Raw genomic sequence first — 107,500 nt, 5'->3', positions numbered from 1 at the left:
TCCAGGTTGCAATCCTTATTCCATGTCGTTGTCTTGTCGTCCAGAGCATGTGCGTAGGAACACCCACCTCATAGGTTCGAACCCTTATACAACTCCTACGGTTTTTTCATTGATTCAGTCACGTTAGTGGGATTACTCTCTGTGTGTGTTATTATTATAGATGGTAAATGAAAGACCTAATATGTGTGAGCACTACGGCATTGCGGTAAATTTCCTATTAATTATTATTATTATTATTATTATTATTATTATTATTATTATTATTATTAATTTGTCATCCACACTACCGTCGAAATAAGCATTTTATTCACCTTGGCTCTAGGAGACTCGAACTACGGACCCCACGCATGAGAAAAAGAAACTCTATTCACTCAGCTATGAATAGTCTTAATAAGTAAAGACTCCAGAAGCAACTTCTGCTGATATGCTGGAATTTTCACCATTTGTTTACTACTACTGAAGCTCAGAGGAATTAGTGATCCACGCCCAAGTCATATAAATTGTCATCCACACTTTCGTGGAAATAAACATTTCATTCACCAATCCTTCCTTATTAAGACTACTCATAGCTGAGTGGGTAGAGATTCTGCCGCACACGCATGGGGGGTCCTCGGTTCGAGTCTTCTTGAGCCCAGGTGAATGAATTTATTAATAATATTATTATTATTATTATTATTATTATTATTATTATTATTGCTCAAATAAATCCCGTTAATGTTATGTATCAATAAGGAAATCAGTTGGAGACATGAAGAGGAATTGAAACGTTGGAGGTAGAACTCCTATACCACAGCCAGAGTGCATGCTCGCAACGTGTGAAACCCTGACTTGGTCCCAGGGGAAGCCTCAGAACTCCTAAAGTATTCAGCTGAATCTCAGGTTGCATTGTTTAAGCATGTCGTGGTTTAGTAGTCTAAACATCTATTTGGGAGTACCCGGTGTGCTGGTTTGAATCCTCTTCCAGATTCCTAACGATTTCCTCTTTGTTATTATAAAGGAGAAAATCAGTAGGAGCCATGAAGAGCATTCGAACCTGCACACTTAGTACTCCCAAACCCTCGCCCTATACCACTACACCTAGTTTAGCAAACATGTTAGCTATACTAGGCCGAGGAATATTGAAGTTAGATTTTTAGCTTTATTTTGTTCAGGAATAAAGTGAATAGTATTATACTCTCCATTCTAATTCTCCATTATATCAATGAATGTACTATGGCCCATGGCCTTACCAAAAATACTAAGTAAACTAGAGGATGGGTTGCACAAAGAACATGGAGGTATTTATTCATTAGGAAAATAATAGATGCCTCATGATGTATAATAGTCAGACAACCCCCATAAACCCCCAGAATTGTTCAGTATTTCGTATTACACAGATAACCGTAGAAACAAGGTGAAACTGACCAGATCCTCCATACGCATCCAAGATATGTGCTGTTTATTTAAAAGTATTTATTTATTATTTACAGTGATGTAAATTACTGATTTAACTGCCACCACCAGTAAAGGCTTTGAACATGTCCATCATAATCATCTATGCTTACTCATCACAATGAAGGGGGACAGTGATGGGATGTTTCTGGATGCATATTTGTTCTGTTCTAAGAGGCGGATTAATATGTTAATTATTAACATATTAATAATTATTGACAAACTATTTTAACTCATGTTCAGAGAATATAGTTGAACCCCTTGACCAGCTCAATAACCACATCTTGTCCTCACCTCCCTCAGCCTGGCTTCCTCAGCCTCAGCTCCCACAACGTCGGCTCCCACACTTTGAGGGGTCAGCCAATTATGTCCCTTATGTGTAGTGGAAGCGTGTTGAACAGTCTCGGGCCTATGATGTTGATAGAGTTCTCTCTCAGAGTACCTTTTGCACCTCTGCTTTTCAATGGGGGGTATTCTGCACATCCTGCCATGCCTTCTGGTCTCATGTGGTGTGGCCCCTCTAGTATTTTCCAAGTGTAAATTATTATGTATCTCTCCCGTGGTTCCAAGGGGTTGTCATAGCCAGGGAGTGGTAATGGGGGGACGAGCTCACATGACCTATAAAAAGCTCCTATACGGCATGCGTCTCAAATAGCCTCTGACAATCAAGTCCAACTCCTGGCCTGCACGGGTGTCTTAGTCTTCAAGTCCAGCGGAACTGCTTTTACCGAGGGCGTGCCTCTGGCGCCTTAAAACCAGCTGCTCCGGGTAGATGGGACCCGATAGCCTGGAAAGGCAGCCCATCTAGGGGAAAGGAAACCCTGATTTTAAACCTCCGCTGCCTTACAGCCATACCCCTTTTTTGGGAAAGGCTTCAGGAGTCAACCTCGAGGAAAAATCCTGAGTTGGAGCCCCTAAGGCAGTTCATTGTTGACGTCGACTTCGTTCTGGCAGCTCCTGCGACGTTGCTGGAACCATGTGAATTGGAATTTGCCTTTCTATTGGATAATTTCAGCAACGTGGAGAGGGGGGACCTGCTGCATGGGTAACAGCTTCTCCTCCATATCTTCCTACCCAGGCTTTGCGCCCTGTCAGGGCGAAACTCCATCGTCTTCAGAGACTGAAGGATGCCTACTATCTCTCCCGCCTGCGCTCAAAATAATACAGACATAGGATTTTAGTTGGTCCCAGTAGTTTAGATGTTTTACTGAGTTGATTCTAGCATTAACGGATTTCTGCACGCTCTCCAGGTCAGCAATTTATCCAGCTTTGAAAGTGACTGTCATTGTTCAACAGTATCCCACTTTAGAGAGCAGCAGCGTCTTGAAAAGTATCATCATCGGTATAGCATCTCTAGTGTGAAAGGTTCTTGTAATACAACCTGTCATTTTCCTTGCAGTTATGACGGCAACTTTATTGTGTTCTTTAAAGGTATGGTTTTCCGACATGAATACACCCAAATCCTTTACATTGCCTTTTCGTTGTATGTCATGATTTGACTGCGTTTTGCATGTGGTTTCCGTTTTTTAAATTTTGTTTTTTTTTCGTAGCGCCTGAGCTGGAACTAATCTTCGTTAATCACCATATTATTTTCTGTAGCCCATAAAAGACCTGATTTACGTCGGATTGGAGGTTTGCCGTGCCCTCTATGTTGTCTACACTCATAAAAATCCTCGTGTCATCTACAATGGATGATACAGTACTATAGATTGTGTCCTTGTCTATGTTCGATATGAGGATGAGAAAAACGGATAAAGCTCGCAAAACGTCGGCTCCCACAACTTCAGCTCCTACAGTCTCGTCTCTCACAACCTCAGCTCTCTCAGTCTTGTCTCTCTCAACTTCAGCTCCCATAGCTTCGGTTTCCATAAACTTGGCTTTTCATAACCTTCTAAATAATTATGTAAAGGATAAAACAAAAGCGATAGTTAGATTCATGGTTTCATTTCATGTCAAGCCATTCCTCTCATTAATTCCCTGACCATGAACAATCCAGTGGAACAGTTACAGTCCCCGTGGCTCAGGTAAATCCTTCGCCCCGCACTTCTACAGCAATTTGACCTGGGTTCGTATCCTGACCGGATACGAACCGGATATTATGTACAGAGGCGTACATAACTGTATGCCTCTGTTCACCCAGCAGTGATTGGGTACCTGGTTGTTAAACGATTTCGCGGTTCGTATTCCCGGGAAAATTAATATTAAGGACTAGTCCGAAATGCTATGCGTGCTAGTGGCTTAAAAGAATAGAAGAATTCTTGTATATATATAAATACAAATTATACATATGAATTGATTTTGACATGTATAGTTCAACTTAACTGCTTTATAGCACTATAGGGGAAAATAAATATAAGTTCAATACAACATAACTTTGAATGAATTCTCACTAACCAAAGTAATAAATATGGTGGAAATTTGGAGCAATTGTCAAACATAATCACAAATAATTGGCTTCAGATAATCGACTCCAAGGTTGCGGGGTCATCATCGGCAGCTCCGCCAGGACAAGAACAGGAAGCTGCTGTTCCAGGTATTACACACTACACCTGTTCCTTCACCTTTGCCGATGTTTACTGAAGTGACTGGCGGCGGTGAGGGCGGTCACGAGTGTGTGTCAATCAGTCTGTAGGACGACGCTATATAAGAAGGAGCCTGGTGCTGGGAGTCAGTTGTCCCGCCTCTTACAGCAATGGTAAGATCGTCATTACCTTCCCCTTCCCTCTCACCCCTCTCTGCCACCCCTTGGCTTTATTTCTATGTTTTAGTTAAGCAAATCGTAGATAGCAACAGTTAATATTGTTAAATTTGTAATTAGTCAGCAAAATCCCTGTCCAGTCACCTCCTTCCTTACCATCATTTTATGGAAAATTTACTAAACTTTATTTATATTTGCTAACGACAAGGACTGTTTGCCTTGTGTACAACACTCTTATCTACGTCTCATGTGTCTGTACAGGAGTGGCGCTCCCTATTAGTCCTGGTCCTGGTGGCCACCTTTGCTGCCTACACCGACGCTGCAGCTTGCTGTCGTGGTGGAGGACACCACGGTGGTGGCGGACACCATGGTGGTGGTGGTAGACACCCTGGTGGTGGCGGTGGAGGTGGAGGCTTTGGTGGGGGTGGAGGACATGGAGGTAAATGTTATTTTGATTTGAACCTAAACTTTGAGTAAAATGTTTATTATCTAGAAGGAACTGAAGAAATTATTTCAACAATTATGATAGTTCAGGGAAAATGAAGTTTAACAAGAATACTATTTATCAAAACTTTCAACTGCTGATCCTTCTGGATACTTGCATGTGTTGTGTTGATGCATTATTTTCCTTCCAGGAGGCGGTGGGTTTGGAGGAGGAATAGGAGGAGGTGAGTTGAACTGTTTTTTTTCCGTTTCTCTGCAAAGTGATTTTGACGGGCAGATCCGCCACTATATTTCCCATTATTGTTGTAGTTCTTCAGAAACAATGCCATCGATGAGTTGCCATCCCAAATTACTATATTTCCTTCTTTCTTCGACAGGCTACGGAAAGTAACGACAGAGACTTGCCTCCCGGGAAGCTGCTGATGGTGACTCTCGTTGTGAGAATATCCGGCTACGACGACACTTTGGACTCCTAAATCTCCCACAAATCCTAACCTGTCCTTTTTGAGATATGAAAAATTTCTACCTGACCCTTACTACTTCATTTATTCCTATACATATTGTTTTAATTATATTCAATTTTAATATTGTCAAATAAATAAATCTTGAGGGCTAATTGTCTTATTTCATGTAACCAATTATGATGATACGGACTTAACAAAGATGTCAAATCTCTGTAGTCTGGTTTGTAAACTCTGAAGACTTAGGATTGTAGATTACACCCGTTCTGACCATATATTTATCCAGAATCTTGATTCGGTATCATAGTCGACACTTTTTTATTTCATATATTACATTACCATTTAATTTTCTTCCTGGATGATATTGACAATATAGATAACAACATAACTTTGACTTCAAAGTTTGAGAACAATAATGCATTTCAATTTAACGATAATATAATATTCCACTTGGTATGTATCGTTCAGACAACTGGCAACTAATTACTTCTACAGTAATATGAACACATTTGCTTTAGTTCATTACATTGCATAGCAGCACAGTTTGGATTTAACACACACACACACACACACACACACACACACACACACACACACACACACACACACACACACACACACACACACACACACACACACACATACACACACAGGACACGATTCTAACAAAGAAAAGCCACCTGCAACATGTGGCTTTCAACAAGAATTCAACAAGAATTCAAAAAATTATTCCTCCAGAGGGACATGACGAGGGAGGAGAGGGCCATGGTGGCAGAAGCAAGGAAAAAGCGCAGGGTGAGAGGGGAAAACCAGGAAACCACAGCTCCCAACACATCACCCCTAGAGGCGAGGGGGGAACCCACAACCAGCTACCCAGTAACACCAGCGGGGAGGGCAACCCCACCACCTTCCTCTGCATAGAAAACCCCCCCTTTCCTTCCTGTCCTCCCACCCCTTTCACCCCATACCCTCCCTGTCCCTCCCCCTTCACTTGACCCCCCACCCCTCATCCCAGTATCCTCTGCAACCCTGGTATCCACCTCACAAATCCTCACACCCATGGCACAGCTTCCTCCACCAGCAAAACACTCACCAAGGAGGAGATTTGAGAAGGGACAGAAGAAAGTGAGCCTCAAGTCAATGTACACTAACATAGATGGAATTACAAATAAAGCAAATGAACTTGGAGAATGGGTACTAGAGGAAAACCCAGACATAATAGCTCTCACAGAAACAAAGCTGATGAAAACAATAACAAATGCAGTGTTCCCACAGGACTATTATGTTATGAGGAAAGAGAGAGAAGGAAGAGGTGGTGGTGGTGTAGCCCTGCTGGGAAGAAAAGGCTGGGATTTTGAGGAGTTGGTTGTTCAGGGATGTGAAGGTTTCAGTGACTACATAATAGGAACAATAACAACTGGAGGGCAACAAATTATAGTCGTAGTCATATATAATCCACCACCAAATGACAGAAGACCCAGACAGGAATATGATAGAAACAATATGGCCACCATTAACATAATAGAGAGAGCAGCTTCTGTTGCTGGCAGGAATGGATCTGGACTACTAATCATGGGAGACTTCAACCATGGGAAGATAGATTGGGAGAGCAGAAACCCACATGGAGGACCAGAAACATTGAGAGCTAAGCTGCTGGATGTGGCAACGAGAAACTTTCTAAGCCAGCACATCAAGGATCCAACAAGAATGAGAGGAGAAGATGAACCAGCAATGCTTGATCTGATATTTACCCTAAATGAGTGGGATATAAGTGAAGTCAAGATGGAAGCACTTTTGGGAATGAGTGATCACAGTGTATTGAACTTTGAGTACCTGGTAGAGCTAGGAATTATCCCCCCCCCCCCCCCCCCCCGAAAAAGAACTAGGAAACAAAAGGCTGGCATACCGAAAGGGAAATTATGAGAAGATGAGAAACTTCCTAAGGGAAATACCTTGGGACACAGACCTCAGAGCTAAGTCTGTACAAGATATGATGGACTATGTCACCCAAAAGTGTCAGGACGCAGTAAGCAGATACAACCCGGCCCAAAAGGAATAATCCGAGAAGCAAAGAAGAATCCATGGTATAATAGGGCATGTATGGAAGCAAAGAAACTGAACAAAAGGGCGTGGAGGAACTTCCGGAATAACAGAACACCAGAGAGCAGAGAGAGATACCAGAGAACCAGGAATGAGTATGTCAGGGTGAGAAGAGAAGCAGAGAAAAGTTATGAAAATGATATAGCAAACAAAGCCAAAACCGAACCAAAGCTACTCCATAGTCACATCAGAAGAAAAACAACAGTGAAAGAACAGGTAATGAAACTTGGAACAGGTGAGGACAGGTATAGAGAGAATGCCAAAGAGGTGTGTGATGAACTCAACAAAAGTAGTGTAAAATGAGACAAATCGTGAATTGATTTTCAGAAACGGTTGGCCACTTCTATGCCGACTCGACCCCGGCGGGCCAAATCGTGAAAAAAACTTTTCAAGTGGTCGGGTCAGGACGCTCTCGGCACGCACCTGGCTGGCGGGGTGGGGTGGTGGTCCGTTCCCCCCCCCCCCCCGGGGTCCCCGGGACCCACCTCCCAGGGTGCGCCTGAGCTACTCGTGCCCTATCCTAACCTTTTTGTTTTACGATTTGTCTCGTACGTTTATTATGAGTATTAGGCATCAAGAAGGGGGTTCCCTACTTATGGAAGGTACAGAGGATGAATGTTCAATAGATTAAAACCAAAAAATACACTGGTGAAAGGAATATAAACGTTTTTGGAGTATTTAACAGCATTAGCAAAAATTCACTATTTGGGCCGGGGTGTAACCAGAGTACTATGGTATCAATTTGGGGACCCGCACTTTTGAATGGATCAAAGGGTGAATGTTCAATAGATTAAAACAAAAAAACACAGTTGAAAGCGAACATAGAAGTTTTTTGGAGTACTTTAATGATGCTATGACTGAATAGTATAGGGAGCCCATGGCACAGCTACATTTTTTGTAATGGTCAGAGGTGGGTGGAGAGAACGGGGCGCGATTTTTTTGACCAATCAGGAGCCGAGTAGAAAAATTCTCTTTCCATCCCCAGGTCATGGGCCAATCAGGTGAAATTTTCCTTATTTGTCGCGGGGGTGTCACGTGACCTGACGTCAGCAATAGGGACCCCCTACCTATAAATACCCCAGTGGGGTCAAGCATACAAGGAGGGGTCAAGATTCCTTAAAAAGATCAAATTGGATATTTAGGTGTAGTAAGCCTTATCTTGAATTTACATGATACTGTGGGGGATACATTGCCATGAAGGGCGAACCATAGAACAGGATCTGCATGTGAGAAGGGTCATATTAGGGTTTTAAAGAAGTAAAGATAGTTGTAAAGAATCTTGTGTGTTTGATGGTGGGTATGTGTTCAGTCAATAATTCTCGTGTTTTTAATCTGAATGAGGGGTCCTAGTTTGCGTTCTAGTCGTAAAATGAGTTCCTCAGTATATTTGATATGGAAAATGAGCTTTCAGTACTCTATTGTATTCTATGTAATATCGCAGCTAATGTCAATGTTTCTAATATTTATTACAAAAAATAGACATACATATGATGCTATTTTCCATATTAAAAACTAATTTAAGGCCCGAACAAATATATCTATAAAATCTATAAACAGGTTAGAACAATACAAATGCAAGCATGCCTTTTTCCACCAGTACTCAACTGAATTCCACAGAAAATGGAATCTTTGCTTTGGCCACAGAAAACGGCACAAAGCCGAGGGGGATGACTGGCATAAACAGTTTCCAGCCTGACTCTTCTCAAATATAAACATGTCTTTCTTGACCTCATTTCAAATTATATAGAGTATTCCATTTTCTGTGGAATTCAGTTGAGTACTGGTGGAAAAAGGCATGCTTGCATTTGTATTGTTCTAACCTGTTTATAGATTTTATAGATATATTTGTTCGGGCCTTAAATTAGTTTTTAATATGGAAAATAGCATCATATGTATGTCTATTTTTTGTAATAAATATTAGAAACATTGACATTAGCTGCGATATTACATAGAATACAAAAAAAATGCTAAATAGTGGGGCCTCAGTCATATTGTGTTGGGTTTGACACCTCTAACACTAATTTGACACTTGTTAATATACTGTAAAGGAAAATAGTTTTAGTGTTTAGTGTTTTAAGCAATTTAATATATATTAGGAATCTGTTCATATTCCGTATTAAATTGCATTTCTTATAACGATAATAGTAGACCTCCACCTTTCAAAAAGTGAGAAGATGAATTCATTTTGGCATTAATGTCATTACATTGGAAGTTTTAATGATATCACATGCTTAAACAAATTCAATTTTTTTTTTTTGGGGGGGGGGGGGGGGGGGATTCAACTTACACAAATAACCCCAGGGCTTTAACATTTGAAGTAATACCCCCAAAACTTAAAACAGTTGCATACTCTTATTTAAAAAGTTTGTAATTATATTAATGATGATGCCTTCCAAACATGGCTCATTAAAAATTTTTTTTGTTTATGAAATTGCGTAAGTATTTATGCAATATTTATTATAAAACAATCATACTACGCAATGGCATATCATTATTATAGAGAGGCTTTATAAGGTAAATATAATAGCAATACGAAACTCTTTCTATCTGACGTATTATTTTAAATAAATACAGTTGGGCAAAAACATGTCTATTGCCGCGTGAGTGACTGGGTGAGCTCCTGCAAGGCTTTGGGATTTGTTGGAGGGCATGAATGTGCAGAGTTCTGGGGGGCGTGAGATGGGAATATTAGATTGACTTAAAACTTAAGGATATTTTTCTCCCTGATTCTATTTATGACTAACGACCCAGTGCAGGTTTGGAAGGCTTTGGCAATTAAAGCACAGTAAGATTGTGAGTGTTCAAGTCTAGGGGGGACTAAGCATTTTTCGTGTGAATGTGCAAAGCCCGTGTTTATTTGTGTAAGTTAAAAATTGAGTTTTTGTTTGTGTGTAAGAGTTTAGCAAGTGTGTTTGTTTAAGTATGTGCGAATTAGTGGCCTTGGTGAGGACAGGAGGCCAGTAGCTTGTCAGAGGTCTCTGTCTCTATTTTTGCCCTGATGTGTTTAAGTAAGATTGTGCAACTGTTTTAAGTTTAGGGGGGACTAAGTATTTTGCGCGAATGTGAAAGCCTGGGTTTATTGGTGTAAGTTGAACAAAAAAAAAAATTGAGTTTGTTTTGCGAGGGAGTTTTGTTTAAGCATGTGCTATCATTAAAACTTCCAAAGTAATGACAGTAATGCCAAAATGAATTCATCTTCTCACTTTCTGAAAGGTGGAGGTCTAACATTTTGCGCCGCCACCACAATAGCGGTGATCTATTGTGGTGTTATAAAAAATGCATTTTAATACTACGGAATATGAACAGATTTCTAATAAATATTAAATTGCTTAAAATTACTCATTATTGCTGTCTAAGATAATTAGACGAGCCAAAACTAAATACTACGAAGATAAATTTACCCAAATAAAGAGCAACATTAAACAAACTTGGAGAACAATTTCTCAAATATTGGGATCAAAGAAGTCTTTAAATAACAAACCGACTCTCCTGTCTAATAACGATGGTCAGCTTTCAGCCTCTGATTCTGCTACTGAGTTCAATAGGTTTTTCTCTTCCATTGGTTCATCCCTTGCAAATGATATTCCATCTTCCAGTACAGACATTAATGACTATCTTTCAGGTAACTATCCACAGTCTCTGTACCTAAAGCCTATTAATTCCACTGACGTCAATGAGATAATCCTTTCCCTTAAAACCAAGTCTGGTGCCCTTGAGGAGATACCAACTTTAATTTACAAAAAAGCCTCCAGATCTTTAGCCCCTGCTATTGCTTTGCTCTTCAACAAGTCACTTGAACTCCAAACCTTCCCAGATATTCTAAAAAAAGCGAGAGTAACGCCTGTCCACAAATGTGGTAATCTCACAGATGTTAACAACTACAGACCTATATCTATCCTGCCAAACTTGTCAAAAATTTTTGAAAAACTAATCTATAAGCAGCTTTACTCATATCTAGCCAAACTCAATATACTTAGCCCTTGCCAATATGGCTTCAGACCCAAAAAAAGCACTAACGATGCACTTATTAGTATGCTTAACTCGATTCATACAGCTCTTGATAAAAATGAGTTCTCTGTTGGGTTGTTTGTGGACCTGCGTAAAGCTTTTGACACTGTCAACCACCAAAACCTTCTTCTTAAATTACATCATTATGGAGTCAGAGGACACTCCCTACAATACCTCAAATCCTACCTTACTGACAGGCTCCAATATGTTTCTGTGAATAATACAATTTCTCCCACCCTACCCATCAACATTGGTGTTCCCCAGGGCAGCATACTTGGCCCTCTCCTCTTTCTCATCTACATTAATGACCTTCCAAATGCCTCCCAACACCTCAAACCAATTCTATTTGCTGACGACACAACCTTCATTTACTCCAGTCCTGATCCCCTTGCTCTAAATGCCACAGTAAATACTGAGCTAAATAAAGTCCATCTGTGGCTAACTGCCAACAAACTCACCCTTAACATTGACAAAACCTTTTATATTCTGTTTGGCAATAAATCCTCTAATCAAATAAATCTCAAAATAAACAATACCCAAATTTGTAACAAATTAGATGGCAAATTCCTTGGCATTCTCATTGATCACAAGCTTAATTTCCAGGGACACATTCTAAACATATCAAAAAAAGTTTCAAAAACTGTGGGAATTCTTTCTAAGATCAGATATTATGTACCACGCCCTGCCCTGGTGACTCTCTATTACTCCCTTATCTATCCATATCTCAACTATGGTATTTGTGCTTGGGGCTCTACTACCCAAAATCACTTACGTCCTCTAATTACTCAACACAAAGCTGCTATTAGGACAATATCCAATTCTGGCCCCAGACATCACTCGGTACCCCTACTTAAATCTCTGAATATGTTAGACATTAAGTCACTGCACATTCTCTCATGTGTATTATACATATATAAAACGCTAAACTATAATGCCAATCCTGATCTCAAAAGCTTCATAGAAGGTTGTATCAGAACCCATGAGCATCACACCAGAAATAAATACAGTTTTGATATTCCTAGAGTACGACTTAATCAAACTAGAAATGCTCTACAAATCAAGGGGCCCAGAATGTGGAATGACCTTCCCAACCATGTTAAAGACTGTACCTCTCTCAACCAGTTTAAGTTAAAAGCGAAGCTATACCTAATAAATTCCCTGTAACCTACCTTACCCTTCTATTGTCAACCAATGTCTGTTTTTTTCTTTAAAGAGCGCTGTTTGTCGACATAATTGCATTTGTGCTGCTTTTTCATCTATGTTTTCATTTCTTGTTTTCATTCTACTCATTATGCTCAATTAGTATTAAGCTTGTCATTTGAGTTTATCATGCCCGAAACGCTTTGCGTAATAGTGGCTTTAGGCATTGTATGTACTAGCTATACCTATAAGTTAAACAATCCTTGTAAATATTTATTGTATGTATGTACCTTACCTAAATAAAATTGTATTGTATTGTAAAATACAAAAACACTAAACCTATTTTCCTTTATAATATATTAACAAGTGTCAAATTAATGAATGGGGTGTCCAACCCAACACAATATGGCTGAGGCCCCACTATTTGGCATTTTTTTTTGTATTCTATGAAATATCGCAGCTAATATGTCAATGTTTCTAATGTTTATTGCAAGAGATTAGCATACATCTGATGCTATTTTCCATATTAAAAACTAATTTAAGGCCCGAACAAATATATCTATAAAATCTATAAACAGGTTAGAACCATACAAATGCAAGCATGCCTTTTTCAACCAGTACTCAACTGAATTCCACAGAAAATGGAATCTTTACTTTGGCCACAGAAAACGGCGCTAAGCCGAGGAGGGATAACTGGAATAAAGTTTCCAAACTGACTCTTCCCACATATAAACATGTCTTTCTTGACCTCATTTCAAATTATATAGAGTACTGAAAGCTCATTTTCCATAGCAAATATACTGAGGAACTCATTTTACGACTAGAACGCAAACTAGGACCCCTCATTCAGATTAAAAACACGAGAATTGACTGAACATTTACTCACCATCAAACACACAGGACTCTTTAAAGCTCTTTAAATCCTGTTCTATGGTTCGCCCTTCATGTTAATGTACCCCCATAGTATCATGTAAATTCAAGATAAGGATACACCTAAATATCCAACTTGATCTTTTTAAGGAATCTTGACCCCCCTTGTATGCTTGACCCCACTGGGGTATTTATAGGTAGGGGGTCCCTATTGCTGACGTCAGGTCACGTGACACCCCGCGACAAATAAGGAAAATTTCACCTGATTGGCCCATGACCCCGGGACGGAAAGAGAATTTTTCTACTCGGCTCCTGATTGGTCAAAAAATCGCGCCCAGTCCTCTCCACCCACCTCTGACCATTACAGAAAATGGAGCTGTGCCAAGGGCTCCCTATACTATTCAGTCATAGCATCATTAAAGTACTTCAAAAAACTTCTATATTCACTTTCAACTGTGTTTTTTTTTGTTGTGATCTATTGAACATTCACCCTCTGATCCATTTAAAAGTAGGGGCTCCCAAATTGATACCGTAGTACTCTGGTAAGACCATGGGCCAAATAGTGAATTTTTGCTAATGCTGTTAAATACTCCAAAACGTTTATATTCCTTTCACCAGTGTATTTTTTGGTTTTAATCTATTGAACATTCATCCTCTGTACCTTTCATAAGTTGGGACCCCCTTCTTGATGCCTAATACTCATAATAAACTTACGAGACAAATCGTAAAAAAAAAGATTAGGATAGGGCACGAGTTGCTCAGACTCACCCTGGGAGGTGGGTCCTGGGGACCACTGGGGAAACGGACCACCACCCCACCCCACCAGCCAGCCAGGTGTGCGCCGAGAGCGTCCTGACCCAACTGCTTGAAAAGTTTTTTCACGATTTGGCCCGTCGGGGTCGAGTCGGCATGGAAGTGCCCAACCGTTTCTGAAAATCAATTCACCATTTGTCTCATTTTACACTACTACAAAAAAATAGACGGTAAGATCAATATGAGACTACTGGAAATTTTTTTGAGGAAGGCAGAAACAGAGTAGTACATATAAGAGGGAGGAACTGTCAGATGGAACCACTACAGGATTACAGAGGGGAAGGGAGTTATCCTCAAGACTGGAATACAAATTATCAACAAGCATACAGGTACTACACCACACAACACCCGTCCTACTACCAAAACTGGACGAATCACTTCCAAAACAACACACCCTGGACCGAGGTAGAGTGGGGGGAGAACTACCAAAGCCCACCAAAAGTGACACGCAATGTGGGAAATCATTCATATTTGCAAACATACAAGGCTTGAAACCAAAATCAAGAAATAAAGTTAAGTTCATAAATGGCCTCCTAATAGAATCGAACTCAATATTTGGTGCATTTACAGAAACCCACACAAAAGGCCACATGGATAGTGAAATCTGGATTCCGAATTATAATCTAAATAGATGTGACAGAGTAATTAGGTCAAGTGGAGGAGTAGGTCTGTATATTAAAGAGGAGCTGGCATGCACAGAGCTCCTGAACTCGTCCAATGAGGTGGTAGAGGTACTTGGAATCAAGGTAGAAAATATGAATCTACTTATTATTTTAATATACAAACCGCCAGATGCAACAGTTGAGGAATTCACTGAACAGATCCACAAAATAGAGAATATCCTTGATAACCTAGCAAACCCAGTACCAGATATTATCTTCCTTGGAGACTTCAATCTTCCCAGTTTAAAATGGAGAATAGTAAACAATAACATCATAGCAGGAAGTCAACCTGGAAATAACCAACCACAGGTCAGAGAACTACTGAGATTCTGTGACAAGTTCTCGCTCAGTCAGCAGATTACAGATTACAACTAGGAACGAAAACACGCTGGACCTGATATTCACGAACAATGAGGAGCTAATCAGAGACGTTACTGTCTCAGACACTACGTACTCGGACCACAAGCTCATTGAAGTGCAAACTAACATTAATAACGGTAGTAGGCCCAAGAGAAACAACAAGCGAGAAGGGCTATTCAATAAATTCAATTTTAATAATAAGAGGATAGACTGGGAGAAAATAAACAGGGAACTTATAAACATTCAATGGGAAAATGTTCTAAGAAATAAAAATCCTACATAAGGAATAGAAAAACTGACTTCTGAAGCATATGAAGTCTGTCTGAAATATGTTCCTTTGAAAAAAGCCAGAAAGAGGTCCAATGTAGAAAGAGAACGCAGACGACATTACAAAAGGAGGAAGAAATTAACGGAAATGCTTAAGCAGACACGACTCTCCATACAGAGAAGAAATAATTTAAACAGGGAGATTGAAGAAATCGAACAGAGACTGAAGCATTCTTATCAGACTGAAGAAAGGCAACTAGAACAGAAAGCAATTAAAGAAATAAAGAAAAACCCAAATTATTTCTTCACATATGCTAAATCAAAAGCGAAAACCACTGCCAGTATTGGACCTATTCGTATTAGAGAAGGTTCATACACTGAGGATGACAAAGAAATTAGTGAAATCCTAAAAAAGCAGTATGAGGACATGTTTAGCACTCCGATACTCAGCATGAAAGTGGAAGATTCAGACAATTTCTTTATGAATGATACTCAAACACCAGTAAATATAACTGATATCAACACGAGCGTGGCAGATTTTGAAAGAGAAATTGGCAATATGCCCATGCACTCGGCCCCGGGTCCAGACTCATGGAATTCAATATTTATAAAGAAATGCAAAGTGCCGGTAGCACAGGCACTCAGTATAGTGTGGAAGAAGAGCTTGGACACAGGGGAGATACCAGATGCGCTTAAAGCAGCTGACATTGCCCCCTCTACACAAGGGTGGTAGCAAAGCATTGGCAAAGAATTATAGACCAGTTGCACTAACGTCCCACATAATAAAAGTATTTGAGAGAGTGATCAGAAGTCAGGTCACTAGATTCATGGAAACCAATGACCTCCACAATCCAGGCCAACATGGATTTAGAGCAGGAAGATCATGCCTCTCACAGCTACTTGACCACTATGACAAAATCACTGAGGCATTAGAGGAAAAACATAATGCCGATGTCGTGTACACAGATATTGCAAAGGCATTCGACAAATGTGACCATGGAGTGATTGCACACAAAATGAGGTCAATGGGTATAACTGGTAAAGTGAGACGCTGGATAGTCAATTTCCTGTCGAACAGAACACAAAGAGTAACAGTCAATCAAGTAAAATCGAGTCCGAGCGCAGTTAAAAGCTTTGTACCTCAAGGTACAGTCCTTGCTCCACTGCTGTTCCTTATTCTCATATCAGATATAGACAAAAACACAAGTCACAGCTTCGTGTCATCCTTTGCAGATGATACAAAAATCAGCATGAAAACTACCTCTGCTGAAGACATTGATAAACTACAAATAGATATTAACAAAGCTTTCGATTGGGCAGCAGAAAATAACATGATGTTTAACGGTGATAAATTCCAGGTACTCAGATACGGCAAAAATGAGGATCTAAAACATAATACAGGGTACAAAACACAATCGAATCTGCCCATAGTAGGAAAACAGCATGTCAAGGATTTGGGAATAATGATGTCCGACGACCTAACGTTTAGGGAGCATAACCAAGCAAGTATTGCGTCAGCCAGAAAAATGATAGGATGGATTACGAGAATCTTCAAGTCCAGAGATCCCATCACAATGGTTGTACTCTTCAAATCACTTGTGTTGTCCCGTCTTGAGTACTGCTCAGTACTCACTTCCCCCTTCAGAGCAAGAGAGGTTGCTGAAATTGAGGGAATACAGAGAACATATACGGCACGCATAGACGGGATAAAGCACCTAAATTATTGGGATCGTCTCAAAGCTCTCCAAATGTACTCACTAGAAAGGAGACTAGAGAGATACCAAATAATATACTCATGGAAAATACTGGAGGGACAGGTCCCAAATCTGCACAGTAAAATAACAACGTACTGGAGTGAATGATATGGAAGAAAATGCAGAATAGAACCAGTGAAGAGCAGAGGTGCCATGGGCACAATCAGAGAACACTGTATGAACATCAGAGGTCCACGGTTGTTCAACGTGCTACCAGCGAGCATCAGAAATGTTACAGGTACAACCGTGGACATCTTCAAGAGGAAACTAGATTGTTTCCTTCAAGGAGTGCCGGACCAACCGGGCTGCGGTGGGTATGTGGGCCTGCGGGCCGCTCCAAGCAACAGCCTGGTGGACCAAACTCTCACAAGTCACAAGGGCTTGGGGAGTAGAAGAACTCCCAGAACCCCATCAACCAGGTAAGGTGAGCCCATAGTGGACTTACCTGGCACAGGAGTGGGGCTGAAACTGTTCCTCCTCTTGATTGAGTGATTGATAAAGATTAAGCCACCCAAGAGTCTTACTATTATGTTGTTGTTGTTTCAGATTTAGCTACTCAGAACGAAGTGTCCATGTAGCACGGGCTATGGTGAGCCCGTAATTGAGTTCGGTTATTCGCGATAACCTTGTTTCTGTGATATTTGGGTCTAAGTTTAAAATGAAGGAGAGGATTCCTCCTTTTTCCCTGTTTATTTATCGCTTCTGTTTTAGTGCACTGGTTTTTGTCTTGTTTTATTAACATTATCTTGGAGGGGGGATGTAGATGCAGAATGCTCACTAGTGAGTCCCATTCCTCAACGGCTTTTCTAATTATTGTAGTCGCGGTGGAATGTGCATCTAATGCAGCTGCTGTCGTTGGATTAATGTTGAGTTTGATGCGCAGGGCTTCAGTAGCTTCATATTCCAGTAAGTAGTGCAATAGTGGCGCCTCTGCTTCTGTTTCACAGATGTGACACTCTTTAACTATTGGGTTCATTACCTCCCAGCAGCACTTGTAACCAAGTCTGAGTCTGTGTATGGCTACTGCAATGTCTCTGGATATCTTTTTGCCTGGCTTGAAAGAGGAGTAACCAGTGGCTTGTTCGTACCATATTGCAGTGGATCTTCCTTCCACTACTTTGGCTCTGTGACGACTTTTGATAGTTGAGAATATTTTCTTCTTGATTTGTTCCTTAATCTGTGAGAAACTCGGAGGTACTTGAACCTGTACAACAGGTAGAGCAGTGGCAGTTTTTGCTAGTGAGTCTGCCTTTTCATTACCATCTATGCCAATGTGAATTGGTATCCAATTTAGGGTGATTGACAGCCTTAGATTATGGTCTTCTTTTCCTATATGTTGAATTTCTGTGGGGAGTTGTATATTATCTCTGTGCTGACTGGATAACAATGCCTGGAGCGAAAACTTAAAGTCGGTATGTATGATGACATCATGTAAATTATTCTCAATTGTATAGTTTATTGCCTCCTTCAGGGCATATAATTCTGTTTGCAATGTTGAGCACCCACTATTCATGCTCCAGTAAGCTTCATGGTTGGTAGTGTAAACTGCTGCCCCAGCAGAACCTCTTTCTTGGTCAACTGATCCGTCTGTGAAGATGTGAGTTGTTGTAGGTCTTGAGATGGTTTCCATTTGTTTTCCTATTACTTCCTTGAGCCTCTGCGGGTCACATGCTGATTTTTTAATTGGTAATCCTTCAATGATTATCTTTAGATTCGATTCTTCCCATGGAGGAGGCTGCCGAAAGTGTTGATATGATCTATCTTCCTCTTTGTTTTTAATGGTTCATTTCAGGTCCACTTTCTCTAGAATCTTGACCAGATTATCCATACAAGAGCTTGTTCTATATTGGAGGTTTTTCTGAAAGGATCTCTGTATGCTGTCTTTGACAGTCTGGCGGTTGTTCCAATAAGTTTTGCTGCTATGGTGGCTATCCTTTGTTTCATCCTGTTTTCTAATGCTGGTAAATTGGTTCTTCCTGTTAAAGGCATGCTCTTTATATATCTCGTGAATGCCAATAATTGAACACAGTGAGATGTATGCGTTCTCCTGACATATCCCGGATTACACGCAACTCACATTGAAAATTCTTGAACTAGAAGTGCTATAATATATTTTTTCAAAGCATTTTTTTAAGATTTTCGTAATAACTAAGAGCAAGAAGATTTGCCTTAAATATTCTACTGATGTCTTACATTTCTTTGTTTGAATACCAGTAACCCTGACCTTCTCCCAGACTAGTGGCCAGGTTTACTGGTCAATGTTAACTGAGAAGATGCCACATGCTTGTAAGGCTGTAGGAACTCATACAGTTTGGTCCTAAAGCTGTTAACATTTGTTTCGTTTAGGTATTTTAGTACTTTCTCTGCCAAAGTGTTTAATGAAAAGAATTGGTTAGGAAGAACAGGAAGAGAGCGATCTTGTCCCCAGTTACTTGCATCTTACTTGTGAAATAAGACGCATGAAGTTTAGCCTTCATCATTGTACTGGCATTTACAGATCCATCAAGACTGTTAGTGATGATTTGGAGTTATTTGATGTCAGTTCTTGTCGTTCTTTTATGTTGCTCCATCAGGCTTCATTACCCACTGATTGACCCAATATTTTTTTTTTCAGTCCTCGTACCACCTATCAATACTCAAGTTTTGCATTTCTTTCAACCGGTTTCCTAAATATCATAGGGGATCGTATTTCGGTTGTTTGGTAATCTTTTATAGCCATTCCAGGAATCTCTACGTTTCCTCGACTGCAATTCTACACGGATATCCAAAATAGAGTTGATCCCCTAGTTTGTGTATGTAGCATGTTTGAGTAATTTAAGCATTTTGATGTGTCAGTATTGAGACATTAATTCTCATGTCTGGCTTTAAACATATCCTGTGGTTGTATATAGAGTTTCGTAAATAATACACTATGGCAAAGTTTTTATTTAACTAACCTCCCATCATTATCCTGTCCAGAAGTATTCGAAATTTTTTGATGTTTATTTACTGACACATGAAACGCAGTTGGTGTCACGTTAGTTTCAGGTGGAACACCACAGGAATTGCTTGTGACGAAGTCCTGATGTAGCTATGATCAGTTTTACTGTTTGGATATTATTTTCTTGTCCGTATTGGAAATGAAAATATTACCTTTGCTTATCTTATGGATCATATAATTTAAAGTTTTATTACATAATTAAAAATGTATCTTAAAACGTGCCGAATTATATTGGAAAACCTTTCATTGAAACTTCATATAATTTTATTTAGCACCTCGTTTACAGTAATTTAGAAAACGACCAGATGTTCGAAATTTAGCTTGTGAAATTATGGGGAAAGTGGCAGGAAGATAATAACGTGATTCAGGATGTTGTCACAGCCAGGAGATTCATGGTGAAGGTGACGGGTGTCCCTCAGCCAGGCTCCTCACCTCCACTCATACGACCTGAAGGGGTGATGAAGGTACACCTTGATTTAACAGAATGGCGAGATGGGTGTCATTCATTCCACTCGAAATAAAGAGGGATATCAAAAATATATCTACGGTAAATTGTCAGATATAAAGAGAATGGGAACTTTTGCATAAGGTCACGTCTCTTGTACATAAAAAAAACAGAAATACAAATGATTTCCTATCAATTATATTTAAGATTATAAAAATTCACATACGAAGAGTTCAATATTTCTTATGTTTTTCTTCACTGTCGGGGAAAGTTAAAAAAGTAACTCTCCAAAGTTAATTTTCACACATTTATTGTTTGGTCTGACGCATAGGAATGCGTTTTGCAAGGTCACTCCTTGCATTCTCAAAAAATGTAAGGCATGACCTTGCATGAGGGACCTCACTCCTTATTCTCTCTGAGAATGCAAGGAGTGACCTTGCAAAACGCATCTCTAGGCTTCAGACCAAACAATAAAGGTGTGAAAATGAACTTTGGAGAGTTAATTTTTTAACTTTCCCGACAGTGAAGAAAAACATAAGAAATATTTAAAAGATTCGTGTTAGAATCATTAATCTTACCCTTGCGGTCATATTCAGCAACATATACTGGAAACTCTACACCCCAGAATATATAAATATATATATAGATAGGAAAACAAGTTTATATAATACCTTTATGACCATTACAGCCACTATGATTTTAGCCTTGATGGCGAATTCCGCCACCGTTAAATCCACCACTTGGGCCGTCAATATGGATTCCATGACCACCACCGCCTGGTCGAACTGTAGTACGGATCCCATGACCACCCTGGCCCAGACGTAAGGGGTCAGCGCCGACATATGCGGCGAAGACTGCCAGGACCACCAGGAAGAAGAGGGCACGGAAGTGCTGCAGGAGCGAGGTGGAGGGGACAGTACGAGGTTATTGACGGAAATATACGTAAAATAATTATTTATATTCATTTATGCATGGTGCCTAAACATAATGCACTAATTATTTTGTTCTCGGTCATCAACGGTCCCTTGATGTAGTGGTGAGCATTCTGAATACGTGCGCACATGTTCCTCTTTCTCATCTACATTAATGACCTTCCAAATGCCTCCCAACACCTCAAACCAATTCTATTTGCTGACGACACAACCTTCATTTACTCCAGTCCTGATCCCCTTGCTCTAAATGCCACAGTAAATACTGAGCTAAATAAAGTCCATCTGTGGCTAACTGCCATCAAACTCACCCTTAACATTGACAAAACTTTCTATATTCTGTTTGGCAATAAATCCTCTAATCAAATAAATCTCAAAATAAACAATACCCAAATTTGTAACAAATTAGATGGCAAATTCCTTGGCATTCTCATTGACCACAAGCTGAATTTCCAGGGACACATTCTAAACATATCAAAAAAAGTTTCAAAAACTGTGGGCATTCTTTCTAAGATCAGATATTATGTACCACGCCCTGCCCTGGTGACTCTCTATTACTCCCTTATCTATCCATATCTCAACTATGGTATTTGTGCTTGGGGCTCTACTACCCAAAATCACTTACGTCCTCTAATTACTCAACACAAAGCTGCTATTAGCACAATATCCAATTCTGGCCCCAGACATCACTCGGTACCCCTACTCAAATCTCTGAATATGTTAGACATTAAGTCACTGCACATTCTCTCATGTGTATTATACATATATAAAACGCTAAACTATAATGCCAATCCTGATCTCAAAAGCTTCATAGAAGGTTGTAACAGAACCCATGAGCACCACACCAGAAATAAATACAGTTTTGATATTCCTAGAGTACGACTTAATCAAACCAGAAATGCTCTACAAATCAAGGGGCCCAGAATGTGGAATGACCTTCCCAACCATGTTAAAGACTGTACCTCTCTCAACCAGTTTAAGTTAAAAACGAAGCTATACCTAATAAATTCCCTGTATCCTACCTTACCCCTCTGTTGTCAACCCATGTATGTTTTTTTTTTGTTTTTTTTTTTTCAAATCAACGCTGCTTGAATGTAATTTTCTGAAATAATTTGTAATTGTATTTGTGCTGCTTTTTCAACAATGTTCCCCCCTCTTTTACCTCTATTTTTATTTGTACTCAACACATTTTATTCTTTTTACCCATTAGTTTTAAGCTTTAGTCATTAGTGTTTTTTCCTGCCCGAAACGCTTTGCGTAATAGTGGCTTTAGGCATTGTATGTACTAGCTCTATCTATAAAGCCAACAAACTTTGTAAAATCTCTTTATGTATGTACCTTTACCTAAATAAAAATTATTATTATTATTATTATTCTTACGAATGCTCGCCCGCACCTTACGAATGATCTGGTCTGGTTCGAGTCTTGGCCAGAGAGGATTGACTAGACATCAGTCCTTAACTGTTCTCCTCTGTTCATCCAGCGGTAACTAGGTACCTGGTTGTTAACTGACTGGCGGGTCGTGTCCAAGGAAAGATAGTGGTACGTGCATAGTAAGTGGATAGTGGTGCATAAGGGAATTGTGTAAAACCCCGGTTTGTGTTTCGGAGAGGCTGCGGGATCCGTGTGAGAACAGTAGCACTCCTGGTTGCAATTCTTTTACCATGTCGTGGCGCAATCGACTAAGGCGCGTCTGGGATCATCCCGGACGTAAGTTCGAACCCTCATCACAGCCCTTGTGGATTTGTTCATAGTGGTAAGGCCTACTACCATGAGGCATGGGAAGGGAAAGCTCTCGGCCTGCTAACAGGAGTCACAAGTGACGTGTTCCTGTGGTCAAATGTGACAAGAGAAAAAGAAAGAGAAATATGTCGAGTGTGTGTGTGTAAGCTCGAAGCTTCGCTTTCCATCCTTCGTGGTTACTTAGGAATCAATGAAACACGATAATATCAATCTTCCTGCTGTCCTACCTACGGAAAGTCTTCCTTTACCAACAGTATTAAAACAAATTGTTATTATGTAACATTAAAACTGAGCAGTGCATTAGTTATTTTTGACCCCAAAGATTGGCCTTTCAACCCCACTGGCCATCATAATAGTCAAGTGAAGGCACTAAATGAGCCTTTACAAGAAGCTGGAGGTAATCTATATGCTAAAATGGATTTTTATTAAAAAAAATTTGACCAGCGTTACGATATGTATTAATTGCGTGCTCCAACACGGCCGCACTACAATATGTAACTACAGACACAACTGTTAGTGGGAGGATTCTTACCATGATGAAGATGTGAGGACAACTGCCCCTCGGATCCGTACCCAAGCATATATAGGGACCTCATCCAGGGGCGGCGCGCGCACCAACCCGCACACCTTTCCACCAGTCACCTCCGTCAACTTTGTAAAGGGCGGAAGGACTAACCGTTATGTGCATCCCTGGAACTGTTTATTTTTGACCGCACTCCGCAGAACCTTCGACGCCCACCAGCATACAAGCACACCTTCACTAACACACCCCTAACCAAGACACCACCCACCAACACACACCCCACCAACACACCACCCACCAACACACCCCTCACCAACACACCCCTCACCATCACACCCCTCACCAACACACCCCTCACCAACACACCCCTCACCAACATACTCCTCACCAACACACCCCTCACCAACACACCCCTCACCAACACACCCCTCACCAACACATACCCCACCAACACACCACCTACCAACACACCCCTCACCAACACACCCCTCACCAACACATACCCCACCAACACACCACCTACCAACACACCCCTCACCAACACACCCCTCACTGACACACCAACCACCAACACACCAACCACCAACACACCCCTCACCAACACACCCCTCACTGACACACCAACCACCAACACACCAACCACCAACACACCCCTCACCAACACACCACCCACCAACACACCACCCACCAACACTCAACCGACAAACACACCACCCATCAATACACCCCTCACCAACACACCACCGACAACCACACCTTGACACTTGTTGGAGACGTTCTCATAGTTGAAACACTTGTAGCACTGTCTCACGTTGTAGACCTTCTCCATGGCAATCTGGTTTTGGGAGGAGATGATTCCAAAGCACTTAAAAACCGTTCTTCACAGCTTCCTGGGCCTGTTCTGCTGTTTCGAAGGTTATCTTCATCGTGGGCAGAGTGGCATCGTTCGTCTTGATGAGAAGATCTATCGTCGCTTTCAGAGTAGGGTTTTCTTCGTTCACTTGTTGCACTATGGTGTCGGGTACCTCACCCGCTAACCAGCAGTTCAGCCTGTTCACAAATATCGTTTTCCCGGCAGTGATTTGTTTGGGAGGAATTGGTGAGAGGTTCGTCTTCAGTAGTGGGACCCGCTGATCAGATCTTCTGGCGATCACTTTTTGTTGCCACGATCACCGTGGCCACGTTACCATGCATATGGACGTCTACTGGTCACACTGTTGTTGCGTTATCAGTGGCAGTTGGAATTTCACACTTAGAGCGCTTGTAGACTCCGAGGAGTCGCACTTTCACTTTGTATGTCATATTATCTGACGGATTGTCAGGAGAACCCGGAGTGTAGAGTGGTTTGCCGGCAGCTGTGTGGGAACACAATTTGCCAGCAGGAGAGGTGTGTGTGAGTGATGAGGTTACAAATTGATTGAATGACTGATGAAGATTAAGCCACCCAAGGCTTTATCAAGGTGGGCCCACCTGAGTCGGCGGGCCCACCTGAGTCGGCGGGCCCACCTGAGTCAGCAGGCCCCAGCAAATAAAGCAAATGCTCAACCCCTCTTTTCGTGGTGATGCGCAAGGTCTCATTCTGGAGCTCACAAGATTTTACAACATATGCGTGGCTGGTGGTGTACCTGAGGTCATCAGGCCCCCTCATTGTTTATGCTTCCATCTGTGCACTTGGTAAGGAGGGATGAATCAGGCTATCATTGCTTGGCAACCCTTTATACGATGCCCTAAACGAGGATAGTCAACCAGCAAGAGGACAACATCCTGGAACTAAATCAGCTTGGCTTTGAGATCCCCCAAGGATGAGTTGCATCTGCTCATGCAGCACGAGTGTACATTGTCAACATCTCTGAACAAACAGGACTTTAAAATTGCCTTTAACATGTTAACATGATGCGGTATTCAAACTTGTGTCCTTAATACCATTTTCCTCCTCTGTATTCATTCATATTATTATGCTACATAAGCGATTCAAAGTTACTATTTGGTGAACAAGAAATGAGTTCTTGTGAAGGTGTCCAGAAAGCTGATCCCCTTGCGCCTGTTCTTTTCCGTTTAGTCACCAAAATGTCACTGAAAGTTTATCTTATGAGTTCAATATGTGATTCTTGGACGATGACAGCATCTGGTAAGTCAGCTCTTACTGCAACTGTGATTGGCTGTTTAGATTGCACTGTATAAACCCATAGCACTTTGATGGGTTTAGGGTGAGTCCTAACTCCTCTGCTTTAGATGTCCTCAGCTTTAGATTCCCTGGAAGGGACTCCTGTGTCCCTGCCAGTGTGACATCATCCAAGGGCAATAAAACTTAGGACTCAAACACGGCCCTAAGATTTTTTTATTATTTACTAGGACTCAGTTATTTATATTTTTTATTACATTGTGTTACAGCTTAGAACATTCATACACACAGAGAATGTATGTCTGTATGTCTAAAGTTGGAGGACAGAAGCTTGGGGCTAGCCTCACCCAAACTGGCAGAGGGAGTGATCTGGGGTACGGAATGAACAGAGGTTGGTCGGAATTGCCAGAATTAAAAAGGGAACAGCGTTTCAGGGCCACATTCCTACCACCACGACTATTTCTGGCACTGCCCGCCTCCTACACATCTAAATATCTTCAGTACAAATCCTACAAAACATTTTTCTTATATTAATATACACCACTGATCCTGTCAACATTTTCAAAGACATAACAGTTGTGAAAATTAATTTATTTAAAGCAACCGAATATATAACCAAGCATGAAGTAATATGTTGCATTGGCCAATAAGCCCATTGCAGCCTTCCTACGTTCTTATGATGGCTGGGGCAGTATGCTGGGTATTCTGTCTTGGTCTTGATGATGGTACAATATAACACACTCTCAACAGTTGACTGCTGTCAGTGTGTTGAGTTTGTATGATATTTAGTGCTGCGCCGAATATTTCAGTGTTGTTTATCAGTATATTTGTAGTGATGTCAGTATGTACCAGAATATATCACGTGTGTTAGCATGTATCACTGATGTTCGTTAACATGTATCATAAATATCGGTTTGTATGACGAATGTTAGCATGTTTCAATATATGGTAAATATTGATAGGTATGTATCACCTCTCAAATACGGGCTCCAAAAGGCGAGACCGTCATACTACCAACCAGGCCATGTGCACTCACAATAAGGAGTGATCTTATAGATCACGCCTTCTTGTGAGGGTTGAAAGTTGAAGTGAGAGAGTGAAGGAATGAGGAGTGAAGGAATGAGGAGTGAAGGTTGAAGCTTCAACCTTCCCTAGAGTTGAAACTAAAATGTTTGGAGGAATTTCTATCTCCTTCGCCCATGACGTCTAAACTTAAAATCACAATAGCGTGGAAAATAACATTTCATTCACATAGACCTTCGTAGACTCGAACACGGCCCTAAGATTTGTTTATTTTATTTGTTAGAATACAGTTATTTATATTTTTTTATTACTTTGTGTTACAGCTTACAACATTCATACATACATTGCAACAACTGTTCAAAACCTCACCCAAGTCTGCAGAGATGGAGATCGTCCATTGGATTTTGTTTTGTTTTGAGATATATACAAGAGTTGTTACATTCTTGTACAGCCACTAGTATCAAATCAAATCAAATGTTTATTTAGGTAAGGTACATACATACAAGAGATTTTACAAAGAGTGATGGATTTATAGATAGGGCTAGTACATACAATGCCTAAAGCCACTATTACGCAAAGCGTTTCGGGCATGAAAAACTTAAATGACTAAAGCTTAATACTAATTGAGCTTAATACTAATATCAATTAAACTTTAAGCTAGCGTTTCGGGCAGGTCCCTGGAATACGATCCCCGCCGCGAAGAATCGTTTTTACAACCAAGTACACATTTTACTGTTGAGTTAAACAGAGGGTACAGTTAAGGATTTGCGCCCAGTAAATCCTCTCCGGCCAGGATACGAACCCATAACAAAGCGCTCGCGGAACGCCAGGCGAGTGTCTTATCACTACACCACGAAGACTGCCTGTTCAAGTTCCAAATGTTCAAGATGTTCAAGTTCAAGATGTCCATCATGTTCATGTTCTTCAAGAGAGAGGTTTAACCCTTTCATGGATATTGCTTTCCATGAAAAGCAATTTCGGACTATCGAAAGAGAATGCACACTGAAGGAAATTGGTAACGTGGTCAATGTCGGGCATGTTGTGAGAGGTACAAAGTACGTTGTGAGGTACAAAGTACGTTGTGATAGGTACGTGGGGCACCCCTAAAGTCATATTCTTTCTTCTATCCTCCTCGTGTCGTTCAGCTTTCCCTGGGAGGTTTCATCAATAGCATTCGAGGCTAACAGTGTATCGAGGCACTTTGTAAAGCGGATCTTACTGTCTCTATGAATGGTTGGCTTAATGAAATGATTTCGCACATTTAACATTTTAGTTCGAGTTTTATCTTCACTCCCTTAAGAAAAGGGATTTCTCAGTGATATATATCACACCACTGTGAATTTTTGTGTGCCTTTCCCTAAGGTTTCACAAGCTGCAGATTCTACAGCAGAGTGCCATCATGCAGGAGGTGCTACATCAGAGTGCCATCATGCAGGAGGTGCTACAGCAGAGTGCCATCATGCAGGAGATGCTACAGCAGAGTGCCATCATTCAGGAGATGCTACAGCAGAGTGCCATCATGCAGGAGATGCTACAGCAGAGTGCCATCATGCAGGAGGTGCTACAGCAGAGTGCCATCATGCAGGAGATGCTACAGCAGAGTGCCATCATGCAGGAGATGCTACAGCAGAGTGCCATCATGCAGGAGGTGCTACAGCAGAGTGCCATCATGCAGGAGATGCTACAGCAGAGTGCCATCATGCAGGAGATGCTACAGCAGAGTGCCATCATACAGGAGATGCTACAGCAGAGTGCCATCATGCAGGAGATGCTACAATAGGGGTGCCATCATGCAATAGATGCTACAGCAGAGTGCCATCAAGCAGGAATAAGATGTTGAGCTCGCTATTGGACCTGTTTGTGCTCTCCCAGCAGCCAAGCATAAATGAAAAAGAGCAAGGGGAGACCCTTGCTAAATTTACATCCTTCTCCCCAAACAAATATCAGTTAATCATTGTATCCAACATAAACGAAGGGGAGGAGACAAGATATGTTTCTTCGAACTTCTTACACCACACTTCTTTTTTACCAGGTTGAAAGAATGTTTAAAATCAAGTTTGATTATTGCTCTGTTTTCGGGAAGGTCATCGATATAGGCTGTTGCTGATGAGTTGGTGCTTGCCTGCCACGGAGATTACCAGAGCCCCGCTGATGGGTCGAAGCTCTGTGGCAGCTACTGCACGGATAATATATAAATAAATATCATTAAGGTTTTATCCATTAAACGTCCATTTTTTTATATTAACTAACGAATAATAAAAGATGTGCTGGATACGTGTCAATATCACTGAAGGTTGCCGGAGGTTACCACAAGCGTTGCCCTGACGTGTGTGTGGCCACTGGCGCCTCCACACGCCCCGTACCTGGACTTCTGTCCGGTCATCTTTGCAAACAGTCAGCAAAAAGAAGGAAAAGTCGGACCTAAAATACCTGGAACTGCTGCAATGTTTGCTCCTTCGTCGTCGGCGATGCATATTGAAACACATTGTGATGTTGCCTTGTACAGTCGCCCTGACCTGGGACGCAGTGTTGACATATAGCTTGTGTATCCCTTCTGCCACTGACATCTGCCACTGACATCTGCCACTGACATCTGCCACTGACATCTGCCACTGACATCTACCACTGACATCTGTGCTGCATCTATCACACGTGTCCTGAGAGCGAATTGTCATATTTGAGTACACTAATTGTTATCGCATCTGTCGCACAGCATACATACATCATTTTGTACATGACAAAATATAAATAATTTTGTTCTGATCATGTTCTTCAAATAGACTGAGTAAATAATTAATTCAGACGGATAAATTATACGTTTACCACTTATGCCTTTTTGATCAGGTTTCTTTCCTTCTGATCCTATGTCAATTATATTGTCTCCTTCCAGGAATAAATAGCCGCTAGTGCTTCCATCCAGAATTATATATCCTGCAGCCTCACCGCTGCTCTGTAGAGTCGCTATTCAGTTATACAAAACCTGTAGAGTCGCTGTCAATAAATATATAACCTGTAGAGTCGCTGTCAATAAATATATAACCTGTAGAGTCGCTGTCAAGAAATATATAACCTGTAGAGTCGCTGTCAAGAAATATATAACCTGTAGAGTCGCTGTCAAGAAATATATAGCCTGTAGAGTCGCTGTCAAGAAATATATAGCCTGTAGAGTCGCTGTCAAGAAATATATAGCCTGTAGAGTCTTTTTCTAGCATCATGTATTGCCTTCCTACACTACAGGCCATGTATTACCTTCCTACACTACAGGCCATGTATTGCCTTCCTACACTACAGGCCATGTATTACCTTCCTACACTACAGGCCATGTATTGCCTTCCTACACTACAGGCCATGTATTACCTTCCTACACTACAGGCCATGTATTACCTTCCTACACTACAGGCCATGTATTACCTTCCTACACTACAGGCCATGTATTGCCTTCCTACACTACAGGCCATGTATTGCCTTCCTACACTACAGGCCATGTATTACCTTCCTACACTACAGGCCATGTATTACCTTCCTACACTACAGGCCATGTATTGCCTTCCTACACTACAGGCCATGTATTACCTTCCTACACTACAGGCCATGTATTGCCTTCCTACACTACAGGCCATGTATTACTTTCCTACACTACAGGCCATGTATTACCTTCCTACACTACAGGCCATGTATTGCCTTCCTACACTACAGGCCATGTATTACCTTCCTACACTACAGGCCATGTATTGCCTTCCTACACTACAGGCCATGTATTACCTTCCTACACTACAGGCCATGTATTACCTTCCTACACTACAGGCCATGTATTACCTTCCTACACTACAGGCCATGTATTACCTTCCTACACTACAGGCCATGTATTACCTTCCTACACTACAGGCCATGTATTGCCTTCCTACACTACAGGCCATGTATTACCTTCCTACACTACAGGCCATGGCTCTTTGGTCCCGCCTCTTAACTGTCAATCAACTGGTGTACAGGTTCCTGAGCCTACTGGGGTCTATCATATCTACACTTGAAACTGTGTATGGAGTCTGCCTCAACCACATCACTTCCTAATGCATTCCATTTGTCAACTACTCTGACACTGAAAAAAATTCTTTCTAATGTCTCTATGGCTAATTTCGGAACTCAGTTTCCACCTGAGTTCCCTGGTGCGTGTGCCCCTTGTGTTAAATAGTTTGTCTTTATCTGCCCTATTAATTCCTCTTAGAATCTTGTATGTGGTGATCATGTCCTCTCCAACTCTTCTGTCTCCCAGTGACTTGAGGTTTAATTCTCGTAGTCTCTCCTCGCAGCTCATACCCCTCAGTTCGGGTACTAGTCTGGTGGCAAACCTTTGAACCTTTTCCAGTTTAGTTTTATGCTTGACTAGATATGGACTCCATGCTTGAGCTGCATACTCCAGGATTGGTCTGCCATATGTGGTATACAAAGTTCTGTAAGATTCCATACACAAGTTTCTAAAGGCCGTTTATATGTTAGCTAACCTGGCATATGCCTCTGATGTTATTCTTCTTGATAATGGGCTTCAGGGGACAGGTCTGGCGTGATATCAACCCCCAGGTCTTTCTCTCTCTCTGACTCTTGAAGTATTTCATCTCGCAAATGATACCTTGTATCTGGTCTCCTGCACCCTACACCTATTTTCATTTCATTACATTTGCTTGGGTTAAACTCTAACAACCATTTGTTCGACCATTTCTGCAACTGGTCCATATCATCTTGAAGCCTCAAGCCTCTTCTGTTTTAATCCTTCACATAATTTTGTCGTCGTCAGCAAACATTGAGATTAATGAGTCTATACCCTCCGGGAGATTATTTACGAATATCAGAAACAGGATAGGTGCGAGTATTGAGCCCTGTGGGACTCCACTGGTGACTTCATTCCAATCAGAGGTCTCATCTCTGCTCTGCGTGTGTGTGTGTGTGTGTGTGTGTGTGTGTGTGTGTGTGTGTGTGTGTGTGTGTGTGTGTGTGTGTGTGTGTGTGTGTGTGTGTGTGTGTGTGTGTGTGTGTGTGTGTGTGTGTGTGTGTGTGTGTGTGTGTGTGTGTGTGTGTGTGTGTGTGTGTGTGTGTGTGTGTGTGTGTGTGTGTGTGTGTACTTGCCTAATTTACCTAATTGTACTTACTTAATTGTGCTTGCGGGGGTTGAGCTCTGGCTCTTTGGTCCCGCCTCTCAACTGTCAATCAACTAATGTACAGGTTCCTGAGCCTACTGGGCTCTATCATATCTACACTTGATGCTGTGTATGGAGTCAGCCACCACCACATCACCTCCTGATGCATTCCATTTGTCTACTACTCTGACATTGAAAAAAAGGGGAGAGAGAGACACACACACGCACACACGTTTCTGTGTGTGTGTGGGGTTGGGGGTTAAAAAAATTGTCTCTCTTATATTTGATATTACTTGATTTATTACAATTCATAAAAAACGAACAATAACAAGATAAAATACTAATAAAAACCAATTAAGTGTTTAGTTTGCAATAATTTAATGAACATCATTTGGCTTGTGACAAAATATTCCATCAATTGGCAGGAAGATAATGAGATGATTCAGGATGTTGTCACAGTAGAGGTGACGAGCGTCCCTCAGCCAGGCTCCTCACCTCTCCGCACACGACCTGAAGGTGGGATACAAAACCATCGATGAACGGACTTCCTCTTAAAATGTACCAATTTGGGCGATTTTAACATTTGTAACCTTAAAGCATCGATATCACTCTATATATAAAATATTTACTTATTGTCGTATTGCATCAGCATTACCTTTTTGCGGCATAGTAACTAACAGTGCCTTTTGCGGCACACAAAGCATCAAGAATGGCTCTCTCTCTCTCAAACACGTACACACATTCCAGTAAACACACACACTACCCCCCCCCCCCCCCCCAACGCATTCACATATTAAACTCACGCCCAACCACCTCCAAACACGTACACACTACATTCTCGTATAAAAAAACATACACAAAACACACGCAATAACACACTACTTTCCTCCCAACAAACACACACACATGCACACACGCACTACTCACCTCCCAACACACACACGCACGTAAACACTACTCTGCCCCCAACTCTCACGCAAGCACACGCTACTATCCCTTAAAACACACATGCATGACCATATTACTCTCCCCCCCCCCCCAACACACACACCGGGGGGGGGGGGGTGGAATCTGGTAGCTGAGCAGCGCAAGACTCGTAATTCTGTGTTCAAGTTCGATTCCCGGCAGGCAGAAACAAATGGGTAAAGTTTCTTTTAACCCTGATGCCCCTGTTACCTAGCAGTAAATAGGTACCTGGGTGTTAGACAGCTGTTACGGAGCTGCTTCCTGGGTGTGTGTGTGGAAAAAAAAATTAGTAGTTAGGTACAGTTGATTGATTGACAGTTGAGAGGCGGGCCGGAAGAGCAGAGCTCAACCCCCGAAAAAACAACTAGGTGAATACACACACACGCACACACATACTATTCTCCCAACACTAGGCTACTCCCAGAACTAAGAGGCATGAGTTACGAGGAAAGGCTGCGTGAAATGAACCTCACGACACTGGAAGACAGAAGAGTGAGGGGAGATATGATCACTACCTACGAAATTCTCGGATGAATTGACAGGGTAGATAAGAATAAACTGTTTAACACGGGGGGGGGGGGAAGTTACGCGAACAAGGGGACACTTGTGGAAACTGAGTACCCAAATGAGCCACAGGGACGTTAGAAAGAACTTTTTCAGTGTCAGTGTAGTTAGTAAACGGGATGCACTAGAAAGTGATGTAGCGGAGGCTGACTCCATACACAGTTTCAAATATAGATATGATGGAGCTTGAGAAACTCAGGAATCTGTACACCAGTAGATTGGCGGTTGAGGCGCAGGACCAAAGAGCCAAAGCTCAACCCCCGCAAGCGCAACTAGGTGAGTACAACTAGATGAGTACACACACACACAAGAAGGGCTCGGAGAGACATGAACACAACATACAAAATTCTCAGGGGGAATTGACAGGGTAGACACTAATATATATGTGTCTATATTTTGTAAATGAAATGTCTGTCTTTCTGTTCGAGATTGGAGGCCAGATTAGTGGGGCTTCGCTCGTTTTTTCCATTAATTGCTGTTGAGTACGAGCTCAACATGGGCATGTACCCATGTTCGGCTCGTACAACAATTACAAACATACAACAACAATTACTGTCACACACAACAAAATCTCACAATAGTATGTGACTCGACTCTGAATTATTTTTATTATTTATTTTGGTCTTAACGAAAACTGTATGTGCTGGTCACTCCAAAATTTAAAAACCAGAAGATTGAACTAATAATATATTATAAGAGCAAGACGACTACCAACTTGGTTATGAAGAACTCTCATGACAACAAACAAACCCCCTTCAAAGAGACAAATGTTGTCTATGCTTTCACATACCCACATGGGGGAGAATCAATCCCAACGAATTCAATATATAAACATCACAACAACATCCCTTTCAAGACGCCTAACAATGCATAAGCAGCAAGGACCTATAAAAGAACATATAATCTCTATACATAACCAGACCATCACCAGAGATATTCTCACAAACAACACCAAAATAATCGACAGGTACAGCGACAACAGAAGACTGGAGCCAACATACATAAAGCGAACCAAGTCATGTATCAGTAGACACCTACCAACAAATTACACTCTGAAAATGTTCAGAACACGACATTATATATATATATATATATATATATATATATATATATATATATATATATATATATATATATATATATATATATATATATATATATATATATATATATATATATATATATATATATATATATATATATATATTTTTTTTTTTTTTCTTCTATAATTACCTTTATGATCACTACAGCTATAAGGTTACTAGCCATCCGCGTGAATTCCTCCACCGTTAAATCCACCACTAGGACCGTCGAGTTGGATCCCACCACCATTAGCCCCTGGACGAGTGGTGGTTGATCGGATCCCACCACCATTGGCCCCTGGACGGATGGTGGTTGACCGGATGCCACCTCCATTAGCCCCTGGACGGGTGGTGGTTGACCGGATGCCACCACCATTGAAGCCTCCGCTAGGGCCGTCAAGGTGGACGCCATGGCCATCCTGGCCAAGGCGGGAGAGGTCCGCGCCGACGCAGATTGCGATGACGGACATGGATGCCAGGAGGATGAGAGCGTGCTTGACCTGAAGGAGCGAGATGAACGAAAATGATCTGAATGAGAATGTGATTTGAAATGCAAATAAAATCTTTTATATTACCAAATGTGTGCATGTAATAAAAACATTAATGGTTAATTCCAGGAAGCCGCCCATATCCCAGTTAAATTCGGCAAAACAATTAGATAATAAAAGAGCTTTGATTTTTCTGCAATTTTGTCTACTTAAATATATATGGATAAATATATCAGGCAAACATGAAATAATTTAGAATCGGTCCTGATTTTCCTAACTGATGAGAATAAAAAAAAGTTATATGTTTATGTTGATTGAATAACTGAACAGCGATTCTAAAATTAATTGTGAAACAACAATATAATAATAAACAGCATAATACACAGAGAGGAACCTCCCTAACGCAATATATCAATGAGAAAATGCGTAGGAGCCCTGATGAGGATTCGAACCTATGCGCTGGGCGTTCCCACGCACACGCTCTAGACGCCTAGTCCACGACATGGTAAAAGGATGTCAGTAGAACTCCAGGTTGCAATCCTTTTACCATGTCGTGGCCTAGTTGTCTAGGGTGTGTGCCTGGGAACACCCACCGAATAGGTTCGAATCCTCATCACGGCTTCTACGGATTTTTTTCTAATAGCATAATATTAGAGTGGCTACATATATATAGGCCATCTTTCAAGGGTTTTATGCAGATAGGGTCCCAGTCGTACAGTCACGTTCGATAAGACTCACAACTGGGAATTCCGAGTTCGAATCCCAGGCTGGAGAGAAATATTTGAGCATAACCACAACAAACCAGTCAGTTTGTTGTGGGTTTGCATCCTTTGGAATGTCAGAAGTTCGACCTTGAGTGGGGATATATATATATATATATATATATATATATATATATATATATATATATATATATATATATATATATATATATATATATATATATATATATATATATATATATATATATATATATATATATATGTCGTACCTAATAGCCAGAACGCACTTCTCGGCTTACTATGCAAGGCTCGATTTGCCTAATAAGCCAAGTTTTCCTGAATTAATATATTTTTTTAACGTTTTTCTTATGAAATGATAAAGCTACCCATGACATTACGTATGAGGTCAATTTTTTTTAATTGGAGTTAAAATTAACGTAGATATATGACCGAACCTAACCAACCCTACCTAACCTAACCTAACCTATCTTTATAGGTTAGGTTAGGTTAGGTAGCAGAAAAAGTTAGGTTAGGTTAGGTTAGGTAGGTTAGGTAGACGAAAAACAATTAATTCATGAAACTTGGCTTATTAGGTAAATCGGGCCTTGCATAGTAGGCATAGAAGTGAGTTCTGGCTACTAGGTACGACATATATATATATATATATATATATATATATATATATATATATATATATATATATGTCGTACCTAGTAGCCAGAACTCACTTCTGAGCCTACTATGCAAGGCCCGATTTGCCTAATAAGCCAAGTTTTCATGAATTAATTGCTTTTCGACTACCTAACCTACCTAACCTAACCTAACCTAACTTTTTCGGCTACCTAACCTAACCTAACCTATAAAGATAGGTTAGGTTAGGTTAGGTAGGGTTGGTTAGGTTCAGTCATATATCTACGTTAATTTTAACTCCAATAAAAAAAAATTGACCTCTTACATAATGAAATGGGTTGCTTTATCATTTCATAAGAAAAAAATTAGAGAAAATATATTAATTCAGGAAAACTTGGCTTATTAGGCAAATCGGGCCTTGCATTGTAGGCTGAAAAGTGAGTTCTGGCTACTAGGTACGACATATATATATATATATATATATATATATATATATATATATATATATATATATATATATATATATATATATATAGGCTGCCTGAATCGACAAAATGAATTATATTTATCGTTATTATAAAGACAATATTGTGAGCGTCATTATACTCACTGCCAAACGTATTATGTCATCAGGAGTTATCTGGCAACCTGGATCAAATTTAATTTGAAAGATCAACCAATCTTCTAGGAATCTGAATTGTCCCGGCTTTGGTTGCGTGTAGCCAAGTTCGGGGCAGAAATTCGTAAATAATAATGTCAAATACCTGGCTAGGAAATTCCCTGCTGACTAAAATATTTTAGCAAAAAAGAAGAACCGCACATTGTGTTACCTATTAGTTGGTAATATGTTAACTACCAAGAAATTTTTAGATTTACATGCCAAAGTTAGATAAGTTACTAGTTAAGATCAAAACAGCCTCAAATGACCTCTTGAGTGATCATTATTGGACCCTCAGTTTATAAACAAAAAAATCCTCCTATGAAGTAGATTAATTACTTCTGAGGGAAAGCCACAAACTTTATACTTTAAACTAAACACTAATTCACATGGAACAAATTTTTATTATTATTATTATTATTATTATTATTATTATTATTATTATTATTATTATTATTATTATTATTATTATTATTATTATTATTATTATTATTGTGTAAACAAGCCATTTAAAGCATGTAATAGTAATTTTTTGTTTTGGCTTTTCGCATCAGCCTGTCAGCCAAATTTTGTCTCCAGGTAAAGCTTATCAATCCAATAATAAATGGTCACTGGGATGGAGTGAATCCGTCAATCAGGTTGATATTATCCACTTTTAAATTAGCTCATTGATTATGTTTTAGTTATTGACTACTAGAAGCGATCGTAACCGTCCAATAGTTTGTAATTTTTGTTAGTGATAGCAAGCTTACTATTTCACTAGCTTCTCTCTGTCCATAGAATGGAGCAGTATGTTACACTAACTTGTTATTGGACCCTGAGGGGGGAACTGATCAGTACACCAGCTTGTAACTAAGAAGTATCACATGATGTTACTAAATAAACATTTATAGCATGCGTATAGTTAAATGCTACATATGATTAATAACATATTTGATTCAAAAATAAAATAAAATACATTTTTCAATTCTAACTTGCTATTTACAACTTCAAACAACACAGTTGTACTACAGTATGCAATTAATTTCTAAAGAAATAAATCTAGCTTTTTCCACCCGTCTATTATACTTGCATGTAACTATTCACATGTAACTACAGCTCAAATTATTGGAGAGAGGATTCTTACCATAGTGATGATGCGAGGACAACTGCCCCTCGGCTCCGTATCCAAGCATATATAGGGACCTCCTCCAGGGGCGGCGCGCGCATCAACCCGCACACCTTTCCACCAGTCACCTTCGTCAACAGTCGACTTCATAAAAGGCGGAAGGACTAATTGCTATGTACATCCCTGGAACTCTGGATGTCTGCGTACGCCTCTGCCAAACAAGAAACCACCCATCACTTTTGCTTCAGTACAATTCTACATATTTACCAGCTCTTTCCACATAGAGTGTACACACACACACACACACACACATATATATATATATATATATATATATATATATATATATATATATATATATATATATATATATATATATATACATATATATATATATATATATATATATACATATATATATATATATATATATATATATATATATATATATATATATATATATATATATATATATATATATATATATATATATATATATATATATATATATATAGTTGGTATGGGACTACATGTGCGTATCAACCCTGGCTAACACCTACATTAACCTCAGTGTTGCACAACCAGGTGGCGCTGCCACCCACAGGGAAGCAGCCAAATCCCGTAAGTATAGAGAACTGGATCACCACTACAATTTTGTCCCCATTGCTTCTGAGACACTCGGTGCCTGGGGTAAAAGTGCTACCAGTTTTTTGAAGGAACTGGGTTCTAGGCTCATTGAAACAACAAGGGACCCTAGAGCTGCCAGCTTTCTTTTCCAGCGCCTCAGCGTGGCGATACAGAGGGAAAATGCGCACTGCATCCAGGGTTCCTGCCCGCCATCTGAGGAGCTGGAGGAACTCGACAACCTATGATAACCATCTTTGTAACCTATATGTAACTCCTTTTTTGTAACAAAGTTCAAATAAAGCAAATATAAATATATATATATATATATATATATATATATATATATATATATATATATATATATATATATATATATATATATATATATATATATATATATATATTATATATATATATTATATATTATGTATATTATATATATATATATATATATATATATATATATATATATATATATATATATATATATATATATATATATATATTATATATATATATTATATATTATGTATATATATATATATATATATATATATATATATATATATATATATATATATATATATATATATATATATATATATATATATATATATATATGACAATGTCAGACCACGGAGGAAAAATGAAACAGGAATTTCCTTAAGTACTTTCGTATATTAAATACATCTTCACCTTCTGAAGATGTATTTAATATACGAAAGTACTTAAGGAAATTCCTGTTTCATTTTTCCTCCGTGGTCTGACATTGTCACATTCTTAATCACGTGTTTATTTTCGTGATATACACACACACATATATATATATATATATATATATATATATATATATATATATATATATATATATATATATATATATATATATATATATACATATACATAAAAAGGAAGGTGAAACGCCATGCAACCTCTGTGAAGAGTCAACTAACACAACACCTGTACCCCCTATTAGACTATTTTACAGGAACTTCTTTTCCACAGCTCATAAAACGGAGGAAAGGGTCCTGAAAGATATTGTTAATAGGAACGTTATCCCTACAGACAAAAATCAGAAGATACAATTGATGATTTACTATAAAACCAAAAAAAAACGGCCAAGCTACTCATGAAAACTCTCCATACACAAAGCAGAACGCTTTAAAAGAGACCAACGTCGTCTATGCCTTCAAATGCCCACTTGGGGTCTGTAAGCCCCAAAGAACTCAGTATATAGGCAAGACAACAACATCTCTTTCCAGGCGATTAACAATGCATAAGCAACAGGGCTCCATTAAGGCACACTCTTGGAATATCAAATACGTATTTGTTTCTGATGTGGTGTCTATGGGTTCTGTTACAACCTTCTAGGAAGCGTTTAAGGTCAGGATTGCTATTCAGAGTTTTAAATATACAGAGTACACATAAGAGGATGAGCAGTGACTTAATATCTAACATATTAAAAGATTTAAGTAAGGGTAACGAGTGCTGTCTGGGGCCAGAGTTTGATATTGTTCTAATTGCAGCTTTGTGCTAAGTAATTAGAGGACGTAGATGATTTTGGGTAGTAGAACCCCAAGCACAAATACCATAATTGAGATTAGGATAGATGATAAAGTAATAGAGCGTCACCAAGGCAGGGCGAGGTACATAATATCTTGATCTTAGAAAGAATACCAACAGTTTCAGAAACTTGTTTTGCTATATTTAGAATGTGACCCTGGAAATTCAACTTGTTATCGATGAGGAAACCAAGGAATTTATCATCTACTTTGTTACTGATTTGGATATTGTTATTCTTAGATTAATTTGATCTGAGGATTTATTACCAAGCAAAATATAGAAAGTTTTGTCGATGTTAAGGGTGAGTTTGTTAGCAGTTAGCCAAAGATGGATTTTATTTTGCTCAGTATTCACTGTGACACTTAGAGCAAGAGGGTCAAGTCTGGGGAAAATGAAGGTTGTGTCATCAGCAAATAAAATTGGTTTGAGGTGTTGAGAGGCATGTGGAAGGTCATTAATGTAAATGAGAAAGAGGAGAGGGCAAAGTATGCTGCCCTGTGGAACACCATTGTTGATGGGTAGGGTGGGAGAAATGAAATTATTCACAGAAACATACTGGACCCTGTCAATAAGGTAAGACTGAAAGTATTGGAGGGAGTGACCTCTAACTCCATAATGATGTAATTTAAGAAGAAGGTTTTGGTGGTTGACAGTGTCAAAATTACGCGTTTGGGGGGTCGACAGTTGGATGGAATGGACTTGGTCTGAGGATGGATTGCGTGTCTGAGGTCTTCAGCCGTACATATGGGTATTTGAAGCCTTAACTGATACCATGTTCCTCGGTCATCGTCAAAAGTTGCCTTTGAATGGATGCCAAAACTACCTAATTATTTATAAATTAGCATTTTGAGGTCTGTTGGGGCAAAAATAGTGAATGCATTTAACACTGCAAACACCACTGTGTTGAAGGAGTTCCACTCACACCTTGAAATCTGGGCAAGATAAAGCACACGAAATAAAGAGTCAATATGCATAGCAGCACCTAGGCAAAAGCCAGGCCCAGCAGCTAATTCAACACAAAGAGAAATAGGTAATCACACACATAAATGCACAAAAAAATACATCACATATTGCTATACATTCACAAACAAATAACCTAATATACTGAAAAATCTAAATAAGTATCACACGAAAGATAAAAACACGTCTAAACCTTTCCTAAAACACGCAACAAGTACTTGCGAGGTAGGGAGTGACGTCACGAAGCCAAACACGTGTACCTGTGCCGTCATGGAAGTAAACAATGGAGTTGGAGGACTGGCACTAGTGAAGGCTACACGCCAGGCGTCCGTGACCACCTCGGCCTGGCCATGTCTTCCTTTCCTTACTTATACAATACTGAGAAGATTAAAGAGCTTATAGTGCAGATTTGGTTTGATTAATTATGAATATAAAACAATGGTAAATTGTTTTTTAATATTACCGAGAAGCAATTACTATTTTTGTCGATATCAAGGGAAATGAGTAAATGTTTTGTAAACTATTTAGTTTACATTAAAATAATTTTGTTTGTATTATCAACCGAAACATATAACACATACTAATCCGTTTTTCACAAGTTATTTTCATAATAATAATTGATAACCATCATAGTTCAATACATTTTTGTTAGTCTGTGTTCTACCATAAGCGAGGAAATTCATTTACAACGCTAACCAGTATACATACACTTTCTTCTCTCATCAATAGGCCGGGCTAGTGAATTAGACAACACACAGTGTTCTGAGTTCTTGAACACTCAACTACAGAAGGTGAATGAGGTACATTTACTATGTTAACTAGCATACATGAATATTCTCGTCCGTCTTGCATGAACAGGGATAGATATCTCTTCTCGTACATATTGAACAGAGGATTATTGAGCACGTAATGTTTCACAAAGGATTATTGAGCACTTAACCATGGGTGGTTCACGGCCTTTTACAATGATAATCATTATACAAACATTTCCGCCTGTCTTGCGTGGACAAGGTAAGAGAGCTACCACAGAACAGTGAGTTATCGAGCACTGGACCACAGAACAGTGAGTTAATGAGCACTGGACCACTGAACAGTGATCGAAGTTAAAGACTTGGTCAGTGATGGAACGTTATTGACACGGTTACTCAATGATAAGTTTAAAATCACAGTCACATTTCCTCTGATACCAGAAAAAAGTCCCAGCCTTCTTCTATCTAATCAAAAAATAAACAGTTATACTTGCAGAGAAAATAGCAACCTAAGAATGTAGATTTCCAGTGAATAGAAGGAGCTATTCAGCTAATGTTCATGGATGTTAATGCGTCATATATATTATATTATATATATTATTCAGTCGAAGAAAATTCTGCATGGAAAAACCCTCAGCTCAGTGACAGATGTAACAGTGATTACAGAGAGATAACGACATAATTTTGTTAAGGACAGCTTCGTAAAAGTTATTGGTTATTTAACTTTCAAAATATATATATAAGTCTATAAGAACGTGTGGATGTCCATTCGCTTGTCTGCTCAAAGATGAAGGCTAAACGCTTTGGACCAGCCTCTCCTTCGTTTACAGAGGGAATGGGTTGGGGTACGGGGCAGACATAGGTTGGTCGGGGGGAGGCCTGAGTTAAATGCGTTAAGAAATATTAGCAATAATAAACACACCACTGTAATTTTCATGAAGTCATGTGTGAAATATGTAGAGTGATTCCCCTAGAGTGTTTAGTGATCTTAATAATATATATTCTGAGAGACCCATTGAGTTGTTTCTGTTCTAAATAACTTTTCTGAGAGAAGGGAAAGCAGGGAGGGGAAGGGAGGACAAAGGGATGGGCTCAAGCGGGAGATGGGCCGAATAGCGGGAAAAGGGTGAAAGGAGGGATGAAGAGACCCGGGTGAAGCCGGGTATGTGAGGTAAACTGACTTGTGGAATTTATATAATTATTAATTTATATTAGTGTATATAGTAATTTATTTCTTACATTAATTTATTTATTACGATAGTGGACTGTATGAGTTTATTCCCACAAATCGTTTCCTACACATTCTGTGGGGTTTATTAAATTATATATATAGTCTATCAATCAAAATTATTGATTGGTAGACAATCACTACAATATTACTAGGTGTTAAATTACAACTGATTAGTAACTAAAATTAAAATAAATACAGCTTATCTGTATTGTTGATCATGGCCTGGTCAACCAGATATGACACGGATGATAACACAAACTGATACTTTGATTTCCACCTCATCTCTTCCGTAGATCCCAATCATTTTCCAAGCTTTCCTGTATCTTTATTCTACCCCTTTTAATCCCATTCTTATCAGCTCTTTGATCATTCGATTCCATCCAATCATCAGAGTTAGCACCGGACAAGTGAGCATAAGAAATCCTTTCAAGAATATGGCGAAAAAATCCTTAGGAATATTATACACAACGTAGTGTATGATATTACTAATGTTTCCTCCTCCTCCGGGTTCGATCCCCGGTGGAGGAGTAAACAAATGGCTAAAATTTTTCTTTAACCCTGATGCTCCTGTTACCTAGCAATAAATAGGTACCTGGGAGTTAGACAACTGCTACGGGCTGCTTCTTGGAAGGGGGGGGGGGTAACAAAAAGGAGGCCTGGTCGAGGACCAGGCCGCGGGGACCCTATGCCCCAAAATCATCTCAAGATCTCAAGAAGAAGATCCCATCAGTCTCAGGGGACTATGGAGTTGCGCTCTGGTTGTCGGTCTGGAGTGGCCTCTCCAGGGTGCAAAGCCAGGGTAGGTTGATATTGGAGGAGAATCTGTTACCCATGCAGCAGGTCCCCCTGTTATGATCCCAGGTAGCTGAGAAACGAGTCTGCCTTGAAAGTTATTCTGCAAGACCTGACCTAAATAAGAGGTCAGGTCAATTACGTAAAATAATTGGTTACATTTGATAAATAGATTAAGAGTATGGGCAGTGATCAACAATATAAGTAAATGACTTGACATGAGATGTGGAGAGTTTGCTAGAAGTATGAGGCTCGCTTCTGGAGGGCTTTGACCCCCAACTTGAGCACCAGACATCGTGAGGGGAAGCCGCGCTCCGTGTGAGCTCTTGTTAGAGAGGAACCCCTAGTTGATATACCTTCAAGAGGAAGGAAGCGTGCAAACGTTTCAGCTGTGAAATCAAGTTGGGAATGTTGTGGTCTCAAGTCCTGGACTGCAGGAAGAGTTGTGAAGCCGTCCTGTAGGAACCGACCTGTGAGATTTATATTTATTTATTTTATATGAATTTATATAGAATTTATATTTACGTTAATTTATATATTTCGATAGCAATTTGTATGATGTTAAGTAGACTGTATTTCTGCAATAATCTCACAAATCGATCCATACACATTACGGGGGGGTTTATATTGAATTTATATATATGCAGCCAATCAAACTACAGTAATAAACTACATATATTAGTATACATTGAGGAGGTTCCTTATCTTATCATACAACAGGCTTAGTCCACCAGGTATAACTAGGATGTAGACACCAAATTCTCCTCGTGTGAGGCAGCTTCCATCACCCTGGTAACTGATATACCAAGCTTGCTTCCTCTTCTTGACCTGTCAAAGGGCGCTAGCTGTAAAGCCAGAATCCTAATATATGGCAGCTATATCAGAGAAAACACTGTATATTATATATGATAAGGACCAAGGCTTAATTACCTTTTTTGAGTCGATCATTTGTGTTCTCACCGGTTCGCCCAATATCTACCTAACATTAATGGCCAAAAATGATTAGATAAACGGGTTTCGGAAAAACACTTCCCTTGTAATTGATGACAGCGTGTTGATGATGGAAGACCTTTGGTTTCCATAACACTTTGTCCAAGAGAATTTATAGGAGCCGAATTTGCCCCATGACTCTTAGGTCTTAACAACAATGGCTGACCACTCCTTCCTCACTGACGCCTGGCCTACTTTGTCCAGATATCAGTAACTGATAGAAGGGTCACATTTACTTTATTTTGATACTAATAATTAAGTTAATTCAAATAAGATGTTTTATGATGGAAAAAAGTTCAAAGACTATTGTATTTAAGAATAATTCCCAACAAATAGCTGGTGAATTTATAATAGTATGTGGCAATGATATCCCGTTTCCTATTGACGGAAAATTCCACTACAAGCTACATTTCCTATGGGTTAACTTGTGCATACGACGGCAGCAATATTATCTGCAATTGCATGTAATATTATTAAATGGTGTCGGATTTTCCGACACGTCCTAAAATATTTTCGTTGGGCAACTTGTGAGCGCCCTGTCGAGCAGCGGCTAGGAAGCGCCCTCGACTAGACAATTTTACGGTTTGTCTGGGGAAGGAGTTGCTGAGAACTTCGAAGCTAGCAGAGAGGGAGTAGGAGATGAGACTCCAAGGTTGTGGAAGGTACTCAGGTACAGGAAGGCTCTGTGGAGGAACAGCCATACTTTGAGGAGAAGGACCTCAAGCTGTGAGAAGAGGAGCAGTGGAATGAAGTTTCACATGCTTCTGTGATACCAGTGGTGAAGCACCATTTGCTCAAGGAAGACTTCATGGTGTAGCAGCCGGGAGAGCTGTGGAGGACCCTGGTAGACGATTCTAGGAAAACCTGAAGATGTCAGGGTAGTGAACCTACTCATGAGAAACTCTCCAGACACAAAGCAGAACGCTTTAAAAGAGACCAATGTCGTCTATGCCTTCAAATGCCCACTTGGGGACTGTAAGCCTCAAAGAACTCAGTATATAGGCAAGACAACAACAGCAGTCTCCGTGGTGTAGTGGTAAGACACTCGCCTGGCGTTCCGCGAGCGCTATGTCATGGGTTCGTATCCTGGCCGGGGAGGATTTACTGGGCGCAATTCCTTAACTGTAGCCTCTGTTTAACGCAACAGTAAAATGTGTACTTGGATGAAAAAACGATTCTTCGCGGCAGGGGATCGTATTCCAGCGACCATAGGATTAAGGACTTGCCCGAAACGCTCCGCGCACTAGTGGCTGTACAAGAATGTAACAACTCTTGTATATATCTCAAAAAAAAAAAAAAAATCTATTTCCAGGCGATTAACGATGCATAAGCAACAGGGCTCCATTAAGGAACATATAATCTCTTCCCACAACCAGACCATCACCAGAGAAGTCTTAACAAAAAACACAGAAATCATCGATAGATACAGCGATAGCAGGCGGCTTGATATCTGCATCGAGGCACTACACATCAAGAAGTCAACACCAGCAATCAACAGCCAATTAATGCACAACTATATTATATCCACTTCAAGACTCCGCACCAATATAGAAGCATCAAGAAATATGGGCCAATAGGCCCTTTGCAGTTACTTCCATTCTTCCCTTTAAACTTACCCAATATTATACCCATTGTTTCGTGTTTTCACCTCATCCAAAACTGTTGTAACATATCACCTCACCCAAATGCAGGTATATAAAATGAAAGCCGTTTAAATTATAGCATAGTAGGACTCTGTTTAGTGTTTGCAGGTTATAGTTGTGTGTGTGTAAACTAAAGTCTTTGAAAATGTAATAAGTTATTACGAAATGCGTTCAAGTGTCGCGTCAAACTAGAAATAAAAATTTATTTTGGAGAATTGATTTTTCAATTACCATCGACAGTGAAAAGAAACATAAGAAATATTGAGAAAATTCGTGTTAGAATTATTAATCTTACTTTTTCGGTCATATTTAATAATATATGTTTACAAGAAAGACTGCTACCAATATATATATATATATATATATATATATATATATATATATATATATATATATATATATATATATATATATATATATATATATATATATATATATATATATATATTCTCTTGCTGATAGAGCAATATTGTCTTATGAGACTTGACCTACTTGGTGAGGTTGGTGGTATAAGTGGTGAGACAACAGTTATTCTACCACTTGATAAGCAGATGACAGAGTCCTGATGGTATTGGAGTGCAACCTGACTACACTAGTATAGAGTGTTGGAGTCATATTATTATACATGTATATGTATTGTGCATGTGCCTTATCCAGTAAATGTATTCAAATTAGCCGCTGTTTGCCCTGTCCTAGTGAGGCTTCCCAGAAAGTAGGAAAGAGAGAGAGAGAGAGAGAGAGAAAGAACCAAGAACCACAACTGTGGACAGGGTAGAACAGAATAATAATAATAAGAGAATGGGGATTGAGGAGGTCATACCAAATAAGGAGAGAGTGGGGAGTCACGACGGCTCGAGTGGGTGTGTGCACATGACAACAATGTCAGTAGTGGAGTCGCAACCCCTTAAACGAGTGACGTTGAACCCCTCTCCAAGTTCCAGAAGCACCCAGGGTGATCTCCTGGTCAAAATAAGCACTCAACGGAATTTTGGGCTGGTTGTCCATAAGGAAGACGGTTAACCAGACGACCGACCAGACGACTGACCAATAACAACAACATCATAATACTCCCCTCTCCACAGCACCAAAAGTCTCTTATGAAAAGGTACTCTTATAAAATCTTATTTATAATCTATTTGCTCTTATATAAAGGTTTATAAAAGCTCTTTATAAAGAGCTTATTTATTTGCTCTTATTAAAAGGTTTAAAGCACGCAGGCCTAACATGGAACCCACGCTTGATAAAGCCCTAGATAACTTTAAAACGTTGCCACAAAACACAAAACATGTGGCAAATCAACGCCAAGCGATTACTACTATATAGCACTTGGAAGGGATTAGGATATGAGGGATGGGGAGAAGGAATGTTGCCTAACCACTTGGACGGTTGGGGATTGGGGATTGAACGCCGACCTGCATGAAGCGAGACCGTCGCTCTACCGTCCAACCCAAGTGGTTGGGTACTATTTACTACTTTTCAATAAAGAAATAGTAGTGTTTTTGTTTCTAAACGTTTAAATCAGAGAAACTTGAAAGCCTGTTGTATTCATATAATGACAGCCTCGTTTATTGCAGCACAGGCCTTCACTCCCCGGGTCCATGTAGTTTGGTCGGTGGTCCTTCAGACATGATCACAAGACATTATCACAAGATAGACAGAGGAGGTATCTACCCAAGACGATTGACATCAGACAGTCTCGCAACACATGAAGACTAAGGTTCGGTTGCCGTCCAGACAACTATCACATAATTCTTGCAGGTTCATTTTCTCAGGGTAAACTCTCTTGATGCTCATTGGCGGGATTTTCAGGACCGAAGGTGGACTTGCGTAGTACGCCTTCACGACGTCGTAATGATGTTTTCTTATAGATATCGTGCTCCTACACCAAAGGTTGGGCACGTCACTCAAAAGTCTGAGAGTGAGTGAGTCCCTCTCACCTATTGAGGGCTTCCTTCGATGTGTCATCACGTTAATCAGACAAACTATTTCCGGTAGTGGAGACTGTGGGAAGTGATAGGCGAGTGTGATCAGAACGTCGGCCTCCGACGCTCTAACCGGACCACTTAGACGAATACGTCGAGAGTACGTGCAGGTGACGTCGCGGTAACAGTCCCGGCACATATTCCAGTTCTCCCTCACTGGCACATCCCTGGACAAAGTTCTCAACCCGCAGGGGATCAGCTTAGAAGATGTCTGAATGGCATTTGATGATCCTTTGCATCGCCAGGGAGTGCACTGACTGGCGCCTGGTGACTGACCCGCACTCTGTGCACTCCCGGCACTCTGTGCACTCCCGGCACTCTGTGCACTCCCGGCACTCTTTGCAGGACCGGCACTCTTTACAGGACCGACACTCTTTGCAGGACCGGCACTCTGTGCAGGACCGACACTCTTTGCACGACCGGCACTCTTTGCACGACAGTTACTCTGTGCAGGACCGGCACTCTTTGCACGACCGGCACTCTTTGCACGACCGTTACTCTGTGCAGGACCGGCACTCTTTGCACGACCGTTACTCTTTGCAGGACCGGCACTCTTTGCAGGACCGGCACTCTGTGCAGGACCTGCACTTTGTACACGACCGGCACTCTTTGCAGGACTGGCACTCTTTGCACGACAGTTACTCTGTGCAGGACCGGCACTCTTTGCACGACCGGCACTCTGTGCAGGACCGGCACTCTGTACACGACCGGCACTCTTTGCAGGACCGGCACTCTGTGCAGGACCGACTGTACGTGAGGGACCCACCTCCCCGTCGGGAGATGTCTCAGCTGTACATGAGGGACCCACCTCCCCGTCGGGAGATGTCTCAGCTGGACGTGAGGGACCCACCTCCCCGTCGGGAAATGTCTCAGCTGTACATGAGGGACCCACCTCCCCGTCGGGAAATGTCTCAGCTGTACATGAGGGACCCACCTCCCCGTCGGGAGATGTCTCAGCTGGACGTGAGGGACCCACCTCCCCGTCGGGAAATGTCTCAGCTGTACATGAGGGACCCACCTCCCCGTCGGGAGATGTCTCAGTTGGACGTGAGGGACCCACCTCCCCGTCGGGAAATGTCTCAGTTGTACATGAGGGACCCACCTCCCCGTCGGGAGATGTCTCAGCTGGACGTGAGGGACCCACCTCCCCGTCGGGAGATGTCTCAGCTGGACGTGAGGGACCCACCTCCCCGTCGGGAGATGTCTCAGCTGTACATGAGGGACCCACCTCCCCGTCGGGAGATGTCTCAGCTGGACGTGAGGGACCCACCTCCCCGTCGGGAGATGTCTCAGCTGGACGTGAGGGACCCACCTCCCCGTCAGGAGATGTCTCAGCTGGACCCGCGGGCCCGCAGGGAAATTCGCTGCAGCGGATATAAGGAAACATGACGCTGGGGAGTCGAATGAGGACCCGCCCGATGTACTCGAGGATGATACCCATCCCGACTCGCCAGGAGCTAGTGGGTGGAACTTCTTTGGGTGAAGGAGGGGCCAGCCTCCCCAGGAGGGAAACCTGGCTAAGCCACCCGCACCAGCTGGCCTCGTACTGCTGGGGGCGTAGTTGGTGGGAAGCAACCTTAAAGCTGAGGCAGCGGTACAGTAAGCCTAACACAACTATGAGAGATACCATGTGTGTGGCGGTCATCATTGAAGCTATTTGTTGTTGAATAACACTCATGACTTTATTATGCATCATTTATAATTTATTATGAAAAGTTACATAACATAATTCAAATTATAAATACGGAAACTTTGAAACTTCCGGGAAATGAGATTTTTGGCTAAGATGACTGTCATACATGTTCTGTCTATGCACGCACGCACGCACGCACGCACGTACGCACGCACGCACGCACGCACTCACACACACACACACACACACACACACACACACACACACACACACACACACACACACACACACAAGGTACGCTTCTAACATGGATGATAAGGTAAGCTTCTAACATGGATGATAAATTTTCTGACTGATAGAAAAATGAGGGCAGTAATCAGAGGCAATGTATCGGAATGAAGAAATGTCACAAGTGGAGTACCACAGGGTTCAGTTCTTGCACCAGTGATGTTTATTGTCTACATAAATGATCTACCAGTTGGTATACAGAATTATATGAACATGTTTGCTGATGATGCTAAGATAATAGGAAGGATAAGAAATTTAGATGACTGTCATGCCCTTCAAGAAGACCTGGACAAAATAAGTATATGGAGCACCACTTGGCAAATGGAATTTAATGTTAATAAATGTCATGTTATGGAATGTGGAATAGGAGAACATAGACCCCACACAACCTATATATTATGTGAGAAATCTTTAAAGAATTCTGATAAAGAAAGAGATCTAGGAGTGGTTCTAGATAGAAAACTATCACCTGAGGACCACATAAAGAATATTGTGCAAGGAGCCTATGCAATGCTTTCTAACTTCAGAATTGCATTTAAATACATGGATGGCGGTATACTAAAGAAATTGTTCATGACTTTTGTTAGGCTAAAGCTAGAATATGCAGCTGTTGTGTGGTGCCCATATCTTAAGAAGCACATCAACAAACTGGAAAAGGTGCAAAGACATGCTACTAAGTGGCTCCCAGAACTGAAGGGCAAGAGCTACGAGGAGAGGTTAGAAGCATTAAATATGCCAAAACTAGAAGACAGAAGAAAAAGAGGTGATATGATCACTACGTACAAAATAGTAACAGGAATTGATAAAATCGACAGGGAAGACTTCCTGAAACCTGGAACTTCAAGAACAAGAGGTCATAGATTTAAACTAGCTAAACACAGATGCCGAAGAAATATAAGAAAATTCACCTTCGCAAATAGAGTGGTAGACGGTTGGAACAAGTTAAGTGAGAAGGTGGTGGAGGCCAAGACTGTCAGTAGTTTCAAAGCGTTATATGACAAAGAGTGCTGGGAAGACGGGACACCACGAGCGTAGCTCTCATCCTGTAACTACACTTAGGTAATTACACACACACACACACACACAAGAGGCTAGTGAAAAAGCTAGAGATGCAGGCTGGAGTGAAAGGAAGGTACTCCATTGGATAAAGGAGTACCTAAGCAACAGGAGACGAGTCAGTGTGAGGGGTGAGGTCTCAGATTGGCGAGACGTTACGAGTGGAGTCCCACAGGGGTCAGTCCTTGGACCTATACTGTTTCTGATATATGTAAATGATCTCCCAGAGGGTATAGAATCGTTTTTCTCAATGTTTGCCGATGATGCAAAAATTATGAGGAGGATTGAAACTGAGGACGATAGTAGGAGGCTACAAGATGACCTAGACAGAGTGAGTGAATGGTCCAACAAATGGCTGTTGAAGTTCAACCCGAGTAAATGCAAAGTAATGAAACTAGGCAGTGGAAACAGGAGGCCAGACACAGGATACAGAATAGGAGATGAAGTACTTAATGAAACGGACAGAGAGAAAGATCTAGGAGTTGATATCACACCAAACCTGTCTCCTGAAGCCCACATAAAAAGAATAACGACTGCGGCATATGCGAGGCTGGCTAACATCAGAACAGCGTTCAGGAACCTGTATAAGGAATCATTCAGAATCTTGTACACCACATATGTAAGACCAATCCTGAAGTATGCAGCCCCAGCATGGGGCCCGTACCTTGTCAAGCACAAGACGAAGCTGGAAAAAGTCCAAAGGTATGCCACTAGACTAGTCCCAGAACTAAGAGGCATGAGTTACGATGAAAGGCTGCGGGAAATGCACCTTACGACACTGGAAGACAGAAGAGTAAGAGGAGACATGATCACAACCTACAAAATCCTCAGAGGAATCGACCGGGTAAACAAGGATAAACTATTCAACACTGGTGGGACGCGAACAAGAGAACACAGGTGGAAACTGAGTACCCACATTAGCAACAGAGACTTTTTTTTTTTTTAGAAGGAACTTTTTCAGTGTCAGAGTAGTTAATGGATGGAATGCATTAGGCAGTGATGTGGTGGAGGCTGACTCCATACAAAGTTTCAAATGTAGATATGATAGAGCCCAGTAGGCTCAGGAATCTGTACACCAGTTGATTGACAGTTGAGAGGCGGGACCAAAGAGCCAAAGCTCAACCCCCGCAAGCACAAATAGGTGAGTACACACACACACACACGCTCTAGCGAGAAATCGGTTTAGAGGGAACTTCACACACAAGGGAAATCGGTTTAGAGGCCCCCGTGGAAATGAGCGTTCACAGTGTACTGATGTTTGAATATCTGGTCGAAAATATATATTGTCTCCCAACACCCATGTAACCCTTTTCACTACCGCCCACAAGATGGGTATGGGGTCCATAATAAATGAACTAAACTAACTAAAAACACCCATGTGAGGACCACTACCCCGATGGTTGCCTTGAGATGATTTAGGGGCTTTGCTACCCCCCGGTCGTTGCTCCAGGACTCATCGTTGCTGGACTGGTCAACCAGGCTGTTGGACGCGGTTGCTCGCAGCCTGACATGAGTCACAGCCTGGTTGATCAGGTATCCTTTAGAGATGTTTATCAAGTTCTCTCTTGAACACTGTGAGGGATCGGCCAGTTATACCCTTTATGCGTATTGAAAGCGTGCTGAACAGTCTCGGGCCTCTGATGTTGACAGAGTTTTTAATTTCTCAGAATACCTGTTGCACCTTTGCTTTTCAACGGAGGTATTCTGCACATCCTGCCATGCCTTCTAGTCTCATGTGGTGTTATTTCTGTGTGCAGGTTTGGGACCAGCCCCTCTACTATTTTCCATGTGTAAATTATAGTGATTCTCTCCCGCCTGCTGTGAGAATGGAATTTCCAGCTAGCTTCTAGATGTGTGCTAGAGCAGCACACAGGTGCACTGAGGAGCACGGGTCCTAGTTTTGCAAAATCTCTCAAGAAACATCTCCTGTTTAGTCTATGTGTAGCCTAGGCTCTCAACTTTCCAGTGATTTTACGATGGCCGTCGTAGCCCAGCTGTGAGTATAGGTACAGGCTTTATCATATTTTACATGAAATGTGTAAATAAGGTGCAGAGCTGTGGGAAGTCGTGTTACCCACTAACTCCTTGCTGTGTATCCAAATTAATAATAACTGTTCAACATCCTCAAGTGTTTGTGTTCAATGTTTCATGATTATTGATAAGCCTTTTGCAACTTTAGCACTCAATGTCCTTTTTCTTAGCCAGTATGGTGGATATAGTTGACTGAGATTTGTTGTACTGCCTAGCCAGTTCACCTACCTGCACACCATCTTCATATTTACGAATGATCTCTTGTTTCTGCTCTATGGTCATTCTTACATGGGATCTCATATGTTGAGTCTTACCACTGACTTTCCTGGGACTCATAGTGTGATATTAATAATTACTTTAATGTTCAAAATGCAAAAAATCACCACAAACGAGGAATTTCTTATAGGCGCCATATCACTAAGCAGGCAGCTGTAGTAAACTGAGGCAGGTCAGATCGCGTGACTGGGAACCACGCGCTCGGTTGACCCGAACGTGTACCAACAATTATCGTTAGTCGACAACACCATCGTATGTCGAGTCGCATTTTTCGATTAAATTTACATCGTAACTCGAAATTATCGTAAGTCGAGGTACCACTGTATTTCCCCCCTCCCCATCCGTTTTGCTTTTCTTGCTTTATTTTACCTTTACCTTGCTCTTTGCCTGTTTTGATTCGCCCTACCTTCCATTCCTGGCGACTATTTTCTCTGGTTACTGTAATCTATTCTCTGTATCTTGAGCCTCTGAGGGGACCATGTTTTGCCTTCTTGTCTCTGGTAGGTTTGTAAAGATTTGAAGGGCTTGGTGCGATTCAAATTTGGTGTAGCCATCCGTAATGTAGCAAGAGGGAGCCACCGTCAGAAAATCCTCCCAGAAAACATGGTCCAGCAAACCCCCTTAAATTCGAAACAAATTTTTTCTTCATTCACTTGCTTATTTTGTATTTTATCATCAAATTCATACAACACAAGGAACAACTATCTGAATTTCAAAAAAACAATATCATAATATTGTTAATCTGAAAATCTGTAAATCTAAGGGAGTATATGGAAATTTTGTACAAGTACTGTAAGTAAAGTGAAAACTAATATCTAACTCATTTGAAAAGCATCTTAAAATGTGAAAAAATATATTTTATGCAGATTGAAAATCATGTTAACCGAGAGCTGAAAGAATTGTGCACGTCAAAGGTTAAAAGAAAGTCTTAATCAAAATAGTTTAATCTATTTCATGACAAGACTGTACAAAGACATGATCCAAGTAAAAAGGTCTAGTCACATTCATTATGCTATAATCTGGAATGACTCATTCATTCAATAACTTATATACAGTAACCACTGCACATCACTCAGACAACACAATAATAATGGTATATAGTTCATATAAAGTAATTATACCATTAATCTTTGTATTATCAAAACAGAAATCAATATAATGGTTACCTGAACCCAGAAATAAATTTTTATAACTTACTCAAAATAGCTTTTCTTATTATTTGTAACATTTTCCAACTGCATGTTAATAACAGTCAAGATCTGTTATGTCATTTTCTACAAATGAAACTATTGCTCCCAAGACCACCATCAACCTACATCGTTCATTTCTAGACAACTTTAAATAAATAAAAAAGTTTACCCCCATAAAAATAAAATACTTCACATCATTTTTCAAAATGTAAAATTAAAATTTACTCTTATCAGTTGCACAAATATTACATAAAGATTACCTCATCAAATTTTTTTTTTCCATCAAGTGCTGTGCCCCAACATTGATAACCGGAAAACATTGCAATATTGCTGCATTAATGACCAACATATGAAAGCTGCAAATATGTATTAGTAAAATTTGCTATCATGCATTTTTTAATATGGTAATTCTTGAAATGCAAAAAATGACAAAAATGCTAATGCTTTTTAAATATTTTAACTTAAAAAGTAAATTATATAAAATCAAGACTAAGGATTTTATCCACAATTTCACACAAGACAAATTGTACTTCCAACATTTAACAAATCTTATAATTTTTTAATTACTGTACATGCACTTCTGGAAGTTTGGAGTTCCAGCTCTGGCAAAAATACTAAATACTTAATGTAACAACTTGAAAATCAAACATCAAAGAACTACAAAAAAAAGCAGAGAAAATACAGTTTAGCCAAAGAGAATCAAAGAATACCTGGTGCTGTCTTGCTAATAACATGAATATAATAGAAGATAAATGTAAATTAAATGATGATTTTTTGTATGTTCCAAATCAGATATACAAAAAATAATAATAACAATAATAAAAAAAATACGTCTTGCAAAAAATACTGAAAACTGTATGTTGAAATTACCATTTGCACTGCATCAAAACATATTTGTGATCCACTGCTAAGAGAGTAAATAATGCTCTAAACCAATAAACAAAGCTGTCACCTAAAGTATACTCCTCAGTGAACAGTACTTGCGTGATGAACTATTACACGTGTTCAGGTTCATGCTCAAGTAAGACGTTAAGATGCACAAACCTATTAAAAAAAAAAAAAAAAAAAAAAACAGAAGTTTTATATCAACAACATTATATTTAATATCTATAGGAAGAAATGCTCGAGAGAACACACCTCCAAGATCATTTCACTTTATGGTTAATTTTGTTCACAAAACAATTGGATTCATTTTACAGTAACGTATATATAAAAAAAAATGTGTAAGTTACCAAGTTTAATATTTATAAAAAATTAAAATATGAAGAACTACAAAGGTTTGTTTAAATTGCTCTTATTTAATAATAATAATTAGAAAAAAATATATTTACTTAGAACAATTTTAGTCACAGAACAATATTATACTGTACATGTTTTTAGTGTCCCACACTTTAAAGTTTCAGTTTATCTATTATTCCTTCATGCAATTAACAATGTATATTAATAATAACAATAATACTACACAAGGGGGAGTCGGTCGGCCGAGCGGACAGCACACTGGACTTGTGATCCTGTGGTCTCGGGTTCGATCCCGGGCGCTGGCGAGAAACAATGGGCAAAGTTTCTTTCACCCTATGCTCCTGTTACCTAGCAGTAAAATAGGTACCTGGGTGTTAGTCAGCTGTCACGGGCTGTTTCCTGGGGGGTGGAGGCCTGGTCGAAGACCAGGCCGCGGGGACACTAAAGCCCCGAAATCATCTCGAGATAACCTCAAGAAGGCAAGAAAACAAAAACAAAAGAAAAACCACTATCATGATAGTGAAATCACTATCAAGATATATCAAATGGAAAATCAGTGGAGCAGAGATGGAATAAGCATCTTGGTGAATGTTAGGTGCATGTCATACCCATGCTCCAGTGATTGTCTCATTGATATATCACACTATTGTTATTTCCTTGTGTATTTGAAGGATGCAAAATGCTGAACTCCAAACCTACTCCAGAGTGCATGCAGGTTTTTCATAAAAATTGGTTGTGGCAATAGGTGGGCCTCCAGAATCTTTAGAGGACACAGTAGTGTCCTGAGTTATGTAGCTTTTTAGCACGTTGTTGCTCAGCAGTATGGTATGCATCTCGCATTCACAAAGATAATGGTTTAATCCCAACTCTGCTCCGGTGATTTTTCTCAATAATAATAATAATAATAAATTATATATATATATATAAAAATATTACATTCTAACTCATTATGGAGACAGGTGGTGGCACAAGAACAGTTTTAGTAGCTAAAATACCATGACCTATGGGATACAACATGTATTTTAAATTCTGATCATTAAACAAGAAATTCAAGCAATAACCTGTAGATGTTAAAGATACTTAAATTTAACCTTACAGATCTTTTTTAATTAAAGGTTTTCATCTTATTAGTGGCGACAAAATGATGTTTGATAAAACAGTAAAACTAAACTTTTTTTATTACTGCTAGTTTTAAAGAGCTGTCAGTTCTCATTGACAAACACTGATATTGAAAAAAAAAAAAAAAAAAATATTTTAAACTAACTTTCCCACTAATGATCCTTGTGTATGCAGAAGTCAAACATGAATAAATTCATCCAGACTCAAGATTGAAGTTTTAAATAATTAGCACGAAAACCCTGGGCCTAGATAAATTTTTGGCATGAAATGGAACAATGTAAGTTATACCAATGACTTGTCAATTGTCTTGCTTGTATAGGTAACCTAATTTTCTCCTTCCAACAGGAAGGAGATAATTACTGTACTATGTATATCAAAATACTTTGAAGGTTGTATGCAGCAATCCAGCAATATTTTACCATAATATAGTTCTGATCTTTCTTATAGGGCAACAAAATACACCAATTTCTTCACTGCAAATTTACAGGCACATCTGGAAAACACATTGTTGAATGGTAGCTCACCTGGTGTAACACATACCATACCAACATGGCTTTACTTTTAAGTAAGATTTTGCAAAGACACACAGTTTCTCATTCTTCTTTTCTTTGCTTTATTTATTATCTAATTGGTGGGAGACAGTAAGTAGTTACAATTTCTTGGGTTGAGTAGCATAGCTGGGTCAGTGGGCAGCAGATTTTGAATTCTCCTGAGCCTGATAACGAGGTTTTCCCAACGAGAATGGTAAATATTTATACTTGATCATATGCTGAAATGGAATAAATATATTAATCAGTAGAGCATTGGGCATAATGAAATGCCCTTCTCTGAGGGCCTAATCAGTGGCTACCAGAGCTTATGCACTGGTACCCAAGGACCAATACCATTTTACCAAACAAAACTGATTTTCTCATGACCTACTTTGGGCAGGAACCAAAATACCAACCCCTCACCGAGATTAGGAAGCTCAGGGTATCACACACCATACATTTAAAAAACCATACCAAAAATGCTGAACGAGATCACAAAAACTCAAAACACACCGATACATGCTGGTATGAACAAATCCCAAACAAAAACACTACCCTGCTGCTCTTCCCCTCCTGTCACCAGATGGCAGCACTAATCAATCAGGGTCTCTGGCACCATACAGTTCTTCACTCTGGAGCCTGAGCAAACATCTAGAACCCAAGGTTTACACCTTAAAACAGGGTCGGAAAGGAGGAGGCAACAAGGGACCTACTCGAAATGAGCCTTTCATTATACCTGACAGTATATCTAAGATACCTACTTCAGTGACTCCCTTGAGTTTCATAACCATGCCACCTCAAATGAGGAACTCTCCATCAAATTCTAATACTGTACAGAAAAACCTGAAAAAGTAACATGTGTATAACAGAAAGAAAAACATTAGGGGGCTTAGTCATAGGAAACAGAACCTGAAGATGACGACTTTGTACAGATATCCCATCAAGACCAGACCAAGTGAAGGTAATCTACTGATTACTATGCATTGTGAAAATATACCGCATACAAGAAGCTGCAGACTCCCAACAGATTAACAGGCAGCCTTCCAAATTTCTTATAAAACCCCAGAAAAAAGAGAGTTCCTGTCTACAACCACTCTTCTTTGAAAGGACAAAAGTGGAAAAGTCTTACCAAGAGAACAGCCATAAATCCCCCAGATCTGAATAAACAGGCGGGCCGCCATTAGCTCCTCAACTCGAAGTTGACACAGCTGGCTACAACCTGCAACCCAAAGCAACACATAAATGGCCAGAACCAGAAATGTCCACCAAATAATGGGCAGCCAGGACTCTGTTCGACCTCAAAAATCCCCACACCCAAATATCAGCCTAAAACATGTTGCTGAAAACAGCAGTCAAAGCAGGAAACTTTGGAACATCATGGGCATGAGGATAACCTGCAGACTGGCTACTTAACCCCTTAACTGCTCGGCTTCCAAATATGACACCCCCCAGTGCGCAGGAAATAAATTCTCTGGAAAAAATTATTTTGTTTTTTTAAAGTGTCAAAAACCCTCCCCTTAGTATGGGTATGTCAAAAAAAAATTGATATCGTACGTACTTTGGCTGCTATGGGGTCCGTAAGTTGGCGTGTGACGCCATCATTCCCTGTTTGCCCGTGATGTACGCTCCCGGGGAGGGGCGCGCGAGTTGCCGCGAATATATTTTTGTTCATTTTTGGCGCACAGTTCCAAATACATTTTATTTGTTTTTACTTGCTAATCCTATGTATAATGAACACGTACACTATATTACGGCAGTAAAACATCCGTACTGTCCGAAGACAGTGTTACGTGCATGACACTTGTGTACACATATGTTGCACATATTTACCATGTACCATGCTAATTTATGTATATATACTATCTATTTACACACTATACACAGTCACACAGTATATACATTCACCATCAACACACACAGAACTCCTCGAGTGTGAGTAGCCATACCCAGCCAGCCAGTCCTCTCTTACTCCTCCAACATCGTACTCGCCATCATCCCTCCTCCCACCATACTCTTACTTTTTTTTTATTACACTACTAGCAGTACCCAGCCACAACAACCTTCCCTGTCCCCCAGTCCTCCCCACCATTCCCCCCTCACCAGTCTCCTCGGCCTCCCAACCATTCCCCACTTCACCGTCCCCTCGTCCTCCCCACCATTCCCCACTCCAACATCCCCTCTTCCTTCCCAGCATACCCCACTCCCCTGTCCCTTTGTCTTCCCCACCATTCTCTATTCCCCCATTCCCTCGTCCCCACCATCCCAAACTCCCCCGTCCCCTGGTCCTTCCCTACCATTACCTCCTCCCTTGTCCCCCCCCACTATCTCTCACTTCCGTCCCCTCTTCATCCCCACCATTCCCCACTCCCTCGTCCGATGCCTTCCCAAATAGTCTGATGTTCACATCAGAAAAATGGGAACATCAAGTGATCTGATGTTCCCATCACTGAAATATAAGAAAAAGTTAAAAAATGAAATGAAATATGAAAAAATATAAAAATATACTACAGGTATTCTCACGAAGTGAATGGTATGATAAAGAACACAGCTCAATTCCAACACAATTCACACAAAATAATTAAATCAAAATGAAAATAAATCAAATCTAGGAAAATTCAATTTATCAATGCAATCAGAAACATTGGAATGGAATTGTAACATATCTATTATTGAATGTGTGTTACTCTTACATGCAACAGATGGCGCTGTTTTTCAAGAAAAGCATAGTTTTACCTGTCACAGGTGTGTGGCATCTATACTTATACTTACGAAATGAATGGTATGGTAAACAACACAGCTCAATTTCAACACAATGTCACACAAAGTAATTCACTAAAAAAACAGCGCTGAATGTAATGAAACGCCATTTTCTGGGCGAGCCTTGGAGGCTCCCTGGAGCTAACCATGGCTATGGATACCCTAACTATTTTGCATCAGTCGATGTGGGTGGAGTTCTAGGCCTACTGGGAACCATGAGCCAGAAACTGGGCCCCTCACAGAGGCACGGGAAGCAATGGCCCATAGAAATGCACATGTGATTTGGAGCATTCTATATCTGCCATCGACCGGAACAGGCACCCAGAAAGGTAAGCGCCACAAAACAAACCCCTATTCTGGTTAACAACGAAAATCGACAAACGAGTGGACAGAACTCCCCAAGAATAATGGACAAACAAGTATGACGTCACACGAGCTGCGCCACATGTCTGCGCAGCTCCCCCCTGCCCGGGAGGGGAAGGGAAATCTTCCTGCACCCTTGGGTGCAGGCAACTCGCATGTTGCAGGGTAGGTTGTTGCAACGTGCTCGGGTTGTCAACCCCCGGATGCCCCGAGGCTGCCCCGCTTTGTGTAGGGACCCAGACTCGGGGGATTTGGTCGCTTCGGCCTTGGTTCCGTCCACGCCCCCTTGTTTTTCCCCTTCGGTGGTTCATTTTGTTCCCCTTCCTGCTTCCAGCCCCTAAGCATCTGAAGGCTTCGGGGTCGGGCGGGGTTAGAGGTTTCTGAGACTTGGGCAGTTTCGGGGGTTGCCCCGTCCGGGTAGCCGCGGAGGCATTCGAGATATTATATGCATATACTCTTGTAGGGAATTTCATTGAGAATACATTGATACCAAAATGAAAGTCCTAGGACCAGAATTGAGGTAACAAAGTTGAAAACAGAATACCCATTTTATTGCTCTTTATTAGCGCTCACGGGGGTAACGCTCCGTCACTTTCCCTGTTTGCTGTGGGTGGTACGCTGGGCTTTTGGACTTAATATTTGCATATACGCCTGTAGGAAATTTTATTGCGAACACAATGATACCAAAATGAAAGATCTGGGACGATAATTTAGATGTCCAAAGTGAAGAGAGTGAAGTGAAGATAGAGTTCTTGCCCGCTCCCGGGTAAGACACTCACTTTCTCGCCGGGCTTTTGGGATTTATATTCATTTAGACCTGTAGAGAATTCTATTGCGAACACACCGATACCAAATTGAAAAACCTAGGACGAGAATTGAGATGACAAAGTTTAAAAGAATATACACTTTTCATAATGAGAGGCGCCTTGGGGGTGGCACAGCACTCTTGTAACCGGGGCCTGTTTTCATCATGTAAGCAGGGTAGAGATAGCTGCTGTTTTTGACATTATATGCATGTAGTCCTGTTGGGAATTTTATTGCGAACACATTGATACCAAAATGAAAGACCTAGGACGAAAAGTGAGCTGACAAAGTTGAAAAGATTATACACTATTCAGAATTTACCGCACTCTTCCTTTTGCTAAGATTTCTCTGGTGATGGTTTGTTTGTGGGAAGAGATTATATGTTCCTTAATGGAGCCCTGTTGCTTATGCATTGTTAAACGCCTGGAAAGAGATGTTGTTGTCTTGCCTATATACCGAGTTTTTTGAGGCTTACAGTCCCCAAGAGGGCATTTGAAGGCATAGACAACGTTGATCTCTTTTAAAGCATTCTGCTTTGTGTCTGGAGAGTTTCTCATGAGTTGGCTGGCCGTTTTTTTGGTTTTATAGTAAATTGTCAGTTGTATCTTCTGATTTTTGTCTGTAGGGATAACGTTTCTACTAACAATATCTTTCAGGACCCTTTCCTCCGTTTTATGGGCTGTGGAAAAGAAGTTCCTGTAAAATAGTATAATAGGGGGTATAGGTGTTGTGTTAGTTGTCTCTTCAGAGGTTGCATGGCGTTTCACTTTCCTTCTTATGATGTCTTCCACGAACCCATTGGAGAAGCCGTTGTTGGCTAGGACCTGCCTTACCCTACAGAGTTCTTCGTCGACTTGCTTCCATTCTGAGCTGTGGCTGAGAGCACGGTCGACATAAGCATTAACAAGCAAACACAGAAATCATCGATAGATACAGCGATAGCAGGCGGCTTGACGTCTGCGAGGCACTACACATCAAGAAGTCAACACCAGCAATCAACAGCCAATTAATGCACAACTATATTCTACCCACTTCAAGACTCCGCTCCAATATAGAAGCATCAAGAAATATGGGCCAATAAAAATAGGCCTTCTGCAGTTACCTACCTTTAATACCCATTGTTTCGTGTTCTGTCTTGTGTAAAAAGTTTATTTTCACCTCATCCAAAACTATTGTAACATGTCACCTCACCCAAATGTAGGTATAAAAAACTCGAAGATGTTTAAGCTCTATTCATTTAAAGTTGTGTGTATGTGTGTAAACTAAAGTCTTTGAAAATGTAATAAGTTTTACGAAACGCGCTCAAGTGTCGCGTCAGACTAGAAATAAAAATGAATTTTGGAGAATTGATTTTTGAATTACCATCAACAGTGAAAAGAAACGTAAGAAAGATTGAGAAAATTCGTGTTAGAATTATTAATCTTACTTTTTCGGTCAAATTTAATAATATATGTCTACAGGAAAGACTGCTACCAAAATATACTAATGTATGTATGTATATATATATATATATATATATATATATATATATATATATATATATATATATATATATATATATATATATATATATATATATGTATGTATGTGTGTGTGTGTGTGTGTGTGTGTGTGTGTGTGTGTGTGTGTGTGTGTGTGTGTGTGTGTGTGTATATATATATATGTCGTACCTAGTAGCCAGAACGCACTTCTCGGCCTACTATGCTAGGCCCAATTTGCCTAATAAGCCAAGTTTTCTTGAATTAATATATTTTCTAAAAAAATTTTCTTATGAAATGATAAAGCTACCCATTTCATTATGTATGAGGTCAATTTTTTTTTATTGGAGATAAAATTAACGTAGATATATGACCGAACCTAACCAACCCTACCTAACCTAACCTAACCTATCTTTATAGGTTAGGTTAGGTAGTCGAAAAACAATTCATGAAAATTTGGCTTATTAGGCAAATTGGGCCTTGCATAGTAGGCTGAGAAGTGCGTTCTGGCTACTAGGTACGACACATTATATATATATATATATATATATATATATATATATATATATATATATATATATATATATATATATATATATATATATATATATATATATATATATATATATATATACACATACACACACATACACACACAAACACACACACGTCGTACCTAGTAACCAGAATGCACTTCTTAGCCTACTATGCAAGGCCCAATTTGCCTAATAAGCTAAGTTTTCATGAATTACTTGTTTTTCTACTACCTAACCTACCTAACTTTTTCGGCTACCTAACCTATAAAGATAGGTTAGGTTAGGTTAGGTAGGGTTGGTTAGATTCGGTCATATATCTATGTTAATTTTAACTCCAATAAAAAAAACTGACCTTATACATAATGAAATGGGTAGCTTTATCATTTCATAAGAAAAAAATTAGAGAAAATATATTAATTCAGGAAAACTTGGCTTATTAGGCAAATCGGGCTTTGCATAGCAGGCCGAGTACAACGTTCTGGCTACTAGATACAACATACATATTATATATATATATATATATATATATATATATATATATATATATATATATATATATATATATATATATATATATATATATATATATATATATATATATATATATATATATATATGTCGTACCTAGTAGCCAGAACGCACTTCTCTGCCTACTATGCAAGGCCCAATTTGCCTAATAAGCCAAGATTTCATGAATTAATTATTTTTCGACTACCTAACCTACCTAACCTAACCTAACTTTTTCGGCTACCTAACCTAACCTAACCTATAAAGATAGGTTAGGTTAGGTTAGGTAGGGCTGGTTAGGTTCGGTCATATATCTACGTTAATTTTAACTCCAATAAAAAAAATTGACCTCATACATAATGAAATGGGTAGCTTTATCATTTCATAAGAAAAAAATTAGAGAAAATATATTAATTCAGGATATTAACTTGGCTTATTAGGCAAATCGGGCCTTGCATAGTAAGCTGAGAAGTACGTTCTGGCTATTAGGTACGACATATATATATATATATATATATATATATATATATATATATATATATATATATATATATATATATATATATATATATATATATATATATATATATATTATATATATATATATATATATATATATATATATTGTGACGATAATCTCCTACAAGAGATTGAGCCTGCTCTTCCCTCCAAAATTACGTCTTCACAACTATATAAAAGACTATGGAAGAAATGTCCAACAACGCCAACAACACCAGCACCAGCAAGGTTTGCCAGGGTGAGCAGAAACGTATGCAGCCCGCCACCTGTTCGGACCCAAATCACCAAACTACCCGTTGATCGCTACGGCTCCGCTGATTGGTCGCCGGTCTGGCTGCACCTGCACTCGCCCCCAATACTACCTGATGTCTGGGGTCGCCCCAACATCAGTCCTCAGAATGTTCCGTGCTTTCGTAGCCAGCACACCTCCCAGCTAGACTCTAGAGTGTACTGAGAGAGGTGGTGGCTTTAAGCCAATATTCCAGCACCTCCCACTTACTGTTGTATTGCACTTCTTGTTATTTTGCCTTAACGTAACTTTTCATTTTGTCATTTAAGAATTCTTATTATTTTGATTCATTGATTTTATTATAAGAATTTGTTTGTGCATTATTTTCATGTTTTGATTTATTTAACGTAATTAAAATTTCATTGTTAAAGTTTACTTGTGTTTTGTGTGTCTTCTCCTTACCTTACCACAGACGAAGTTCCAGTTTTTCTATTTTTTTTTATAACTATGTGACGAGGCCATACCCCTAGCCTTGAACAGCCGAACACCAACGCGTTACCGTCACAAGTTATATGGGGGCCTGTCCTAGGAGCCTCACTCAGGTACTGGTGCCAAGTGGTAATTTATGGTAAGCGTATTTAACTCTGTTAACGTAGCTTTACTATTTTTCATTCAATTTCATTTTTTATAAGGTGCGGTGTATTGTGCATTACGAGAGTAACATATAGTGAAGGTGAGACAACTTTGGATTACGTGGTGACTGTAGGCCTCAGTCATACTCTTAATTGGTCATCTCTCCCTCCTTGTTATTACTCGTATTTACCATCTATGTCCCTTGAATATTTCTCATTCTGACAGATCATCATATTGGTACCCTGGTACTGTGGTCTGCCCCGGGTCAAGAGTACCCAATCTTCTGCAATCTGACTGTAGGAGGACAAAGAGGGCCATAGTTCCTCTAGCTCGAACTTTAGTTGCTGAATTGGGACCTCAGCAGCAGTTCTCGTCACAAGTTGACACCTCGCACCCCTACACGTCAGTCAGAGATGATGATACATACAACGGTAGGGAATTAGCTTATTTTTTCAGAGCACAAAAGTTCGCTAATTCTGTAAGTATCATATTAAATTCAGTGGGAAAAACTTGCTTTGTCCTATAGAGACTTGGCAAGGTATGCCTACATTCTTGGACTACCAATTTTACTTTTGAAGCATTTAACTGTTTCATTTGTTTTCGAAACTTTGTTTCATTTGTTAGTAGGATTTTCTTGCCCTTATTCTCTTACATGAGTACCGGGTACAAGATTTCCTGCGCCCTTGATTTAATTTAATCATTTAATATCTTTCACTTAACGTTAATTGTTAAAGATCACACAGGATAGGTGCCAGTTGCCACGTTGTCCTGTTTCTGACATTTCATTATTGAACATTCGTGTACCTTTATTTGCTAATTTCACCATGTTTCGTCTCCAAACTTTCCGTGCAAATCCAGCAGGTGAAATAGGGACTTTAAGTCGTGCCAAGAGGACTGAACTACAAACTCTTGCACATGAGTATCAACTAGAAGTTCCCTACCAAGCCAACAAAAATGACCTACACAACCTGTTGCTGGATTACTATTTAGAGCAAGGTAAGATAGACTCTGAAACTCATGAAACTTACTATATTGCAGAGAAAACTGACTTGGCTACGATGAAACTTAAACTAGAGCTGGCCAAGATTGAACGTGAGCAGCAAAGAGAAGCAGCTGCCATACGAAGGGAAGAGCACGAACGCGAAGCTGCTTTGAGGAGAGACGAACAAGAACGTGAAGCTGCCTTGAGGAGAGACGAACAAGAACGCGAAGCTGCCTTGAGGAGAGAAGAACACGAACGCGAGGTCGCATTACTCCGTGAACGTGAAAGAGTACAGCTTGAAACCAAACAACGCGAGTTGGAAATACAACGCGAACATGACAAGCAACAAGCGACTCTGGCTCTAGAGTGTCGTCAACGTGAAATCGCCTTGGAAACTTCCCACTTCACTCAACGCCAACAAGCTACTGCCAATCTTCCCGTCAGTTTTAATATATCACATGCAAGTAAGTTAATGCCATCCTTTGTAGAAGCAGAAGTTGATGTGTTCTTTACCACCTTTGAAACCCTTGCTAATCAACTCAGTTGGCCTGTCGACCAATGGGCCACACTTCTCAGAGTCCATCTTACAGGTAGAGCTGCAGTCACACTCAGTACTTTGGCGTCTGAGAATGACTACTACACTCTGAAACAAGCAGTGTTGGACGCCTACCTCCTCTCTACTGAAAGTTATAGAAGGAAATTCCGTGACCACCTGAAGGCAAGTACCACTACCTTCCTTGAGTTTGCTAACACGAAACGGAGGTATTTCATGAAATGGCTGGAAGCAGCACATGTCTCTACTTTTACAGAACTCGTCAACCTGATGCTTGTTGAAGAATTCTTGAGACGTGTGCCGCCTCCTGTCCGCCTCTACTTAGCAGATAAAGAAGAAACCGACTACCTGAAGTGTGCTAAGTCGGCTGACACTTACAGCCTCATCCACCGGCTGACACCTGAACCATCCTCCAGTAAGAAGTCGTGGTACAGTTACGAGAAGGTGAGCCCCGATCAAGCTGGTTCACAACTGTACTGCAAGTATTGTAGACTCTATGGACATACCATAGACAAGTGTGGTAAGTCTCAATACAAGGGAACCACTGACCCACAACGACCCAAACCAACTCCTCCTAAGTCCGGTAAGCCTGTGATGAATGTTGGTGTTGATGTTAATGATCTTTCTCTTTTCAGTAACCACCTGTATACTGGAACTGTCTCTGCCAACGGTTCAAATCCGGAGGGACGTTTCAAATTGAAGATCTTGAGGGACACAGCGGCTCTACAATCGATCATCTTGAAGTCGGCTGTGCCCAACATAGTCTACACCGGGGAAACGGTCTTCATCACTGACCTCACTGCTACTACTCCATACCCTCTCGCCAGAGTCCACCTGGATTGTCCCTACGTGAACGGGGAAGTCCAAGTCGCCGTCAGGGAAAAGCCTTTTCCCATGCCTGGAGTGCAACTTCTCCTAGGCAACGACTTGGCAGAAGACCTGCAACCAACCAACCTGATCGTCATGGACAAACCCCAGGTGTGTAACTCTGTGCCAAGTAACCCTATTCTTGAGTATGTTCCAGCAGAGGTTCAAGAGAGTGAAGTTTCTCCTCCGGTTCTCGTGACCACCCGTGCACAAGCCGCACGTCCACAGCCAGCTGACTCTACTGCTACCGCTGTCCCTCAAGACCCTCAGAAACTACCCCCGCATCTGACCAAGTTGGAGTTCCGTAAGTTGCAGAGGGAAGATCTTACTTTAACACCATTGTTTTTCCAGGCCGAGACTCAACCCGACAGTATTCCTGGGTTCTTCCTAGAGAACGACTTGCTCTACCGCCGATATAGACCCAGTAAACTGAAGGAGGAGGACGATTGGGCCAACACCGAACAACTTGTGATTCCCACCAGCCTGCGGCCCAGTATTCTACACCTGGCCCATGGAGCATTCTCCCACTACGGCTTCAACAAGACTTACCATGGGATTCGTCAAGACTACTACTGGCCAGGTATGGTAAACAACGTCAAACAGTACGTTAAACAGTGTCATACATGTCAGATGGCAGGCAAACCGAACGTCTCCATTCCCAGAGCACCACTGATTCCCATACAGGTGCCTGCGGAACCTTTCCACAGACTCATAATAGACTGTGTTGGTCCTTTACCTCGGACCAGTTCAGGTAACGCCTACATCCTAACCATCCTGTGTCCTACCACCAGATTTCCCATAGCAGTTCCAGTGAAGAACATCACGGCTGCTACGGTTATCAAACATCTATTGAAGATCTTCTCTCAATACGGATTTCCCAGGGAGATTCAAAGTGACTGTGGCACCAACTTCACCAGTGATCTCTTCAAAAGAACACTGGAGGAGTTCAACATCAAACAGGTATTGTCCAGCCCCTATCATCCTGCTTCACAGGGTTCTCTTGAACGTAGTCATCAGACCATCAAAGCACTCTTGAAAAAGTTTTGTAGTGAAACCTCAAAGGATTGGGATAAGCAGATTGACCTAATAATGTGTATTTTCAGAAGTCTCCCCAATGAGTCCCTAGGAGTATCTCCTTATGAGATGCTCTACGGCCGTAAGTGCCGTACTCCCCTTAAGGCTTTCAAAGACTCTCTCAGAGATGCCACCTTCAGTGAGCATCAGAATGTGCCCCAGTTTCTTCAAAACCTTCAGCACATTCTAGAGAGAGTCCACCGCTTTGCCCATGATAATCTATTGAAAGCCCAGGTGAGAATGAAGACTCATTACGACCAGACCAGCAAAGTAAGAAAATTCAAGCCGGGAGACTTCGTCCTTGCTTATTTCCCTATCCCAGGTTCACCTTTACAAAACAGATTTTCAGGACCCTACTGCGTCAAAGAGTGCAGGAATAATAATAATTATGTGATAGAGACTCCAGATAGGCGGCGGAAGACCCAGCTGTGCCACGTCAACCTCCTGAAGCAATATAATGGTACTCCTCCCACTGTCTTGATTAACTATTCCACATTCACAGAACCCTACATCCACAGTGAGACCATCCCGGCTTCTTCTCCCGAAAGCACTGACAAGGAGTCGGCGCCTTCTAATTCCAAAATCCTTAATGATCTTCCCAAATGCTTTCAGGATAATACTCGTGCTCCTATGCCCTCTTCTAATTCCACTCTCACCTCGTCAGATAAGCCCTTCATCCTCCATGTCGACGCCAATGGTACCGACGTGGGTGGTGTCGTGATGCAGCAACGAGGCGAGAAGAATACACCTGTCAGCGACTACTGCTACAAGGATCTACGGAACAATTGGCAAGGAGCTACTCTTCCTCATCCTGAAGCTTCAGCACTTCACTCCACACCTGAAAAGTGCTCGGTCCACCATCAATACGGACCACACCACCCTACACCTCCTGCAGCACGCCCACTTCTCATCTCAACGTCTTCTACTATGGGCTTGCTAACTGCAGAAATTCAACCTGGAGACACGCTATACCAAGAGTCTGACAACATCTTAGCCCATGATCTCTCCAGAGTTTATGAAGTAGAAGCAACTCCATCCATTACTCCACCACATAACGACGTACTTCTTCCAGAACCGCAGGCTTCGGGGGAGAGTTGTGACGATAATCTCCTACAAGAGATTGAGCCTGCTCTTCCCTCCAAAATTACGTCTTCACAACTATATAAAAGACTATGGAAGAAATGTCCAACAACGCCAACAACACCAGCACCAGCAAGGCTTGCCAGGGTGAGCAGAAACGTATGCAGCCCGCCACCTGTTCGGACCCAAATCACCAAACTACCCGTTGATCGCTACGGCTCCGCTGATTGGTCGCCGGTCTGGCTGCACCTGCACTCGCCCCCAATACTACCTGATGTCTGGGGTCGCCCCAACATCAGTCCTCAGAATGTTCCGTGCTTTCGTAGCCAGCACACCTCCCAGCTAGACTCTAGAGTGTACTGAGAGAGGTGGTGGCTTTAAGCCAATATTCCAGCACCTCCCACTTACTGTTGTATTGCACTTCTTGTTATTTTGCCTTAACGTAACTTTTCATTTTGTCATTTAAGAATTCTTATTATTTTGATTCATTGATTTTATTATAAGAATTTGTTTGTGCATTATTTTCATGTTTTGATTTATTTAACGTAATTAAAATTTCATTGTTAAAGTTTACTTGTGTTTTGTGTGTCTTCTCCTTACCTTACCACAGACGAAGTTCCAGTTTTTCTATTTTTTTTATAACTATGTGACGAGGCCATACCCCTAGCCTTAAACAGCCGAACACCAACGCGTTACCGTCACAATATATATATATATATATATATATATATATATATATATATATATATATATATATATATATATATATACAGTACTTTCTTTTTTTTCATTATTTTTATTCCACATATTCATCATTGTTAAATTTTATATGTAGAATTTAAACTAGCAATTGTGCAAACAAGTTTGAATAGCATTTACCCTTATCTGTCTCTTCATGGTGATGCAGAATAGGGTGATGAAGTACATAACAAGAATGGGCCAGAAGACCGGAACATTGAATACCTGCAAAACCAGATTCAGCTTGTTAAAACAATTTATGTTGCTATGTAATTTTGTTATTAGACAAAATACTAAAATTTCTAACAATTCAGATACTGATGCCGATTCTCATATGATAATCATTACTGCCTTAAAAACCCAGTATCGAGTGTAATGAAATGCCAATTTCTAGGTAAGCCTCAGTGGCTTCCCTTTATATACCAAGATGGTTACCATTTACAGTGCTAGGTTGCATCAGTAGTCGAGTTATAAAAGCCTACTGGGGATCAGAGCCAAAACCTGGCTCTGAAAAACTCGGCTCTCAAAAACCCCTGCACTTCACAGAGGTGTAGGGTGCAGTGACATTTTGCCACCTCACCAGGAAAGGCAGCCAGAAAGATCATGAGTCAAAACAACCTACTGGTAGATTCAAAATAGACCAAAGCCTCAAAACCTGCCTAAAGAACTTCCCCCCACAAACTGTGTAAACAAATTACAGAGGACCACTTGGTTTGCAAACCCCTTGGGGATGCGACCCATCGGTTATCGTGTCAGTTCAGCCTATCCTCCAAATAGACAGTACGTTTTAATACTAAATGTAACAAGTACATTCCTGACTATCGGCACAATACATAAATACACTTAATCGCCAGCATCGCACCAAAATATAGTGAATATTAGAGTTTACCTGAAAAGCTGAATAGAAAACCACGACGTAACCTAACCTTGGGAGTGTAGGAGGACAAGCATGAAAATAGCATTTATTGCATTTTAATTACAATTAGTACTTAACCTATAGCTATATTGATATTACAATTTTATAAAACTAATAAAACAAAACTAAAGTCTTTCAGTAAATTATAGAGTAACTCAGGATATTTTAAAATTTTGAATAAAATCTCTATTGTTTAACAAAACTGAAAAAGAAATTCTTTATATTTAAAACTTGTGTATGTAGCAGTGAACAAGAAAACTTAAACCTAAAAATTTTGAGTGTATTAACAGAAAATGAGAATATATGGGGAGGTAAATGTAACAGCACAATTAAGTGTATTTATGAATTATGCAGACAGTCAGAAATGTACTTATTACATTTAGCAAAGTACTGTCTCTTCAGAGGAAGGTTTGGTCAGTTCGTAAACGAGAAATTGAGGAAAATGAAGAGAAAAAATTAAATAAATATCTAAGGGAAAAAATTGACAGGTTCATTGCATAAATGTGACAGTATTTTGTTTGCACTCACCAATAAGAGAAGTCCTGATCCACTTCTCCCTCAGAGGAGGCGGAACCAAAGAGCCTGAGCTCAACCCCCGCAAGCACCACTAGGTGAGTACACCCTCACTGCTGCTGGTCTCCCTCCCTCCCACCCTCCAAGTGGCTAGCTTAGTAGATTGCCAGCCAGAGATAGCCTGGAGACTATCTAATACAATAAAGCTTTCATGAAAGAAGTATTTTTATATCTTTTTATTATCCTAATAATACAGTGGCGCCTCGATTAATGAGTTTAATGCGTTCTGGCACCGAGCTCGTCTTGTGAAAAACTCGTCTTGTGAAATAACAAAACTGTCGTCGGAGGTGTCCGAGAACCAGTGGGAGCGCTCATTAATCGAGCAAAAGCTCGTCATTCGAGACATATTTTCTGGGAGTGGCTTGCTCGTTACTCGAAATGCTCGTAACTGGAGTTGCTCGTCATTCGAGGTTCCACTTTATTACTAAACAAAGTCTGTCACCAAAAAACCAGCATTGAATGTAATGAAACACTATTTTCTGGGTCAGACCCGGAAGCTCCCCAGAGCTATCTAGGCTAATATGTAGTTATTAGATTTCTGATATCAGTCAAAAGTGCATGGAGTTCTTGCCTACCGGAACCACGAGCCAGAACCTGGCCCTCTCTCAGAGAGGCACGAGGAGCAAAGGTCTAAAGAAACCCGTGTTGTTGGAAGCATTCTATGTCTGCCATCGACCGGATCCGACACCCAGAAGGGTAAGCACTCTTGCACCGGAGGAGAGCCGGAAACTCCCCTGACTCGGCCCCCAGAGGCCAACGCCAACAGAAAATGAGACCTGGAAAAACAAACCTAAACTAAAGGAGCCACGACCAACCGAGGAAAAAAAAAAAAAAAATAAAATAAAAAAATAAAAAATAAGAGAGCCCGGGCCAACGATCAGGAAGGCACCGGAGGCGCAGAAGCAGGCCGGAGATGAAGCAAAGTACGAGACAGCTTGTGGAATGGAGCAGAAGGAACAACACCGAATGCAAGCAGCAGCAGCTCCGCCAGCCCCGTAAATTACTCAATGACAGTATCTGGCATTAGATGACGGTCCTGGAACAACCATGAAAAGAAAGGACAAGACAACCCTATCAGAGACCGAAGTACACCGATGCATTGATAAGAAAACCGGAAGGACAGCCAGGAAACTCCTTACTGTCGCTGAAGACGAAGCACACAGGTGAGAGACCAACAACGAAGTCACCAACCAGCACACACACAAGTAACGAAAAACTCGAAACAAAAACCCCAAACACGAAACTCGAGGAGAAGAATGAACCAGTCACGTACCTGGCTGGAAGACCCTCGGGTTCAGACACCGATTGATTTAGATTAAGCCACCCAAAAGGTGGCACGGGCATGAATAGCCCGTAAGTGGTGGCCCTTTTGAGCCATCACCAGTATCAATAGATGATACTGGAGATCTGTGGAGGTGCGACTGCACCCTGCGTGACGGGAGGTGTCTCCCGTGAGATTTCAGACACCGAGCAAGCAGCGCCTAAATCATGGCTGGCCTGGCCACCACACCGCCAGAAGAACAACACATGTCCGAAAGGCTCCAAGCGAGCTAGGACCGAGGACACCCTCCAAATGTGAAACAGTAGGAGAGCCAACCTCGAGAACTCGGCAGACGAGACACCCGAAGCGACCAAAACCAAAGAGCCAAGGACCGCACCAAACCCCCCTTGGTTCAGGCAAGGAACCACCGGGAACAGTCCGAAAGGAGCCAGATCTTCAAACCGTGAGCGACCCGAACCTCCGGAGACCAGGAAGTGACCCGAGAGCCCCATACAAGACCCAGCCAAGACCGAACCGGAGAGGGAACCAGATGGGACATCCACCAGTACACCAAGAACCCGAACTCAGCGAGCTGGGAAAGAACCAAACCCCTGGCGAGCCCCAAACCAGTCAGCCAAGTAGACCAGAACCCGAATACCAAACAGATGCAGGCGAGCCACATCGACCACAGCAAGGCGCAAAAAAATGCAAGAAGCCGAATGGCAGGCAAAAGTGGCAACCCCGAAGCCCCAACCAAACTCTGCTTGATGGAGTTCTGGGAGTTCTTCTACTCCCCAAGCCCGGCCCGAGGCCAGGCTTGACTTGTGAGAGTTTGGTCCACCAGGCTGTTGCTTCGAGCGGTCCGCAGGCCCACATACCCATCACAGCGCGGTTGGTCCAGCACTCCTTGAAGAAAACAATCTAGTTTTCTCTTGAAGATGTCCATGGTTGTTCCGGCAATATTTCCGATGCTAGCTGGTAGGACGTTGAACAACCGCGGACCTCTGATGTTTATACAGTGTTCTCTGATTATGCCGATGGCACCTCTGCTCTTCACTGGTTCAATCTTGCATTTTCTTCCATATCGTTCACTCCAGTACGTTGTTATTTTACTGTGTAGATTTGGTACCTGGCCCTCCAGTATTTTCCATGTGTATATTATTTGGTATCTCTCTCATCTCCTTTCTAGAAAGTACATTTGGAGAGCTTTGAGACGATCCCAATAATTTAGGCGTTTTATCTCGTCTATGCGTGCCGTATATGTTCTCTGTATTCCCTCTATTTCAGCAATCTCTCCTGCTCTGAAGGGGGACGTGAGTACTGAGCAGTACTCGAGACAGGACCACATACAAGTGACTTGAAGAGTACAACCATTGTGATGGGATCCCTGGATTTGAAAGTTCTCGTAATCCATCCGATCATTTTTCTGGCTGACGCGATATTTCCTTGGTTATGCTCCCTAAACGTTAGATCGTCGCACATCATTATTCCCAAATCCTTGACATGCTGTTTTTCTACTATGGGAAGATTCGATTGTGTTTTGTACCCTGTATTATGTTTCAGGTCCTCATTTTTGCCGTACCTGAGTACCTGAAATTTATCACTGTTAAAATCATGTTATTTTCTGCTGCCCAATCGAAAACTTTGTTGACATCTGCTTGTAGTTTTTCAATGTCTTCACAGCAGGAGTAATTTCCATGCTGATTTTTGTGTCATCTGCAAAGGACGACACGAAGCTGTGAAGTGTATTTTTGTCTATATCAGATATGAGAATAAGGAACAGTAGCGTTGCAAGGACTGTACCTTGAGGTACAGAGCTTTTAACATCGCTTGGACTTGATTTTATCTGATTGACTGTTACTCTTTGTGTTCTGTTCGACAGGAAATTGAGTATCCAGCGTACTACTTTTCCAGTTATTCCCATTAACCTCATTTTGTGAGCTATCACCCCATGGTCACATTTCTTGAATGCCTTTGCAAAGTCTGTGTATACAACATCTGCATTTTGCTTTTCTTCTAGGGCTTCTGTGATTTTGTCATAGTGGTCGAGTAACTGTGACAGACAGGATCTTCCCGCTCTAAATCCATGTTGTCCTGGATTGTGCAATTCATTGTTTTCCATAAAACTAGAAATTTGATTCCTAATCACTCTTTCAAACACTTTTATTATGTGTGATGTTAGTGCAACTGGCCTATAATTTTTTGCCAAGGCTTTACTCCCCCCTTGTGCAATGGAGCTATATCTGCAGATTTAAGTGCTGCTGGTATCTTCCCTGTATCCAGGCTCTTTCTCCATATTACACCGAGTGCTCTTGCTACTGGTACTTTACATGTTTTTATGAATATTGAATTCCATGAGTCAGGCCCAGGAGCCAAATGCACAGGCATATTATCAATCTCTCTTTCAAAGTCTTCTGAGTTTGTGGTAATATCCGTTATATTATCTGCAGCTTGAATGTCATTCATAAAGAAGCTAGTTCAGGCACTAAGAAACGTCGCTACACACAGTCAGGTGGCGGCTGCTTCTCTCACATTGAAGGTCAGATGCACTAAAATTTCACCCCCAACAATACTGTTTGTGGTGTTTTACAGACGTTATATATAAGTATCTACATGTTTTGTTCACCATAACTGTTCAACTAAGCCAATATAATGCCTAAAGAGCATAGTGGCCACCCCTACCAACATGACAAATCATGCAGATGTTGACACACCCATCACCAAAATGGCCTCCCCCCCCCACTCCTTTTGCTGTTATTACACTGTATATACACATTATATATAAGTATCTACATTCGTGTTCACCATAACGAACCACTAAGTTGATATGCTGAGTGGCAGTGGCAGCCAGTGGCAGCCCGCCACTGGCTGCCACTCCCCCCCTCACCTCACCTGACTCGCCACCATTCTCCTCCCACCATACTGTTTTTGCTTTTATATACAGACGTTATATATAAGTATCTGCATGTTTTGTTTACCATAGTGAACAATTAAGCTGGTATAGTGAGTTCAGACAGTAAAAGGTGGTCACACAGAGTCAGCAGACAACGCTACCTCCCTCCCCACCAAGATTACTTCTCCCACTACAGTGCTAATTATCACAATCCTGCTATTATCAGAATCCTGGTAATTTTTATCACAGTCAGGGATCTTCTGTAATAATATCATTGCTAAATAATAGCATGAACATGTATATTATGGCATTTTTAGGCGATGCTGTGGTCACAAGCTGAACAGCAGTGCTGTGAGCTCATGCTGCGTGTGTCAGACTTCGTAGCTCACTCAATACTGAGGCCCCTCACACCCAGGAATTTGGCCCACGATTTAAAAAAAAAAATGGTGTCTGTTTACAAGAGCCCTGATGAAGGTGTGGTGAACCCTGTGTATCCGCGGGCCGTTTAAATGTTGCGTAGTACTCCAATACATCATATGATGTGAAGCGCAAGTTACTGCAAGTCACTGAACACATCATATGATGTGTTGCGCAGTTAAAGGGTTAATGCATGGAACATAGCTAAGCTAAAAAAAATATGGTGCTTATATCCAATGACATGTATATTCTTAGTACACTTAAATAGTGTTTTTGCTGTTATTACACTACAGTGCAACCACAATTCGGCAAACTATTTGGGACCCACTCCAGTTCGTTGCGGTGAGAGATTTGTTGCAACAGGTGATGCCTCCAGGTGGTGTTTGCATCAGTGACTTTTTTTCTTGTACACAATAAAAATGCATTATCATATTACATACTGTATCTACATTATGTTACTACTTTACTGAAAAATACTATCATAGTTTTATTTACCTTATTATTGGAGTTATGTCCATCTTGAATTCTCATGGAGTTGTGAATACTGTACAGTAAATATGTACTGTATTATACAGTTAGCACTGAATTGATTATGTAGTTCTGCTGTATGTTGAGTAATACAATAGTTTATAAAAACTATTGTACACTAAAATTAATGCAACTTTAATTTTAACCCTAACACTATGTACTTGAATTTAAAACTTGTTCTAATTGCACACTCCAAACACGATGTTCTTATAACATTTTACAATAACACATTATAACATTTTAACAATCTTGGAAGGATCATTTTTTTCTTGCCCACAGCAGTGTTGATGGCTATTATTAGCAAGGGATTATTAACCCAAGGGTTAAATGTTAAAGAATCATTTTATTAAGAATTGGAAAATCATGATAAATTTCTCTTGATTCTAATACTGATTCTGATCACTGAAGAATACTGGATTCTTCATATTCTCAACACAGATTCCAATTAATTGTCCTATCACTATTTATAATGCATAACATCATCAAGTTATTGAAAGCAGCATAGTATTCCATTCAAAACAAATAATAGGTATTTACCTGAAAGAAAGTACAGAAGAAGGCCACTACAGTAGATTTTGTTACACTGTACCAAAATTTAAACTCGGGTAGTCGTCGCATAAAGGGACGAAATTCTTCATTGACTTTTGTGGGAAGACTCGGTCCATCATCTGACAAAAATGACAACAACATTTCCATTAAAGAATAATTTAATTACCAAAATATAATAAACATTAGACATTAAAAGTAATTACCAGTTTCCAATTTTGAGAGTTTTGCAACATGTAGTACAGTATATTGTAGTAGTACAATACCACACCAAGGTTGGCACTCAAGGTAGGTGAACCAATACAAACCACTGCTGGGTTCAACAGACCAAAGCCTCACAACCTTCCAAATGAACTGCCCCCCCCCCCCCAACAATGGAAACAAACTATAAAACATGAAAACAATGGATGAAACAATGAAAAATAGAAACTGCTCATGCTGTCTTACTAACTCGTGCAGTCAGTTTCTTCCCTGAAGCAGGTATAGTCACACATCTGAAGTATACCAGTATTACAGATAACCACATCCATGGTTGTCTGTAAGCTGTGGCTGGCCCTGAGCCACAGCTTACAGACAACCATGGATGTGGTTATCTGTATCTGCTTTTCAGTTGTGTCTCTCTTTGGACTTTGTCCTGTGTGGTTTTGTTTTGTACACTGATGGTATATCCTGGGCCTGGCATCTTTAGAGATTTTAGAGCTGCATGTGCCTGGGGTTATCTTCTCTGAATGCTTTCAAGTGCTACCACTGCAGTAACAGTTCTCTCTCTCTAAAGAGTTCCTAAGAAGTCCTTCCTGCTTGGAGCAGTCCTTTTCTTGGCCGAGTGTGGGGTCTTGTTGCCCGTCTGTCTCAACTAGAGTCAGGAACGAACATTGGGTGGTGGAGTACTGCCAGTTAGTATGCTTGTATATACAGTACATCAAGGTGAACCTTCACAAGCTGTGTAACCCACACTGAATCGGCATCCCGGCTATTCCAAAATTGGAATATGCAGCAGTTGTATGGCACTCATATCTCAAGAAGAACACCAATGAACTGGAAAAAGTGCAAAGGCATGCTACAATATAGCTTCCAGAATTGAAAAACAAAAGAGTTATGAGGCGAAGCTAGAGGCATTAAATATGTCAGAGATAAAAGAAAAAAAAGAGGAGGAGATATGATCACCACTTACAAAATAATAACAGGAATCTATTAGATTGACTAAAGAACAATTCCTGAAACCAGCAACTTTAAGAACAAGAGGACACAGATTCAAGCTTATGAACAAGTTAAATGAGAAACTGATAGATCAACTCGTCCTCAGACCAAGTCCATCCCATCCAGCGATCGACCCCAAAGACGCATTCATCAATTTCAACATGCTGTTCATTCAAAACAGGAAGTTTCTTAAATATAAATTATTATTATTTTATATTAGCATATTGTGCATATTTACATATTGGTTAGGTTAGGTTAGGTGCTTAGCTTCCGTTGGCGATTATTTATATTTGTAGTATGTGGGTGAAGCATCTACAGCGTTGTGTATTGAACAAGTCATCAGCGAACCACTTGTTGTGGAAGTGTTTGGATGCCATCAGTTGTGAGTCTTGTGTAAACCGCTTTCGTTCATAAACAGGGGGTTTGGCGGATGCATGGAATGGACCTTGACCTTTGTTTATGAGAATGGGCTGGGTAGGGAAAAAAACCATCAGTACATAGTTTCAAAGTGTTATATGAGAGCACTGGGACGACGGGACACCATGAGCATACCTCTCCTCCTGTAACTACTTAGGTAATTACATTCATATTTTTTTTATTACACTCGTCACCATTGTCGTGACACAGCTTAATAGCTCCAGGATCTTTGCATCATATTTGGGTGATAGTGCTGGGGAAAACCATGCTAATGGTGTTTCTGCTAATGGTTTCATTCTCTGTATTCCCTCTATTTCAGCAATCTCTCCTGCTCTGAAGGGGGAAGCGAGTACTGAGCAGTACTCGAGATGGGACAACACAAGTGACTTGAAGAGTACAACCATTGTGATGGGATCCCTGGATTTGAAAGTTCTCGTAATCCATCCAATCATTTTTCTGGCTGACGCAATATTTGCTTTGTTATGCTTCCTAAACATTAGATCGTCGGACATCATTATTCCCAAATCCTTGACATGCTGTTTTTCTACTGTGGGAAGATTCGATTGTGTTTTGTACCCTGTATTATGTTTCAGATCCTCATTTTTGCCGTACCTGAGTACCTGAAATTTATCACTGTTAAACATCATGTTATTTTCTGCTGCCCAATCGAAAACTTTGTTGACATCTGCTTGTAGTTTTTCAATGTCTTCAGCAGAGGTAATTTTCATGCTGATTTTTGTGTTATCTGCAAAGGAAGACACGAAGTTGTGACATGTATTTTTGTCTATATCTGATATGAGAATAAGGAACAGTAGCGGTGCAAGGACTGTACCTTGAGGTACAGAGCTTTTAACATCGCTTGGACTCGATTTTGACGTACCAGACCGATCTGCCGATAGAAGTGGAGCCGTGAGAAAACCCTGGGGTTCGGACACCGAGCAAGCAGCGCCTGAAACCAAGGCTGGGCCGGCAACCAACGTGCCAGAAGGACAACTCTCCCCTGGTAAGTCGCCAAGCAAGTCAGGCTTGGAGCAACAGCTGAACTGGGGAAAAGGGGTACAGGAACCCCCAACTTGACCAGTCCAGCCGAAAGGCATCGACCCCAACGGCCTCGCGATCGGGGAAGGGTGCCGCACACACGGGAAAGCGCCTCGATAACGCCGACGTGAAGAGGTCCACCTCGGGACGCCCAAACGTCCGGCAAAGCCAACGGAAGGAAGCGTCATCGACCGTTCATTCTGTGGAGAGAGGAACGAAGCGAGACAGGCCATCAGCCTAGATGTTGGACACTCCCCGTACGTGAACCACCAGGAGAGCCAAACCCCGAGAATTCAGCAGATGAGTCACCCAAAGCGACCAACCCCAAAGAGCCAAGAACTGCATCAAACCCCCACATTCAGGCAATGAACTACCGGAGAGCAGTCCGAATGGAGCCGAATTGTCAACCCTGCGGGCAACCCCAATCCTCCGAAGAGCAGACCACACCGCCGAGAACTCCCGCACTGTGCTGTGGGCTCGACGGAAGGACGGACCCCAACACCCCTGGCCGGCGTAGTGAGCACTGGTCACAAAACCCCCAGCTGAGAGACGAAGTGTCTGTGAACACATCAAGCGAGGGCTCGGGTAGACGCCAAGGCACTAAACCCCAAAAAACCTGAAGAGGAAGCCGGTAACGCAGCAGCCGACGCAAGGCCCTCGGGGGTCGACCCAGCGATTGCGCGAGAGGCGGAAGGGATGACCCCGAAGGAACCAGAACAGCCAATGAAGCTAAACCCGACCTGGCGAGTAGACCATCACCACGAAGTTCAGGCTCCCACACAGCCCCTCGAGCAACCACCAGGCAAGCCAAGAGCCCACCAGAAACAGATGATGGCGGGACCGCAGCCGCAGGAGAAACTCTGAAGGGAGAGACAAGGTAGCGGTCCGAAAGTCCCAAACGAGACCCAGCCAAGACCGAACCCGAGAGGGAACCAGATGGGACTTCCTCCAGTTCACCAAGAACCCGAACCCAGCAAGCTGGGAAAGAACCAACTCCTTGGCTAGCAAGCAAGCCGACCAGCTGGGAGCCCAAACCAGCCAGTCATCGAGGTAGGCCAACACCCGAACACTTGAGACGCAAACGGGCGACCTCGACCCACGTAAGGCGCGTGAACATGCGAGGTGCCAGGTCCAACCCGAACGGGAGACAACGAAAGTGGTAACATCGACGCCCCACAACAAAACAGACCCAGTCCCGGAAACTCGGATGAATCGGGACATGCCAATAAGGGTCCCGGAAGTCCAGGGACACCATCCAAGCGCCCAGCTCCAACAGAAGCCGGACCTGTGACAGCGTAATCATCCGAAAGGAGGGTCAATGAACCCACGGGTTCAGCCAGGTCCAGTCCAGAATGAACCTCAGGTCCGCACGGGACTGGAAACAGACGGGAAACCCATCTGAGGGACGTCGTCGTTTTGACCACGCCCAAGCAAACCCACTCCAAGACGACCCAACAGAGCGCAGGGGAAGAAACCTGCCCTGCCAACCCCGTTGGAAGCCACCCAACGCCACCGCAGGCCGACAGACATGACCCAAAATGCCCATGAATCGTGGGACCAGGCGTGAGCGAACAGCGCAAGCCTCCCCTCCATCGCCCCGTCAATGGGGCAAACCGCAAAAGGGCCGGCGCCCCTTACAAGACCCAGAACCCCATGCAGAGCAATCACCACGCCGACTAGACGAGGGCGGGTCCAAAGGAGCCGAACCCGAACCTGACACCAGTGGCCTTCCACAACGAGAGGAACCCCGAGCCATGGCACGACCCCTCTGGGAAGACCCCCCATGGGACCCCTGGAGAACCAGCAAGTCCGACATCGAACGACAAGCAGACAAAGCAGCCTGGATGAACTGCGCCACGGCAGACGCCTCAAACAGAAGAGGACAAAAAGGCAATGAGAACCTAAGATCCAGAGCCCAAGCAGATTCCACGGAGGAACCCAGCATCGCCTGCCAACACGCGAGCCGGGAAGCATAGAACAGGGAAACCGCATCCCTCAAAATCTGTGCGAAAAGCTTCAACAAGGCAGCCGACGAATGAGCTGCCGAGGACAAGGCGCCGGACCCCGGGACGGACCCAAGCGCTCTTATATCCTTCACGAGCCAATCCGAGGACAACTCCAGGAGGAAAAAGAACCACAAGGCCGAAGCCAAAAGGCCCCGGGCACGCAAGTCCTCTGCAACAAGCGCCACCGAAAGGGAGGGAACCTGCACATGGAGCTGAACAACGCCAACATCACGTGGAAGGGCAGGGGCAAACAAGCACTTGTTCAGGTACTCAAGATCACCCCCCCAGGAAAACCTGAACCACAGTGGAAGCTTCCCGCCACTCCAGCGTGCGGGAATGACAGAAGGAATGCCAGGCATCCAGAACAAACAAGGGGCAGTCCACTAGCCAGGAAGACTCTGGAACCTTGTAATGGAGCTAGAAAGGGAACGAAGTCCCAAACCTGAATTCCGAGGGATCCATCTCCGAGGCATAATCTGGGTCACGCAGGAGGTATGCTGCAAGGGCCGCCCGCACCACACCAGGTTGGATGCGATAAACCGAAAACCTCCGGAAAGACGGAACTGATGCACCTGGGGGACACGGAACCGAACCCGGGGAGTGGCCAACACCAAATCCAACTCGTACGCAGAGAGGGGAAAAGAAAACCCCACTCCTTGCAACAGTAAGCCTCGCTCAGAGGGAATAAAAACCCAGGCGGGGTCCATCGGGGCCCAAGGCCCCCCAAGTCAGCCCCTCCCCAGCCTCTAGGTCCCCTACAGCAGGACCTGGGGTCGAGTCATCTCCCCAAGCACTGTCCCCACAAGACAAGGACGGTGCAGCCGCAGAAGCCGGAAGAAAGGGGGTCCACTGGCCAGACCCAGAAGCTTTAGCCGGGAGACAAGACTCGAAAGCCTCTGCCCCCCCCCCCCCTCCGGAAAGGGCATCCCTTGAAGCTGCTCGAGTCTCGAGATCAAGGAACCCCTTCCCCGACTCCGAAACCCTCAGACGTTTCGGGGCCAGAAGCAAGGGGGGGGGGGGGGGGAGACCAGAACGAGCAACTGGAGGGGAAAGAAGAGGAGGTGCAGACTGAACCAGGATCGAAGCGACCCCCATCCCCAAGTCCGGGTCTCGAAAAGCAAAGTAGGGCAGCCCCGGGGCATCTGGGAGAACAACCAACCGAGCGCGTTGCAACAGATGAAACCTAGTTGCAACGCTTGCGCTGCCTGTACCCGAATAGAATCATCAGAGGATTGGGTAAATTGAGTCACTAACAAGCAGCACCACTCATGGGACTCGGGGTCGAAAGCATCTCCAACCCAACAGGCAGCGTGGCGGAAGCAAAAACAACGAGGGTCACCCCGAGACAAGGGTACCGAGCAACCCCTCAAACTCGCATGGAGCGAGTGGGGACTCCGAGGTCACATCCCTGGGGGCGCATGGGTCCGATGGGATTCCCAGGGTCCTGAGCGTTTACTATAATAGGACTCGTGCTCAGGTAGTCCCAGGCACAGTGCAGCTAATCGACACCTAAAACTACCAAGCGAACTTCTAGAGCTGAACCCCAGGGAACGTGTACACTAACGGGGACCTAGCAGGGGGCACCACCGAGGAGAACTGTGGAAGGGGCAAACACCAGTGGAATAATGGGGCAGAACCCACCCACAAGGCAAAAATAAGAACAAAACCCTGCAAGAGGACAACGTACCCCAAGGAACAGAGCCGGCCGCTATGTCAGGAAAACGAAGTTGCGCAGCACCCTGCGCCCCTACCAGTGCAAACTGCCTCTTACCCGCTGGTAGCAAGGAAGAACAGAACACCCAGGATCCCAACGGGCAGCCAAAAACCAAACGGTAGAACGGACCAGCAGAGGCAGATCCCGAGGAGCCTGTGCAAGGTGGTCCCAAGCCCCAAGGGCAGTACTTACAGGGCACCTAGGGAAGATAGTCCTAGGCGCATGCAGCTTGAGTACCGAAGATAACTCCTGGATCCCCTGGAAACAAACACCACACACGAAGCACAGTGCTGTAAAGACACTGGAGCCAAAGCACATGACCTCTGCCTATAGAATCAACCTCAAGAACTGAGGTGTGGGTAGCTGGCGTGAGGGATCTGGGGCTCCCCCCTTCCTCCTCCCGGGGAGGGGGAAGTTGCGCAGACAGCGGCGTGGCGACGTGTGACGTCATACTAGTTTGCTCGTTTTCTGTTGGGGAGTTCTATCCACTAGTTCGGTTTTTGGTAGCAATTTTAACCAGAATAGGGGTTTGTTTTGGGGTGTTTACCTTTCTGGGTGCCTGATCTAGTCAATGGCAGACATAGAATGCTTCCAACCACACGGAGGTTTCTATAGGCCATTGCTCCCATTTGCCTCTCTGAGGGGGCCAGGTTCAGACCGTGGTCCCCGGAAGGCCTAAGAACTCCATACACAAGACTGATGCCAAAGTCTGACATTAGCATACTGTGGAGACGAAATCGAACAAAACAAGCATGGTGTTGCGTTTGATTTTCAGTAACATAAATTTCTTTCAAATATTGGATTTACATCAAATTATATTTTTTGGGTTATATATTTAGTTTAGCAACATTATTACGATAATAAGAGCTACAAAAATACTTATTTTAGAACCGATTTATTAATTTTATTATTTCGAAGCCGTAGGTCACTGACCTATGGCAACGAAATTGAACAAAACAAGCATGGTGTTGTGCGCACACGGATTAAACCTGTCCACTCGCGCTGGACTTGTGAGCCACCAATAACATGAATAATTTCTCAAATAGCAGATATCTATCATATTACAGTATATTTTTGGTTTTATTTAGTTTAGTTTAATTAGAATAATAAAGTTATTAAAACACCAGTTTTAGAAATGATTTATTAATCTGAAACGTTCAGAGTCACGGGTCGCTGAACTATGACGACACAGATGAAAGCGAGTGAAACCTCACTGTAAAGCGAGGTTTACAGTACTGTACAGTCTTCCCTTATCTGTCCACCCTCACTCATCTTGTTTCATCACAGAAAATGTATATAAGAAGATTTTCAACACATTAGCTAGCTATTCACACTTCAGCCTTTAAGTTACAAAGATACGTGTGCCACAAATCAGTGGACGAAAATCATTGAAACTCAAGTCGTTCACTTGTGTGGACCACTCTGGCTGGTATTTGGTTAATATGTGTCACTTCTTGTGTGGACCATTTTGGCTTGTGTTTGGTTCATATGGTTTACTTGTTGTGTGATCCAACTTGTCTTGTGAAGGAATTATTAATTGTAGATAGAATGAGACAGTTTTCCACCACTCTGTGAACTCTGTCCCAACATCGTAAGCTTGTGGACCACTTGTGGTTCACTTGTGTGGCCCACATGTGTGGTCCACTTGTGTGATCCAACTTGTAATGTGAAGGAATTATTAATTGTAACCTGTGATGGAGTGGGAAAGTCTTCCACCACTCTGTGAACTCTGTCCCAACAGCGTAAGCTTGTGGACCACTTGTGGACCACTTGTGGGGTCCACTTGTGTGATCAAACTTGTCATATGAGCAAATTATTAATTGTAATCTGTGATAAAATGGGAAAGTTTTCCACCAATCTGTAAACTATGTCTCGACATTGTAAGCAAATCCGAACATCTCCCGCTTCGGCGAACCATTGTTCGTCGAACCGGGTGAGTAAATCCGGCGTGAAAAGTGTGCGAACTAGCTGGAGATTCGTTGAATCGGGGTACATTGAATCGAGGATGTACTGTATACATTATTTCTTATTTCATTTGGTGTGCGTATATTTGAGTTACATTGCATTTCTTGGAACGGATTTAATTTGTACACAGAGGTTCCAATGTACAGTGAAGTACAGTATAGGTCATTACACATCAAACACACACAATTACCCATATACAGTACTTTAAATAAAAATTACAAAATTAAAAGCTTACCGTCCTCTTGTGAAAAGGCTGGATCAATTTTCGGAGTAAGGAAAGCTAGAAAGAGATTGAGGTGGTAGATGCCGAGTGCATAGCAGACAATGTACCATCCCTGCCTCAGCATAATACGCAACATGAAGCCAAGAATCATTACAAGTGTAAACGCCCACCGTGAAGCTGTATGTGGGGTCCATTTGTCTAAGTAGTGCTGATATAACTGAAAAACAGAGAATCTTTAACTTAACGTGACTTTGCTATACAAATATAAATTATATATACTGCAATTTTATGTACTGTACAGTTCTCTACAATATTATGGAAAAATCTTGTATTAATAGCATATTATACAGTGGCCATTCATGTCTATTGTGTTCTTAGCCAGTTGAATTTATCATGTTTGAAGTGATTTTTGGTGATGGTTGTGAAGATTTAGTCTGTGATGGCTGTTTTAGTGGGGGTTGAAGTTGTGACTGTGGTAATAAAAAAAAAAAGCATTGAATATAATGAAACACCAATTTCTGGGTGAGCCCTGGAGGCTCCCTGAAGCTTTCATACACTCATCAGTGCCATATTACAAAGTGCCATCAGTTGCGGAGTTCTATTGGCCTACCTGGGATCACGAGCCAGAACCTGGCACCCTCCTAGAGGTGCAGGGAGCAATAGTCTATGAACACTTTACATTTAATCATAATTGCCACCACTGGGGAAGGCGCACAGAAAGATAGGCAAAACCAGAACAGACTACTGCATGGTTGAAAATGTGATAGTAGCCCCTAAATTGCCAAAAGAACTCCCTGATCAAAGAAAACAAACCACTAAAATTTCATGAAACTAGTGAGAGTTAATTTACTCTAACTGTCCAACCCGTCCTTTTACAAATTTCGCCGCTTTTCGCTGATACAGAGCACCACTTGGTTTCCGAACTTTAGTTATCCGAAACTTCCAGTTTCCGATTGGGGTTGGGGAGTCATGCTACCTGAACAAAGTTAGGAAGGTAGGAAGGGGTCCGCCAAGCGTCACGCCGGCCTGTGGTGGTGGGTGGGAGATGGTTCAGTTTGCCCACTGTGACTTCACAGATTCACAGCCTATTATTCCTATTATTTTGAAATGTCATAAGGCTGGTTGGCACAAAGCCCCAACTGACAGCTGAGGCATCCATGAAAACACTGAGTGAGGGTGGAGGAAGATGCTAGGGAACCGAAACCCGAAAAACTTGACAACACAGGGCTCACAGAATCTGCACCCAACAATCTCGAGTGGTAAAAGTGGCTAACCTGAAAGAACCAGAACAGCTTCTGAAGCCAAACCCTGCCAAATGGGTAAACCAGAAGTGCAAAGACCAGGCTCCCTCACAAGCTGCTCAAGCAACTGCCGAGTCACCTCACTTTCCCTCATTACAGTATCCACCCTATTTAACAGCCTATATGGGGCTGTACCCAGGTTGTTAAATGTGGGCCTCCACTAAATCCAAAGTTGTTGAAGTGTCAGTAATATGTCAGGAAGCATTCGGGTAAGGTATGTTTTATATAACTAAAATGAAATAAAGTTCATTGTGTAATTGCGTTACAAGTTAGTGCTGCGCCGACGGTTAAGCCAGCTGTTGGTTGCTGCATGGCTAATGTGTAAACACTCTCTGATCAAATCCAAATGAGTGGATAAAAATTGGTTAATTCCTATGTAAAGCAAAATATTTTGTGTATCAATCAATGATTGTTAATGTTTTCTCAATAAAATTTTAAAGATGTGTTTTGTTTTACCCTGTACAGTACAGGTAATGTAATTTTGCTATTTTTAATGTTATTACACAGGCTGTGGCAGCCAGGCCATACAATGACGATCGAGCCTTGTCACTAACCCAGGGCTAGCCAAGATGAAATCTTGTAAGTTCACCTTTTTTGCACTAATGATAGAATATACATTTGCAGACTAATATGTAGCTATTGTTGAACAAATATGTTATAATACTGTAATGAAATTGATAAACTGACAATTTTTATGAAGCTGAAGATTACAAAGCTGTGAAGAATACGTCGTCAACTACTACTAATTCACATGTGAGTAATGCACTGCACTTAAATAAAAAAATGTTGACTAACAGCTGTAATGCACATTTACAATTGAAACTTATTTCTGTATTTACACTGTGTACAATGTATTTTTTTGTCAATGCTTAATTATTCATTAACACTTACAATACTGTACTGTACTCTATCAATGCTTTTTACACTAATTTTTATGCATTTCAATCATATTTTATATAATTGTTAGCGGATACTGCATGACTTGCCGTGGGGATTCAGTATTGGCGGGTGCAGCATGACTTGTAGGGCATTCGGTGCCGGCAGATGCTGAAATGACTTGTTGATGGGTCAGCGGATACTGCACGACTTGTTGATGGGAATTTAGCATCGGCGGGTGCAGCATGGCTTATAAAGCGTTCGTTGCCAGCGGATGCTGAACGACTTTTTGAATTCCTAGTGGGTTCAGCATGGATTATAGACGAAAATTTTTCATGGACCGTTGAAATCATGAATTTATAAAAAAAAATATAAATCTGATTAGCTCTGGCTAATGTTGAGACAGTAATGTCCTTGAAGCTAGCTGTGCGAGTCCACTGTAAACAATGAGGACACATGGCCCAACACAGTACATTCATGTCCGTGGGAAAAAAATACTTAAGTGTCTATAGAGTGGGGCCTTGACTTACGATGGTAATCCATTCCCAGAGACGGATCGTAAGTCAAGGTGATTTTTCCCATAAGAAATAAAGGGACTTGAATTAATCCAATCCCCACCCTCCAAAATATTAACTTACAAATACATTTTATATTGAATACAATGTTTTTTTCTAACTACAATACAGTGCATATGTTTATTTTACCTTTATGGAGGACTCGTGATGCGTATGGAAGATGGTGATGAGGGGGAAGGAGGAGAGGTATTATTACTGTTTGGAAGGGGAGTCCCCTTCCATTATAACATCAAGCAGTGATGACTTCTCTGGGGTACACTCTCTCCTACATTTTGGCTGCATACCACTAGGACCTGATTGTGATTCACTGCTTGTTTGTCTCACTAAAAACCTTTCCAGAGATTTTTGTTTTTCCATGTGTTTTAATTTTTGTCTGTAGTGAGGCATCACAGTGTCATTAACCCTTAAATTGTGCATCGCATCATATGATGCTTTGACCGACTTGCAGTAAATTGCGCATTGCATCATATGATGCTTTGGAGTACTACGCATGATTTAAACGGCCCGAGGATACAGGGGTTCACCACACCTTCATCAGGGTTCTTGTAAACAGACGCCATTTTAAAAAAAAATCATGGGCCAAATTCCCGGGTGTTAGGGGCCTCAGTATCGAGTGAGCTACCAAGCCTGACGCACGCAGCATGAGCTTACAGCACTGCTGTTCAGCTTGTGACCACAGCATCGCCTAAAAATGCCATAATATACTTGTTCATGCTATTATGTAGCAATGATATTATTACACAAGACCCCTGACTGTGATAAAACTGACCAGGGTTCTGATAATAGGAAGATTGTGGTGATATTTAGCGCTGTGCTCCATGGAGGGAGGAGTAATGCTGTGGGAGGGGAGGGTAGTGGCGTTGTCTTCTGACTGTGTGTTGCCACCTTTATTGACTGCACTCACCATACCAGCTTAGTGGTTCGCTATGGCGAACACAAATGTAGATACTTATATATAACGTGTGTATAGAGGGTATAAACAGCAAGAGGAGTAGGTTGGGAGCTGCCATTTTGGTGAGGGCGGTGGCGTCATCTGCATGATTTATCATGTTGTTTACCAGTGACCACGATGGTCTTTGGGCACCATACCAGTTTACTTGTACCAGTATGGTGAATAAAACGGGTAGATATTTATATATAATGTGTGTATATAGCGTAATAACACCACAAACAGTATTGTTGGAGGAGAAATATTAGTGCGTCTGGCCTTGAGGGTGGCAGTCAGCTGACCGTGTGAGGTTCTCACACACACTGTGTGAGGTCCTACGTCTTTGTGCCTTTACTCAACATACAAGCTTAGATGTACAGTTATGGTGAACAAAACATGTAAATACTTATATATAACGTCTGTATATAAAGCAAAAACAGTATGGTGGGTGGAGAATGGTGGCAAGTCAGGTGAGGTGAGGGAGGGAGTAGCAGCCAGTGGCGGGCTGCCACTGGCTGCCACTGCCACTCAGCATACCAACTTAGTGGTTCGTTATGGTGAACACGAATGTAGATATTTATATATAACGTCTGTATATAGTGAATAAAAGCAAAAACCAGTATGGTGGGATGAGAATGTAGGCGAGTGAGGTGTTGAGGGAGGGAGGGAGGGAGGGAGTGAGTGGCTGGCTGGCTGGCTGGTACACGGTGGTCACTCCTCGTTACTTTTTGACTCATAATAGCAACTTAGTGGTTCGTTATGGTGAACAAAACATGCAGATACTTATATATAACCTGTGTATATAGTGTAATAACCGACAAACTATTTGTTCACCGTTTGATGAACATAATTGAATCAACAATATGCACACCATATTTTTGAGTACAGCGATGATTCACTCATTTTGTTATATAAATATATCACACTACACACTATTGAATAATATTACAGCAAAAAAAACTACGAAAAATCAATCGGAGACATTGAAATAATTAGGTAATTATCTTTTTGTGGCAACTCCGGCCTGACAGCTGGCGAGCAAGAGACCACCTGGGACGCACGCTGAGTCAGCGCCTGTTTTTTGCCAGACTTCCCCGTCCTATAGCGGGCAATATATGCCACTTACGATTTTTTTTATTATTTTCCCCATGATCAGTGAACACAAATTAACACTTTGGCGTACCCCGCGCGCCACCCCTCAACTGTGCGATTTGGGTCCCAGGGTGTCACGGGAGGCAAGCGTAAATTCTGAAAAGTGTATGCTCTCTTCAACTTTGTCACCTTAATTCTCGTCCTACGAGATTAAATTTGGTATCATTGTGTTCGCAATAGAATTCTCTACATCACTAAATGCATATAAACTCCAAAAGCCCGGCTAATTACCCGCAGCAAACAGAGAAATTGCGAACGAGTTACCCAGGAGCGCGCAAACGCGATAAAATGTTTTCACTATTTTCACTCTGGTCACCTCAATTTTCGTCCTAGGTCTTTCATTTACATCTCAATGGGTTCGCAATAGAATTCTCTAGAGGAACATTAGCATATAAAATAAAAAACCTGGTCACACTCCAACCGCCGACGAGTTGAAGACGGGCCACGCGTTAGCCGCGAGTGAGCGTTCAGATGCCTTCCAGCTACACTCCCAATTCCCGCCCTTTTCAAGCCTTTCTTTCACAATTTTCTTCCTGGAAGGGCCTTGTTCATGATCACTATCCATCGTGAAGTAAGCGTAGATAGTTTCTAAAGCCGCAGTAAGAAATATAGCCACGGAAAATAGCCGAAATGTTCACGCGTTTGAGATGCGAGGGGAGGCGACATTGATCACAACAGTGGAGCAAAAACAATGGGCCGACGGCGTATGCCGAGCCGCCTGCGGGCGGAACAAAGAAAAAGGGAAGACATCGGCGCGCATTTTAAAACCAGTCCCCAAAAAATCGGATAAAAACCTGATTTTTGGCGATTATTTAAAGTGGATGATGCAATGCTGTGTCATCCCCGGCATTACCGACAGTAAACAGATGACGCAATGCTGCGTCATGCCCAGGCGAAAGTGTTAACAGGTTAGGAAGAAAAAAGTTTTTTTTTTTGTATGCGTCTGTGGGTGTCAAATGGTATATAGCCATGCGCCATTTAAGGGTTAAAAAGGTTAAGGCAACGGCCTACTGCACCGTGATTTGGGCGAGTCGTTTCAGCAAAAGTTTGCAATTCTTCCCATGCTGCACACATTTTCTTAATTAATGAGGAAGGGACATTCTGTACTGTCTCCTCCTCCCCTGAAGAAATTTCCTCAGCTGTCCCTTGTTGCTGCTCCTTGTGAGGTTCTTCGGTGGTCAGTTCTTCGCTACGTTTCTCCACCAGCTCGCAACACACAACACTCAGAACATTATGAATGCCACTTCTTTTTCTAAATTTCTCAAAACCATCCCCTGCTCGCCTTAAACTCTTTCGCATTTGCATTAACTGTTTAACATCCTCAAGTGTTTGTGTTCTATGTTTCGTGATTATTGATACGCCTTTTGCCACTTTAGCACTCATAATGTCATTTTTCTTAGCAAGTATGGTGGATATTGTTGACTGAGATTTGTTGTACTGTCTAGCTAGTTCAACAACCCGCCCACCAACTTCATATTTACGAATGATCTCTTGTTTTGCTCTATGGTTATCCTTACATGGGGTTTTCATATGTTGAACCTTACCACTGACTTTCTTGGGACCCATGGCATGATATTAAATTACCTTTATGTTCAAAAAGCAAAAAAATCACCACAAAAACGGAATTTCTTATAGGCGTGATTGTCACTAAGCGAGCAGCTGTCGTAACCGAGGAAGGTCGGCCCGCGTGACCAGGAACCACGCGCTCGGTCGACCCAAATGTGTACCAACAAATATCATTAGTTGACAACACCATCGTATGTCTAGTTGCATTTTTCGATCACATTAACATTGTAACTTGAAATTGAAATTATCGTTAAGTCGGGGCAATCATAAGTCGAGGTGCCACTGTACTATAAAAGGTATTTAATAAGAAAAAAGAATTTGGCTTAATAACAATTATTTCCAAATATTTTATTAATAATAATTTATAATTTGCTTCATTAAACTATAATTTTAAAGAAAGATTTAATTTACAATTCTGGACGATCGAGGTCAGTGGCCGCTTGCCATGTGAGGGCGCGCCAATGACAAAACCAACCCAATACCAACCTATGGTTTTATCGACCACCAGTTCGGTATACAGGCTCAAGGTACCGGTCTTCAAAACTGGTCATTGGTACTGCCGGAATGGTAAATAAGAGGCTGTTAAATTGAATGGATACTGTACCAGCATATGTCAGCACTGGAGCCGGAGTAAGACCGTTGGAGACAGGGAAAGTAGTATCATCTGAGAATCCCAATTTAGGCCTAACCAGGTCCAAACCTGGGATGAAAGCAACTGAGACTTCTGCCTGTTCATCAGGAACCTAAACCTGGTGAGCTGGGAAAGAACCAGATCCCTTGGCTACCACACAAGCAGACTGGCCTGGGAGCCCAAACCAACCAAGTCATTGAGGTAGGCAGAGGGATGTGGCCAGAAACGCTGTCGAGGTGAACTAAACACCCTTGGTGTTTAGTCCCTAAACACCAAGCAGGGCAGATCTGGGGAATTCAACCGGGCACACAATCAAGACCACTGAAAACCTCAAATGTAATGCAGTCGCTGCCTAATACCTCTGAACCTCAACGGAGGAATGAGAAAGACAGCACATGGAAGGGAAGGAGTCCACATGACTCAGGGTTGAAGGTGTCACCAACCCAACAGGCAGCATGGTGGAGCAGAACATATGAATGTTACCAGGTGGTACAGGCGACGAACAACCCTCAAATTCACACAAGGTGAGAGCAGGCTCAGAAAAGGTATCCAAAGTACAATCAAGCCCATAGGAGTTTCCCAGGGCCTAACAGGGTGAATGAGCCCTGCAGGAAGCCTAGGCACTGGGGAATGCTATGCCGGTAACCCAGTAACAGGCAACCAGGGAGAAATGTCGGCACTCCTATGTGTTAATCGAGTAACTGGTCACACAAACTCCAGTATGCCCTACAAGCCAAAAAACACTCCCAACCCAAGAGAAGATAAACAGTCACATACCACTGGTTTACCCGAAGGACGAGGATTTACCCAAGCGAGGAGACCCCCCCCCTTCCTGAAGATAATGTATCTCGAACACCCCAGAAAAAGATAACCCTGACCACACAAGAGAAGTTCTCAAAGAGTGCACAGGGAAGATAACCCTGAGTTCGTGCAGCTCCAAGTACACTAAACTCCTGGCTCAAGTCCACTATGAACTCACCATAGCCCGTGCTACTTGTAACTTTTGTTCCAAGAAGCTGAATCTTAAACAACAAACACTCCTGGCTCACACACACAACTTTATAATAACTGCCCAAATGCAAAGCACCACACAAAAAATGAGACTGAAGCCAGAGTGACCAGGACTCCACTAGGCACCATCAAAATAGAACTGATGGTGGTGGGCTCCACTGACCTGGTCTGCCTCCTTCCTTCCACCCCAAATGAAGGGGGAGGTGGGGCAAACTAGCTCATGCTAGTTTTAAGAAATTTTGGTAGTTTGTCTTCATTGTTTAGCAATTTTGGAGTGTTAGTCTTGTTTTTAAACATGCACAGTTTGTTTTTTAACCGTGTTTAGTTCGCCTATCTTACTGGGGTGCCTTCCCCAGTGGTGGCAATTATGATTAACTTTAAATGTAAAATGTGCATAGGCCATTGCTCCTTGCACCTCTTTGAGGGGGCCAGGTTTTGGCTTGTGGTTTCCAGTAGGCCATATAGAACTCTGCAGATGATGGCATTTTGTAGTACGGCACAGATCAGTGTATGATAGTTTTAGGGAGCTGACAGGGCTTCCCCAAAAAGACAAGGATAAATTAGATGATTAACTTAAAAAATTAATGCTTACTTACCCTGCTGATACTTGTACTTAATCTCTGAATGAGGCCTGGCTGCGAGATTGAGTCGTTAGTTTCTAGAACGTCTTGCATCATCCTGGAAAATACAACACAATTATAAGCTAACCCAAATATTAAACTAGATTAAAATATGAACAACTTAACACTTTCGCGTTCCCTGGGAATAGGCTGACCTTGACCCCCAAGTGAGCCGTTCGTGTTGGCCTACTGCGCGTCAGCACTAAAATGTTTATAATCTTTTCGGGCTGCTGAGCTTAATTTTCGCGGTATGTATTTAAATTTGGTATCATTGTGTTCGCGAGAGAATGCTCTAGAGGAATATATACATAAATTGTCACCAAATCCAACATGAGAACCGCACCAAATAAGAAACTGTGGCGTTCGTTAGTCGTGAGCGTCAAACCGGGCATCAATGTTTACAATGTTTTTATGTTTGCCAACCCCATAATTGTTATTCGTGGTTTATTTTGGTATCATTCTGACCGCAATAAAATTCCCTACATGGACATATGAATATAAACAATAAATAATGGTGTCGCCCCACCCGCAGGAATGTGGGAAGTTGGCTTAGGGTTACCCGCTCCAGCGCGCCCAGCTGCACATGCGCTCAACCACAACTGAAAAGTTTATACTCTCCTTATGTTTGTGACCCTCATTTTCGATGTACGTGTTTTATTTTGGTATCACTGTGTAGCTAATTAAATGTTCTATAAGAACATATGCATAACATTTCACCAAAGCTAACATTACGCCACCACCAACCAAAGAACTGCGTCCTTTGTTTCGCGCTCACGCTAAACTCGGCTAAACTCTCCCCATATGTTTCTACTCTGTGTTTATCAAGTCAAAACTTGTTGCATATGGTTTTGTTTGGTATCACTGTGATCGCAATAAAATTGCCTACACAGACATATCCATAAAAGTGGGTTACATGGGCGCGCCTCACCCCCAAACACGTCGATGCCTCACCCGCCCAAACACCCATTTCCATGTATTTAAAAGCAATTCTGAAGTTAGAAAGTGTGGCATAGGCTCCTCGCACAACGTTCTTTATGTGGTCCTTGGGTGATAGTTTTCTATCTAGAACCACCCCTAGATCTCTTTCTTTATCAGAATTCTTTAAAGATTTCTCACATAATATATAGGTTGTGTGGGGTCTAAGTTCTCCTATACCACATTCCATAACATGGCATTTATTAACATTAAATTCCATTTGCCAAGTGTTGCTCCATATACTTATTTTGTCCAGGTCATCTTGAAGGGCATGACAATCATCTAAGTTTCTTATCCTTCCTATTATCTTAGCATCATCAGCAAACATGTTTATATAATTCTGTATCCCAACTGGTAGATCATTTATGTAGACAATAAACATCACTGGTGCAAGAACTGAACCCTGTGGTACTCCACTTGTGACATTTCTCCAATTCGACACATTGCCTCTGATTACTGTCCTCATTTTTCTATCAGTCAGAAAATTTTTCATCCATGTTAGAAGCTTACCTGTCACCCCTCCAATATTTTCTAGTTTCCAGAACAACCTCTTATGTGGAACTCTGTCGAAAGCCTTTGTTAGGTCCAGATAGATGCAGTCAACCTAACCATCTCTTTCCTGTAATATCTCTGTTGCTCGATCATAGAAATTGAGTAAATTTGATACACAGGATCTTCCAGATCGAAAACCATACTGTCTGTCTGATATTATATCATTTCTCTCCAGGTGTTCTACCCATTTAGTTTTGATTAGTTTTTCCAATACAGTACTTTCACTATTACACTTGTCAATGATACAGATCTATAATTGAGGGGTCTTCCCTGCTGCCACTTTTGTAGATTGGAACTATGTTAGCCTGTTTCCACACGTCTGCTACGATTCCTGTACACAGGGATGCCTGAAAGATCAGGTGAAGTGGAATGCTGAGCTCAGATGCACATTCTCTCAGAACCCATGGTGAAACTCCATCTGGGCCAACTGCTTTGTTCTTACTGAGCTCCTTTAGCATATTTTCCACTTCATTTCTAGACACCTCTATACGCTCTATGTTGTTCTCTGGAATTCTTACTGTGTCTGGTTCTCTGAAGATTTCAGTTTGTACAAACACACTTTGGAACTTTTTATTTAATGTTTCACACATTTTCTTTTCATTTTCTGTGAATCTATTTCCCATTTTCAACCTCTGGATATTATCCTTTACCTGCAATTTGTTGTTTATGAATTTGTAGAATAGGCCCGGTTCTGTTTTACATTTATCCGCTATCCCTTTTTCAAAATTTCTTTCTGCCTTCTTACTGCCGTATAGTTGTTTCTCGCATCTTTGTATCGCTGGTACGTTTGGGGGTTTGGCCTCTTCCTATACTGATTCCATTTTTGCGTCTTTTGGCCTCTGGCCCTCTCACAATTTCTGTTGAACCAATCCTGTTTTCTGGCCCTGCATCTGTTTTGGTATGAATGTTTGTGTGCCTTCCTTGTATATTTTGCAAAATTTGGCATACATTTCATTTACTTCCCTGCCTAGCAACAAGTCTGTGTTGGTGTTGTGTTGACCCCGGCGGCCTCCCAGTCAGGGAAGGGCACCAAATATATCGGGAGACGCCTCGACCATGCCGACGCGAAGAGATCTACTTCCTGAGGCACGAATGTCTGGCAGAGCCAACTGAAAGAGTCTGCATCAACTGTCCATTCCGTGGAATGGGGAATGAACTGGGACAGGCCGTCTGCCAGGACATTGGACACCCCCCGAACGTGAACTGCCAGGAAAGCCAAACCCCGAGAACTCGGCAGATGAGTCACCTGAAGCGACCACCCCTAAAGAGCCAAGGACCGCAGCGAACCCCCGCGGTTCAGGCAATGAACCGGCTCATGGTCCCTGGTAGGCAAGAACTCCATGCACATTGACTGATGCCAGAAAGCTAATATATCCATATCAGCCTGGATAGCTCTAAGGAGCTGACAGGGCTTCCCCCAGAAAAGCTAACCAAACCATTGGAATAATCAAGCGTTCCTTTGACTTTAAGGAAAAGAAGGTAGTGATTCAATTTATAAATCTCTGGTGAGCCCCCATTTGGATTCCTGTATCCAAGCATGGAGACCACTTCTTCAGAATGACATATTGTAGCTGCTCTGGAGAAAGTGCAACACTGGGCAACAAAAATCCTTCAGAGCCGTGTCAACTCCCATATCAGGAATGCCTGAAGGTCACAGGGCTAACAACACTACAAACCATGCATGACAGGGCAGATCTCAATGAAACTTAAAATACTTAACAATTTAGAGGATGTTGATCCGGAAAATTTGTTCAATAGGTCAGATGTAACACAAACAAGTAACACCGGTTTCAAGCTCAACAAGCCACAATGGAACTGCCTACCCGCCGAAGCCGTAACTACCAAAACGCTGTTAAATTTTAAAGTACAACTGGAAAAGATCATCAAGGCAAATAGGGGAGGGGACCGTTGACAAGCCGCTGGCTTCCTGTCCCTGTCGAGACCACCTGTGTTAGTGGTCCTCAGGTAAATGGCTCCCATGACTTAAGAAAATGAATGTTGAGAAAAAGCTGGAGGAAAAGGAGGGGATACGAACACTATGCACAGTACTAATACATTTTAGACTATAGTTAGGCAAGTGAATGTTAGGTTAGGTAGAGAGGAGGACAGATCTGGTAGGGGTATGTTAGTATCATGTTATCTTAGACAAGGAACAACGTTCTTTAAAACCTTTTAAAACGCATGTGGTGGGTAGGGTTTCCCTCACAATGTTATGAGACTTCTAAATAGCACAGATTGCAAGACTACAAATCACAATTAAGAATAGAAGTGAATAAAACAGCTTATTCTTTCACATACCAACAAACCTCAACAAGAATATAATGAAAACTTGTTGCACAACAGGCTAAGAATTGCTTTCCCAATGATCAGATAAGTACGTTTGGGCAAAGAATGTTTGCCCAGCAATTAGGAGAGGAAGTGGAATATCTCACCGGAGTGTAGGGAGGAGTGGTGTGGTGAGAGGAAGGCTGCACAGTACAGGCCCGAGCAGTAGCGTGATCACAAGGGTGTAGGGAGGGGTGGTGTGGAGAGAGGAAGGCTGCACAGTACAGGGTGTAGGGAGGAGTGGTGTGGAGAGAGGAAGGCTGCCTTAACAACACCACAATACCGGGCCAGCAGTAGCGTGATCACAGGGGTGTAAGCAGGAGTGGTGTGGAGAGAGGAAGGCTGCACAACATACAATACCGGGCCAGCAGTAGCGTGATCACAGGGGTGTAAGGAGGAGTGGTGTGGAGAGAGGAAGGCTGCACAACACCATACAATACCGGGCCTGCAATAGCGTGATCACAGGGGTGTAAGGAGGAGTGGTGTGGAGAGAGGAAGGCTGCACAACACCGGGCCACCAGTAGCGTGATCTCAGCTTGACAGGTCACTCTGACACTCCTCGCCCCCGCTATACTACCCCTCACTCTTCCCACCCTAGCCTCTTTACCTTGACCACATCCTTAACTTTGTTATCATCTATAGTAATGACCTACATATTTCTTACCTTTCTCCTACAATATGAATTCTGTTAACTGTAAAAATTGACCAGACGTTTAGGTACACCGGAAAATACGTGTCTGTAACTTCACATAAATGCCACATGTCACAAATACACAAAGGTTATTGATAATATTATTTTTTAATTTAACTCTTCAAGCACATATAATGTACCTAATTAGATAATATAGCCTTTAAACCGCAGGTAGCGTGCCCCTGTTAATTCAAACAGAGGTGAACCCATAGGAAAAACTAATGTGGTAGAGGTGGCAGCAGCGGTGACGTCACGTCCGGGGTGATGGCGAGGATCAGCTGAGTGTGTCGTCTGCCGCCGCCGCACGCTGGCCGCCGCCACCACACCTTCCCCACACACGCTCGCCTCTTACTTTATGCCTCATACCGCTCTCTCCTCTTATAAAACAACCTAAACAAGACGTACTGAGCAAATTTAAGTTGGTGCGCTCTCACAGGCAATCTTCCGAGCGTATAACTTTGTTTTCTTGATCCGTACTGCACACAGGCCAAGAATAGGCAGTGATGGGTTCGCCCTCGACCCTGTGTGGAGTAAGACCTGGTGTAACGGCCTCGCACTATTAGTCTGGCTATGCAGCAAAGAAGTCTCCCTCATAACCAGAACTACCAGCTCACACTGACAATTAACATAGTTCATTGTAAGTACTGAAGACTGATGGATTTTCATCTGCAGTAAATACTATACAGTTTACAAAATGTGGTTCGAATATTGACCATAAACTATTCAAATTTCCGTCTGGGATTGTCAGTAAGGTGCACAACCTTTTTTTTTTTGAGATATATACAAGAGTTGCTACATTCTTGTACAGCCACTAGTACGCGTAGCGTTTCGGGCAAGTCCTTAATCCTAAGGTCCCTGGAATACGATCCCCTGCCGCGAAGAATCGTTTTTTCATCCAAGTACACATTTTACTGTTGCGTTAAACAGAGGCTACAGTTAAGGAATTGCGCCCAGTAAATCCTCCCCGGCCAGGATACGAACCCATGACATAGCGCTCGCGGAACGCCAGGCGAGTGTCTTACCACTACACCACGGAGACTGCCTGACCGCCTGTGGCCATACCTGATGGTTGAGGTACTGCTAAAGTGCCTACTTCTATGTTGTCTTCGCTCCCAGTATCTAGTTCCAGTACACACTATGGAAACAATACAGCACACACGGACTGTATCCAATATTACACTACTGCCAGCTGGCCTTATCCAAGTCTCTGTGGTGTAGTGGTAAGACACTCGCCTGGCGTTCCGCGAGCGCTATGTCATGGGTTCGTATCCTGGCCGGGGAGGATTTACTGGGCGCAATTCCCTAACTGTAGCCTCTGTTTAACGCAACAGTAAAATGTGTACTTGGATGAAAAAACGATTGTTCGCGGCAGGGGATCGTATTCCAGGGACCTGCCCGAAATGCTACGCGTACTAGTGGCTGTACAAGAATGTAACAACTCTTGTATATATCTCAAAAACAAAAACAAAAAAATATAAGCCTAATCCAATTTCTTGAGAAGTAATTATCTTGGTTTTGGATATATTTGTAATATTCTATTAATAAAATCTGCATACATAATGAGATAGAGAAGTACATTTTCAGGTAGAAGGGTTGCATATGAAAGCCACTACATACAGTAAAGCTGTACTATAGGCACTTTAGGTAAAACTTAAAATAATCCAGTTAAAATCTGTTACATGTTTAATGGGGGTAAACTCCCAATACTAAATGAGAAGTAAGCCAAATTGCATAACCAGCATATTCCTTCCAAAAGGTTATCTAGTAACATGTACATGACAGTAACAGGCGTACAGAGAATGATGACAATCATTCTCAGGAATAAGTAACATCCACATGAAGAGGTTAAGCTATAGCTTAATTTTCATATTCCTGAAAGTCAAGGGAAGAGTGGCGGTGAGGGAGGGTGTTGTTAATATGGTTCACTTGTGTGATCCAACTTGTCATATGAAGGAATTATTAATTGTAACCTGTGATAGAATGGGCACTAACACAGGAACAAACTTGGAATGCAATTACACAAACTTTATTTCATTTTAGTTATATAAAATTTATCTTACCTAAATGTTACTTGAAATATTACTGACACCTTCAACAACTTCGGAAATACCAGAGCCCTGGAAATAATGACCTGGGGTACAGCCCCATATAGGCTGTTAAATCAAGTGGATACTGTATTGGGTACGTTATGAGGTTCCGGAGTTTTCCTGGCTAGCAGACTGTCCTTTCTTCTCTCGGGAAGAGTGGCACGGGTTTTGTCGGAACCACACGCTTGAATAGCAGGAGGCTGCTACCGTTCTGCAGGTTTACTGAGGGGCAATTTTGAGCGCCTCAATGTGTCCCTTTTCAGCCCTGTGCTTCCTCAGGATGTTGGCCTTGTGCACAGAGTTTCCCACCCTTTTGGCTGCTTTGGTCACTGAGGATTTTCATGCCTGCGGGCATTTGGCCTCAGTCTTGTGCTTTTTTTCCCTTCTCGAGTTGTCCTCGGACTGGCTTAATGAAGACGTGGCTTGAGGAGGATGGGCTTTCGTCTGGGGCACTGGTGTCGGCTGCATGTTGAAGTTGTTTGCACCGATACTCCGGGAGGAGGTGTGTGTATTCTTTGCCTCTCTCCTCGTGTGTCGCAAGTCCATCCTTGCTCTCTCGTTGGAATCCGCTTGGGCCCTGGCTCTTAGATTTTTGTCGCCCTTTTGTCCTTTGTTGTTTGCTAACAGTGCTGTGACTCTTCCGGGAGGCTGTTCTTAGGCCTCCTGGAAGGGTCGTGCCAGGGAACCACGTGCCAGGGCTTGTGGTTCTTCTGGTCGAGGTGGGCCCTTGGTGCCAGTTTGAGCAGGCGCTTCCTTCGGAGCTATCATTGTCTAGTTGGCACAATGCTCGCTCTGCTTGTCAGCTGGCTTCTCATACGAGGCCAATTCGTGAATCTCCCCGTTGACAGGGCACTGGGGGGGGGGGAAGGCTGACTGTTTCCCCACTTGGTCCCACGATTCATGGGCGTTTGGGTCATGCGGCTCCTCCTTCGGGGGGTTCGGGGGCTCCCTTTCACTCCATCATGTCATCCTGGAGTGCCATCTTTCGACCACTCCCAGGCCTGGGTGTGGTCGAAACGACCTCATCCCTACGGTGGGTTTCTCACCCATTTCCAGTCCCAAAACGGGACTGTGCAAATCTTCAGTTCATTCTGGACTTCCGGTATATGCGGTGCCTTTCCCCAACTGCGAGGCAGTTGAGGGTCAATGCCTTTCGACTGGACTGGTCGAGGTGGGATTACCTGTACCTCTTCCCACAGGTTCGGTTATTGCTCCAAGTCCTGGCTTGCTTGGAGACTTACCAGGGAAGGGTAATCCTGTTGGCCCCTTGGTAGCCGGCCCAGCCCTGGTTTCAGACATTGCTTACTCGATGTCCGAACCTGAGGGTCTTCCTGTGGCTCTGCCCCTTTCAGCAGATTGGTCCCGTCCGGTACGTGACTGGTTCTATCTTCTCCTTTGCTCTTTGCGAGTTTTTTTTTTTTTTATCTGGGTTTACCACCACTTGTATGGTGATCAGGTGGCTTCGTTGATGGTGCCCCACCTGTGAGTTTCGTCTCGGCGGCAGCATGAAGTTTCCTGGCGATCTTTTTGACATTCCGGGAAACCGAAGTGGGGCTCCACAGAAAACCAGCGTTGAATGTAATGAAACACCATTTTCTGGACGAGACCCAAAGGCTCCCGGGGTATCCCTCCCTCCCTCCGGTCGGGTTTTTTTTTTTTTAAGCCTCTGAACTAGGGTTGGGTAACTAGCATGGGAGGTCTGGGAACCCTGCTTCCCACTCCCTGGGAGGGGGGAGTTGCTTAGACAGTTGCGTGGCGGCTGTTGTGACGTCATGCTTATTTGCTTGTTTTCGATTGGGGAGTTCTGCTTGCTAGTTCGGCCATGTAGTTCGGCTTTCGGTTTGTAATTTTTAAACAGCTGTAGTTTGTTTTGGAATTCCTACCTTTCTCGGGGCCTGACCTGGTAGATGGCACATAGACTGCTTCCAACTACACAGGGGTATCTATAGGACATTGCTGCTTGTACCTCTATGACGGAGCCTGGTTCCAGTGCTCATCCCCAGTAGGCCATATATTAGACCTGTTGCCACGGTGTAATATATATACACATCAGCACGGTATAGCTCCAGGAAGCCTCCAAGTCTCACCCAGAAAATGGCGTTTCATTACATTCAACGCTGGTTTTATCTCTGGTGGTGGTATTACTCCCATTTCCCACTCTTCATCAATACATACTCTGACTCAGCACTTAAAAAACCCATGCTTGCTGATTACACTATGCTATCCATGGTGCTCCTTGCAATGTCCTTCTGCCATAATCAAATAAAGGTATTACTTTTTTCTTTAAACTAATATTTGAATTCACTTAAAAACATCATTACCTGTAATAATTTTTGTTATCATAACTGTAATTTAACCATACCCTTCTAATTAAGAAATGTTTCTTGAATTGCTACTAAGTAGTTTTATTACACAATCCATCAGGTACGCAGAATAGTGGGTGTGCTGGTGTCATTGGCACGGGGGCACATTTCCTTTGATGATGTCAGATACATGCTGGAGTATCCTTCCCCGAAGAATTGGAATTCATGCGTGGAATCTGCACCTCCATATGGTTTGTTTCTTTTGAATGTTGAGTATCCCCAACATGTTCTTTCTATGGACAGTTTGTAGTGTTAATGATACAGACATTTTAAAAGCACAAAGTGATAACAATAATGATGATGATGTGAGATAGAAATAAGGAGAATGTAAAGCATTCAAACATACTCTTTATAAGTAGAAACATGTTTCAAATACATGGAAGTTGTCTTTGGATATTCCATATAATATAAAAAGTGAGTTACTGTAATGAAAGTGCAGCCAAGTCATTGTACTGAAAAGTATTGTAATATTGGAATAAGGATTTTTAGAACAAATCTCATTTTATAATTATCATAATTTCATAATTAATTTGTAATTGTTGCAGTTGCAATAATGTCAAGTTTAGCACAACAGTTGGCTGCCAAAAAAGGATCTTTGCATCACATTCAGACTCTAGTAACTACACCTGATGGTCAGTCTGTGATTGAAGAAATGTGTTCTGATGGATCTCACAAAGTGTTGGCTGTACCTTCTGTCAATCCTGGCTTTGTAGTTGATACTAAACCTGATCTTCGTTATGCTCATATCCTCAACAAAGTCATCTTAGGGTCTCAAGATGTTGCTCATGACCTTGATATTCTCACCACTAATAAAGTTACACACATATTGAATGTTGCTACTGGGATAATAAATCTTTTTGAGGGATGGTTTACATACAAAACCAAAGAAGTGTTTGATGTGCCAGGATGCCGGATAATTGATATTTGATGAGTGCTGTGATTTTATCCACACAGCAGTTGTCTCGGGTGGATGTGTTCTGGTTCACTGTAATGCTGGCGTTTCACGCTCGGCCTCCATTGTAATAGCATATCTAATGAGACACTACAGTATGAGTTTTGATGAAGCCCTTAGATTTGTAAAATCAAAGAGGTCATTCATCAGGCCTAATGCAGGCTTTCTTGAGCAATTGAAAGAATATGAAACAAAATTGGCCTTATTGTAATCATTCATCATTTATTATTAACCAATAATTTTGGCTATTTTTAGTGGCAGACACTGGAAAGCTTAAGTAGAATTTATTTTTTGTTTAATAGGGGACAAAAATATATTACTTAATTAACCCTCAGGCTGTGGTCATCGACCTGTGTTGATTCATGGGGTAATATGGATGTTGTTATATGACGATTTAAACAATTATTGTCCGGGTTTTACACATTTTGATGCAGATAAGGATATAATAGGTCTATGGGGATGTAATGGCATTTACATTGTCCTTTGAAATAAATCCTGCTGCTATTTTATGTTTACTGCCATTTCATGTTTTTCATCATGGATGTTACTAGTCATATGCAGTCATCATCATATGATGATTTAAACAATTATTGTATGTATTTTACATGTATGATGCCAATATGGATATAATTGCTCTCTGTGGATGTAAATAAAGGAAACCAAGCGATAAAACAATCAGTGAAACATCAGAGGATATAACAGGAAAATTAGCAAAGTCCTGCACAGGGTGTTGACATGTGCCTGATGCAGCCTTGCAGAGCGCCTACACCCAAAGAAACGACAAGTGGGAGCTTCCTGTCCTTGTCAAGGCTACTTAGTATTAGTGGCCCTCTGGTAAATATGTCAGAACATCTCGGATAAATTAATCGAAACATACAACAATGAGCCAACCGAAGGCAAACGCCTTTTACATTTCCACTGCATACCCTGCAGTAAGCCTAACAAGGGCCTAAATGACCCAGGCACCACCAACAATGATATGGATGAAAGTAATGAGGAAATCAGAGGGATAAACACTTGTGACATGAGGGTCAGAAAGTTTTGATGAAACAGTTTATGGAATTTCAACAATCGTTAACTAACAAATGTGTAGGCATAATTTCTGAGGTAAACCAGGTGAACCTAGGAGGAAATCCTTTACTCAGGGAAAATGCCCTGAATGCAGGCAGAGTTGATGATAGTAAAGTTGAAGATTTGGCGGGGGCAGCAGAAGCCTTGGATAAAAAAAAGCTAAGAAATAACCTCATCATAAGGAACCTTGCCAAAGTAGAGGATAAAATTGACCAAAAAATCATTGAGGAAATGATAGTGAAACTAGTAGGTAGCAAGGAAAATCTTAGTCTATCCAATGTGGAGAGGTTACGTAAGCCTGAAGCGTGTATAGTACTCATAACCACTGTAAACTTTGAACACAGAAGGAAGATACTAGCCAGTGTGCTTAACCTAAAAGATCTTAAAGGGTATAACCATGTCTATATCTTCCCAAACCAAACAGTTGAACAGCAGGGGTGCCATAGGCACAATCAGAAAACACTGTATAAACATCAGAGGTCCACGGTTGTTCAACACCCTCCCAGCAAGCATAAGAAATATTGCCGGAACAACTGTGGGCATCTTCAAGAGGAAACTAGATTGTTTCCTCCAAGGAGTGCTGGACCAACCGGGCTGTGGTGGCTATGTGGGCCTGCAGTGTGCTGCAAGCATCAGCCTAGTGGACCAAACTCTTACAAGTCAAGCCGAGGCCGGGCTTGGGGAGTAGAAGAACTCCCAAAACCCCATCAACCAGGTATCTAGGAAAAAAAAAAAATACAAAGTACTAAGAGGAAAGTTAATGGAGTTAAGGAACCTAGATTCAAACAGATTCAAAGCTAGTGATCAGGAGAGGACAGGTGATCAAGATAGTAGATGGAGGAGAGGACGTAGTCCTCCACCCAGCCAGGCAGAACTAACACCCTATATATCTCAGAAGACAAACAGGCACAAAACCAGATTGACAACAAACAGAAAAATAATGTACAGAATCTAGGAACACACTTTCAGCCCAACAGGAATAATGAAAGAA

The 107,500-nt window shown here is 41.8% G+C and overlaps 3 protein-coding genes and 1 long non-coding RNA gene across 7 annotated transcripts; 2 read left to right on the top strand and 2 right to left on the bottom strand.

Moving 5' to 3' along the window:
* Window positions 1-4,105: 4,105 nt before the first annotated feature.
* On the top strand, window positions 4,106-5,189 carry LOC123756990 (major prion protein-like). Its single transcript, XM_069331458.1, has 4 exons — window positions 4,106-4,126; window positions 4,391-4,568; window positions 4,765-4,797; window positions 4,951-5,189. The coding sequence occupies exons 1-4, from the start codon at window positions 4,124-4,126 to the stop codon at window positions 4,962-4,964; spliced, it is 228 nt and encodes a 75-aa protein (XP_069187559.1). The 5' UTR covers window positions 4,106-4,123; the 3' UTR covers window positions 4,965-5,189.
* A 14,952-nt stretch (window positions 5,190-20,141) lies between these two features.
* LOC123756989 (uncharacterized) lies at window positions 20,142-23,656 on the bottom strand. The gene is made up of 3 exons (XR_006772699.2): window positions 23,638-23,656; window positions 21,105-21,324; window positions 20,142-20,435 (listed from the first exon to the last, which is right to left on the bottom strand). It is a non-coding gene; the product is annotated as an uncharacterized lncRNA (long non-coding RNA).
* A 31,217-nt stretch (window positions 23,657-54,873) lies between these two features.
* On the bottom strand, window positions 54,874-100,228 carry LOC123756664 (protein RER1). Of its 4 annotated transcripts, XR_006772662.2 has the most exons (7): window positions 100,010-100,138; window positions 95,470-95,551; window positions 86,846-87,050; window positions 78,265-78,395; window positions 71,281-71,364; window positions 59,149-59,238; window positions 54,874-58,258 (listed from the first exon to the last, which is right to left on the bottom strand). XR_006772662.2 is itself a non-coding variant. In XM_069331721.1 (6 exons), exons 2-6 carry the CDS (start codon window positions 95,548-95,550, stop codon window positions 58,172-58,174), a joined length of 588 nt encoding a protein of 195 aa, XP_069187822.1. In that variant the 5' UTR covers window position 95,551; window positions 100,177-100,228; the 3' UTR covers window positions 54,874-58,171. The 4 variants fall into 4 exon arrangements, 3 of the variants coding, with proteins under 3 accessions (XP_069187822.1, XP_045595846.1, XP_069187821.1); XM_069331721.1 differs by lacking the exons at window positions 59,149-59,238; window positions 100,010-100,138 and adding an exon at window positions 100,177-100,228; XM_045739890.2 differs by lacking the exon at window positions 59,149-59,238 and having other exon boundaries at window positions 100,010-100,137.
* Window positions 100,229-100,298: 70 nt separating this feature from the next.
* On the top strand, window positions 100,299-106,973 carry LOC123756665 (dual specificity protein phosphatase 19). The gene is given in 4 exon segments (XM_045739892.2): window positions 100,299-100,673; window positions 104,548-104,677; window positions 105,032-105,407; window positions 105,409-106,973. Coding segments are annotated over 3 exon segments (678 nt in total). The 5' UTR covers window positions 100,299-100,673; window positions 104,548-104,616; the 3' UTR covers window positions 105,650-106,973.
* Window positions 106,974-107,500: the final 527 nt, after the last annotated feature.

This window comes from Procambarus clarkii, chromosome 26 (genome assembly GCF_040958095.1).
Source record: "Procambarus clarkii isolate CNS0578487 chromosome 26, FALCON_Pclarkii_2.0, whole genome shotgun sequence".
NCBI classification, from domain to species: Eukaryota; Metazoa; Arthropoda; class Malacostraca; order Decapoda; family Cambaridae; genus Procambarus; species Procambarus clarkii.
Note: the sequence above shows the minus strand (reverse complement) of the source record. Positions and strands in the feature narration are given on the sequence as shown.

Bases quoted from the DNA above. Each gene is read 5' to 3' on its own strand.
- LOC123756664 (XM_045739890.2), bottom strand. From the start codon at position 100,107: ATGTGGCATTTATGTGAAGTTACAGACACGTATTTTCCGGTGTACCTA. The intron at 87,051-95,469 runs GTAAGTAAGCAT...TCTGTTTTTCAG, and splicing joins TAAGTACAAGTATCAGCAGG to TTATATCAGCACTACTTAGA. The intron at 58,259-71,280 runs GTAAATGCTATT...ATTCCATTTCAG, and splicing joins CCATGAAGAGACAGATAAGG to CATATGATCAAGTATAAATA.
- LOC123756990 (XM_069331458.1), top strand. The intron at 4,569-4,764 runs GTAAATGTTATT...TTTTCCTTCCAG, and splicing joins TGGGGGTGGAGGACATGGAG to GAGGCGGTGGGTTTGGAGGA.